We start from the raw sequence: 144,179 nt of genomic DNA, 5'->3' as shown, positions 1-144,179 counted from the left end.
GACACTGTATATTAAGTTAGAAACAGTATGATCCAACTGGGATCCCTATAAAATAAGCTGTTAACAAATAATTAGGTAGATGCCGAGGTTCAGGAGCAGTACGAAGCATCGACAGTACCACCCGGTGTTCACATATATATACACCAGTGCTGCGGATGTACGTGCCACAACTGCGTCTCTCCTCTTAGATACCCAAAGTAAGGCTTTGGACCATTTTTCTGGCCAACTGAGGCCATTTTACATTAACACTGTGGTACCAAAAGAGTGTGGAAACCAGGTAACCAGCTACAGGCTTCTTGAATTAGCCAACAGCTGTTCTGCAAAATGAGAGTAGTGCAAGTTCTGTGGCTCTTCATTGTGGGTGCCTCAACAGGAAAGCTGTAGACAGCCCTGATCTTAAGCATGTAGTGGAGTTATGGCATTGCATATTTACATTAAAGAGTTCCTTATTTAAATAAGGGCAGCTCTCAATCATTTAAATCTGTCAGCATTGTCTGAAATTACTAGTTTTACTACTTTGGAAAAGGGGATTGAGAATACCAAATTATGCCCCGTGAATGATTTGAAAGCGGCATAGAAGTAAATTTGGATTCTGACAGAGTTGCTGTGTAAATACCCAGTATTTCTCCTGCAATTTTTCCATTGGAAAATTCTGTCATCTTTTTAGTTAGGACTTGTTTTGTGATTTTTTTTGGACCTGGTACCTTCTGTAACATGGCAATATTGAAGTGAGGTGATGGAGCTGAAGCCAACTGGGGGTATTTATTGAACACAGGAGTTGAAATCGTGTGCCTTTGGTGCAATCTTTTACTCTACTTACATTATTTCTTCAGATCCATAGATCTACATAAATGAGATGGACATAAATCCATTACTTACCAAATAAACTTACTGGATTTATTTGGAATAATACTGCAACAGCTCTTTTTATCATGAAAGCACGTATTCTCATCACTGACAGAAGAAAGTACTGTTCACGTAACTGTTTATCTGAAGGTTCTATACCGAGTAGTTAAGTTGGTTAACGTATTTCAAAATGTTTAAGTGGCTTTATGTTTCCCGTTTGCAGAGAATACATATAGATCAATTGAAGCATGAACGTGGATTGTATTTAAACATATACGAAGAAGTGACAGCTATTCATGGTTCGAGTATTAAACAGACCATACTCCCAAGCTTTCAAAGGATTTTAGACACAATTATCTCAAGCTAAAAATACCCCAAGAAACTAATTTTGGCAACAGCCATGGTAATAGGTCACCATGTTGTGTTCTGTTTGAAATATGTTTTTGTAAATGTCTGCACTGAAGATTTCTTTTTGTTTGCCTTTATGTAAATTTTTTACGTAGCTATTTTTATACACTGTAAGGCTTTGTTCTGGGAGTTGCTGTTAATCTGATGTATAGTGTAATGGGTTTATTTCGGTTGTTTTTATGACACCCTTTGAGCAGGTACGTGTCTAATTCTGATTGTTATCAGTGAAGCCTCTGCGTGGTTGGTAGCAAGTACCTAGAGTGTAAGACTGTCTTACAGGAAAATGTCAAACTCCTTTTTTCATTCCCTGAAATCACAGTGACGGGGAAGGGTGACTGACAGCTGTGACAAGAATAATCTAAATTGGTAATAAAAGTGAACGCTTAAAAAACCGTGCAAAGCTGAGCAGACAGAAAGGGAACAAAGAGTTTCCACAAAGAAGTCTGGGTATGAAAGCAAGGAAAACGAGGAACATTCCTAGCCTACGTACAGACGGTGGCTAATCATCCTTCTCTTCTAGCGCACGACACAGTCGATCGATACGTTAACAGTCACCTTTCATGTTAGAATTAGGATCAGGAACTGGAATTCTGGATTAGTTTTGATTCCTTTATGTTATCCGCTGCCTTAAAGTACTGTACCTTTCCTTCATTTCAGAACGATACCAGTCAGAATTGGAAACTTTTTTTAAGAAGTGGTCATATCAAAGCTGCATTTTTTTTCCACAAAAATAGAATATATATATATATATTTTTTGTGTGTTTTTGTTAACTATGCTACAGATATTGAATGCACCTTGAGATAATTCTAGTGTTTTTAACTGGTACCTAATTTATCGAACAGTACATATAATTGTAACAATGAAATGTCTATGTATCTTTAGTTACATTCAAGTTTGTAACTTTATAAACATGTTTTATGCTTGAGGGAGTTTTTAGAATGGGACCGATGAGAAGTTTTAGGGTAAATGGCCAACAGAATGTTGTACGTAAGGGAGAGAAGTTTCACCTTACGCAGAAGATGAGTCTGAAAGAAAGTTAACAGGCAGCTTTGATGGAGGGGAGCAGTAGAGTAAGCAGAACATCAGGTTTCCACTTACAAATATCCAGGGAAAAAGTAAGTTTTTATAGAGTGGTAGGCAAAAAAGAATAAATAAATAAATAAAAAGAAGGGCGTTAGGAAATGTATTTTGCCACTTTTGCATTATTTAGGGGGAAGAAAACACTGTTACTTGTAAATTTGTAAAATGTTAAATGTCTGGGCAGTAGTGACTGATGTCTTAATAAAAGCTTCCTGTAGTGCATTGGCATGGATTAAATACATAAGATGTCCTTTAAACTCTATGCTGTATTAGATAATTAGAGGGAAATCCTGTTATATGCCTCTAAACTTTGATTTGTTACTGTTTTATTTGGCAAAAAAAAGACAAAAAAATTACAATCTTGGTCAATATTTAAACCAAAGTAAAATGGGGGAAAAAAAAAAACCAAAGTAATTTGTTTTGCATGGCAGAGCCATTCTGTTATCTCTGTAAATATTGTGATTTTTGTTCTTTTCTTTTTAGAATTTTGTTAAAAAAATTCTAAAATTTTTAAGCACCTGTTTTTCCAAAATGAAAGGAGAACACACAAAAAAGTTACTTTCTATACAAACGGATCTTTTGGTGCGAGAACACTGCCAAGTGATACGTATTTTCTAGGAAACAGCCACCACTGATGCAGTGGGCATGACTCTGAACAGGAAAAGCTGTAACCGAGTCCTGTGAAGGAGCGTGCAAACATCGCCTGTCTGTGTTGATAACACTACAAATAGTCCTTAAATACAGAGAAGAAACCTCCGAAGATCAAAAGGGAAAGCATAGGGAAGGGCTGAAAATTTTCATACCACTGTCTGGGGAATACAGGGGAGAGGAGAAGAAAGAAGTCCTTCACCTTCCACAGCTACGGGAAAGGAAATCAAACCACTCCTCGCCTTTTGGGATTCTGCTAGATCTCCTATGCACTTTAAATTGCCAGTCCTGGGAGCTGGGTTTTTCACCGCTCCGAGTTCACTATGGGCACGTTTCAAGAACCAAGAGTGCAAAAGAGTTAATGTTTCTATCCATGCCTAAACGACAATAAACCTGAAGTATGTCTTCACCCGCTTGTCTGCAATCTCCATTTGCAAGAGCACGCGTGAACAGCACAAGGGAGGGCACTTACCCAGACCTCGCGTTAGTGCAGACTCCAGTCCTCCAGATTTGCTTCTGTAGGGTCCAGCGGGGATGAAAAGCCATGGGGGGCTCAGTGGGGGTGTACGGGTATGGGCTTTCACATGGAGCTGGGTCAGGGAGAGGAAGGCATCAGCGCTCGCTTGGAGAAAAGCACATGCCTGGCAGGCACGTGAAACCTCCCCAGAGCTCATCGCACAGGCCTCTGCTCATGGCCTGGTTAACAAAGTACCCTAGCAATGAATCGTAGGGGGTCCCCCCACATGTGATTCTGTTACACCGCTAGAGTTCAACTTCAGTTGACTGCACATGGGGAGAAAAAGATTCCCTGCTCACAAACAGTTTAAAGGCACAGCAAGGAACGGGGGGTGAGAGCTCATCCTCTTGTTTTAAGGTTGGAACTCTGGTGTCTGTTTGGGCTGTATGGGAAAGTGCATTGAGTGTGGAACAACCTAATGGGTCTGTCTGCAAAGGCAACAGCATGCAAAAATACCATGCGGGCTTCCCAAGCAACTCTTGGGTTCCCAGAAGTAATAATAAATACCAAACAACTATAGCTCTACTGTGATGGATATTGAGCCATAGAATGGTTTGGGTTGGAAGGGACCTTCAACACCATCCAGTTCCAACCCCCTGCCATGGGCAGGGACACCTCCCACCAGACCAGGCTGCTCAGAACAGCTATTAAAACACTTGCACAGTAACGTGATAATGGCGTGGCCAGAAGGTGAGGCCTTCTGGAGAAACACAAGTACTTGCTTAGGTTTGACGTGACCCAAGGCAAAGCGCTGGGGACGTTCTGTACTGGTTCCAAGTACTACAGAACAGCCTCTGTTCTCAGGCTTTACACACTGCAGCTACTGTGCTGCTGGGGCTAGCAGGTGGTCAGAGCAGTCACCAGTGTTAAATGCTCACCAGACTGATTGCCAGTAAAGCAAACAAGCCCCACCTGACGGTCTGTATTAGCCATGACTCGCCAACGTCAACCCAGCACCACAGCTGGCTGGGGCAATATGTTACACCCTTTCCGGGGCAGGGAGTTTTCATCCTGTCACCTTTTGAAATATATATGCAAATAAGTAACTCTATATCCACTTTATCATTATTGGTACCAGCCCACAAACAGAGGATGAATACATGTACGTTCCTTAGATAAATGTTGTCAGGAAACATCCGGTATTCACCCAATATCCTCAGCTGCTGGCTGTGGCAGTTAAATCTGATTTACTTGTAGTACACATGTAGCCGGATACCCTCCTGTTGATGTCATGGTTAGCCGGCCATATGTATGTAATTACCTCGGTTAAGATTAAGCAGTGACATTAAATGAGATCATGACCTCCTGTGTCAGCCGCATCTGTGCAGATGTGTTCTGGGTGTCTCCATCAAGGTGTCTGTTTCCAAGAACTGCCCAATACAGGCTGCTCAAACAGGTTTCGTCTCCAGGCAGAAGGTGATGGAGGGAACACAGGAGGTACATGACTTCTAGTTACATGCTTCTCCTAACCCCTGAAAGGCTCCCACCATAATTCACTGCCTAAGCAAGGCTGCCTTCAGCATTCCCTCACAGTGGTGTGCCAGAGGGGGGGGGCTCCACCTCCTTCCATGGGGAAAGGAGGAAGGTGAGTTGCAAATAAACCGAGGCCACCACTACCTCTCCCTTAACCGAGTGTGCTTCATGCATGATGCAGCACACACATTTAATAACGATTTGGTACATGTCAAATTACAAGAGAATCAGGAACTAAGCTTATTACTTGTTATCAAATCGTGTCAAAAAGCCAGTTTCGGAAATGAGGCTCACTCCATGCACCCAGCCACTCGAAATTCTTTAAAAGTCCTCTAATTCATACATTCGTCTCGTTTACATTCTATTTAGAAACATTTATTCTATTAGCAGCAAGGCATTCACTTTGATGTTGTGGTGGATTTCAGCTTGAAAAGGTAGAGCCTGACTAAGTATTAGGAAATTTTATTCCTTAGTAAGGAAACAGTGCTGTACTTCCCTCATCAGACACTCATCCCCCAAATATTTTGCCTGTTGTCATGTTCCAGCTGCTAATACAGCTGCGCCTTCCATCATCCCCTCTTCCCTGTCCTGGTCCTTGTTTCTGTACCGCCTGTTCTGTATAGACAGATTCTCTGCTGCCCCACCATCATTTATTTATGGGACATTTAGTTCAGAAATGCCAAAGCACCTTGAGATAAACCCCAGCAGTTGTTTAACACCACTATAACCACCAGATGGGCTGTGCAGCAGGAAGAAAGATAAATAGAAACATACCCACCTTGCCATGCTTGGGCTTCTGCATGTCCATAGCAGTTGTCCTGGAATCCATTGGAGTTCCCCCTTTTTGGAAAAATTGCATGAAATCTTTTCTTGTCACTCCTACAGCTAGAAAGAATATTAAATATATTATTAATATTAAATATTAATTAAATATTAAATAGACAACATTAGGAATCTTTGCACTGGAATACCAGCACAAGTCTTACATTTAAGGATGTGATCTTTTTCCAGCTGTTTCAGTCCATGTAGCCGTGATGGAAGGGTTTATTGCATCCTGCCCAGCTCTAGACGTGAGAGAGCAGAAGGAAGAAAGGAACACCCTATTGCCCTAAAATTAAGTTGTATTTACTTATAGTAATTTCCAATTATTTCCTTTTTTAAGGAAAAAAAACAGTCCCTGCTTCAATACAAACCTACATTCAACCTCACTCAAAAAACCTCTCTGTGTAATAAAGCTTATAATAAAAAAAGCCAACTACAACTCCAGAAGAGGACCAATGCTGCTCACTCACTAACCTCAATCTTTCCCCCCCGAGCTTCTCACCTGAGCAACCAAGTCATCCCCTGCGTAGGTGCATCACTGATGACAATTTGTTTTCTCCAGAGCTAGAAAGCAAATACAAATTCAGATTGTGTTGTAAGCGGTCAGTCATGTCTACACACCAGATCCAAGAGCTCATTAATACTTGCATCTGTGACAAGAAGAGCTAGCCTAGCATGGACAACATCATAATACATTTAAAAGGAAGAACACACATAATTGAATCTAAATTCAGGAAATGAAATAAATTAAAGAATCAAATAAAAGCTCGTATAGACAAAATATTTCCACAAATTCAATTTTGGTGATGCTGATACGAAGCTCTCTGTTTTCATTACTCCAAATAAGAAAGGTCACACTAATCCCCATGAATTTAAGAAACACACGCAAGCAGCCAAAGCGACTGCAGTTACTAAACCGAAAGGCACAGGATAGGGAAATCAGATCAGACAGACTTTCTGGTAAAATTAGGGTCAGCAAGATTGCCAGCGTACGGACTAAGGTAGTTCCACTTCTATGTGCAACATCTCTCTAACTCCCACTTGCTGTACCTTGACGTGATGCTTTCTGCAGCGCAGCCTGGGTTTGCTTCTGCACAGTGCCAAATCCCAGCTTTTCCTAAGCCAAAGTTTATCAGGAATGGCAGTGGAGAAGTAGAGGTTTTTCACACCTACCGTAGGCAGGGGTAAGAGCAACAAGTCTGGCAGCAAAAGCCAGCAGGGATTATAGGCTTTTGAGAACATAACTCTGGTGGACCACCTCCTTCCACCCTGCCTCTGCCTGAAAATCAATCCTTTGGTCCTTTAAAAAAACATAAGAGAGAAGGGAAGGTTGAAATTGCCAGTACATAGGAGCATAACTCACTGAAAGTGATCTGTCTTCACTGACAGCTAAGTCGTTTCAAGTGCAAATTGTGTAGTCCTTAGATGCAGTGCTACCTCTAGATGCTAATGCTGCCTCTATGGCTCTCTCTGGAGTGCTTATTCAAACATTTGCTCTCTCCTCATAATGTATATGCTTTTCTACACTTACACTAGCTAAAAGGTGCTAATAGCTGGATCCCAAGGCAGTCCGAGCTACCTTTTACAAAGCTGCTACCCTTAGTGGCCATTTTCAGCTCCAGCAGAGGAAGCCTCCAAATCTCTACAGCTCCAGAGAGGGAGCAATCCATAGTATTGGGCAGAGGTAAAGCCAACGAATTAACACATCCATCTTGTTCCACTTGCAGCAGGACAGAGATTTAAATGCTGAAGAGCAATTTTAACCACGCAGAGAGCTGACATTAAGCAGGATGTATTTGCTTCCAAAGTTCCAAGAAAGCCTAATGGCTGAAGCACCTGGAGCAGAACCTGAAGCACTAACGTAGCCTTGCCACAGCAGCAGGCATCAAGACACCTTTTAAGACATTAGCACTTCTCTGAGCTGTACAATTCAACTCCCAGTTCAGAGGTGAAATGAGAGGAAGAAAAGCTTACTGTGACCTGTGAAAACACTCGGGCTAAGCAGGATAAGCCTCTTCAGCTCTGAGTGATATGGTGACCAAACCCAAACAGCTCCGCTTCCTCACCACATACTACTGCTGTTATAATAGCAGCTCAGCTTCCAATACAACAAACAACGTTTACGTGAACTTACACACGAGGAAATGTAACCAAGTGCATTTAACTAATAAATGCTTCTCAAATGATATTTCAATGCACTCAGTTCTGTCTTTCGACTAGATCTTGACACAAGGCTATAGTATAGTCTTGTATAAGTCATCCTGCATACAAATGCACTACTCAGCATCCCTAATAAATCCACTTGGAATACAAAGCATAGCCATTTGTCGCCTGCTGGGCACATGGAACAGACATGGCCAAAGAAACAGTGAACGTGGCTATAGTAAACAGCAGAGGCCAGAGAACTTCTGAGTGGGAGAACAGCCTCTCTCTTTCCACCACCCTGAAGAGACTTTTCATGTGAAGATATCACAAACAGCACACCCACATCGGTACTGGGGCTCATCCATGTGGGCAGGAACACCGAGTCCTGGTAATGTGAAAACTAACACAGCAGGACAGAGGTGGTAAGAGACAACCCCTCAGGAACTGAGGAACCAAGATGGAGCAAGCAATGAAAACGCTCCTAAGACATCCCAGCCGAGCAAGAAGCATTAGAAATGATTCAGAGGAGATGAAAACAGGAATGAGAATTTCCTCAAAAAGAAACGAAACCAGTCTGTAACTTCCTTGGGAATTCAAAAACCCCAGGCTGCCGCCCTGGCTGCAAAGGCAGCTCTGGATCCGAACAGACGGGGAAAGCTCCTCATAAACTTCCAAGTCAAAACCTGCATCCCCCTTCTCCAAAACAGGCGCCGTGATCTAAAGCTAACTGGCACCAAAACATTGACCAGGACGCATGAGAGACCAGGACAAGTTTGACCACGTAGGAACTGATGAGCTACAACTGCTAAAAAAGAGCTTGTAAGTTAAATACACCGGCTTTAAGGAAGCATTCAAAAGATCACAGACTGGGGTGAAAGAGCCCGTGAGGAGGAGGAACCAAGCTAATATTAAAGATGTGCCTACAGCACTTCCTGCCTCGGGTTCTACAGAGGCACAGTCATGCAAGGCTCCAAAATCAGGAGAATTACCTGCTAGGTTGTTGCCCCAGAGTCTGACTCTCCTCCTTTACATTGCAGGCCTGAGACACAACTGATGGGGACTGTAACGCTTACTGCTTAATCAACATATCACTAATAATTAATAAATCAAAATCTAACTAACGGACAGACTACTGCTACCAGTTTACATTATTTGGTTTGCTCTTACACATCAGTACCCCAGTTCAGTGGTTTTGCTGTCAGTACTGAAGCAGTATCAGATTCATCCGGTAGTACTGGTACAGTTACCTACCTGAGGGTGGCCTTGCAAGACAAACTCCTTTATGGCTGTCTGGCTCACGCCAGTCACCTTTAACTTACATTCCCTCTAAGACAAACCGCTACTCGATCTCTGTACCATTACCTGGTTCCAGTTGAGGGCAAGCACTTTCCTACCTTCTGCATGAAGAGTGTGCACGCGGGAGCAGCTTGGTTTTGCCAGACTGCTTCTGTTCACGTACACCACCCAGCTCACTCTCTTAGCTGATGGATCACAAAGCACTGCCCTTAGTGTGAGCTTCAGACAGTCTGCAGGTTTCCTGCGGGGACCTAGGGATACAAGACCTGACCTTCCAGCAGAGCATCTCCCGTAGGTTAACTCAGTGATCTGTGGGAGGATAAAATCCATAGAGGTCATGGACAAACAAATCCTTTGTGTGAGAAAGAGGCAGCCCAGCCGTAATCCAGCACAGGAAATGATTTGGTTGAAATCCACAGCACTGAAATAGCAAGAGGCAGCAGGAATGTTGTTCTGCTCCTATCCCCTGGCTCCCCAATTAAAGTTGCATTGTTAACTCTGCCAGGGATGCTGCAAGGCAAAGCACTGCGGAGAGGAGCACTCAAAGCCAGTTGCACCGGAGCCTGCAGCAGCCTGAGGAAGCAGAGCTTACTGCTTTGTGCAGAGAGCGATGCTCACCCTCTCACACTTCTGGTGCCTGAGCTGGTGCAAATGAGCTGCTCCAAGGGAGAAACTGTCCCACTGGAACATCTCTGGGGCAGGGGAGAGTTTTAGGTACAGTGTAAAACACCACAGTCACCATTAATGGGGTTTTGAAGTGAACTTCATTGGCCATGAAGACCGAACAGTCATCACCACCTCACCCTTCTGATCCTCAGCCATTCCTGACAGCAGGTGGAGGAGTTTTGTTTCTTGAATTAGCAGTGCCTCTTCCCTCACCTCAGAGATCATTGCCTTCCAGTACAGACTCGGTGCCTGGAGAGCAAGGCAGTCTCAATAGGTTTCTTTTCCCCCTAATGATGCCAAACAGGCTTTGATTAATCACACCATCACCGGATCCCATTCTGATGAGCAAAGCAAGCCAAGCATGATTTATACTTCTAAATACGTTAGGCACTTACAGGAGGGTTTTAACAGTTGACATACTGAATGTCTGCGACACTGGTTTGAAAGGCAAAATGACAACAGTTTAGTATGGGGAGATCTGCAAGTCGTTTCTAAGCCCTGGCTGAAAGTACCCAAAGAAAACCAGGAATCACTTTATCCTTTCCTTTTAAAGTTACCTGACTGGGTTTAAACCACGACAAGCCTGTTCTCGGTAGAAACACAAACTCCAGGTAACAAACACTGTGTTGCATGTAACTGGCCTGTTCCCAAGGTGCTGGTGACCCTCCTCACCAACACTTTCCAATAAGCAGGTTCAACCGTCGGAAGCATTCAGAACCTCTCTAGCACTGAACTGGGCTGCAGTCCATGGTGGTTCATGCTCCCATAGCCTGCAAACTAAAGCCTTGCAGAGCAGTGAGCTCAGGGACCTCCAGCTGGGACAGCTGCCCGCCCTTCTGGGTGCCCACCTCAGGCAAACAGCAACCCACCGGGTTTTTCCAAGCATGTTTTACTTCGTTCTTTAACGGCAAAGATTTCCCTCATCCGTTCTTGCTACCTTCTGATGCAATTAAATGATTTGAGCCTCCTGCCTGGCTGCTGACTAAGTCCAAGTCCCAGTGCATAGCCTGTGCTCTTTAGCAATTGACTCAAAGGTCTGCTCATGTTCAGAGCCTCACAGGGAAGTCAGACGCTGTAATTTCATTACCAGGTTCTTATTGAAAGCAGAACGTCAGGCTGAAGCTAATCTGTTCTGTTGACACAACAAGCTTCAAACTCCTGCGTTCTCTTTCCTAATCAGAAGCCTAATCAAATTTTACTTGTTAATATGATCTGATTATTAACCTGCCCAGGAAGGAAACATTTTCCCCCCATTTATTTAAGTCAGGACCCTCCTGGGCTCACTGCCTAAATCCAGACATTGGCAAGCGGTGGTACAGACCTCACGTATTGTTTGTTATGTGGGGGGTTTGTCACCTCTTGAATAAAGGGTAAAACCAGCCATGAAAGAGCAGAAGCCCAGCCAACGCTGTGCTTTCAGAAAGGCAAGAGCCCTATCCCTGATGGGCACTCTTCTCTCCTGCATCAGTCTGACGGAGCTGCAGATCTCGCTCACATGTGCCTGCTGGATTACAGCCTGCTTCTCTGGCCACCGTCCCCCACGAGGCAAGGTTATTGCTGCTTCCTCTGCTGCTGGCGGCTACTGCTTAACTGCCAGCTCTGCTCCTTGCTGCTTTCCAGCCTCTCCCTGCACTAATGCATCGATAGAGCTGCGGTGCATCTGAGGGCAAGCAGCATGTTGCTTTGCACCACAGCATGAGAGCACGCTACCCTTCGGTACTCCTCTGGCTGCAAAGAGGTGGCTGGGGGTCAGGGACGAGGAGGAAACCTTAGAAAGAGGGGATCTGAAGGGGAGATGGGAGGAAATGCTATAGAGCAACACCATCGGACACATCAGGGAGCAGAGAGGGGCAGGTGACAAATAGCAAAGGAGGGGGAAATGTATTCTAGAAAGTAAGGGAGATACCGAAAACCTGCGGAGCAGCTGAGGAGCAGGAGAGGAGAGGAGAGAGCAAATGCCTGAGAAAGCAGGCTAAACAGGCCAATTCGGACCAGAAAGAATAAGGGAGGCTGGTGAAAGAGAAAGCAGCACAGGACAGGGGAAGTGGCTGGGTGAAGAGCGGCAATCATCAGCAAGGCAGAGAAATTACTGAGAAAGGACGGGCTGCTCTAGCGAGGACAGGCAAGGAGAGAGATGGGGACAGACAAGGACCGGGTTTGGGGAGGCGATAGGAGATAGGCATCCTCAATGCTTTTTCTTGTTTTGTACAACCACTGTTCCTAAATATTCTGTACTGAAGACATAAACTAGGTTTGTGTGTGTGCAAGGAAGCATCGCAATGAAAAGAAAACGCAGCGGGAAACATGGAACGTGCCTAGTTAATTCTACTGCATGCTTCAAATTCCCACTGGCAGGCACTCGGATGGATGAGGTGACTCTTTTTGCACTCCTGTTTGGGCAGTGCTCCTGCTTGAAGACTGGGGGAAGAAGGGGAAGAACTGTGAACGTTTCTCAAGAACATGCTCTTCTAGGGAGCCCAATCCCCCAAGCAAATGAGCAGGGACCGGACTGAGATGAACGATCGCATGCTCCCTCTACGTAGCAACAAGGAGAAGCTCTCAACACAAATTACTCGATTTGTCATTTTTTTGGAAGGGGAATGAGTAAACAAATCCATCTGATGATGGATGGATGTCACCAGGGGTAGCGCAGGGAGAAAGTATTAAAAGAATCACTCTAATTACTGCAAATCTTAGTGGATTTAAAGCATTTGGGGGTCATCTATCAAAATTAAAGCACACTGTGATTAGAGAACTGCATTAGGACAGGATACATCTTGCATTACAAGGGAGCTTTCCAAATTAAAAGCAACATACAGGAAAAAATGTCATTCTTTTGAGCTTTTACTAAAATCTCGGCCAATTTGTAATTAATATGCATGCACAATGACTTATAACTTGGTGGGGAATATCACTGTCATGTGCCTTTTTAAAACTTGGTAATTTTAATGCCATTTTTATTAATATGATTAATGCAAGCCCGTTTGTGTAGACGGGAAGGAACAGAAGCAAATCAAAGCTGGCTGTCTGCTTCATTTAAATGCAGATTGGTAGCAATGTGTACTGCTCTCTGGCCTGCGATATCAAATGGAAAGGGAAAAAATCCAAACCTCAGGGAAATGGAACCGTTACTTACTGAAGAGGATTGGAAGTTGTCATCCATTTAATGCAGCTTGTTCAACCATACTTCGGGACATAATTGTGCCTTCTGCAAAATGCTCTGATAATGGGTGAGGATTTCAAAGACATTTGAATAAATGACAATGATGTTTTGCAGGCTGTAGACCAACACCCTCCAATAAAAACCTCAGAGGGACAGTTTAATCCACACAACCTTGATTTAGGCTCACAAAACACGTACTGAAATGTGCGGCAGTCACTTAGAAATCAAGCTTCCTTCTATAATTGGAGACCCTTTGCCTTTGGATAAGGTGAAGTGCCCCCAGACAGTCCATACTTCGGTGCTAAACTGTCTTCATAAGAGCTGTGCATCCACCTGCCAACCAGTTTGGGGACTCCCTTTGCTTGTTTTTCTACTTTCATTAACCAAAGCAACCACAAGGAAGGCTCTTTCTACTTTCCCCCTCCCTCTGCCTCCTACCTGTTTACCTTCTGTCTCATCTCCACCCTAGAAAGCCCCCCTCCAGGTAGCTTTTCTCTTGATGGGAAGTGAAGCAAAAAGAATCAGTCTTCCAGCAAAAGTCTTTTGTTGCCTGTCATTAAATTCCCTTCAAAATGTCTCAATGGCTATAAATATCTCCCTCCAGCTTTATATATTTGTCATAATTTTATCCTTTATCTTCACTGCTGCTGCAATTCTAGCTCCATTCTATCTTCAACTTTACTTTATTTGGGTAAAGAGAAAGTAGGAAAAAAGTCCCATGTAGAAAAAAACCCCACCATTATTTTGCCACTCTATAAATTTGGTCCCTTCTCTTTAACATATTTTCTCTGCACTACTGCAACCTCTCACACAACTGAGCTGTTTGTCATAGGTCCAGTTTGCTGGGCTCCTGTTTAAAGTGAAACTGCTTGTCATTAGTAGTAGGTTGTTGATAAAATGACCAGTATGGGATTTCTTGCCCAGCCATCAATTCCACTTCCCCCCACCTTCGCAGCTTCCCTTCATTTGATAGGGCAACAGGACATCTCAAGCTGATAAAAGCAGTCACATTAGTGTTGCCTTTACAGCAGCCTTCATCTGGAGTCAACGCAGAGCAGTGATGACCTGATCCATTGCAGCTGTGCTGCGCGCACCCTCAGCAGCTACACCACTGTTCATACCACGCATCACTGTTCGTATCATACCACAAGCCGCAGCATGTCTCCTTCCCGAGACTCCCCTAAGAGTCTATTTAACTTGAGAGATTCCACATGTTCACAGCCTGAGACTCCTGTAATTGAGCATTTTGCCTATAAATTAGGAGCTACCATTCAGCATCATGGAGAACACTGTAAAGATGACAGCACTATAGAAACATACAGACAAGTATGATTATCACTGCCAAATAATAACAGAGAGACAGACCACTGACACGTTTAAAAGCTTAAGGTTCTCAACACTGCACTGCTATTTGACTGCTCAGACATGGAACAAGTGCAGTTAAAACAATGCTTCCAGAGCTGGCCGGGCAGCTCAAGGAATCCAGGTGCCTCAGAATGGCAAACAGCTAAAGAACCAGTAATGAAGAGCTTCTAATGTCATGACAGCTACTGTGGAAGAAGAAGGGGCAAGAAAGCAGCAAAGCATTGCTGCTGCTCAATGCTCCTTGGCAGTGGAAATTGTAGAGGAGGAGGAAGATCACAGTGTGACACGTCAGGATGTTGACGAGAGGGGCACAAGCTCCCATCAGCTGTGGTACTTGGGCTGCAACAGCCAGCAAGGGTGAGAACACGCAGTTTCTACAAGGAACCTAGTTTCTGACACTCTATATCCCACCACCTGTCCCTGGGCCCATGTGAATTTTGTCCTCCCAGCACAGGAAGGCAAATGCCATTATTTTCACTTACCCTTGAAACTTCTCATGGCACCGCCTGCTGAACCCATGATGTCCGATTCCTCCTTTAAACTGAGCTAATCAAATATTTGTCTTTGCAAAATGACCAAAAAATCACCAATAAGAGATCTTGGAGAAACAACAAAACTGACTCTGCAATGCTTTGTTCATCATTTACAACCTGGCCTATCTCCCATTGATCACAATGCAATTGTAGAAAGGACAGATTTCTTATTCTCCAGACAGAACAAGGAAGAGGTGTTCTGCAGCTTCCAGGTTTCCTTCTTCAGCATCACGCACAATGCCAACCTCCACTTTCAGAGGTGCAAATAAATGAGCTACACTTACGATGTGTATTTAAATTCCAATTATCATACAATTAAGCCACAACTGCACTTCTCAAGAAGCAGTATGCTCTTACAGCATAAACAAAACATCAGCAGAATTACTGAGACGGGTTCTTAGAGACATAAACCATCTTCATAGACTTCTGACTGCTCTTCACAGGGACACTGCTTTACACCCAAAGGATGCCTTCTTCTATATATGTGAATTCTGGTACCATCACTCCCAAAATAGCCTTCAAAGCATTTTGAGAACCACATGCATCAGGTGTTGTGGAACTGCTCCATCAAACTACTCTGATAGAGCTTTCATATGTAAACCAGGACCCCCTTCCCAATGGGGAAGCGAACAGCCAAACACCTCAGAAACCATGGCTTTTACTCAACAGACTTCAAGTTGGAATAAGGCCTGAATTATTGGGCAAACGTGGAATGCAAACAAGTGCCATAGCCTGAAGGACTTTCCCCTTCTTTCTTACTCTGTTACCCAAGAAAGCCCACTATCCTTGCAGCTTCAAATTAGCTGACAGGCAGCCCAGAGATGAAGCAAGCATTTCTAAGCTTATTAGAGGCTGTTTTTTCCGGGAGCCTCCCTCTCTCTCCATGTTTTCAGTGGACATGCAAATGAAGCATTGTCCGACTTGTTCCCAAGTTTCTCACACAAATGCAGAAGGAGTGCTCGCCTTTGTACAGCCCTAAACTACCCCACGGGCCTGGCACACACGTTTCTGCAGGCTCCGTGCGTGTTTCCGTGTTAAAACTGAGCAAAATACACATAAATAACGTTTCAGCAACGTAACTCACTGGCTGTGCAGTACCACAGAAAATACCCCCCCTGCAGTGTGGAGACATCTCTCTAAACCTCTACCTTAGAGAGGTTAAATATTACAGACGTAATATTTACAACACAGAACTAGAAGAGGGCATGTCCCTCCCCTCTCTCCCTTTTAAACACTGGGACACCTACCAAGAGTACACAACAGAGTTTCTCTAGGTAAATATGTTTAAATTGTGATACCAAAAGCAGCTACTGACTTTGGGTGCACAGACAATTTCAGTGTGCTAACGGAGAAAGCTTCAAATGCGCAGGGGGATCAGGAAGTCACTTCTGAAAACACCTGAAAGTGAAGCATCCCGACTGCCCCCACAATAATACCACTGTATTTGTGCAACAACAGTTTTCTCCATGCCTGATGGCTGTAAGATTTACTGCCAATGATGAGCATAAAGAACAATCACAGCACGACTGTTCTGTAGCTGGAAAATCATTTCCACCACTGCACAGAAAAGTAAAACCCGGAATTTGATGCTGAGAAAAAAAACACTTCCATTTTAAAGAATAACCTGTTGCAAGTTCTCCATAGAGAAAAATGAATGTGTAACTGCAGGCTGCTGGCACTCCATAACAGATAAAGTATAACCCTTCCTATTGTGGGAATTATATGGCTGGGTAAGGCTCAAATTGGCACTCCTTTAACACAATTCCAAACCCAAATTAAATACACCCTGCTACTTACACGCATTATGAGCCTTCCCAAGACTTGAGAGGAAGCCCTCTGCTGCAGTAAGGTCTCAATGTTTTCTAGGTTTAGCAGGTTCTCCAAACGGGGCTCTGATACAAAACTGCTCAATGACAAATGAGGTTTGCTTTGCTTGGGCATTCATTTGCAAGATCAGGTGAACTTCCTCACTATCAGTTTCAAACCCACTTAATGTTATAAATATTTTCTGAGTTTGGGAGATGTTGACTAAATATATATTTGTTATGAATAACAAATGAAAGGCTCATTCTTTCCGTCTGAGGCTTGTTGGTAATTTAAAGCAGTATTAAGTAGAATTATGAAGTCATTATCTACCATTATTTGTGTTTTAACTAATGATGTTATTTACAGTCCTCATTTACTTCTGGTGAAGAAAATGTTGATCAAATGAACCACTTTCTTTCTTTTTTTCTTAAGACTATTTTCTTCACCTTTTTTCACTTTCTCCCTCTGCAGGTACCTCTGTCACATCCATCCTTTCCCTGTTTCTTCTTGTACACCTTTTCACCCTGCGGTCACTGACTCACTACCGAGAGAGATAACAATGTCTTGTTCAAACAACGTAACTGCTGAACAAGCATCAGTAGGTAGACATCATTTCAGACACTATATAAATAGCAGAAGTTTCCTTACTTGTTGATTAACCAAGGAGAACAAAAAAAAAAGAGGATGTGGCTCCTTAAAGCTGCTGTTCAACACATACCTTGAAAAACAAGGAAGAAGAGCAGCAGCATCTTCCTTTCTTGAAAGGCATGTGCAATAGCTTCCCCAGACTGAAAAGCTTTTCCACCATAGAAACTGTTCTCTTAAAGAAAAAACATAAAATCAATGCTTCTCCCAAAACCCCTTTTATCCTACAAACACATGCTACTAACAAATCATCCAACCAGTCTCCTCCGCACATCTCATACGGCTATCATCTCGACAGACTCTGCTACAGTCTTCAAAGGGAGAAGACCAGGCATGGATCTTACTGCAATGGAGAAAGCTCAAATACAAGGATGATACAGTACAAACAATACAAGGTCCCATAAGGGCACATCACTGAAAAATAATTTCAGCTCAACCAACCAAGAAAAATCAATCCTCATTGCTAAGACAGTTTGTACATCAACAGGAGCCTCTGTGTATCTGCTGCTGGCCCACACCGCTGCACTCATCGCTAGAAAGAAATTAACTCTTGTCCTGTGCACCCCATCACAGGAACCTTGCGTACTTCAGAAGGCGAATTACAGCAACCACTAAATAAGCATGGAAAAGACATGGGTTTCAGGATCGGCTGAATCCCACAGCAGCATGCTCACGGCAACACGTGAGCACAGCAGGTTACACAGCCACAACAAAGTGGAAAGCATCCCCACAACCCTTTTGAATGAAGCCACAGACAATTTTAACTTGGACTCAGGCCCTTACAAATTGTTATGGGATGTGGTTAAAAGGGAACCAGGAGCCAGCCTGATGGCAGGTTCACAGCCTGCAGCAGTGCCCCCGTCAGCCAGTATCTTAACATCATAAAAACAGAGGCACAATTAAGACGCTGCCTCTCCTAATAATGCTGGAGACTGTTTACTCAGCAACACCAACACATCAAAGGAAAGGAATCCAATGCCTGAAGACAAATCTGTTTAACCCAAGCCAGCCTTGTTTATTTGCTAATACTCTTCTTGCTAAAACTAAACCCCAAAACATACAGGAAAGCCTTTAAGGGCCTGGAAACCACCACATGTTAAAGCACTGTAAAACAATGCTGCTCTGAGAACTGACTGAGCATTTTCCTGCTCAATTTCAGAGCTGTGCCAGAGACCACAGCAAGGTGGGGTGAAGAGCATTAGTGGAAGGGTGAACACTAAAACAAGGGTACTATGGTGCAGGCACCTAACGCTCTTTTCACACGGCTATGCTGTGCCTCAAACAAGATTTCCCCCACATCAGTGCACCCTTGAACACTGCAACACAAATGTTCTCCTCCACCCACACTCTGGAACACATTTCTAAGATGCGAGACTTCTTCCTTCTGCTTTTTGCTGCTTGTGCCAAACTTCCACCCATCTACTCTCACCTGACTTCACTCCATGCTTTCCTCTATTTCCCTTCATCCCCATTCTGTCCCTCCTCTTCCCATTACACTATTCCTGCTCTTCCCAAGATAAATGATGGTTCTAACACACTACCTTCACGGCATCCTTGCTCACTCAGCTTGTACGTTCTCGACCCTTCCATCAGCATCCTCCTCTCTGGAGGATCCCTTCTGGGTGGGTACTCTCCTTTTTTATAATACCTACAGTAAGCCATCCATTTCTGTTAGATTTTGGGAGAACTACAATGCATAACCCCCAGTCAGCAGCATGTGAAACCAGGAACTGTATCTACAGTCACGCTCACAAATACTGGTTCATCTAAAAAGCCACAAAGTTATCATCATCACGACCAGCCTCTGGGCAAGACTACTTGACAAATGAAGAATAAAGGTCTTCTGGGAGCCACTGGTGGAATCATTCAGGTGTCGCATTTTTACCTTGGCTGTGTGAGAATTTTCTTTTACATTAAGGCACAGAGGCAATCTTTTATCCGAACCACTCACGGTAATCAGTTAGCTTCATCTGCAAGTGACGTCCCAACGTCAGTGACACACAGAATCTGTTCCTTCAACCTGCACCTCACTCAGGACACGAAGTTAACAGACAGAAGCGTGACTTTCCAAGCTACAAACCACATCTGTTAGCCAAACCTCTTAACTGTTGTATTGAGACACAAGCCATTTCAAACACAAGGATGGTTATTAGGAGAAAATGTCTTTATTGGTTTCTCTCCACATCTCAGGAACAGAAGAGGGGGCTGCTGAAATAAGAAGAGGATTTCATCTCCATCTCTGACAAATCATGAAACACAAGAGTGGATTTCCAGACTGAGAAGGCAACAGGCAAAATATGTCATAAGAAAACAGGCTTTCTCACTGAATTCTGAATCCCATTTGGACAGCTGTGCTCTCAGGGGCCATTCAGATATGGCACAAAAAATCTGTATGATTGAGACAGGTAAAACTAGCAGAACACATACGTGGAATTACAGAAGAAAATACGGATGTGGTTGCAAGCTTAGATGGGAAATTGTCAAGCGCCTGTCATTAGTGCACCGGTGGTTGATGTCACTGCGAAGAGATCTTTGTGGGGAGCAGATGAGGATGCAAGCAGAATGATGCATCTGTTGCGGGACAAAGGCAGCACTAAACGTGGCTCAAGCTGTGATGGGTGAGAGCAGGACAATCTGAGTTTCAGTGTCATAAAGGTATTGCTGATAGCAGCCATAGGGAAAAGTACAGAGAGTAAAAAATCTGAAATAATGGTGCAAGAACTTTACAGGGACTGTACTGAATCGGCAATAAAGATGTGAACGGCAAGAGGAAACAGCTGGAAGTCACATGTTCAAGCAAGGTAACAGCTTCAGAAAACGATGCCAGCCACTAACTTGAGGTATTCTGGAATAGCTGATCACAGAGACTCACTTACCTGTCTACAGATCCTGAAACACAGGCGTATTTCAGAGTATTTTCGGGCACAGCTACAGGCTGGGCAGAGAAGAGATTCAGAGCAGCCCAAGGAGAAGGACTTGGGGGTGTTGGTGGATGAGAAAATGAACATGAGCCGGCTCCAGTGTGCGCCTGCAGCCGAGAAAGCAACCGTATCCTGGGCTGCATCCAAAGGAGCGTGACCAGCAGGTCCAAGGAGGTGATCCTGCCCCTCTGCTCTCGTCAGACCTCCCCTGGATTATTGCATGCAGTTCTGGTGTCCTCAACATAAAAAGGACATGGAGCTGTTGGAACAAGTCCAGAGGAGGCCACAAGGATGATCAGGGGACTGGAGCACCTCCTGTATGAAGACAGGCTGAGGAAGTTGGGGCTGTTCAGCCTGGAGAAGAGAAGGCTGCGTGGAGACCTCAGAGCAGCCTTCCAGTATCTGAAGGGGGGCTGTAATGATGCTGGGGAGGGACTCTTCATTAGGGACTGTAGTGACAGGACAAGGGGTAACGGGTTCAAACTTAAACAGGGGAAATTTAGATTGGATATAAGGAAGAAATTCTTTCCTGTGAGGGTGGTGAGGCACTGGAATGGGTTGCCCAGGGAGGTTGTGAATGCTCCATCCCTGGCAGTGTTCAAGGCCAGGCTGGACAAAGCCTTGGGTGAGATGGTTTAGTGTGAGGTGTCCCTGCCCATGGCAGGGGGGTTAGAAGTAGATGATCTTAAGGTCCTTTCCAACCCAAACTGTTCTATAATTCTATGATTCCATATTCAATTAGCAAATTAATAAAAGACTCTCCTTAGGGCACTTACTGCATTGTGGTCTGATGATAACTAGGGATCATTTATTATTTTAAGTGCCCTAATCATTACACAGACACATAGAAGAAAGCTATCTCTTTGGAGTAAATACATGCACCTCCCCAGCCATCTAGGGAATAAAACTTGCCTTTTAAAACATGGATGACTATAGCAGCTTGATGATTCTACAGATTCAGTTCAGCTATCCAAAAAGAGAAGGCATTTTGCAGGTGTGAGTACTACAGCCTTGTTCTGGACTCCACAGGTTTTTTTCAGCTGGAATACTCTCTTCTCCATGCTTCAGAGACGAGCATGTACATATAAATGCCATTCAAAAAGCAAGATGATGAGCTTTAAAACAGAGATGTTTGCACATAAATCCTTATGAAGCTTTTGGTTGTTTTGCTAGCATCAAAAACCAAGCTGAGCAGAGTGGTACTTCACATTTCCCTCTGCTGCTAAGACCCTGGCATCCTGTTGCAAAACAGCATGTCTTCTAAAGACCTTCTCCAAGAAGGACACAGTACTTGAAGACTGGAGTAAACTGAACAAATACTCCCTTCATTTGCACTAGACACCTGGGCAGTTTAAAACAGCTACATTGAACCACAGAATAGTTAGGGTTGGAAAGGACTGTTAGGTCAGCATTATCTTCTGTGCAGCTCTTTGCTCCTCTCCCATCTTGCTGGCTACCGTGGCAGTTACTGCAATAAGTAAAGCTGACTTCTTTTTGAAGAAGCATTCATGTAGTTACACAGGCCGATTCCTTCACAGATCACAAAGGCAGACGCAAGAAGCTTCACAGTCAAAAGATCAGCATTCAATGGGTTTGTGCTTTTGTTTCTAGCAGGTCTAGGAAGCAAGAATGTTGTCATGATTCGTATTATTCTGAGGCCTTTAAATTCCTTATGATGTTCAGGAAGGGTATGGGATTAAATTTCACAAATTTAAGATTTATTTTTGATTTAAGAGATTTAGGATTTCTTTTGAATAAGAATTTCCCTGCTGGACATGAAATCACCTAAAACCAAACAAAATCTTCAGGTGCTAAAGTAACACACTTTAAAATCCAAATTTATCATTTGCCTGATGGAGACTCACTGCAACTGATCAACGGAGGCAGAGATCGTGTACAGAATTAATGACTGGGTCTATCAAACAGAAATGACTGAACAACTCCTAGAGCACCCAAAAAGTTTGATTTTAACACAATAAAGTGAAAGTCTGACTTCCACATCAGATAAGTAAAAGTGAAAGAAACAAGAAGGTATAGTACTATGGACAAGTATAACAAACAGTTAACTTCCCTACTTACCAATGACAGTGACCTATGCAATGGACAAGGATTTAACACAGACTGAAGTATGAATTACAAAAATCCTATCATTGAAGCTCTAATCTGACCTGCAGGGAATGGTGCTGGGCTTTAAACAGTAACAGTTGCATTGGCATGCATAGTGGAGGGGGTAGATCTCCTAAGCTTTTTTTCAGAATGCTGGAATACAATAGCAAAAAAAGATGTTTTACACTCCCCAAATACTTCTTTTTGCATGAGGAGTACAATGCTTGAGAATGTAAATGCACAGGATAGTAAAGAAATAGTAGTGTCAGATTATTGCAGTTTTCTTCAGCAAAAGATTCCTGTAAATTAACGTACAGTTGCATTATGTTAACCGCATTGGATTCCAAGTATTTCATGATTATCACCTTTCTGACATGCAACTGTTACATCCACATTCTTAAATTACAGCTGATTTATACGTTTTTACTACTGAAATGTAGACACCAAGTCACGTATGGGGATACAACGCAAACGTCTCGACGCAATGAGCCACCTTATTTTAGAGCAAGGCCTCATTTTTGTGGCTTACAGAACGACGACTTGTCAGACCCCTATGTATGATAGGCCGAGTTTCTAAAGCAGCACAGGAAAAGTGGTGATGGTCAATAACGAGAGTCAAGAGTCTTGAGAAATCATGCACCAACCCAACGTTCTGTTAACATTGATTTTATAAAATACCTTACATGAACAGATAAAGAACTTGAGCATACATAAAAACCAAAATTTAAAAAGAATGTGGAATAAAATATAAATTAATTGAACACATCACTAAGTTTGCCACATGTTAGACAAGTTTATAAAAGGCATTTTCAGATAAAAAAGTTATTTGAAAGAAAGAAAATCCTTCAAAATGGAAACTACTGAAGTCCTTTTTCAAGAAGTCATTCCTAAAAGCGCTAGATTCCAGGTCAACAACAGGCAGTACCTGAATTTGCTTAGAATATGGTGCTCTTTTGCTTCAAAATTGGTCAAGCATTACGACACAAATTTAAATGCTTTCAGGACAGAGTCGTCAGTGCAATGTAAAGCTTCAAGCTGAAAACGAGAGAAACGTAACAGAAGAAATGATCCTGGTACAAAACTTGCTAAATTCACATTATGAGAAACACCGTGCCAGATGCACTCTTGAGATACAGAACATTAACAGATTTAACTAGTGGCCATTTCAGGGTTCCAGCCACGCCATTAACACAGCTAATCATTCATCACAATTCCAATCTTTTTCTACTCGGTCTTTGGAAGAGATACACGCTGCTGATGTCCCCTCACTCTGCTCAACTTTTGGTTCCATCAATTTGCTTAAAATGCAGTAATTCAGCAAAAAAGGAGATCAAAAGTGAGGCCAGACATCACAAGGATGGTTTAAAGCCTGCAATGACATATAACTGGAAGAAATATGATGGCACATTTCTGAGTTTAACCAACTTTATTCATTCAAGCACTTCCACTGAAGTCAGTCTTCCTGAAAGTTATATATGTGCATAACACACTGCCAGGCTCAAACCCTGACATCTTTCAAAGGTTAAAAGATGTTTAGAGAACTGTGTGTTCAGAGAACTAGGCTGAAGCCAGATTAATTTATTTTAAGCCTATTAATTCCTGCTGAGTAAACATCAACACTCAGGCAAAGCAATTTTGCTCCGTTTGACTTTAAAACTATCAACCAAAATGGGGTTGAAATAATCTTCACGTCCCACTATTTAGAAGTATTATTAGCACGCTCATTTAAAGATTAATGGAACTCTCTTCAAGCTACCACTCTGAATATTGCTCATCAAGCCTTTTTTAAGCATATACTAAATGAAAAAATTGTCATTGGTGGTCACAACCAGAAAGGAGGTAAAAATTAAAACCTTTACTCTATCAGGCAGGAGTTGCAGGCACTAACTGAAATATAAGCCTGTAATTTATACTAAGCTGCTGCATAAAAGGGAGAAAATTACCTCCCCATTACAATGAAGGCTTTCAAAAGTCGATCTGCAGATTGTTTTCTCATCCTTGGGAAGTGCTGTCACTGCTATTCTGGCAGTTATGCTACAGCCTCATTTAAGTCATTCCAGTACAACCAGAGTATTTCATAGCATGAATCATTTTGAATTTACAGTTCGCTGAAATGCTACAGTGATGCTGTAAACAAACCAAAGGAACAAGAAGGTTCAAGCTATGCAAAACGTTTCCACAGAACAGAGGAAAGATGAACTTGAACTGAAAGCACAGACCATAACTTCAATCAAAACTTTTCATACGCTGTAGGAAAAGCTGAATGAAAGCTGAATGAACATTTAAAGGATGGTGCAAATGCCCTTTTCTAAAACAAACTCAGAATCATTCGCTTCAATCGAAATGGAACAGAAGCTCTGCCCTATGCCCACATTTCTCCTGATCATCTTTAATTACTGAAGCAGATAAATTATATCCATACTCTGCTTCGTGATGCTACAAAATAATTTCACAATAAGGTATTTTTAATGAAATGATGGCACTGGGTATCACAGTAATTTCCACTGGGTATTTCCAGTTATTTTGGATCCTGCAATTCAGCCATTTGCTGTTGGTCAAAACATCTTTAAAACAAATGCATCGGCTGCTGAGATCTGATCCTGTAAGTGATATAACCTTTCCCACTTGCTCTGTGTGAAGGAGAACACCAACAGCTGATAGGGAACAATAAATATACACATCACAACCATCTTAGCACGCTGTGAGAAGTCTTGTACACTGGTCACATCTCGAATGTGATTAATAGTCTAACTACCTCATGATCTTCTCTTTTCAATAGCAATAAAAGTAAAGAAGATTTCAAAGATTCCTGATAATGAAAACACCAAGAAAGCAGCAATCTTAAGAATTATTCTGGAAATATTTGGACTCTTAACTTTGAGTGTACTGAGAACAGAGGTGCTTTCTCTCTCTCTCTCTTCTAAATTTGGGAAGATTTTTAATTTGGCCTGCATCAGTCTGGGCTCAAAAAATAAAACGTCAAAGCCTGGAGTACCACGAACCAAGCAAAGCAAAAATGTATTTCTGACTAAGCAGCTGGAAAGAGAGGGAATGAACTTGGGTATTAGACACATACTTGAAAATGATAAAGTGTACAGATGAAAAGGTTATGAACTTGGCAGAAAAATATTGCTACAGTAGCATTAGAAATTAACAGTGCATCACAGATTTAAAGTTTCCACCTTAATACTAACTGATCCAAGCCACAATGAACCACAGGATAATCGCTCAAACAAGAAATTAACCACATCCTACTTTACAGAAGCTAGACCTGGAATTTACCTGAATATCATTCATAAGATGCAAAAGGATTCCTTCTAGTCTGGCATGCCCCACTTTACACAGGCCATAGAGAACTGGTGCCAGTGGTGCATAATCAAAACTTTTGTGAACCTTTGCAATCAAATACTCAAATCTGAAAGCTTTTACATGTCAGAACTCAGTATCACCGCTGCAGGAAGTGTTTTATTTGTCGGTTGGGATTTTTTTATGGAAACTGCATAAAAGCCCTAGAGGACTACAGGTCGTGGAGATCGCGTTAAACAGAAAGCTGCCCAACATTACTGTCAAAACACCGCTAAGAAGACAGTTCATTAACAGAATAATGCATTTTACATTCAGGTATTTCCTCTCTCAAAAGCAGTCATCTCAGAAGGAAAAACAAATATATCAGTAGTGAAGGCCACATACTTTTGCATTTGATGAGCTGAAATGCAAAAAATAATTAAAGCATCTTGTAAGACAAAAAAAAAAAAAACAAACCAAAATAGAAAATCAAACAAAAACCAAACACAGAACTGCTGGAAAGTGATTATTAAGTTGATGGGGTGGTCAGCACGGAAACTGATGGGAATGCTACAGCAGAACTGACCACAAGTACAAGGAAATAGGAACAGGAACATGGTACAGGCACCAACTAGAAAAACTGTAACTTGTCAACTTGTAAACAAGAAAAAGCATTTCACAGATTAAAAGTTCTAGGGAAGTAAACTTCTTTAAATTATTTTGTCAGTTCAACCCTGATTTAAAAAAGTATGGCTAGCAAAAATACATAAGCCTCAGCATATTTATAAGTCTTGATCAGAGCAGCCATGAGCCTTGGATAAACGGCTGGAAACAAACACCCTTCTGCTAAGGATGAAAGAAAAATACTCCGTTCTCTTCTTTCTCTCATTCCCCAATCCACACGTGTACATGTAGAATTCCCATGCTCCGAGGGAATCTTGATGCTGCTATAGATTGAGACGTGGGGAGACTGGTGGAGGAAAACAGACAAACTCTCTTAAAATACTACGGGCCACGTCAACATTATTCTGAGCGATTTCAAGTGCCCTCTTGACTTCTTCAAAGGAATAGCCCTCTCCCATGAGTTTGGCAATTTTTGCATCCACATTTTCCATTGAACTGTCAGAGCTGTATGCTTTCCTGTGGTGTATTTCCGGTGCAGTCCTCCGAGGAAGTGGCTTAGGGGGCCTGGCTGGTGCTTGCGAACCATCTGTTTCAAATAAAGGAGATAAAAATCACCATAAATTGGCTTAAAACTGCGATATAGGTTGACCTCATGAAGAGGTCTACAAAATAAAGTTCTAAAGAAACATGAAAAGATGTTTTAGACGGTGGGACTGAGTGCGCCCTCAGCGAGTTTGCCGATGACACCAAGCTGTGCGGTTCGGTTGATACCCTGGAGGGAAGGAATGCCATCCAGAGGGTGATGGGCTGATGCCAACCTCATGAAGTTTAACCACGCCAAGTGCAAGGTCCTACACCTGGCACAGCTACAGGCTGGGCAGAGAAGAGATTCAGAGCAGCCCAAGGAGAAGGACTTGGGGGTGCTGGTCGATGAGAAAATGAACATGAGCCGGCTTCAGTGTGCGCTCGCAGCCGAGAAAGCAACCGTATCCTGGGCTGCATCAAAAGGAGCGTGACCAGCAGGTCATGGAGGTGATCCTGCCCCTCTGCTCTGCTCTTGTGAGACTTCACCTGGAGCATTGTGTGCAGTTCTGGTGTCCTCAACATAAAATGGACATGGAGCTGTTGGAACAAGTCCAGAGGAGGCCACGAGGACGATCAGGGGACTGGAGCACCTCCTGTATGAAGACAGGCTGAGAAAGTTGGGGCTGTTCAGCCTGGAGAAGAGAAGGCTGCATGGGGACCTCAGAGCAGCCTTCCAGTATCTGAAGGGGGGCTATAGGGATGCTGGGGAGGGACTCTTCATTAGGGACTGTAGTGACAGGACAAGGGGTAACGGGTTAAAACTTAAACAGGGGTAGTTTAGATTGGATCTAAAGAGGAAATTCTTTCCAGTGAGGGTGGTGAGGCACTGGAATGGGTCGCCCAGGGAGGTTGTGAATGCTCCATCCCTGGCAGTGTTCAAGGCCAGGCTGGACAAAGCCTTGGGTGAGATGGTTTAGTGTGAGGTGTCCCTGCCCATGGCAGGGGGGTTAGAAGTAGATGATCTTAAGGTCCTTTCCAACCCTAACTATTCTATGATTCTGTGATTTAATTCACTGCTACCTCTCATTTGAAAATCTGGGCAGAAGCTGAATTCCTCAAGAACATCCAAAATGGAAATAATGCAAAACCCCACTATTTTAATGATAAGGCAGGAACATGCAAGTTACAATCTGAATTATCCATAGCTGGAAGAAAGTATGTAACTAGGCTGAAATTAGCCGGTCAAACCTTTAAAGGCTCTCCACTGCCAAGCCCCAGTTTGAGAACTTGTTAGTCTGTTAGAAACCCCCCAAAACTACAACCCACAAACCAAACCAACTGGATCACAACTTTATTCGCGACCGTAAGTTGTGCAGAAGAGGAAGCCAGCCAAATCTGCCTGAGGGAAAAAATTCCTCTGCTTACTGGTACATCTTGCAGATTCTCTGCAGTCAATTGCAGTTCAGTTCATGCATAGCAGTTAGCAGAAGTACAGAAATAACTGGGTTCTCAAGAAACCCCTCCAGCCCAATTATTTTCAGTGGCCAGAACAGAACACAACCCTTCCTCTCCAGCCCCCCTTTGGCAATACCTCCCCTTTCCTTCTCTTCCATGGAAAGGTTACTTTCACCGTTAATGCTGGTGCTAAGGATCATGATGTAAAAAGCAAACATACAAACTTGCTAATCTCCTGAGTCAAGAGTTCTGTGCTCAAGTAAACTTGGCACTTTAATGAAACCCCTTCATCCTCACTGATTCCACAATAAGAAGCTTAAATACAAGCATGGACAGAGTGGAAAACACTTTCAAGAGCAAAGTATTTAAAAAAAAATAATAAAGTCTTTAATCCTTCAAAAAGGATTCAAAAAGTTGCATCGACAGTGACTTTGATAGATAAATTAGAGGAGTTTCTGGCTGCAATGCTTGCTGTTTACTTACACTGACAGCAAGAGCATTTTGCAATGTGAAGTACTTCAGAGATAGTTTTTTAGTGATGAAAGAATGCTGCAGCTCTAGTATTGCTGTTACAACATGCTACCTTATTGTAACACTGAAATAGAACTGTAATTTAACTGATAGAAACAGTCAGGATGAATGAAAATAGTTGACATTAGTGCAAGACTAACCAAGGTGTATTCTTCTCAAGTTTCCATGCATTCACATGAGAGTGTTGCTAGACAGTTGAATCCTATTTCTTAATTCAGAGAAGATAAGCAAACAGTACTTTTAGCAAGATGGTGATATTCATATTACAAATGGATGGGAAAATTTCATTAAAAATTTACAGTAAGGGGCTAAAATTAACTGTGTTCTAATTTCATTGCCTATTTTCCTTGCAAATGGTTATGCACAGCCTACAGGCTCTAAGGGCTATTTCATATATGTAATGATCTTTTTTTCTCCCTGAAGATAAAAATACTTACATAAATGCTAAAAATTCTACTAAACACAGGGCCTGAAGCAGGCCCAAACCTGCTATGAAGATGTGGAAGATCCATGAAACACGCTGGTTTGAGGAATTAAGCATAGCTCAGGAAATGCAATCGCTACAACTAAATCAAAGCCAAGTTCAAATTCCTTATGTCACTTATTTTAGACAACTCGAGCCTTTAACAGAAGAATGTTCTTTAAACAATGATCTACCGTGTTAAAAACCATCAGTTTCCTTTCACAAACATTTCAAGCTTTTAATACAGACATTTTGTTATGGATTGCCTTCCTGTAGAGGATGGAACAAAATTAATCTGCAGACTTTACATATTCCCCGGGCCTGAAGTACAGAAGAAATTCCTTAAGCATATATCAGATCCTTCTGTGTTCCGCGAGTTATTTTTTGCTATGCCCAGTCTAATACGGGCTTAAATCTTATTTCTTGCTTAAAACCTCCACTTTGCTCAAGTTTCCAAACAAACTCTACTAAGCGATCCCGTCACTAAGAAAGGTCACTTTTAATTCTGTCAGCAGATTTGCAGCATAGGCATTTTATTCTCACTGCAGTGACAACTCTCTATAGCACAGATGCTTTAAGATCTTCAGGCCTCTTTAACTCAATTCCCATTATTATTTTTTTAAGCACTGGCATCTTTTTCAGTATCTTCACATCCATATACGATTTTAGCTGAAGCTGGGTATCACACTGGATCCTGAGCTTAAAGATACTAAGCCTAAGCTGCCTGTCCATCTGGACACTGAGATATAGAGGTATTTAAGCAAGACTTCCCTTCCCAACCTCCCATCCTCTGATATTTCAGTCACTGTGGATGCCTAACTATAAATTTGAATAGATTTTCTAACTGTGTAATTCAATTAACAGTTTCTATAGCAAGGAGTTTCCTCTATCCCTCACATTTCTGTAATTCAGCACCACATTTAACCCTTGGATAACAGGTCAATATAAAGGCAGACACAGGCTCACTTAATAAGTGAGAAGCATGTAAAAAATTGTAAGGTGAATGCTCAGTGGCAGACTAGGAAGAGAATATTTGTAACAATGCCAACTATCTATTCCTCTCTGCTGTGAAATGGCCCTCCTCTATGCTACCCTTGCTGTTCCTCTTGTATGTTCCGTGGGCTTTCACCAACAGACTGAGAAGCATCAGAGAACCACATGATGAAGGCTTGTTGACCAAGGCCCTCTCTACAGCAAGCAGCTGCATCTAATCTAACTGGAGTAACAGGAACAAAGCATCCCCAGGGGACATCTATACTAAGGGGCAGAGAGAGCAGGGGCAAAGTGAGAAAGGAATAACTGCACATATTCATCCCTTAAGCTACAGCTTGCCCAGAGAACCTGTGGCTGCCCCATCCGTGGCAGAGTTCAAAGCCAGGTTGGATGGGCTTTGAGCAAGCTGCTCTAGCAGAAGGTGTCCCTACCCATGGTAGGGCTGTTGTAACTAGATGGTCTTTAAGGTCTCTTCCAACCCAAACCATTCTATGATTCCATGATCTTCATATTTTGTATTACTGTGGCATATTATCCCCCCCCAGCTTAATTCAAATGAACTCTGAAATGATAGGGAACACCCTCCCCTAAAATTGCCATGCAAAGGAATTTAAATTTGCATCCAAGTGCTTTAATAAGGCCAGGTGAGTGAACAGGCAGCAGACATCTATGTAAGAGGCCTAATTTTCTTCTACCTTTTCCAGATATCATTGGCTGTGCTTAGGTAAACTATGCTAACTACTAGCAATATCTCCTTCTTTTGCTTTGATTGTAATAGGTTTTAAATGTCGTACTTCAGACGTTTGAAAAACACGCCTTTGGGATAGTTGGGTGCATAGCTGAGAGCTATTACTTAAGTGTTCAATACTGAATACGCTACTGAATTAGAATAAATTTCCCATTTAACAGTTCAGTTAAACATCACGAGAACAATCTTAAAACAGTCAAACTGAAGCACAGAGGTTAAAGGATTCCCCATGCTGTTCTAGGGAGCCAGTGGCTAAATTCTAATTAGATTTGAGAGCGAACTACACTTCTTTTCCAGCTAGTTCAAAGAATCACCATACAAAAGGGCTGAAATAAAGAATTACCTTTCAGAATAAATGTTCAGAATAAATGCAAAAACAAGGGTTCTGAATACTGTTACACTCTCTACATTGTCTTTTTAAAACATAGATGAAGGTGCATCTCTTCATCCCGAAGCTCATCAGTTCTGTTCTATGGAATTACTGCTACTGTAAAAAACAGCTTTCCAATTAAGAGTTTGGCATGATCTATCACATAGCTTTCATTTAAGTGAGAGTTAATTCAATACTTTGCTGCGCATCATGCTGATTTACAATAGTATTTATGGCAAAGGCCAACACGCGAGTGTTTTAGATGGCTGTGGGAAACATACAGATAGAAAAGTCTTTATTATGTGACATCAGAAAGCTCCAAGATCTTAAGAAGCAAGCATCCTGCTGCAATATAGGAAAATTCAAAATTGCTCTAGCACAGAAGTGCAAGAATTGCAGGAAAACTCTGTAGCTTTAAAAGGGCACAGTTTGTACTAGAAAAGAAGTTAAAATGCGCTAAATAAATCAGGTTAACGTTGTAAGACAAACAGATCCCTCTTAGTGCCACATATAAAACAATATAAAACAATTTTTTCCTAGCAACGGGGGGGGGAGAGAAACACTGTTCTATAAGTAGAGGTATCCTCTCAAAAGTGCTATTATTTACCAGAGCATCACACTAATTCTCAACAGTGCTATTCATTAAAAATTCTGTAGCACTCTTCAGGCTTGCTTGATTTCCCCTGATACTTTGAGTTGGAAAAATACATTCTTCCCTACAACCAGCAGAGTGAATGAATGAAGCTATGTATTCCTGAGAAGGAGAGATATCATTTCTCTTAAGAAAAAAATCATTTTTCCCCACTTCTGATTGTTGCAATTAAACACTGCTTACCACTACAACCGAAAGATTTGAGAATGAAAACCCTTTCTTCATGCATTAGAAAAGATTTTTCACGAACAAACAATAATTCAAAGCATTCCTTGGCTTTTTCTATGTGTGCTCTCTCCACACAACAAGTGAGGTAGGTGGGGCAATCCTCCCCCTGCCTCGTATACCACACACATCTAAAGAAACGAAAATCCATCTAAAAAATGGTCAAAGTACTCTGAAATACAGGTAATACTGTTATTATTTCAATTAACCAGAGTAGCTTTCCTTTAAATACTATTTGTACGGCCTGAAAACCATGAGCAAAATATCTATGGCAGAGGAATTACTTCTACTGTACCTGTCCTGTGGCAAACAGAAGTCTGAATTTTATTTGGTTCTGGTTCTTGGTGTTTTCTCACAAAACAGTTGGGCTTTTTTTTCCTTTTCTTTGTTTTTTGTTAAACAAAAAATGGAAGTGAGTTGCTTGTGGTCCCTGCAGCAGGATTCCTGATCTCCTGTGAGCTTTACAGGCGGCAGGAAAAGCTCTGCCTTTCTCAAAAACTAAGGAACACTAGAACTTGCATAAGCATTTCGTTTGGCAGCTAGTGAAATTGATGCCATTAATATCTACAGCTACAGACAACAGGTAGCCACTTCTACCTTTATTGCAGAACTTTAATCTCCATTACCCTTTGATGATTTTGTAGTTTTGTAAAGCAATATTAACCATGGCCATTTATTGCCTGGAATGACAAAACCCTCACTGGACTTCATGGATGGAAGTTATTTGCTTCAGGAAGTTGCAATTTTCTACAAGAACAGTTTTCTACCTTACCTGAAGAGGGAGGAAGCTGATCATAGTCTTGAGATGTCCTATTTGTTTTGACATTTTCTCCAGTTACTCTACGAGCAGGTGGCAAAGGAACATGACCAGTTATCGGATCAAAGTGGGGATCTGTAATAACAGAACCAAAAAGGTGTCTTAGAATGATTAGGGTTATTATTTGGGGGAAGGCTGATGCACAGAAGCTAGAAACACAGGTTTGGATACGCATGTGCGCCATAGCACGTGCATATGCAGATATGCATCCAAAATCAACATTTCCATAGTAGACACACAACTGTGCCTTGAAGTGACAAACGAGAGCACAGCTCAAAGGTGATCTATGCTGCACTGACCATAGCTTTTCTGCTTACATCCATGACGTAACTTTCAATTACCAACTCTGACACTGTTAGGATTGTAGATGGCAAAGCACAGAAGATGTTGCAAAGCCTCAGCAGCACAATGAAAAGTACAAAATCATAACATGGTTTGGGTTGGAAGAAGCTTTAAAGATCATCTAGTTCCAACACCCCTGCCACAGGGAAAGGACACCAGTTACTCAGTCTGGTTACAGCTCCATAGCGCTTCTAGGCTTTGCAGTTGGCAAAGACCGCAGGGCAGATTTCTTATCCATGCAGTCCCAGGTAAATATCAGAGAGTGAATACTAGAGCCTGGTAAATGCTGGGAGCAGGCTTTTCAGTTGTCTCCGATGAATGATTACAGGAGCAGTATTTAAAAAATTAAATATATAGTCCTGGCATATTGTGCCCTCCTTTTTTCTCTTTGGCTATTGAGGATGCAGCTGAGCACGTGTTAACAGCATCCTGGACTTGGTTTCTGCTCTGGACTCAGAAGTGTGCTTGGTATGTGAGTGCAATTTTTTGCTGTTGTTGATGATGGAATTATTATTCTAATCTGACAGACTTTGATGGATAGCTGGGAAATCACACCCAAGACTTGCATGGAAACCCATCATCAAAACCTCATCATAAATCATCTACAGCAGTTTATTTGACAAGACGCAAAGTGAGTAATACAGCTTTAGAAATACCATATGAATAGAAAGACCAATGCACACAGCTACGTGTGCCCAAGCAGATGCATACACTTCTAAGATTAATTAAAACTGCTGCTGTAAGACTGCATTCACTATGCAACTATGACAACAATACGTGATTATAGACACATTTTCCAAATTTGTACTTAAAAGCTATTAAATGCTGTTAAAATTATCACTGATGATTTAGATTTCTTTTTGGAAATAACACTTAAACATTTAAAACACTGCATGTTGCTGAGAACTGCAAACAGATAGACAGAGCTTGCGTGTGTCTGTGTGTGACAGTTTCTGTTTTCCCTCTCCATTACCATTAGAACTGAATGGGGCAGTGTGTGTTTCTGCATGCAGACTGGTCTGCTGAAGATCATACTATCTTTATTTTCAAGTACAGAAAATAAATTCATTCCTGGCCCTACATTTCTGAAGATCAACCTTTACCTCCTGCAACGTGCTGAGGCTTTTTACCTGGATGCATCCATTGTAAGAAAAAGTAACGCACGGAGCTGAACATAAATTATAAACACACATAGTTTTGGCAACTTGCTCAACGTCAGGCCTTGGCTGGTTGCAAAAAACCCCGTAAGAAAAACATTCCATAAAAGGTCACTGCAGTTCAACCTAACCTAGCTCGCTTTCAACCCACAGCTAGGATCATTCACAAAGGTCAGCCAAACGCCTGACAAGCTGTCAGGCCATTGGAGTTGCACATGACTGCTTGTCATCTACATTCTGGCCTTCATGATATTATAGCCAAAACATTTCAAGTTACCCCTCTCCATACAGCCTCCAAGAAAACCAGAGAGGAAGACATCTACCCACAGCACCACAAGGCACCACAAGGCAGATCACCACTGAAAATATTCCTGGGACAGGTAAATTTAAGATACCAACAAGCTTTGGAAGCAAATGTATTCAACTTCATTAATCTGATAATCAAATACTTTTCAACTCAGAGACAAAATCTGCATATTGTTAACACAGATTTTATGCCTTTTAAAAGCAAATTACGAGACTGAAAAAGTGTCACTGCACTTTATGGAGAGAGAGAGGTGAAAACTTGACTTACTGAAAAAGTTATGAATAACAGATGTTTGCAACTGTGGTTAAAATTAATATAGCTTTGCAGCAAAATTTTACAACAGTTTTAACAACGCAGGATGCTCTTTTCCCTTAGTTTCTAGCTTTTCCTCAAGTTCCAACGTGAACGTGAACTCCATGAATTAAGTTTCACTTTGGGAAACCATGGAGTTGACAGGATTCAGACTAGAATTACAGACTACAACAGGAAACTTGGGGCTTCACAAATAAGAAGCAGGAAGTACAATTTGCCAAAGTGTCTAGCCTGGTACAGAACTACTGTCCTTATTTCATTACGTTCTGATAATGAGAAGTTAAGTCTTCTGATATTCTGAGTTGTTTCATCTCCACCATTAAAAAAAAACTGTATTTTTTAATATTTTATATAATGAAGTATAGATAAAACAGGCTTCTGAAGCCTGATGGCAACTTTATCACAGAACAGATAAGCTTCTGAAATAAAAGAAAATGAAATAAAATCCATTGTGTCCTTTGTATTCCTACCAGAATGAAGGAACAGTTCATGTCCTGAAGAAGGTCGGCTTCCTGAGCCAGCAGGTTTTGTGTGCTCAATCATGCTGTGCCGAGCAGGCGGTGGCGGTGGTGGTAGTGAAGGGGGTGAGTTATCAAATGCATCTTCACCTGCATTTTAGAAAAGAATTATTAGATGAGCAAAGCTTCATAAGGAGCTGTAGGATAAAGAGTGAAGCTTAAACTTGATTTTTCTCTGGCTGCTGAGGTCTTTACTCCAAGGGTTCATCAAGCAGTTCAGTGACTCCAGTAATGAAACTGCAAACCTGACTCACTATGCACAATCCTCTGCTAAAACATGCTCCAAATGACCCCGGCAGTGCTCAGTTTCTTTTCTGGGATGAGAGGATAGGTTTCTTTTAGTGGCTTAATTGCAATGAGTGTATTATAACGAAAGCTTCACTGAATATCATTGCAGAATAATAGCTATATTTCAGTGGCTAAACAAATTATTTATATTCAAACACCAACGCTGACTACATTGAATCTGCTACATTTATACTGCCCATTATCTTTATCTGCTGTTTTAAAGCTCTGACAGCATATATAAACTGAATTTTCTAGGGCTTGGCAGAAGAATGCACCCCTTACACAAGGTGGTACAGACAGGACCGGAATTACCAAGCAGTGTGATTTTTGTGTGTTCTTCTGCCATCAACGCTATGTACCCTTTGCAACTCGGGAACACTTCAGGGACCAGAGAGAGTATAGCACAGGAACATGGAAAATGTTCAAAAGGTTTTATGGAACCAGAAAACTGAATGGTGACACATACACACTGACACAGTAATGCAGCTGAGCTTGTCAAAGAAGGTGTGTGTGGGGGCCAAGCACAGCCCCAGCTCACTGACTTGTATGTAGGAGAGCAGCACAGAAATGGGGGTTGGTGACTGTAGGCAGCAGCGAGTTTTGAACTGTCCTTTGACAGTGGAAGAAACCCGGAAATACACTTATTAGTTTTTAGTTTTCTTTGACTTAAATAGCACCTCTTCAGCAGTCTTCTTTATATGTGATAAAAGAAATGAAATTATTTAAGCTCCAATAGGAAAAACCCTCCACTCTTGCACTCAATTGCAATGCTCAAACTTCACAGTAAGGGACAAAAAAATTACAATGTATTTTAGGGAAAACAGGTTTGGTTTTCTTTATAGCTACAATAAAGATTTAGCATGCCTTTTCATCTGTCTTGCATGGGCTGACAGACAGATACCAAGCACAGATCATTGACACAAATACTGACTTTACAGCTGTAATATTTAGCTCATAGCTTCTCTGGTACTCCTAACATACTCAACATTGGTTGTTTTTCAGTAAACATGTCATTTGGTTCATCTAGGCAATGTTTAACCATTAAATTTAAATGTAATCAGCAAAAAGTCTGCAACCTAAAGGGGGCACCAGAAGATCATAATCGGAGGGTGTCCTGTTGAGCAAAGAGCTGTGTTTTGGGTTGTCTCTGGTAGGAGGTCGTGCAGGTGGCAAAGGTACTGGAACAGTAGGTGCATCACAGACATCTCCTGAATGACACAATCACAAGAAGTGAATGTTTTCTTGCTGTACCCCTAGAACAGCACAGAGTAAAGGTTCTCGCTAAACAGTGGAAAATAAAAGCATACCTAGCTCTGGATGTTTTGATTTCTTCATCTCGGAAGCAGCACTGTGCGTTCCATTTGTTACTCCAGCACATTGACCATTCTCGCATACCCTGAAAACATACATTAAATAGGGAACAGTCAACCAGCTATCCAAGTATGAATTCCCAAAATGACCAAGTACCCGAGCTGGCAGTTTGTTATATGGAAACAAATGAAAGATGACAAGCTGCATCCATTTTGAATGCTTTGGGTTTCCTATTGAGAGCATATACTGGTTAACGGCCAATGAAACTGCTCTGAAGGGTCATAGTGCTTTGTCAGTGGGGTACTGACATGGCTTAAATAAGTTACTCAAGGCCACAATACAAGATAGAAGAAGAACTAATATTAAACACAGCCCTCGCTTCAGAGCTCAAGTCATTAGTTTATTCACACAGTTAAGACACAGATCCAGTCCTATTTCACCTTCCCACCTATAGAACTTTCCCTAGCAGAAACATGAAAAAGGGAAACGTGGACTTTGGTCATTAGCACTGAGGTAACAGAGAAGTCGATACACAGAATAAAACAAAGCAATAACAACAAACTCCCCCACAAACAGAGCACATCACTAACAAGAACATTGAAAAGAGATGGAACCAGCCAAAGCAGTTTTGCAGGTGCCTATTCAAACAGCTGAGTCTCACTGACACTTCTACCAGAGTTTACTTTTTTAATAGAAGCATATTATGCCTGCAAAGTTAAACAGTATTAAATTAAATATGAAAATAATCTAAGCCAAACAGTCCAAAGTCGCCTATAAACTTGTCAGTAAAATACTGAGGATTGTTTTGTAAGACACCTCTGTTCAAATATGGCAGGGAAAAGCGCAGAACAAAAGCCTTTTCGTAACATTAAATATTGCTAAAATAAACGTGAACTAACTGGGAAATGCCTCCTGCCATTGGAACTGTGGCCCCGGCCTATTCAGACAGCACCAGAGAGCTCCTTTGGAAAAAGGCCACCGTGCTAAGCAATTCCAGCTTCAAAATAAAATTCCCAACCCACCATGCACCATTATTACTAAATTCTGTCAAATCTGCCAGAGCTACGTACAGCTAAAATTCCAGATCTTGGGTTTTTACCCATAGTCTGAACATTTACAGACCTATCAGCGTTGGCCATATGGAAAGGAGGAATGAAGAAAGGTCTGGAATCATTTAAAATACATAAACAGGAAAAAGGAAGTGAAATTGTGTTTGTGGTCTCAAGAGTTATAACAAGGAGTAATGGAATAAATACGAGAATAATTACAAGACTTAACAAAATAGCTCTTGCCATTAGGGTGTTTTTTTTGTTTTGTTTTTATGAATTGATTTCCCCAGGGAAGCAGGAGAGGAAGTGTTGCTTCTAACTTTGAAATAAGATTGGTTCAATCTCTCAAATGCAGTGGATGCAATACTTCCTTTCACTCCTCAGCATATACATTAAATAACTACCAACATTCTCTACTTTAACTTGAGTCTATTCTTCATTTTCAATAATCTAGTCAGCCACGGGCAGCAAGATAACTTAGCATGGCACCACTTAGAAGTGCTCAGGTCATAATCAGCCCAGTTAAGCGATCAGTGTACAAATCACACTGAAATACCTGCTTACATCAAGAGTAAACACCAGAAAGGCAGGCAACAAATCAGTACTAACAGCAAGCCTCCTATCCTTTTCCTTGTGGAAAATCTTCATTAGAAAAAGATAGCAAATGTAATAACATAGCATTCTTCTAATAGTAGCCTAATTAGTAGTGCTGAAATCCTCTCCCTCCATTTCATATTGCTGAACTTCCCCTCCACCTGGGAAGAGGTGATCAGCTCTAACAAACCAGATAACAGAAAATAAAGACTGTGAACCATTCTTTGCATTAGCCTGGCAATATTTTTAGCACTGTCATATCTGCTGGTGAAGGAGCAAAAAGTCTTAGAGGCAATAAAAAAATTGGGATTAGGATGGAAGAATTACATAGGTCCTAAATTACAAAACATCTGGAAGAAATTTAGTTTACTGAACACCCTAGGTACTACCCAAGAACTGAGGAAGCAACACTTAGCAAAGAGATAGGAGAAGCTGTCCCTGGGGACAGAATTGAAAACGTTACAAAACTATGACAACTAAAAAAAAAAAAAGGAAAGAAAAATTATTAACAATTTTGCTAAACAACACTGAAAGGTTTTTAGCTTTTCTTGACACTTCCCATGAAATTAAAATAAGTACATTAAAATAATACAGCATCAAACAGAATCAACCTTCTTTTTGAAAGCTTTATCTCAAGCTTTCACATCTAAGCAGTCACATTAGCTAAAAGAGACATTTTATGTAGATGGAATACCGTATATGTTTATACACAAATATTTAAAAGGATTTTCCCTTTTTTAATGCTTAGGAGAATGGTTTGATTACAGTTAAAATTCTTATCAGAATAAATAAAAGGGAGAGTTGGTGGGTTTTATCACAGAGCAACCTGAATTTCAATCTGAGGTATTTTGTCTGTAGCAAGCCCTGGATTAATGCCAAAAAAAAACAAATAAGTGCAAGACCTTAGCTAAAAAAGAAGCCAAACACTAGGAAAAACTTTGAAATCAGGTTTCCATCTACAGCCTCTATTAACAGTTCTAACGGCCCAGTAAAATCCTATACTAGCCAATTGAAAGCACTCAACTCTTTTCTCTACAAAAAGGAGGATACCAGAATATAGTAGGTTTCTAGTTTTCTCAAGAATCTTTTGGAGTGCATCTAGCTAGCTGCATTTTAGTTCAGTTCAGGTGTATGAACTCAAACAAATCTCCACAAGTCATCCTCACAGCGCTCTGCTTTACATTGCAGAGAGATCTCAGAGCATGCAGACTCGGTTGCTTCTGAATGATGTTAACTCAAACGGTGTCCTGCAGGAGCCCATCCAATGTGCTGTAATTACTAAAGGGTACTCCAGCCACAGGATCATGTTAGGACTAGCCTGCATGCAAAACTTCCCAAAACAAACAGTGCGGAAGTGAGGTCTTTGGAGTCAGTTGATCCCCTCTACAGGCTCACTCCTATTGCACCACACTACTTATTAACCCAGACACAGGCCTCAGAAGCTGCTAAACCAACATACATACTCTTACATTGAGGCATTCCTGTCCAAGAAAGGTTACATCCTGTGTAACTCTAGTCACACAAGCAACTCAGCCTCTATTAGACTTTGCATGCAGAAGCACAACAACAGATAAAAAATGGCATAGGTAAGAAGGATTAGGACCTTGTATTTTTATTTTTCCATTTTTTTTCCCTTGGATAACATTAAGAGTTTTAGTCATCATTCCTTTTTTTTCCTTTTTTAAAGTCTCATATAGTAGATACGAATTTAAGTACTCAAGATCATAAAGCTCAGACAACTGTGCAATATTCACATCTATGCAGTGAAGGTTGGATCAACATTTCTAATAAAGAAGTTTTAACCTGCCTGCAAGGAGTGATGAGAGTATGGTCTTTATTCCACCTGGTCTAAATTCTGGTTAAAGAGGTCTAAAAATTGTAATTGGCTAATTTTAGGCTGACAGATCAAGCTTTACTGATGGTGGGTCCTTGACATTGCATTCTGACAGAGAGGAAAAAAAAGCAATATGCCACTGTGGTTTTTTCAATGGCAGAAGAGTCTGAACTATTTAGATCAATACTTGATGTTACTATCACACTTTTGACCTACAAGATCAGTAAAGAAGTGGCCCTTCTTCTTCCCAAGACTAATTCTCTTAATTCCAGACACTCAGGTTTTTCACGAACCAAAGCCCAAGAAATTCACTGAGAATGGCACAGCCTTCAGTTGCCATGTCTCTTGGCTCTAAATCTCCTTGCCATAATCCATTAATAATTCAGAACTGTGCTATTTTGGAGATACTATTTTGGAATATGTTTAAAGCAAAGAAAGATACATTCTCTTCCTAACAAGCAGAAAGAAAGCCTGCTGTGAAACAGGGTCAAAAAGCTAAAAAGACATAGTATACATGAGGGAAAAGAAATTAAAGCATGTAGATCCAGCTGCCAATTCACATATTTGAGTACTGCACTGCTTCTTTAAATGAATTATATGCAATATGAAAGTTTAAGATTTTCAAAGCTTCCTTTGGGAATTTCAGTCACACAATTATCATTCAAATTAAATGTGCAAGAGTTGTGGGGTTCGAGCTCCTGGTCAGTTCTGAAAACCTCATCCTAAGGGAAAAAAAAGGATCAACTGCAGAAATGGTATTCAAAAGCAGAAACTACCCAGTTCTTACACAACAGATACAATAAAGTGAACATCACAGGTTTGTGACTGTGGTGGTCAAATGAAACAGAAGCATCGAGTAATCCGAGCTTGAAAAACCAAGTCATTTTAGAAGGCAGGCAAGCTTCATCATCATTTATAAGGGCTGAATACAGCTAGAATTTTGGAAAAAGCAGAGTTTTTGTAATTAAGCTGCCTTCTATGCTGCTAAATGACCTTACCGAGCAAGAGGTTTTATATTATGACCATGAGGTGGTTGTGAGCTCAGTATTACAGGATGTGAAGGAGGAACTTTGTATTCATCATCATCATCTGTGTGATCCCTTGATTTATCAGACAGAGAATTTGCTGAAGGAACAGGACACCTAAGGAGATAAGAAAAAGATCAGTTTTCCCTTTAACTGTTGCATACTCAACCTTGATATAAGACAGAAAATACTCTTTAGCCTAAACATCCCTGATACATGGCTGTTGTACATAAGGTAACAAAAACACCATGTCAAACTAAAACTTGTATGGTTACTGGCTTTTTTGTCACTGAGAATGCATAGAGAAAAGGGCAGCTGACGTTCCAAGAGTTAAATAGTTACTTTAAGCAAGCATAACATAGAAGAGATTGCAAAGAATTAGAGTACTAAATAGGCACTTAAAAAGCTTAACCTGTTTGCACTTATCAAAAGTACTAAACAAAAGTTAATTCGGGGCAAATAGAACTTAGCAGGGCTCAGCGAGGCAGCAGACATTCATCCTTTCACTGAAGTCTTTCAGTGCCACCACAATGCTATCAAACTCCCAGAATTCGCCTGTATTTTACATGAGTTTTTTACTTCAAACATTTGTCCTTAACTGTCCTCCCAGTCAGTGGTCTATATCGCTTCCTGAAAGCGGTGGAAGACCAGAAAGTAGGTAGACTTTACAGTCTTCACTTGCAGGTAACAAGTTCCATCATGAAGAATACCTGCTGGGCACCAGATTTCTTTTCAAATGAAAACCTAACTTCTACTATCTGGCTTTCTGTTATATGAGTGTTAACAAAATTATGGGGAAAAAGTTCATTGTAGTGAGCAGTCTGGGGAAAGTAATTTTGTTAGGTATTAACAAGCTCAGCATCTTTTGGCTCTCATAAAATATAGCTAGCTTGGTTACAGGCCTAGTAAATCAACATCTTCTATTCTTTAATACATAGAGCTCCTTCATTTATAGCAATCATTCCAATGCATTAAGATAAACAAGAAACTTGCAAAACACATGAAATACAAAAGCTCACATTAAGGACTTAACTTCAGCTTGACCATATATGAAAAACACAAACAGAAATTTGACTCTAACTACTTGAACATGAGAAGCAGTAAGTGTATAACTTCAGAAATCATCTGGATATTATGCAGCAAATGGCACCTTTCTTTGACATACAAAAAAGCCAACAGCTGGAGGAACTTGAATAAAGATGTGCAAGGCATCTACAGCTATTCTGATTTGCGGCTTGGAAGTATGGCTAATGGTCCCTGAGCTGAGCTACATGCTACATTAAAAGATCCATCTACTTCATACATCATTTCGGGAAGTTCTTAAGGACTATAAGCAAATACAAGAAGGGAGTGTACATACTTTGTCTTACTATGGTCTAATTTGATTTTACCTTGAGGTTAAGAGCTAAAGACCAGGCCTATCTCCTCATTCTTAAAACACAAACAGCACCTAACTAACACAGCACACTTCTTCACAAGGGAAAAACATGTCTTTCGCTGTTGAAGATGGTGCCACATCACTTCAGAACATCGAGGTACTCTCTGAACACAACCAAATAACTAACTAGCCAGTCATGTAATTAATATTTATTAAATAAAGAATATTTATAAAACAAAAAAATAACAGGAAGGGGGAGGAAAAAGAACACAGAAAGAAGGGGGCAGATGTGCTACTTTTGTTTGAATAGATTCAAAGCTTAGATCTCTCTAGCTACTTTAACTTCAATCAGTAGTGTATTTTCTGACTTGGGAAACAAGCTCATTAAAAATGGGGATCCAACTTCTTCTGCAAAGACATACGAGTCAAAGATAGGGGAATGAAGACTTATGGCACTGAACTTCAAACTCTATATTCAAGTTTTCAACCGCTTTCTGAAGAGGGAGCAACATTTCAAACAGCAACACAGTGTGAAGTTGCTTTTTCCATCCTTGATGCCTTAGATGGACAAGAGGTTTGCATCACTGCTGCATGCCCATTTAAAGAACAGAGGGTAAAAATGTAATGGGACAATAAGAACAACGTAACATTCTCATGTAGACAGTTGAAAAGCCAACAAAGAATAAATTTTCTAATTTCTGTGGACATTAAATCATTCTTACATGGCAATCCATCATGTTCCCGAGATGCTATATATATATATATATGCCTATATGCCTCTGGGTTTTTATAAATAATCAGAAATTGAATTTCTGGCTTCTGCAGATAGCAATGTCTTTGAAATATAACTATCTAGACTAGAAATGTCTGATACTGACCAATACCAAATGTCCAAAACTGACCAAACAAGGTTGGTAGTACTGTTTTAAGCCCTCTTCACAAGCTATTGTTGGGAAAAAAACCAAGCAAAAGCCTGTTGAGAAATGGTTACTAGTTTGGAGCTATTATTAAAGACATAAGCTCCAAGTCTCCTGCTTCCAAGTGACATGTTGCTTTAAACAAGTCTTTCACACTTGTAAAGTCTCTCCCTACCTTTAAAGTAAGGAAAATATTTCCAGGTTGTAAATATTATTAATATTTAAATGTGCTTTTCATTTGTAAGGCAGTGTAAGAGCTGGAATGCTAATATATAGCTAACATACTCTCCATTAGGGCCCTAAAATTGTCCTATACTTAAATTGTATTCATATTCCAGAATTCATATTTGTAAAACATATTGCTCTTCTAATTTCACCCAGCTGTAATACTTGATTTCAAACTTCTTTTGCATTGTTCTGCTAGATGCCTATCCCATTTTCTCCATCGCTACTGAAATTCCTTCAAGATCAAATTATTTTATTAAACCTCTATTGTTCTAACACTAACTCTATTGTCCTACACAAAACCACCTAGTAAGATAAACAGACAAATATTTTACTGGTTTTTGTAACTAAACAGATGAACATTGTAATCATAAAGTAAGACATGAAACACTGAGGCATCTGTTCATCAAGCTGGTGAAATTTCCTATAATTACACTTAAAAAAAAATCCTTACCGTTACAAAGAAATACAAAACCGATCAGAACACTGTATTTAGACATGCTTTAGTTCCCTTTCCTACTCCTTAAGTGGAAAGGTTTGAAAACGGAAAGTCAGAATTACATTCCAGTAAGTGATGACTTTGTCTTCTCTAGCTTGTTGAACAGAAGGCGAGATGCCAATCTTTATTATCCTTCTGAGCACCGAGGGCCAAAGGCAAACAGAAAAAGGTTTGAGAATTCATTTTCATCAAGCCACTTAATGTCCAGCTAAGCTGTAAACCGAACTCCAGGGAAACCAACATCTCACACTCATTTAGAAGTATTTCAGGGAAAGGTTCCCATTCCATCATTTACTGGTAAACTGATTCACAGAACTTAGGACACTATGAACTTGCAGTCCATGTATTTCAGTCTGGATCAGGGCTATGCTTTGGGTATGAATCCCTTTAATCTCTTCACTTACTATGCTTTGATTTGTATTGAGGAGTGCAGAACTTGAATACCTTTCAGATTAAACTAAAATACATGACACTTCCAAGTGTACCTCTACTATGTTCTGATTGCTACAGACTGTTCAAATTCATGGGACAAGATAACACAGCCAGTTGAACTGCTACCCTGCAACACATACAATGAAGACAGCAGATCCTTACTATCAACTGTTTTGTCCTATGCAGAGTACTACTTGCTAGTGCTCTAAAGTAACAATCTTTACTATAACAAAAGTTGTGATCTTGCAAGGCCTCAAGGAAACTGTTTCAGCAAAATAACTGTTAAGTTCTATGGAAGACATGGTCAAGTCAACACTTGTCAGCTGCTCACGGCAACTGCCCTCGAGTTACCTTAAAACCAAACCACATATAAAGCAGCTCACCTTCATTCATACAGGAGGACACAACTTTCCATTTGTCTCAACTTAAGCCTGCAATGCAACAAGAATTACCACAAAACAGCTGGTACATCCAAACTCACTGGCCTGCCAAGCTATGAGCTAAGGACACGTTGTGTCCTCCAAAGCATCATCTCTTTGATGTTTGGAACCTGTGTGTCAGCAGTGCTCCTTCTAATGCCACTGGGAAGCGCCATGTCAAAGGATGGAGCCAGGATTTCCAAGCCACAGTTGCCTTTAGTGGAAGTACTGATTTCACCTTCAAACTTTGCTAGCAAGATAGAAGCAATAGCAAGAGGAGAAAATACCTTCCAATGCTAATTTTTCCCTCAACTGCCTCAAAGCAACTAGATACTCCTAAAAGACTGTGTAGACGACAAAAAGTACTTGGAGTCAGATGTTGCATTACATACTCTAAATTAGACACAGAAAACATCATTGTGGTGGTATAAAGTACAGAGAAAAAGAGGCTAATTTTCTATTGATGTAGCAGAACGGAGCCGACTCACAGGAATAAAACAAACACTAATTAACTTGAAATTTTCAAAGTTTTGGTGAATAACAGCTCTGTATCTTTGACATAAAAGTTTGTGTGGTTTTTTTGGGATTTTTTTCCCCAAGAATAAACCAATTTGATCAAAAGCTGCTAAAAATAATCTAACATAAATAACAGCAGTCTGATGAAAGAAAGAATAACTCTTTTCACATGCAGGGTCTGCAACACAGTGGCTGAGCAGAAAAGAAAAATCAGATTCTTGGTTAATCAGAGTCCAACATTTCATTATTCAAGTATGGTTAATAATGACCAATTTAGTAAAATGAAAATAAATCAGCACTGTTTCCAGAAAAAATACACTAGAGCTTTCCTATTCATGTAACTTTGTGAAGAAAAAACAAGTTGTTTTTGCAATATTATAATTCAGTAAAAAAGTGATCAAACAAGTAGGGACGTTTTAGAATTGCAAAGTTTCAGCTAAGGGTCATTTTGCCTCCTTATGGTTCTGACTAAGACATTTCATGCATGGCCCATGTATCCTGCAGTCAAACCTTTGAAATTACAGATGTATGCTAATAACCAGGAAGAATAACATGCCTTGGAGCTGTAAGAAATAAGCTGGCTTTCAAGCCACAACTCTGCAGAGATTGGAGAGTAGGAAAACAATGACAAACTTGCACCGGATTGACTGCACAGTTGTAGAAAGCAGGAGATTTTTGATCATGTAAAGTTAAATGCATTTATAAAGGCTCAGTGCAGTCAATTTATCAGGAGAAAGAACACTCTGACATTCCATATTATACATGACTTAAGCCGCTGTTTTGAAAGCAATTATTATGGTTACTGGAAATATTACAATTATTAAACTTTCTGGTTTTGAAGATTTTACCCAGTTTTTGAACCTGCACAGTGCCACACAATACTATAGATTATTAGGATATTTTCTAGTGGTAACAAAAACTTTATTTGAAATCAATTTAGATTTGTAGACATATTAGTGTGTATTAGTACATATTAGTACTTTACATATTAGTACGTATTAGTACTTTACTTTGTAAAGTGGATGTATTAGTGCGTATTAGCGTTTCAAGAAACAATACAAGGAGCAATTTTTAACAGCCATTTCATGTGACATTTTGGTAGTTGTAAATGAGATAATTTTAACTTCTTAACCATGTGTCTCCTGCTCTATAGGAGATCCTGTGCGTTTCACAGCTCAAAGATTCTTGCTAAGCAGGGCAACATCTTGGTACCAAATAAACAGTCGTGTTAATGGAAGACTAAAAGCAGGCTGAAACTTCAAATGACAAAATTCCCCTAACCATAATCTGGAAGTCAGGGAGCCTGACCCAATTTAACATTATATTATATGCTTTTGTTTGTGTTTTAGCCATAACAACGAAAAGGTGCTGGTGTGAACCCTGGATAAAGCTCCATGTTCCAAAAGCATGACTAGATCAGGGGCAGAACACACGCAAATTATGCTCTTTACCCTTAACAGTTTCCCTACATTCTCTTACCTCCTGTGACAAATAGCTCTAAGGACACTTCTCCTGTAGTGGTAAGTAGAAGCAAAACCAGGCAGTATGTGCGCCCACTGCCAAATGCCTGTGAGCAAGATCTGCCACAATTTATTCTCTCTTCCCATAAAAATGTAGTATGTTCAATTAACATCAGAACTGCTCCCACTGAATCAATGCAATTTATGTTTCCTTTGTAAAATCCCATTAAAGTTTACAGATAAGATATCACCAATTCATATCAGTTAATTTTATTTTTCTCCATTTTTCTTTTAGCACCAGCAAATCAGTGTTATTAACATTAATTAGCCCATTTCTTCTGCAGATAAAGCTAACTTACTTTAAACTAGGGATGACGGAGGCAGCCGGAAGAGGGGGTGAAAGCCGCGGAGGGACATCATATTCTTCATTTATCGGATGACCATTTGAAAAGACCTAAAAATCACACAAGAGTTACAATGCATGCTTATCATCACAGATGCTCATCAGGTAGGTGTTACAAAGGAGACCTTGAGAAGACCATGAGTGAAGTCTGTTATCTGAAGTGACTCTGTCCATACCCATTTCAGCTCACCCCATCTGGGAGCTGCAGAACACGTTAGCTTAAAACTTTGCCAAAAGAGGAAGTTCCACATTGCAGTTACTAGATGGAGTACTCGGTTACAGCTGAACTGCTTGGGGGCAAATTAAGATTTCAAGATTGCAAATCGATCAAAGTGAGAGAGATGAAGTACAGTGGGAAAACAACAGGTCCAGCATGCTAAACGTACTCTGTGATACAGTGCCTGCCAAAATCCATGCCCTACCCACAGGACTGTCTTCCTGACTCTTGGCTTTTACTGATAGCAAAAAGATTATATGACGATACACACATCAGAAATGAAAATTCATTAGATGCTTCCCTTGTGAATGCACATACAGCTTGAAATCGTAATTCAGAGTTGTCAGTTGCTCAATTTAACCAAATGGCTTAGATACATTACCTGAAGATGACAGTTCAAACAGCATTTGGTTAAAGAAATACATATGTAAATTCTCCAGACTATACCACCAGCACTTATACGATGAGTGGTTATTCTGATTTGAGAAGTATTTATTCCAACTGCTTCAATGCAGTGCCAAACCACAACTGAAATGCTGTATGTAGGTGCAATTAAAGATACAAACACAGTATCCTTTGAAAACCAGATGAAAAGCTATAGCATTTTAAACAATTGCTCAGTTGTGAGTAAAACTGTGGTATTTTGCCCTGATGCTGATAAAAGGATGCTCTGATTTATATAACATCATGGACTTCTTAAGCACCTTTCATCATATATGCTTATGTTCTTTACTGATACTAACTGAATTTCAGTAGTGTACTTTCAAAATAACCAAAACATCCATATAAGAAGACAAATTAAATGAAGATAGAAAGGTTAAACAGCTTGTGGCCAAGTGAAAAGCCAACAGAGAGAAAAAGTTATGATTTTGAGCTACTTTTTAGCACAAGTAATGTAGTCTTCAAGCAAAAAAAAAGAAAAAAGAAAAAAGAGCAGCTTTGAGATAATAATCTGCTCTATGAAGAAATTGCTGAGCTGCTTTGATAGAACTGATTAGAGCAGAATTAGGAGGTTTTTCTTAGGGCATCGCCACTTGATCTTTTCAAACGTAAGCCTCCCCCAACCGTACAGAGTCTTGCAAGTTATCTGAAGCTGCCTAATGCCAGAACTGCTCCCTCCACACTCTGCTCCCCAGGTATCTTCAAATAGAAGAGAGAAATGATCATTTCTTCTATTTCTTAGGAAAGACACACCATAGTTACAGACATATGTACTATTCACTGCAAACGAGGACAAGAAAGCTTACTTCTCTGGTGGGTAACAAGCAGATGCCCCCTAGGCAAATCAAGCTAGACCAGCAGTGGAAAGCTTGCAAGTGGCAACTCTGAACACACTCAGCACTGGAAACGGATTACTGGACATTACACTGGACATTTGTCCTAGAGAAGTCAGAAGCTGCTCGGGACAAATTACAGCAATGTACAACTCCAGCAGCTGAAGCTCTGATTTAAGTACAAAGGAGGAAAAATTCAGCTAAAAACGTGTATTACTGTAAACAACAGACAAAAGGAGTAGCAATGCTACCATTTACAGTACTGATGATAATAACGAAATCTAACAATGCAATACTGGGGTTGTGCCATTAAGCACTTTCAAGGCTGCTACCATATAGCTACTGATGAGATAAAAGAAATGATTCTACATTTAGCTTGGCTCTGGATGTATTTGTTTCCTCTTTCTTAGGGTGAAGGCAGGCTAAATTCGAGTGTACTGAACACCATGACTAATTCAATGTAAACAGCACATCTAGCCTTTATAGAGTATTTAGCTTATGTTAATGCACACAATATATCTGACAATGTAAGTATATGTGGATACATTACAGGTTGAAGAGGTTGCCAAGTCCTCACCTCCCCTGTGATAGAGGTAACTGGAACATTTACTATGCCATCAGCAAATACCTACACAATTTTGACATAAGATACTTCCATAGTCCTGAGATGCCATGTAACTATACGACAGCATATAGTGAAATATTATAATTATTATTATGCATCAACTGTATGGATAATTTGCTGAAGGAATATAACAAATCTAGAATTTTCTCTCCAAGCCATTTTTTTAAGGCTTCACGTTAAAATTGTAACTTAGATCCTCACATACTGTTGCGTTACAAATTACTGTATTTAACAAACCATTCATTTTTGGCTATCTGAATAAGCGTCAACAGGTTATATTCAGAAACAGTAGATCAACACTGATCAATATAAGCAGTACCTCAGCCAATGCAAGACAATGCTGTAGTAGGGCATCAAATTAGGACTGAACACATTCAGCTCATTTCCTACCTTGGCACCTTCCGCGGGCAGGTCATGACGTCTATGTTTCCTCATAAATCCTGGATCAGAACTTATGCGGTTGTGCCTTCCATTTATGTTTGAAATTGCAGTCAGTCCCGGTTTGGGAGAAGCCTCATTCCCTATTCGACATCCTACCAGCTGACTTGTCCCAAACACATCTCGGGGACACCAGCCTTCAAGGGGCATCGGCTGGTCTCTGGAAGGCACACTTTCTGGATGATGCAGGTGTCTGCTTATCCTGTTGTCTGGTGGAATGGGAGGGGGCCTCTCTGGTGGGGGCGGTGGAGGATCACGCAGGGGAGGTGGCGGTGCTGGCAAAGGCTTGTCTTGTTTCCTCACCATACACGGAGAAGACTAAACAACACAGCAAGTTAAAAAGAAGAAGAAAAGTTACTTCAAGACACATGTATTTCTCACAATTAAGTATGGTTTTACCATTTCTAACTGAATCGCATCAGTAGTTACTAGTAGGTGAAATAGCAGTCTTGCTTTGCACTCTGCAGACAACCTGGCCTCTTCAGAAAGCATGCCCCCGTTTCTGCTGTTGCATAAGAAACCCATGGAGGCAGTGGAAGGGAGAAAAGACAACTGAGGCAGATAAACCTGACTCATATTTTTTTCCCAGAATCCTTTACTTTGAGCCCTTGAATCACTTATTAAGCTGCTGAAAGGAATTTGGAGGAATAGTTGGAAAAAACAGACTTCCTGATGCAGGGAAAAAAACTCCAAACAAAATAAACCCCACATCCAAAGGGAAATGACTTACTGACAGCAAATGAGTACAAGAAGGCAATGACTAGGGAACAAGAAGAAAATACTTGATTTTTAACCGTACACATTAGGATGGCTCTTGTGAGCATCCTAATGAAAACATGACATGCACTGTTTTCATTAGGATGCTCACAAGAGCATTTTACAAAATAACACTTGATACAGGTCCTCACGAAATGTTTTTCTCTTACCACCAGCTATCATAAGAAACACAGGGAAGATTACTTCCCTTGTACGGTGCAGTTTTCATGGACTCAGGTGAGCCTGCACACTATTACCTCTTGAAGAGATGGAGGTCACATAAGTTTTAAAGTAAGAATAGCATTCGCCTTCACTTCACGTTAGCCCACCATTATTCTCTGAGCAGCAGCTCAACATGTTACAAAGAAAATAACAGAAGTTATTCTACCTACATGCCTATCCGTATAAATAATCTATTACGGATGTGTTTAATTCAGTTGCCACGTAAGAAAAACAGTTATTTTCACCGTCAAGGCAAGAACATAATGGCTGGTTCCAAATTTCTGGTTATAGCTTACAGTTCTAATTATAGTTATAATTTTCCACTGAAGAAAGACAGAGTTTTTTGACTGAAGTAGTAGTCCTGGCAGGACTAAACTGTCCTCATTTTTTAATATGAATTTTTTTGAAGTATTCAATTATTCTGTGTTGCCCTCATCTTATTTGCTTTGCAGCCCCCCCCCCCCCCCCCCCCCCTTCTTTTTTTTCCATGGAAACGTTCTAGGAAAACCTAGAGTTTTCAAAATAATGTTACCAAAAAAATTAAAGCAATATTACTGGTATTTCAGATTTTGCGGCTTTTAAAAGACATGAACTTTGTAAAAATACGCTAAAAAATTAATTTTAATGAATGTGCTATTTGTTTAGCATCTATTCTCAATGTACAGTAAATTCCCTTGTATAATATAAAAAGTGATGAAAGAAAATTAAATAAACTATTCAAACTTCTATTTTTTGGTCTAAATTATAGACTGTTACAATCTTAAGAGCTTGATTTTCAAGCTTGAAGTAAAAAGCAGACAAAATCAATAGAGTAATTCATACTGGATTATTATAAGGACAGAGGATTAAAGCCATGTTTTGAACTTGAAGTTTAATTCATCATCTAAAAATGAAAATTTTAGATCTATTCCCCCTTCTGTATACAGCAATTACAACAAAATGACCAGCTCATAATAGAGAACAAAGAACACAGTATTTGTTCTCTTTTATGCTTATCCACTCAAAAAATATCTTTAAATCTTTATTATCATTAGTTTCACAAAACACTGTACAATTTATTAGCTATAGAGTCTTTATTATTTTCCTTGAAACTTTCATGCCAATATATGCCATTTAAGGTTTTGAAAGCAGTGTTATTTGCACATATTTTTCTTGTAAGGATACTGAGGAAATTGAGTATCAATCATCATCAGAGCACAACATATAATTTAATGAGATAATGACCTTTAAATCTGTTTTCAGGAAACTTGCATTTCTATTTATTTTCATTAATCGGGGTTTATTACAGAAGCAATCCATTACAGCGATGTCTTTAAAATTCTGACTATAACCAAGTACAACATAATCATCAGACAAAGAGAGGTCACATCTGACCAGCTCACGTAGCTGTGAATATCTGACCATGTAAGGTATTATGCAAAGGGACAGGCACTCACCAAAGTCTACTAAAGGACTTCATGTGGATCTAATCTAAAGTTTCCAAGCTACAAGGAATTAAAAGTTCTTTTGGACAGAGCAAAATCCCCAAAAATAAAATACACACATGGGAAAATTCAGAATATCCAATCTTCCAAGACAAACGAGCAAGCTCACCTTGAAAACAACCAAACACAATTTAGCAGTATTCGCAGATAAAGAAATAATGGGTCAAAAAGACCTACCTTTGGTGACCCAGTTGGGCTGGCACATGGTGACCGTGCTACTCCCTTCTGAATAAGATCCAGGCGAGGAGGTACGGGTGGAAGACTAAGGTGTGGGATTTGCAGGGGGTCTGGAAGCGGTTTTCTTCTTTGTGCAAGAGGAGAAGATCCTGGGGAAGTCACTGGTGAATTCTGCCTCTCATTGCACTTCAAGACAGGGAAAAGCCTAAAATTACTATTTACTATTTATTTATAATATTTAGCAGCTAAATATACAACTTCCATTCCATGACTAAAGCATTTGATACTCGTCAGGTATTTACTAGAAGTCATTTATCACAATGGAGAGCCTGCTGGTCTTTTAAATAATAGTACAGGTGCTCATCTTACAGTTACTGAAGTCTACAAGTCATTCTACCACAAAACTAAGATGCGGGTTAACCTGTGATGAAAATCAACGTTTATCCCAGTAATGTAACAAACAAGCAATCACTGCCATATAAAAGGAAACCACAAAGATAGAGATTCTATTGTAGTGCTGCTGCTCTTGATAACCTTTTTTATCGAGAGAGAGTACTTTAAAAAGCTGGATGTCTATTATATTGTCTGTTAACTAGAGCCCATTTTTGGATCGCACTTTGATAGAAAATAGAATGTATACATCTCAAAATCAGCAGCAAACCAGTAGGCAGAGAATTTAATTCATTCCACATTTACTTGCCGATTAAAAAAAAAAAATGATCATTTCAGGAAAACTCAGTTTATCATTTTAGCAAATACCAAACTAATGACCCATGTACTTAGGGTTCAATAAAGTGGTCACAATGTTCTTATTAAATGGCTTGAACACACTCCTTAATTTTTCTTCATTTCCTTTAACGGGTGGATGCCCCTGACCTGGAGTGGATCACCACGAGGATAAACACTTGAACGACTGAGGTGCTTAGCCTCTCTGAACATAATGGAAAGTTGAATAACTAAGCTAGATGCGTACCTCACAAGCATGCCTGAGCAACCCTCATTATGCAATGACTATAAACTGAATGTCAATTTGTTTCCAACAGAAAGCATCTATCAGTTAAATAGCATAATATGCATTGTATCATTTAGTAGTTTTCGTTTTAAAAGTGTTCCAAGCATTCCTGAAAGCCAAGAGCTATGTACGCAATATAATATATTCAATGCTTTAGCTTCATCAGACAGAAAGTGAATTTATTTCCCAAATTATCTGAAATAGAACCAAACAAGCAGGTCACACCTCCAAAAAAGACACAATTATTCAAAATAAATGGAAGTGTTGTAGTAAGTGACTACATTTTACGGTGTTGCATAATATGCTGCGTCTCAGTCAGCAGGGAGTTGCTCCAGAAGAACTAAGAAATTATCCCGTATGTAACAGGAGTTGGAAAAAAGAATAAGAGAAATAGGAAATACTGAAAACAGAATATTGGATAGGTAACATTTGTTTGGATTTTCAGATGTACTAATTCCTGTACCACCACATGAATTAACACAACTTCCTCGGAGAGCAAGCTGACAGTCGCTAATGTCACACTGCACGTAGTGATACGAACTCACAGCTAAATGAACAACACTGGAGTAACAGCATTTAAGACTATCCATCACTCTTTCTATATGGCAACCTTCCCTTACACAGTTCTACTCTGGACAAAATGACATGCTCATTCCTTAGTAAGCCCACTGGTCCCCCATCCAGGCCAGACTTTTTTTCTCCTGCCGTAAAAGTCCAGCTCCAGCAGAGACAGCAATCATGAAAATGCTCACATTGGAAACCCAATGAGGTCTGATGCTATTTTCAGATTTATGGAAACAAGGGGCTAAAAGATGTACCTTACATGCGGTAGGTAGCAACAAAATATAGAATATGAAAATTCACTGAAAATTTCAATGATTCTTAAAATCTGACGTGTTCTTTAAGCCCACTGAAGCAAGAGACTTTATGCGATAAACTTCTGGTTCAATATATATTTAGTATTTACCTATCTCTACCCACCATATTCCTTGGATAGTATATGACAACTGCCAAAATGAAATGGAAATTTTCACACACTTACTACTTTGAAAGAAGACTTCAATTTAAGCTTATATCAATGTCTTCCTTCAAAATAGCAAAATAATCTTTCATACCCCTGAACCGCAATTGCTTACAGCCATAATGCTATCACAACATTATGATTCCTTATTCAGATCTACTGATCTAAATATTCCACAGCAACAAACATGTTTTCTTCAGCATTCAGTATCAGATTTCCATCATATTCCCATTATAAAAAAAAACCATGTTTTTCCTGTCCACCCTGTCTAGCTACATCGTTTGATGTTTGTTGACAGCTATGCCAGCAAGATGGTTGCATTTCATGTGGGTACCAGAGCATTAACAGATGTACAGGATACCTACTCTTTTTAGCAGACTCCCTAAGAAGGAAGAGATTTAAGATCTTTGTCACCTACTGGAGATTTCTGTGCGTTTTCTATTGACTGGAAACAAAGGAGCAGTAAGAGCAGCACAGTGACAGAAAGATAAAACAAGTGAGTGATTAAAGCACAAACTAATACAAATGAACTGGCAGTGACAGAAGACAGACCTTCAGTGCACAAAGGGGCTCTGCTGCAACACCACAGACCTGGGCAATAAAGACGTAATTAAGGAAAAGAACACAGACTCCTTTGTAACAATATGGACTTCATCTGGCTGGCATGACTGCTGCCAAGGGAAAAGCAGCTGTGACTTACCGCACAACTGTACTGCAGAGTGAATCACATGTGTTATTTAATCAGATGTATTACTGGGATATACTGGTGTATCCCAGTTTGCCTGTAGTTGTTGCGAGCTCAAGAATAAGCCTGTTTCTGACATTGATTACTATGTCTAGTGAAGGTTTTTCTGATGGAGATATTAACAGCGAGGCTATTGAATCTAGAGCTTTAACTTCAAATGCCTGTCAAATAGGCACACAGGACAAGCATACTTAACACAAACCCTAACAAGTGAGTCACAGAGGAATATTACCCTGATTGCTAGTGTCCTGCTGGACCAAACTCTGTAATTCATAAATTTCATAATAAGATATCTAAGAAGGTCCAAGCAGACCTATAGCAGAAATGGACTTTTCATTTCCAAGTAGTTCCCTAAAGTTCTTTTACTTATAAACGGAGTAACTCACAGATTTGTTATTTCTTGTTAGGATAAATTGTGACATAGTTCAGTATAATCCGGATTTAAACGTTTTCACAAGGATATAAAGGTACCCCACTTAAAACTGGTGGATGTAAACGTTTTTTACATAGACGGGTTTGTTCTTTACTTGATCTGTCCTTTGCTGACCCAAGAAAACGCATGTGAAGAAGGGAGAGGCAGTTACGGCTGTGAGAGTCAGCACCACACTGCCTAAGGGAATCAGTAAAATACGTTTTAACCAAGGGAGGCACACCGTCTCTCAGCGTTTATGCCTCTTTCAAAGCCTAATAATTAATCAGTGAGGGACTCTCTTGTTGTATGGCATAATTTTAACAAATTCCCACAAACTAGGTGTACCGTTAAGAAGGAAGTGATGCCTACGCATGAGTTCGGAATGTACAGCTGAACGGAATACCTGGATACATATTCAAAGTCTTGTAATACATTCCTTTTTACATTACCAGAAAAAAGTCAATTTAGTAACACGGACATGATGTGGAGGAGTGAAAAACAGTGACCTCCTGTACTTAGGGAACCAGGGTCTTTTGTTAAGTTTGCCTTATCTGCTGGAAGAAGCTTAATCATGACAAACAGTGGCTTTCAGCTTTGACAGTTTCCTGTAGCTGTTTTGAAGCAACAGTGTGAACTGAAGTCAGGTTTTGGTGCATTCAGACAGATAGGAAATTCACTGCAGAGAAGACGGTACCTCCCCAGACAAGGTAACCTCAGTTAGCTTTAGAATAAAGTGTTTCTTAAAGAACGTTAACTCACTTTAAGCTCTTGACAGCCTCAGTCTCTTCTACTGCTAGGGCCTTCCCCTATGTTTCCATGTAATATTATTTAAAGCAAACAACTATCTTAACACTTCTGAATTCAAAATTATTTGCTTTTAACAAGAACCCCTGCACTATACATTTTCCTTATTTCATTTCTCTTAAAAAGACATGTATTAAATTACATTTTATACAAGGTACAGTAACAGAACTAAATCCACTGGGACAACAGAATATTAAACATGATGGGATAATAAACATAGGCTACTAGAGACTCAAATGCCCTCTTCAAAAAAACCCAAAGAAATTAGTTTTTAATATTTACCTGAGCCTGTAATCTGAGCATTTCTTTCGTGTGCATTTCTTAACCTTGTGCTTAGCTAGCACAAATGGTACAGAGCTGAGAGAAGGAACCCTTCAAGCAACAACTGCATTAGCTAATCTGGTACCATGGGGCTGGAAGTTTCTCAGCGCTGAGACCATTAAGAGATTTTGGCACCAATTTTCATCTTTCTTTCATAAAGAAAGAGCTGCAGACAATTCGGAAATTAAAAAAAATAGGCTGCTTGATGAGGCAGATACACAGACTAATTGCAGTGCATTTCTCTAAAGCCTCTGTTACAGCTGATGTGCTGCTGCTGCTGACTCACAACACCTAGCAAGAATGATTCATTTTTCTCATAAGTGTATCCATTTACTCATTCCATTAAAGAACTGTGGTTATTCTTTTCCTTAAAGCATTTTCTAGTCTGAGGTCCCTCAGGGACTTAATTCGGGTACCTCTCAGTTTATGAGTAGGCTTCAGAGACAGTGATAAACTGCAGAACTGGTATTTTTGATATCCAACTTATAATGCAGACAGGTATAGCAGGTGATAAAATACTGTATCTTATTTACACTTTAATGACAATTCCAAAAAGTGTTTTTCATCCTGTCAAGAAGAGCTCACTTAGAAATCCACCCAGGCCCCTTCACCAGTGATCTACCTGAGTGTGTGCGATTCTAAAATGAGCTTACTCCAACTCTTCTTTCCTATACGAATGTATTTCCAAGTACAAGTTCCAAAGCTTGAAAATTAAATTGGTAGTAACAGCTTCAAAGCAATTTAACATTGCCCAGCCCACAAGGATTTCAGGACAATAAGGGTTCATCTGAATATTTCTGCAACACATCAAAGCCCCACAGTCACTTTCATCAGGACTTCCATGTCCCTGCTACTTTCCTCTTCTGGCAAGTTTAACACCCCAGCATACTACTATAGCCAGATGTTGACACAAACAAAAAGATTTTCTCAGCAACACCTACATGGTCTAGCCAGGTAATGTAAAACAAAATCAGCCTTTATGATTTTCAAGGATTAGCATCTTCACGTTGAGAAAGCATGTAACATTTCTTCCAATAAAATAAGAACCGAAAAGTTTGTCCATTGGAACCACAAAGTAACAACAGTATCAGCAGTTGGCTGCAAGACCTAAATTACTGTCACCTAATGTCCATCACTTAACAAATAAAATGAATACAACATAGCCATTACACAAGTACCATGTTCATATTAACAGCGTTAGTGGTGCAGTTAAGAGCATCACTACAACCACTGGCGACAGTTCTAAGAAGAATGCAGTAGCTGAAAAATCACCAAATGAGTTGATAAATCAGCATATTTAAGTAGGGGCTAGCAAAATGTGAAGAATGCTGCCCCTAAACTTCAGGGATAATTAAGCAGGTTTCTCTCACTGAACAATGAAATCAATGACATAAAAATAGCAAGCACCGAAGCACTCAAGCACTTGGTAGAGATACTGAAAACAAGCCTTGTAGTAAAGCCTGTTGCTCCTCCTTTTGATAAAAGCATAATGCATTTTTGCCTTATCATGGAAGCGATAGTGCTATAAAAGCCCATCAATTCAAGGCTATCTTACAGAGGTCAGGCTGCAGACTGCAATTTAAGTCCAGGAAGGAAGGATGAACTGCTCCCAAGAGTAGGCCATGTTGTATTGCACAGACAACACAAAAATGATTCATATGACTTAAGAGTTTAGGAAGGATATCAGAAGTATGTATATCAACTGTATTAACGGAGAGATGTTCTCAGACATGAGGGTGAAACACTCCCCTCTCCCCCCTTAAAAAAAAACCAAAATACAATGATAACGCAATGGAAAAGTAAGATGTTACTGAATTAATTCCAAGGCAACTATTCAATTTAGATGGCCTTATTAAAAGGCAAAATACAGAAAATACAGCGTAAAATTCAGTGTTGCATGGCCTATGTCAACGTGTATTCCAGACTAAAGTAAAAAACTAACAACATAAACTTTTGTTATTGACAACACTCATTTATCAGAGAGAAAATCTCCCGTGACCAAAGAAAGAAGATCCCAGAATTTAACACAGAGCCCTTGCAGAACAAAACCACCCCAAAGGACAAAGTCACTAGGAATAATCTCAGATAAGCTTTTTCCACTAAAAGAACCCACCACCGAAGATGGGTGGTGGTGTGGAAAGTCACGGACAACTCACATGAAACATCATTAAAAGCAATACAAATTCAGTTACAAGTTACCCTTACAAAGCAATAATATTTATAATCTCTTTGGAAATGCAAGTTTAATCACAAAACATTCTGTGTATGTGAATACAAATATTTGCAGAAAACTAGTAATATACTCTGTATGTATGAAATTCTTGGTTCCTTACAAATAACAGTTCAGGCACTTGTCCATACAGAATAGTTTGGACAAGAGTTTCAGGCGGTGCAAACTCATGCTACCCCCATTATAAACAGAGCTAACACAGTATCAGCTAAGAACCTGCAATTTTCTTTTTCCTCCTATTCATCTCCAGCATTACTGCTGCAGTATTGCTGCACCTGGTTTTCTCAACCCAAGAACTCTTCAGTGAGCTGGGGAAAACCAGAGCACGCAGTGCAACCTCTCGTTGTTTGAAGTTACGAGCAGCTCCATTTACAAACACACAGCTTTATCTGTTGTACCGTATCTGAAAAACTCACCTTTCGGACTGAAGCCAAACGGTTCATCATTAAAGACTCTTCTCTATCATCATCGTCATCCAAGTCCAGCATGGGCATACTAAAGCTGTCAATAATACTGCAGCACCTGGAGTTTTCATCCCTTGGATCAAAGGGATCCACAATGATTGGTTCAGTTCCTTTGATTTCACAGCGGCAGAAAGGGCAGCCTTGGCCATCAGATTCCTACAAGCAAGAGAAAAGAAAAAGTGTTGAAAAGTAAAAAAGAGAAGTAATTTTAAAAGCAGGTCTTAAATCTTCCTACAAAAAAAAGGCCCTTAACAGGTCTCTAAGAGCTTGTAAAGAAGCATGGAAATAAACAGGAAACAGATTCATAGGTATTTCACTACAGTAAATGGCAAAATGACTGCATTTTTAAAGCTGTCATCAAAAGATTAAGCTTCACTTAAAAGTAACTAATCAAAATGCAACCATTACCTCTACAGAGCACCAAAATGGTAATTGTCTTCTTATTACATGTCAGGAAGGAACACCTTGCCTTTTAGGATTACAAGTTTCCTATTCCCTTAGAGGAAAGAAGGTGAGGTGTGTAGTCAGAGATAATGCATTTTATTACATTATCTTTTAGACTGAAGTATTTCTTTTGCATTTTAATGTAGAAAATGCAGATGAGCTTTAAGGCATGCAGCGCATTCGCTGAAGAACATGTATACAGCGCATCACAGCTGCAACATTACCATCACTCAGCAATACCCATACAGAACATCTCGCACTACAAACATTTTTGACGTGTTTAAGTAACAAACCAGGACTTTACCACATTTCCAGTAAATTAGGTAAAACAAGGAGCTATTTTCACATGTTATCAGGAAAAAGAATCGTTTGAATTTTAACTTCTAAGTGATATAATGTGCTAAATGGTTTCCAAGCAGCCATATTTCCATTCCTTTTACTCATTTCAGAGGTATTTTTTCCTCATCAGAAGTAATCAAAAAGCCTTTAAAGTAGATTTCAGCCTATAATGAACAAAAATATCAGAGAAGTCTTTCAAGCACTAAGAAAGATCTTTTCCCATCAAGAGGCATGACACAGATTTGAATTAAAAAAAAAGCCCTGAAGTTTTGAGGGATCAAGATAATTCAATCTGAATTCAGATATCACATCGTGTCATATTTATAGTCAGAGAGACAGCTAGAAAGATACAAACACCAGAATTAATTCTAAATAAGCTACCTATCCTGAAATATCACCAAGCAAGCACAGCTTTTTGTTTTCTCAGATATAGGAACAGCTTTGATTTTCTTTTTCTAGCATTATTTTTATCTTGATACTTGCCAGTCTTACTAAACTGACAGATGATTTTCCAGTTTGCGCAAGAACCGTATCCCAAGGCCACAGAGCTATAAATGGTGTCTCCTGACAACAGTCACGTCTATTTGCATGGTTAGCTCTGGATTTTCATTTTGTATGAAGAGATGTATGTAATCTACTTTTAGCAGCCTTGCATCCTAATTACACAGCCTTGTCAACACCCCTTACTACTTCAAAGAGTGTCTCCTCCAAGTTATATGTAACGGAAGTCCTCCCTTACTCAAAGAATTCCTTACAGTTTCATTTTTTACAATGAGCCTTAAGATGAGGAATAGAGCTTTTAATGTTCAAGGCTTTCTTCTATCTGTGTTGTCAAATAGTTCTGTACTAGCAGCTTCCTTCCTTTCTTCTGAAGAACACTAAGTTCCCCCCAATACACTGGGTAACCAATCACAGCAGAAGAGACTTGAGTTCCACAGTATGAATACAACTGCGAAATTAAACCTGAGCTCCGAGATGTCTATGTGAATACACGTTTGTCCATGCCCACAGAAAGATTCTTGAGGACACTGACAGAGTAGCTATTACGAACCTCACAATGCAGCACACATGCCCATATGCTTTTAGAATGAAGTCCCAACATGCAGTTTTTAGACAAGCAGAGACTTCTGTGGAAGGAAATTACATTTTACTGCTATTGCATAATGCAAAAAGTAAACAGCTAAACCAAGTCTTACTTGAGAGACTGATCTCCACACAGGTGAACAACTCAATCCGCCTTAGGAGTCTATGGCAGATCCAATGTTGCTTACTCAATTTTTTCTGCTTAGTGAAAACATCTGTATAGGACCTCTTGAGGCATATCTAATGAGCAATTATGCTGCCAATTAAACACTAGCCCACCAGAAGCTTGCAACAGCTGATGCTGTTACAGTGTAATATTTCTCCATTGCCTCAGTAATTATATAAAAGCTAAATTTGTAACATAGCCCAAAAGGTACCTGATCTATTACACCTGGTTGCGATGTTTTCATGAAGCTTGATGCTTTTGAACAACAGTTCTCTGAGCCTAAAATGCTTTGTTGTGTCCTCTTCCTGGATCCTTAGCTATTAGCCAAAGTACTGAGGACCTTAGCGTCTCAAGTCTCCAGAATCAGAGCACATCACTGTCTCAACACTGGAACATGCTGCTATCATGCAGTGAGACATCCAGCAATCAAAAGTAAAAAGGTTTCAGTCTGACATTCAGAATGAAACTGGTAAGAACAGAGAAAGGATACTCCTGAAATGAGAAATACTGTTCCAGCTCAGCAGTTGCTGAGCACTGAAACAGACATTCTTATTTGGGTATGTCTAAAATGAAATTTCCTCAGAATTTCAGATCTGTGGGCAACTTGAAAGATTTGTGTTTGGAGCATCAAACTCCACTTTCATAAAGAACACAAAATTGGAAACTAATAATACCCCTTTTCTGGCAAGCTTTATTGCTAATGGAAAACCAGAATCCTGCCTGAGAATGGAATGATCCTTTCTTCTCCCCACAAAATACAGATAGGAAGAAGAAAGGGGCAAGGGAGGAGGTGGCAGAATTGATTCCATTTAGAAGCACCTATTAAGGGGAAGTCAGAAATTGTAAAAAGCAGGAGGCATTCCTCTTTACTTTCATTTTTAAGCCAAGCACTTGTTAACTGCACTGACCTAAAGGCACCAGTCCTCCCTTTTCCCAGACCAGTATGTCCATGAGCAGGATGAACAAAACACACCAACCTGTGTCACCAGGAAGTCTGTGGTTTCTTAGGATATTCTGTAAATCACATCCAGAGATCAGAGTTTCCCCTCTATTCAATCTCTTACCCCAACAACTGGCTAAAACTAGGTGGTTTAGTGCTTTATGTATTACTAACATGAAATGCAAGAATCCTAAGCTTGTTTTGCCACAGGTCATTTATTTACCTGCGCTACTGACCGAATCCTCTCACCAAAGACATTTTATCTCCTTATAAAACACTGTCTCAGTTAAAGTTAACCACTCCCAGCTGCTACCTGTGCCTTTTGAATCTATCATGAAGTGACCTGGTCTCTGAACTGGCACCAAATGCCCAGCTTTCACTGTCTGAGGGGATACTGCACTCAGGAAATCCACTTAGCAGCTATCAGCAAATGGCCTTGGCAAGCATAAAAGTCCAGATTTTAACCTCCTGGAACTTTACTTTTTACAGATTTTGGTCCACAAAATAAAAAGCTTGTAATTTTAAATATATATGTCCTTGAACCCTCCCACTGAGTACCTGGAAAAGTAAACACATACCCACACTGTAAAGAGGATGTAGCAGAAATACACCCTCTTCTCCACTAACTGAACTATGACAGTACCTGCCACGCTGTAAGACAAGAAGTGCACATAAGGTGTCCACAAGGCTCTATCTTCACATCCTTGTCATTCTCTGCACAGATTTTACACAGCTGGAAAGTGGAACCCATTTCACAGTACAATTCATACTGCTCCTGTAACAAAAAAAGTCACGGTTATTCTTTTCCCCTGATTTGTTCACAAAGAATATACTTAAGCACCAGTAGTGACAAACATTTCTGAGACCCCTGTTTTCCAATCCACTTTACTCATTAGTCAAGGAAACTGTTGCTACTGATCTATTTAAAAGCCACACTAAGGTTACTGAAACAGCTTACTATTTTGCTTCTTTAAACCTGTGATATACCACAATAGATTCTACAAAAGGAAGTTTATAATATCTGTGCTTATTAGGTTTTCTACAAACTTCTCACGTGTATGCCTTGTGTAGCAGTTATCCTGCTTTTCCTTGGTTGCAGTTAAGAATAAGATAACTAACAAATGGCTGTAAGTGAGAAATTAAGGGATAAATGGGAACAAAATTGGGATTTCCTTTTCTAGGTACAAGTTTCAGACTAGTAAAAGTTATTGAATTGAAAGCAGAGAAGCAAGAGGGCTTTCTACCTACATCAAATATGCAGTACGGTAGTATAGTTAACTGAAGTAAACAACATCTGTGAAGCAAGTATGGCAATACCCCTCCGGATTAACTTGGCAACAGCCATGCACAGATCATTCAGCACTTTGTATCCTTACAAGATCAACAGGAAGATATAAGAATACCTTCAGGAGAAATAAATAATAGATAAAACTCGAGTCCAGAATAGTTTTCTAGAACTAGGTATTGTTGAGGAACTGCCATTTAAGTGCATTTGTGTAGAAACCCAGGTTTTTTAGTCTTGGAAAACAAAAGTAACATTGGAAAGCTTAAAATAAGTAGAATCCAGGTTACAGGAAAATAAACAGCTACTGTTGAGTAAAGGGAGAGGATATGAGGCTAAGAAAAAGAGAAAAGAAAAGAGACAGCTCATATCTGCAGCTGTAGTCAGTCTGTACTGCTTATGGCAGAGCTCTCAAAAGAATCCATCTGCAGCAAACTAGCCCTGCAGCCACTTTTATATCATCTTTTCGTAACTTAAGCAGCTCTAGCAACAGCTTTAAACTACTGCAGCTCTATGTTATCTAAGACAGCATTCACGTAGTTCAGACTGTTGAATTACCATGAGAATTAACTAATGGTGTGCTCACAACTACAAGTTCAGAGGCAGCTGGATTCACTCCGTGAATTCAAAGCACAAGATGATTGGCTTGGGAAGAACAAGGTAATCACTGAGAATGTCTAAGCTGCTTTTCCTCTCCTTGAGGGAAAGTAAGGATATGGGGCTAGAACATTATGCAACACAAACATCTGATATCTCTGCATTACTCTTTCATTACTATTTTAAGACTGGAGGAAAAAGTAGTCGGAGAAATAGAAGTACCCAGATTTCCTTCAGGTAATTCTTTTTAAGACCTCTCTTACTTAGGAAACAGATATTTTCATGACGGTATTTGTGCTAATGCCAGAGATTATAACAAATACTTCTTTCCTAAAATACTTCTGGAGATGAAATGTACGTAGAGCACTCAGAATTACACAAGATTCAGCAGGTCATCCAGTCTGCTCTGAAGAAACAGAAGGCCATGTGAAACAGTATGGCTTCGGTCTAGTCTGATGTCTTTCCCTGACCATAACCTCAAGTCTTCGAGGTGCTTTTGTCAGGAAAAATGTCCTACACAGCATACCGCAGCCTACTAGGGTTAATTTCAGCACCATTTTTCATCAAGCATTTGTCTTGGGGTGGCTACCTCCTATTACTTGAGCATCAAACACGTGCACATTAGTTGATCAGATCATCATTTAACAAGACAACAAAGACATCTAGGTATCCTAATATTCTCTGCAAAGTGGCTCCCTTTAGACAGATAGTTTTTTTTCTGTTGCTTCTCCCCGATCTCGCTTTTAATTTGCACAATAGACAGAGAAGACAGGAGAGAGATGCTGGAACCAGTATCTTTGTGAGTAAATGAACTATACTTTTTCCTCCTGGAGATGTCCAACTACCACTGCTATTCAGGTTTCAAAACTACCTTTTGATCTTGATTTTATTTCTGTATTCCCATCTGCTATTAGCAAGGTAACACCAAGCTACACAAACCTGCAGCATCAATAACAGTTATTAAAGATTTTTCTGACAACACATTTCTCACTTGGAAGAAGCTTATAATAACCAAACTTTCCAAGACATGCCATCTGCATCACCATCAGCTCTAGAGTTTAAAGAGCTATTGCCCTGTTCTTCATCTAAGACCCTGCATCAGCAACATATTTTCACTCTCATGAATTTGTTTCTCACATTTTAATAACATTATCACTGCTAGATGGGATACTAAGGGAAGTGATGATTAAAAAATGACTGAAAAACTCTGCAACATACCTGCGTGACTTTGATGTGGTCATGGGGCGTGGGTTCACATAATCCCGTCAAATCAGGATTATAACTTCGTCCATCAGGGAACAGATAGCTGCATCACAAGAAGATTGTTATAAATATGCATGTTGCTTTACCTTTATTAGCCAAATACTACCTATGAAAATTTGAAGGGGCAGAATAAGTTACAGTAGGCATTAACTAAAACCCATTAGCTTTCCTCAGCCATCTTTATCACCTTTTGGGTGCAACTGAATTGCTACATTCTGCTACAGGCTCAAGTCCATTTGCAAAAGCACAGGCAAGACTTTGGAATCAAATTCACAGACAGCAACAGAATGCATCTGAGCTTTGATTAGCAGATAGCTTTCTGGAGGTAGCACTATTTTAGGTCTTCATTTCGCAGTAAGCTTATAATTGCACATGTTCATAGCGGCCTCTCCACTGAAAGCATGATGCTCGGCGTCTCTACAGACTATTTCAAGTAATGGAGCAGAACAGAAGGTAACACACATTTTTGTACAGCTGTATATAGTATGATACATATAAAAACATGTATCTGTAAAAAATATTACATATGTCTATATCTGCATATTATGACAAGAATCTACACTGAAGATCCAAGATGCAGACCAGACTTCAAGAACCAATGTGAGCATTTCAACCCTGCGAGAAACCAGAGACACTAAGTTGTTCTCTATTCAGATCTTTGTTACCTCTGACTTGAAAGTCATTTTGTTAAGTAACACAGTGAGAAAGTTATATTTACATAGGATACGAAAACTATACTCTGAATAAATATTCTCAGCTCTAGTTTTCGTTTGCTTGGTTTCTGTCAAGTAGAAGCACTGCCATAAGTGTGTTTGTTGTTACCGGTATGAAATCATCATGCCTGGGAAAACACTACTGGACCATGCAGGACTGGGGAAAATTGCAAGATTGTAAAGGGTTTCTCAATCTTTTCTTGAGAACTGATCAATTCCCCCTCCCCACTTTTTCTTCCCCCATTATGATGATGTGGATATATCAAAACATGTATCCCACTGAAAAGATTCTGACAACCAGAATTTGTCTGTTACCTCAGCCAACCTAGGAAGAATGTACTACTTCTCCATATAAGCTTAGACTCTTAAAATTATAAATCTCTTTAGTAAGCTACTGGTACCTGGAAAACGTTCTGGGTGTACAATATATAAAAAAGCTATTACATAGCTTTCAGATTATTGTCCAGAGTTAGACATATGAGTAACTGGTAGAAGTAATAGTTCACTAAGTTTAAGTGCACTTGGGACTCTTATGGGAGGAGGGTGGGAGAGGTGGAAGGGGCAGAAGGGAGGAATCAGTGTGACAGCTGACTGGTATTAATTTTCTCCTGGAATTTACCTGCTATGAGATACGGCTTTGGTTAACTTTCATTAACTTTGGTTAACTGGAAACAAGTGTTTTTTCAAATGAAAGGGATAGTCCTTAAACTTCAAAGGAATGCTAGACACCATATCCAGGTCCTCTATTTTAAAGATCTTTAATATATAACCATATGAGCATTAGAAGAACAAGGATATCAGGATTTCTTATCTAAGGTGACTATAGGAATTTGTACTTACAATCCTTCCCGGCTGCCATCAATCAAAGCTTGAAACAGAGGCTTATTGTGAGGTATGGTCTGCAATATGTTCCCATCACCAGTCACATATCCAATGGCCCACTGTCCCAAGCGAGTGCAGCTCAGTCTGAAAATGTAGCTTGATGAAAACAGGATGAATAAAAAGTCAGTGTTAATCAGAGTTCCACAAAACAGTGAAGAAAGCAAGGCTGGCCTGTGGCGAAGACACTGAATTAGGTCTCTGCTGCTTGGTCTTCGTGTAACCTTATATAAACCTACATCTTTTACTCTGCAAGTTTCTCATGGGCAGAAATAAGGCAACACTAGCACCCTACCCCCAGCTTTTAACTTGCTCGCTTTTTGGTTCTCAAAGTGACAGCTGCATGTTCACTGTGAACAGTCCCATTATATACCTTTAGGCATGCCATAAACCTTTCCAAGAACAGTGTATCATATCATCAAGTCTCTACAGCTACAACATATGCCTATTGTGCATACGCAGGCCAATAGCCTCAACGAACAAAGGGGAAACCTAAAACGTTTTTAGATGCAACACAAATGTGAATGGTGAATAATAAAAACTGCTCTAGTAGCGAGGTTAATTTTGTGTGTACCAAAGGAGGTTAACAAGACGGAAGAAATATCACTTCCACGTCAAAAAATACCAGATAATACCAGCCTAACTGGTCTTGGAACTTACATAGTTCTGTGTATTACAGGTGGTAGCTGGCAGTATACATAACGCAGGCAGAGAGCACAGAAGGAGGAAAAGGAAGATTATAGGCAATAGTATGGAGCGCAGATTTAGTTCTTCTTGCTGAAAACTAATCCCTTTCATGTCAGACACCACCTTATATGCAAAAACCTCACTCAGAAAATAATCCCACAGTGAAATACCACAAAATCCATTTGTTTATTAGAAAGAGCAGCTTTTCTTAATTATGCATCCATTATTTATTTCCTTCCAAACTGTTTAAAATGAGAAATCTTAGCCTCCCTGAAGTCTGGTACAGCTCTTACAGCCTTTAATAAGGCAAACATTACACTGAAGTAGTAACTGCTCATTTGAACAGAATCTTGTAATTTCCAGGATGTTTTAGACAGATTAAAAAAAGCAATTTCGCTTCCTATCTCCTCTTTCACACTCCAGCATTTCACCTGAGCCATTCAGAAAGTAATTTTCTGATATTCAATAGAAAGCTATCTTAAAAGTAACTCTCCATTTACAAGGAACATAAAGGCAACTTTGTATAATTTCTCTATCATTTCTCTTATAATGACAGAATCAGAATCAATAGTAGAGAAAATGCTAAGTATAGCAACCACTCTCAAAATCCACCTAGTTATCCGATTTCCATTGTAGTGTTCATGAATACCAAACTAAAAATCAGCGTTACTCTACTGGAACCACAGGATACTTGTAAACATACACTTGATCCATCGGGTAACTTAACAAGAGACAATATATTGTTTGCTAAAAAGCAAAAGAAACCAAGTACAGAATACAAGTATAACTGTTGCTAGACTTTTCCAACGATCCACTTTTAACTATGTTAACATGCGATCCTGTAGCAAAGTTAGACTACCAGGCATCAGAGAAAAAAGCATTGTAACTAAAGGGGAAAACTATCAAAATAAAAGTTATAGGATTAAATACACTAATACATTTTTATTTCTCTGATCTAAGTGAAGAAAAAAAACAGGACAAAAGAAGTGGCATAAGAGGTAAAAGTTCAGTTTAAATAATTCAGTATGCTTAGCACCACACAGAAATTACTCAAACCCAATACATGTCATGATATTTAATCTGACTTTTTTTTCTTCTAGAGGCAGTTTGTGATATAGAAACATTACTGGTAAAGATAAACAAGGGAACATAAAAGGAGCACATAAGCACCGATTAAATTAATAATGTAAGTGTGCTACCATGAAAGATGTAATATGTTCTTTACTTCACTACTAAGCAACAATTCAAGATAATTGTTGAAAAGAAAATTTTCTAACATGCTTTTCAAGAATGCATTGCTGCTTGTAACTAATTCAGAAGGAAGGAAAAGCAATGGAATTTCATTTTTTTCTGTTTAATTGCACTTAGACTTCCATGTCCTAATATCTTTTTTTTTTGCTTCCTAGCACTGTAGAAGAATTATGATTACATGGTTACAAATTTCTCTCTTGTAACCAGGGAGTGTAAGCATCATGCAATATAGAAGCATGAACCTAGAATAATTATGTAGTTTCTGAGACAGCAAGTTAATTTGTAAAGCAATAACCAGCAAAACCTCTCACCTCCCAGGCTTAGTGCTGTATTTCTGCAACCTTGCTTTCACTTCATCGTATGTGAGGAATGCCATGTACCCAGGATGCGTCACAGCCAAGAAGTTCCAATTCCTTAAGATTGAACCCCATGGCTAGAAAGAGAAGACAAGCAGTTAAGAAGATGCAGCCAGGTAATACGTATTTCTAATAAAACTCAAGTCAGTTTGTCAGAGGCTTACAGTGCCTCAGCTTCAGCTGAAAAATACACACTTTTGGTTAAGGTCTGAAGACTGCACTGCATCCAAGCTTTGCTACAAGGGCTCCTTCAGAAGAATTATTCCAAGAACATCAAACGTAAATTTCTGGATAAACAGTTTGAACACCTTAAATTTAAGGGATCTCCACTTTGAGGCTATACAGAACATTAGACATCACGTGTAGTTCAAACCTAGAGTACGGCTCCACTGATGATTTCATAAAACCACAAATAAGCCTATCCTTGAGAGGTCCTGAGGCACTTTTGAAGTTAATTGTAAGTAACACTATCAAATGAAACCTAATAAAGCAACTAATTTGAGATGTTGCTCCTTCTCTTATTCTCTACTTCTCAATTTCTTCAGTTACCATAATGGTATTAGAGCCAGAAACAGAACAAATATTGACAGCACTTCACAACAGTCTTTGCTGACTTGAATAGCAAATGCTTCAGAAAACCCAGTGAGATGTGCCCGATATGCTATCACTTTGAAGAATACAGAAAGAACAGTCCCTTACTGTAAATGGTGTTTATTTAGTGGTAGATTAATACCACTTCCTAGCATTGGAATAGCTAGCAATTCCTAGCATATTAGGTGTTCACTGCCAGCATTTGACGAGACAAAAAACTGCCTCTGAATGGTTGCCCCAACTAGATCAAAATGGGGCTCAGCTCTTCCTCTTTCACTATACCACCACTGACACTTCCTTCACAAAACCTCAAAGTTCTTTCTCCTTAAGTATACAGTTCTAAATCAAAAAGGGTGATCAAACAGTTGGTATTTTGATGTTTAGCCGCAACATGGTAATATAAAGGCTTGCTACAACATGTTATAAAATAAATTCAAGCAGTGTGCAAATTCTTTGGTTAATCACAATCATCAAGCTTCTAAGTTGTCAGCAGCCAGTATCTTCCTCAAATGCTTGGACTCTCTCTAGAGTATTACACTACTGCCATGCCTAGAAAATGATATGACAGTACAAGTAAAAATCACAGGGCAAGAGCTCATAGCTTGCATTGTGCACACAAACAATAAGAGTATTACAAAAGCACATTAGTTAAATGGGAAAAGATTTGTACTCTTTCTCTTCTATGGAAATAGTTTTGCACAAAAGACCAACCTAACTGAACATGTTAACAGCGACAGAATGAAGTTCCTCTCCTTCAAAGCATCTACATATTATGCCGTGCTAACTTTATCTCTCATCTTAGAACCCAGCACTTAAGAGCTGCGCATGCATACAGTGGGGAGGCAGGGGGAGCAACTTCACTTTCACAGGATCTCTGTAAAGAGTAGCTTTGCCGCCTTCTGTGAGTAAGCATCATTATAAACGTAGCTTTTCTGTAACACAACCCACAGTTGGCAAAACAGTATTCTGATTACTTAAAACAACTGGGATCGTCTCTCCGTGGGCGTACGCGCACGTAGTCACAGAAGCTGTAAAGCTAGAGAAGTAAAATGTTCCCTCTGGGAGAGGCTCTCAGACCAAGTTCAGTGCAAGTTCACTTCAACAGTTAGGCAGCTTCACACCAGTGGGTAGTCTGTTTAGCAAGAAGTCTCTCTCTGCTTCTTTGTTCAATCAGAAGTTAAGCCTAACCAGTCTTCTCTCCTTACATGCATCAGTACCGCTGATATATTATTGCTAGCACAAGTCATGGTAATGAACAAACTCACAACAGCCTCACAAATAAACTAATGCAGACATTCACTGCCTTACATAGCAAGGAAAATACATCTCATTTGCGTCGTCTGTCTTGACATTTAGTTCAACCTATAGGACCCCACATAGGGTCACAACAAACTGTTATTTCTCAGATCACTGACTTCTCAATTTTATATTTGATGTACAGAGTTAAAGAAAACCAACCAACCAAGCCACTCCTGTTGTTATTTGTAAGCAGGATGCTTGGAGTTGGGGAATAAATCCTCCAGAAACAATCTTCAGTTCATTCCAGAGTGAGGTATGTTGCAGCCAATGGGCCTCAGACATTTTGCAGGCAAGTCTGAGATAAAGATTTGGGCTTCATTACTAACCTGACTACCGTATTAGTTTGCCAGATACTAAATAAAGAAGGAGAAAGTTTGACAGAGTAGGGATTGATCCCAAGGCAGCAATGCTCAGACAGGAATGCTTCAGCATATCAAGCTCCACATAAAGGGGTTTTGCTAAACCAGCATAAAGTACAATGATCTGTATTCTCTAGTTTATAATTGAATCTAAAAGAACCCCGAGAGTTTTTTTCAAACCAGCATAACCTGTGTGTTCTAGTAAGTGACTAATGTTTGTGGTTAAATCACACAGAGAGATTACTTGCACCATAACATTTTCAAATGTGATATGGTTTTGACTCAGAATGGAGACGATATCAAAATTCTAAACTAAACCCATTAATCACCGCCTGCAAAATCTTAATGTCAGCTTCATAAATGGCACCCTTTTCCGTAATAGCAACACCAAGAAAACTAAACAGAGTTGATCAGAGAATAACATGGAAAACAAAACAAACTCATGGCCCAGGCTTTGACATTAAACTAGTATCTATCTCCAGCAGGCTAAAGAACAATCACTGAATCATAGAATCATTTAGGTTGGAGAAGACCTTTAAGATCAAGCCCAACTGTTAACCTAGCCCTGCAAAGTTCACACTAAACCACACTGACAACCCTTTCAGTGAAGGTATTTTTCCTAATATCCAATCTAAAACTACGCTGGTGCAACTTGAAGCTGTGCATCAGTTTATCACTGTACACCGTAAAGACAGTAAATGCTCAGATAAATGGCTGTATACCTCACAGATTTCTATACCCAAAAGAGACAAATTCAGAATCAATACATCTAATACAAATGCACATCACCATAGCCTTCTATATCCATGTATGTTCTGTAGAGGGGACACAAAGTTAACAGAGAGGCATGTAACATACATACAAGTTTATTTCAGGTAAGCATTACCTAGTAACGATTATACAATTAATGCTGTTCTCAAAGATAGTCCCTTAAGGGCAACAAAATGTTCACAAAAAAAGGTCAGACCTACATTTAGCCTGAAAGTCACATTCAGCTTTTCTTACGTGCTGGTAGATAAACTTCTTGCAAGTATATATAGGTAAGAAAGCACAATGAAAACACAAGTAAAACTTAGATAAGTCCCTTCAGGATAGAGTTTCTAGGAATGCTTTTATGAACAATGAAAAATAAGTAAGCAGAGAACAAAGATACTGTAATCATGCTAAATACATGCAGAAATGAGGGGGATGTTGCTAAACGTTTTTACTTTTTCAGGTGTAGGTGTTGATGCCCCAAGCAGATCTTACCTGAAATAACCTAGTGAAGATATCAAATTCAAAAATCGAAATGTAGTCATTGCAGGTCAAATCAATAGTTGATTTAAGGGCCATTGCTTCCAAACCAGAGCTTATCTGATGAACTTCATGAAGGCACTGCCTGAACACTTTCCATGGCACTATAGTCCTGTGACAGGGGTGGAAATAATAAAATTAATAAAACCACATATGTAAGAGGATAGCTTATTTAGACATCAGAAATGAACTTTTCAGAAACGGAACCCTGATTTGGTTTCCCTACAGACACACACAAAAATAAAACTCTAAACCCCCAGCAACACACAACAAAATCCACAAGTTCTCTGAAAGCAGCCCAAGTAAATGAAAGAACAGTTTGGTCAAACAGAGTGTCAGTTATTTTACAATGATAAATATTGAAGCTTCCTTAGGAGGATAATAAAAAGAACACTTCAGAAACTGAAATACCCCACACCAAGCAGGTAGGAGCCAATCTCACACCTTCTTAAAGATCATGTAAGGATCAGCTCCATGCTTCGGAAGAAGCTCCCTTCTTCACAATCTCTTCTCTCAGAATGATAAGCATCAATTTAGTACCTACCTCAATAACGTTTTTTAATAGCTAAAGCTCAAACACTGGTCAAGTAACACAACATCAACCAACCAGAGACCACTGATACCGATCCAAGGCCTGTCACAGCCCATGACAGTTACATGAATATTAGAAGACACATCTTCTCAGATATTCACCTTCACATATACATGGGGAGTATTTTCAGACAGTACTGAATGTGGGAAAAGATTGGAAATCAGAAGAGAAAGAAATGAAAATTATCCTAGAATCACAGAATAGTTCGGGTTGGAAAGGACCTTAAGATCATCCAGTTCCAACCCCCCTGCCATGGGCAGGGACACCTCACACTAAACCATATCACCCAAGGCTCTGTCCAACCTGGCCTTGAACACTGCCAGGGATGGAGCACTCACAACCTCCCTGGGCAACCCATTCCAGTGCCTCACCACCCTAACAGGAAAGAACTTCTTCCTTATATCCAATCTAAACTTCCCCTGTTTAAGTTTGAACCCGTTACCCCTTGTCCTGTCACTACAGTCCCTAATGAAGAGTCCCTCCCCAGCATCCCTATAGCCCCCTTCAGACACTGGAAGGCTGCTATGAGGTCCCCATGCAGCCTTCTCTTCTCCAGGCTGAACAGCCCCAACTTCCTCAGCCTGTCTTCATACAGGAGGTGCTCCAGTCCCCTGATCGTCCTCGTGGCCTCCTCTGGACTTGTTCCAACAGCTCCATGTCCTTTTTATGTTGAGGACACCAGAACTGCACACAATGCTCCAGGTGAGGTCTCACAAGAGCAGAGCAGAGGGGCAGGATCACCTCCTCTCTAACACAAAGCCACATTCTGTCAAATTCAGTTTCTATTTACATAGAGATAACGCAGGTTAGTTATTTTGCCAACCAAGTGCTTGTATGTGGAATCTGTCATGAGAATGATCACTTGAAAACACTCCATTTTGTTACTCAAAACTATGAGAAATTGTTCAATAGCAATTCTTCTCCTGTCATTAGGGTCAGATCCAATTTCTGCAAAGCTGTAACACCTTCTCTTTAACAAGTTCTGCTTCCCATTGAGAGCAGATTCTATGATATTTTTAAGGCATTTTAATTAACCAAAATACAACCAATAAGTAACTCTTAACCACTCTACAACTATTTTCAGGACTTAACATCTCACACATTCATAGCAATATTTTGTTAGTAACTGCTAAAATACCGAAAGGAACAGGCCTCACAAACTCAATGTTTTCTGCAATTTTTGTTAGTTCACATTGCCTTATTCTTCAAAGAGCTAAAACATTTTGTTCCAGTTTTCCTTACAATTTTCATACGTGGAAATGTATATTACTTGGTAGTACAGTATGAGGAGTGGGGGGACAAGACCCACTGACTGCATTAAGTATCTGACTAGATTAAACTGCTCCTGCAGAATAACTATTACGCCGTTAACATGAATTTAAACAAGTAGTCATGTGAAGTTCAGCACTAAAGACAGGCTCCTGTATTTCTACCACATTTGTAAGTGCAAAGAGATCTACTTGCTACTGGAAGGCTTATAATGAGAAAGTCAAATGGTAAAATATGAAGTTTAATAGATCCCAGCAGATACTTTCATCTGTGTACGAAAAACAGGAAACCACAAAGCGCTGAAGAGAGATCCCACATCAGATGCCATTCGAGAAAGAATGCACATCAAATTTTGATTATGGTAAAGAGAGAATGGAACACAGCACTGAGTTCAGAGAACAAAGTTGGGAAACATCAGTGCTGCTGCGGTGTTAGAGTTGTTTTAGTGCAAGTGCTCACTGCTTATGTAGTTCCTGTAACCGTGGCTCTGAAGTGTTTTCTGATTCCCATTGCAAACCACCCTAAATGGTAACAGTGCTGGGGGGATGCTGAAATTGAGCTAGAAAATGCAACTGGGTTTTCTTTGTGGGTTGGGTTTTTTTCTGTTGTTTGACTTGCTTTTTTTGGGGGGGAAGGCAGGGCTGGGGGGTAGGTTTGTTTTTGGGGGCTTTTTTTAAACAGTTAAAACAATACCCCTTAAATAAAAGCCAGCAGAACCTCTATCAGGAATGATTATAGCCGCACTATACCTTAAGAACCTGTTTTCCATGCCCCGCCTGAGACAGTTTAATGAAAACATGATCATTACATGCAGTTAAGACGTAGGATTTTTTGATATTCAGTTAATAGCCTGCACGCCCAAAACGCCACCAACAAAACCCAAAACAAGTATCTTCAGAAGAATATGTTTTTAGAGCCCTGTTGGCTAATACTTTGGCTAAAACAAAAGCCAGATGTTGGGAAATGAGCAATGAGCTAATGAAATAACACAGACATTTATTCTGTGGGACTTCTCCAAGAACAAGCGACTGAAAAGATGGCAGCTCCCATTTAAAGTTCACTAACTTCAGCAGGTATTCGCTGCAGCTTCATGCAATAGGTCTTTCCTTTTTCACTTTCTTAAATAAAGGGGAGAATTGGTTGTTGGAACACATCAACTCCTATTTCTCAGTAGCTACTTTTATACTACTATAGAAGTACTATGCTAGTACTGTCCTATACTACTTTTATGCAGCTATCATTCCTAAATACTTTGAAACAGCATCAGCCAGGGATCATTTCCCCCCAGTGTCTCTCATTGCGGGCAGAACACACTCACTCAATATGAGGGTGTTACTGAGTTGTCACAAAGTGAAGGAATCCGAAACATCCTCTCCTCCTGCTCCCACAGCACTGAGATGTGGTGACCTTTCAGGCACACTGAGAAACACCCTCTTCAGGCAGAGGTCTAGGAGGAGAGCACGCAGAACGCCTCCCACAGTGACGAGGGTGCGAAAGAGGCTTTCGTAGGTGGCTGGTGAGCAGAGTTTCTGTTTGAGTTAACGTTTCACTGGTGTTGCTTTCTTGTGTTTTAGGACATACACAGCTTTTGAAGGCACCTTTTCATTATTCACATCCAAAGAGTTATTTATGGGACTAACCGAAGCAAGGTTGAGACCTGGACCATCCTAGTTAACAGCATACTTAGACTGGGTTTAAATACAGACTTCTTTCCTTTAAACATGAAAAAAACAAACAAAAAAAACCAAAATAAAACCCAAAAAACCCACAACAAACCCAAACAATACAGCCCCCCAAAAGCCAACAACCTTACTAGAAAGGAAAGATCAGATGCTGTTTTGCAGTGAAATACTGCCTGCAGCATTCAGTTCCCGAACGATAGAAGGTATCTCCTGTGAATACCTTCAGTGATCTTAGTCCTTGTGATATTTGTTGCATCCTGCCCTAATGATACCCTGCACTAGATGCTGGCAGGTAGTCTGCACATGTCTCATGCGATTAGGCTGACTTGCGGACACTTGTTTAGGAGATGAGTTAGTCAGCTCTGCTACAGCTCATCAGAAAGATGCGATTTGACATCCTGGTAACATTAGTTCTCCACAGAATTAGGTTAAGGAAGCGCAGTGTCTCAGTATTCCACATATGTAATTGTACTTACATAACTATTCCTTGCAGTAGGGTGCACATGACTCCCACAGAGACAATGTTCTGGGGAGCATCTCAGGTGAGAGGGTGGTACTGCGCAGTGACTGTACTTCCCTCAAACGTTGCCTGCTTATTTAAGAGTCCTGTCAACAATCCTAAAACAAGCCATTCTCCCCCAAACCCCTCAAAATGATACCACTGCTCATCACTTCTTCTGCAACAATAAAATTGAAGAATGGTGAAGTCAAAAAACTTCTGATTGAAGGATGAGCTTTTAAAATAATACTTCTATATAGGGTGGTATCTACTTACTATCACTGCCGCACAAAGTGAAGTGTCACCCTATGATCTCGAAAAGGGTTTTAAACATCACCCACACAACTTCTGTGTGCCTAAGGGAGAAGGATTAGTGACCAACATGTAATTTTGAAGCAATTTATCAGAGGAATTTAGGTCTTGACTTCCCTCCTGTCCTGATCATGTGTACATGGGATCTTATGAAACTTCCTGATGTTGCTGCATTATTAAAAGTTATATTATTATAAATATATCAAAAATTATATTATTATAAAAAACCTGGAAAGGAAGCAAATCTTTTCTGAGTGCAGAGTGCAGCACTTCAGCAGAACTGGAGAGATGAAGCTATTCTGGAATGTCAAGTGATCCTGCTCCGTTTGAAGCAGTGCAGACCACAAGTATGTCTAGGAAGGTAAACATGAACCTGTGGAACTTACAGTGAACATTTCTGTCTGTGAGACCTCTCTCAAATGCTGCCAGAAAATGTAACATGAAAAGGGCATTGCTGTGTCCAGAGCAAATACTGACCCAGAGAGAAACAACATCCTTTGCAAGTCTGCAGTGAGCAAAGTGGGTTTTGGTTTATCATCACTGACCAGAGCCTTCTCTTAAGACTGCTGCTTCAGTTTCAAGTGAAAGGCAACATCTTTTCACTGCTTCTGAGCTGCAGAATAAACAATTGACACACAAAAGGCTCGAGAAGTTCAGTCCTAAGGGAAAAAAGGAATTCTGCCATTTCGTGCCAGTACAATCATTAGTGACATCAAGCAGAGCAAGTATAGATGAATCTAACATGAGAACAGAAAAGGTAAAAAAGAGAAATGAGCCTTACGAAATGGAAAATATATCACAAAAAATATCCACTTCCAAAGCCACATAACTGGACATTGCTGGAGAGACAGCAAGTTAGTACTTCCTTAAGGGACACAGGAAGACTGTGTTTCCTGAAGTGTCCCCAAAGGGATATGCTTATCTGTGTATTTCCAGCTCTGATCTCTAACCCCAAATGCAAAGCACACTTACGCTTTTGCACGTCCTTTTATACTTAAAAGGCTGCCTCGCCACTGAGAGTCTGTTCTCCTATCTCACAATCTTGTGTGCTAACTATTACATCTTTCTTTTCTCTATCCTTCGTGCCATTTTACCTTCTTAGCCACCCAGAATAGCCATGAAGACCATTGTCCTTTTCTGTTTATTAATCCTACCTTGCAACCTTCCCTTCACTAGCTCTTCTCTACAGCATCACCTATGTTCTTGTTCAAACTTGTTTATCTCACATTTGTACAGAAAAGATATTGTAAGATTTATATCTCACTAGCACCCAGGAAATGGTACCTTCTGCCTCTAGCTCAGAGTTTTAAGCAAGGGTACCAATAAGCCTGTTTCTTGTATTGCCACATCACCCAAGGGAGGAATCATCCTCTAAAAGCCCCATTCCCCATTAAGTTTGTTTGCCAGAAGACCTGCCTTGATGGTGATGAAGGCAACAGCACTCACATCACTGTCTTGCTTCTTTCACCTCTATCTTTGGCTTCCCTTAACTCATGCTTGAAGCTCTCTGGCCCAGGACCACCTCTTCAGTTGGTATTTTTACAGTGATTCAGGCAATGGTAGGGCTGCTGGGCACTATCAGTAGAAAGAACAGAAAATCAAGTAATAAATAAAGGGGATCAACAAGGTGTTTAAACCTAGCTTATCTGATGATTCACTTTGAGAGCTAAATGTTTTCAACTAAAGCTGTGCATTGTGGCCTGCCTGTTTTACTGCTTTTCCTCTGAACCCAAGCCACAGAGGCTATATCAGTTCTACCCTGAGCCCAAAAGCACTGACCACAGCAGAACCACAACTACTCCAAATTTAGAACATTAATCTGAAATACTCTGCCCAACTGCTACTGATAAATCAATAGCCATACTTTTTCCTAAATTCCAATAAAAAAGTAAATACATTTCGAGCCTTAGCTGGAGGTGTGTGTGGGGGGGAAGCATCACAGCATTAAAATAGTAATGTGTTTGACCCTAGTAGTGGAAGGATTTCTACTTCCTCAGAAAATAAAGGCAGAGGGAAATCAATTTATCTGAGAACAATAACAGAAATGCTTTCAGTTTTTTAAGGTGTCACAATGAAGAATAGAACCTTAAATTAAAATAAACGGCAGAATGATGGAGAACTGAAAAATGTAAGGACATTTCCGTTTTGCTGCTGATTCTGCAATGCAAAGACTGCCACAAATCCCAAATCTCAGTAGATACAAAGCTCTGCATAACTTCACTGTAGCTTTCAGATTCAGAGGCTGGGAAAAATCTGTTGGGTCATCTCACCCACTGCCTCGGTTCAGGATCACCCCCAGGGGTATTTTGCATGCTCTTGCTCAGAACAAAACTAGCAAAAGATGTAAGGTGCCATTAAAAATGAGCAAGGAGTCAGGTCTAATTAACGTCAAGATCTATACAGTGATAAAATGAGGATACTGAAGATGCTTTCAGATTACGTTTTACATGAGTATTGATAACCCACTGGGGGTTGTTGAAGTAAACAAATGTTAACTGCTGATTACATGCTTTATAATTTCACGGTTCCATTTAACATTACTCTTTAGCTGTGCGTTTAACTATCATTTCAGCACAGCTACCATGGTAAACCATGGGTAAAGATTCACCCCACTAAAACCACTTGCTCCAGTAGTCGTATTCCAATAACCAGTACAGAGCCTAAAATCACACCTGTGTTTTCCACTTTCCTGCTTTTGAAGCTATCAAGCTCTTTCTTGGTATAGACCTTAACCTAAAATCTTGACCATGACCATGGTGTAAAGTTCAAGTCAATTTATTTCTTAGATCTTCTTCAGCAAGCTCCTTTATATAATCTGCTCTTTTTCTCCTCATAGCCTGTGAATATGCCAAAAAGCTCCACATCAGTGCACTCCACTCACTTGGCCTTTGGAAAGTTCTCCCTCATTCCTGTGTTTTCACAAAGCAAATCCAAAATTCTCTCTATTCTCTCATCTCCCCGATAGCTTTCCTCTGTCGGCTTCCTTGACAAAGTCAATACACCAAAACCATCCTGTGCCTTCTTTTTGACTCTACTGAACATCTCACCCCATAATTTGGACACATATTCTGCCTTTCCAGAGAAATCAACTCCTCTATTTCAACCTTCAAACTGCTATTGTCCATGTTCTCCTTCCACCCACATAATCAAAATCTCATTACCTTGATTTATCAATCCTACCTGTACATTCCTGAACACCACATTAGCGCCTCTAGATTCTTTGCAAGCATGGTATCACTTCCAAGGTTTCCCCTTCCCCTCTGAAACATGTGATACTGGTAAATCATAAAGGCTCTGGCCATTTTCCTCTTTTCGACCTTCTGCCTATGCGAGGGCTGATGATTCCCAGTATCAACATACCTGCTGCTCTCACAAGCATTCTCTCCCATTCAAGCTTCTCTAGCTACTGACATTATTACCTAGAAGTTTTGCAGAGGTGTACCAGAAATGCAGAAGCTGAGGAGGTATTTGAAGCCACGAACGTGTGAAGGTATCTCACCACCTTGCTCTGATGTAGCCAGATTGCCTGCTGAGTTCTACTTCTGTGTTTTCTACAGAAATTCAAAGAGCAGCAGGATAGGTGCTCATCAGAAATAGTTAGCCCAGCTCTTTATTTTGCTAAGGAGTCTGAGTCATGCAAACACACCTGACTAGCTTTAAACACAAAAAGAATGGCTGCATCCTATGATACTAACAACAGGATGAATAACTTAGTTACAGCTGCAGCAAGTTTTGCAGCAAGTGCTCACACAGACAAACGTAGCACAATCAGAAGTTCCCCATTCATTAGGGAAGAGCAGCAAATGAATCAGATACAGATCTATTTTTTTTAACAGCAAAGTGAACTATTGGGAATGGGACCTTTTGGATTTTATTCCTTGGTGGATTACAACTTGCAGCTTTCGGTAAATGGAAACGTAGGTGACATTTAACAACACTGAAAGCCAAAGAGTTAACATAGAAGCATAAACAGCTATTGACCTCTTTCTTGCTATTTAAAATGGTTTTGGGTTTTTTTTAGGGTTGTTTTTTTTTTTTTTTCCAAGTTGGAAAAGACAATATTTCAGAAAGAAATCACAGAACCATAGAATAGTTAGGGTTGGAAAGGACCTTAAGATCATTAAGTTCCCATTCCAGTGCCTCACCACCCTCACAGGAAAGAACTTCCTCCTTATATCCAATCTAAACTTCCCCTGTTTAAGTCTTAACCCGTTACCCCTTGTCCTGTCACTACAGTCCCTAATGAAGAGTGCCTCCCCAGCATCCCTATAGCCCCCCTTCAGATACTGGAAGGCTGCTCTGAGGTCTCCACGCAGCCTTCTCTTCTCCAGGCTGAACAGCCCCAACTTCCTCAGCCTGTCTTCATACAGGAGGTGCTCCAGTCCCCTGATCGTCCTCATGGTCCTTCTCTGGACTTGTTCCAACAGTTCCATGTCCTTTTTATGTTGAGGACACCAGAACTGCACAGTTCACGCATCAGAAGCCAAGATCCACCACAACTTACTTTTTATTTATGCTCTAACCTTAAGCAGCATTACTTAGTGAGCTCAAAGGAAGGGCTGCTTTTTGCAAGCAAGTGAGGAGAGTCCAGGCTTGCCCTGTAAAACAGAGATGCAGACAGGGAACAAACAGTATAGTTCCTCCCTGCACTCCTTCATTGCACTGCAAACCTAATCATAGTTAGAGGTGTCAGATAGTCCCAGGGGCCTATCTTCAGGTGATCAGGTTAGAAACAGATTTTATCTGTTGCTTGCAGTGCCCAAAATCCTCACACAGGCTCTGCTTCCAGGGAAGTGATGCTAGCATATTTGCAAACTAATTTGTCATAGCAGGCCCACTGTGAAAGACATGGCTCACAGGCATACCCACCATGTATTTCTAAATGGATTAGAAAATAATTGATGTTTTAAAAGCTCCAGGCACTTTGTTTAACAAAGATATTAAAAACAATGCCAAATAAACCTTTTTCTCATCTGTTTGATACACATGTTGTTACACGTTTTACACTTAAGCACAATTAACTAAACCTGAGATAGCGGCAAGGCTGCCAAGCACAGATCAACTGCCCACTGCTTAGAAGACAGGTAACTAAACCAGCTTCAGTTCATTAGAAAATCACTGGAAACAACTCATCACTGGTTGTTTACCTAGGCTGAAAGTACAGCACTTGACAAGACAACTCAAAAACCTTCCAGGCTATACAAGATGACCGAGGTTATGCATTTAATGATCTGGATGTCCCAAAATTCCCTCAATTCCTAGATATTTTTGATGCATGGATGCTTTAACAAAAAGCCAACCCCAAAAAAACACTACCACCCCTCATTCCCCCCCCCCCAAAAAAAAAATTCCTATCAAAGTATATGGCATGGCAAGAGCTCCAGGTACCTGAAAAGGATTAGAAAATAGCACTCCAGAGGATGAGTCAGGAAACAGGAGTCACGTATGAACAAGAGAATCACAAGGGTAGAGCCCTGCTGTTCAGATGGACTGATACAGTTGAAAAATTCTTGTTACCAACCTTGTTTTGATAAACACTTATTACTACGCCACAGCATCCTACTATCTGACACCCCAAGCACCTATCCTATTCTGCCGTCTCCAAAAAGAAACTGACAGGAGTCAGTTGGAAGGAAATTACAAGGGAAGCACTGGAATCTCTGAGAGAAAGTACACAAATAGAGAAAGACAAAAGGAACAGGATAGTCAATAGGGAAGCTGATGAAACTGGTTGAGATGAACCAACAGAGACAGCAGCTTGCAGAAGAGATCTGTAAATCCCAATGACAGAGATGCAATCTGCAATCAAGACAGCTGGTAAGGGTCCTTCAGGGACAGAGCCCAACAGGAGAAGGAAAGGACCATGAGGACATTTAAATTCTGATTTGCTAAGCAAAGGGGAGAAAGAGCAGAAGAGAAAACAGAAATGCTGAACAAGGATGATCATTAGCCACTCCTTCTAAGATCCCCTTTTTCTTCTTTTGACTGACATGCTTTTTAAAAGCCTCATCTGATAGAGACCCCTGTAAGTCACATAGATTAATCCCTCAGATAACTTTATCTGAACTTCTTCAGGTATTTTGGAGAACATCTTCACATTAAATGGGTAACACAAAACGTGGTCAGATTCCTTTCCTCCAACAACAAAAAAAGATTGATAACGCAAATTAATCACACTCTTACCATTATCTACATGGGAAAGAAATTTGTTAGAAGACTGAAGCTACCAGATAACACTATAATGAGATCAGAAAGCTGGAAGCTAGCAGTAGATGTGTTTAGACTAGCAAAAAAAGGAAGCAAAACTATTGCAAATTCACACTGCACCATGTTAATTTGCACAAGCGCCAACCTACTATGCTGGTGTTCTAAACAAAGAACGAAGGATGTGTTTTAAAAGCTGCTCTTGCTCAGAAAACGTTAACATTGTTAAAGGAATTTTTCTGTGACTTGCTAAGGCCTACTTTGTGCAAGAGATGAGACTTGATGACCACAATGAGTGCTCCATTATACTGTAAAATATACAAGCGTCTTGCCTCCTTCCCTCTTACATCACTGTTACATTCCATATGAGAAAGTGATGAAGCTATGCGTGGTCTGTTAGCCTGCATCTGTATCATAAAGAGAACTGTTTCTCAGGAACAAAACCCCCCACACCCACCCCTGCCTACCTCTACGTTTTCACTATTGCACTTGCTATGAGGATTTAATCACATATCTACAGTTAGCAGGCATTTCAAGACCCATTCTTGAAAAATAAGCTTCTCTAAAACCTGCTTTTGATTAAATCTTCTGACATATCTCCAGTTATTCCACCTCCTTCTGTAACAGAACCTGAACAAAAGAAAACGTTAGTCCCTGTGACCATGTTATAGATACTATGGTTGTAGAAAACAAAAAGTGTTGATTATAAGGGATAAAAATCATTATTTCAATTACTTAAAACCCACTAAACATTGCAGTGGTTAGAAGGTTAATGATGGCATAAGGGAACACACAACTCATGAGACCACTATCAAGTTCCTAATTCAGACTTTAGAGTTATCATTTGTAAAAATATATATGCAAGAAATGTGAAAGGTCATGATTTTTGCCATGGACATTGTGAAAACAAAGTACTCTCTTCACGGTACAATGAAAGCAATAGACTTCATACAGTATTAGTCTGGTTTCTGATTGAGTGTCAGGGCTCTTGACAGAACTGTCCATACATTTTCATTCGTCCCTTAAGTAAATCAAAATATTAAAAAGAATTGAGAAAATTGTTAATGAAGACTTCAGCAATTTCAGCCTATTTAAAGACTTGGACAAGAAATTGCCTTTAAAACTTCCACTCATACACTTAGAACCATTATTTGAAAACATGATTCTTTTTCATGTTTATGACTAGAAAGAAATTAGCATTCTTTCAAAAGACTAATACTTACTTATCTCCAAAGAATTTTCTCCAGAAATCCGCAGCATCAGCTTTGGTGATACGAAAGTTATCACCCTGGAACTGGCCATTTGGAAAGATAGCCTTGATTTCTGCTAGCATGTGGCTGAAGATGAGGGACAGCTTCGTGAGGTTTCTCCTGCAGACGTAACAGGAAGAAACAAATAAGTTACATCAAGTCCTTAAAACTGAATAAATTAAATCAATCTTTCAGTACCTTGTATATTCTGCGTATTTGTGTAATCATCACTGACACTAGAAAAACACTGAGCTTTCAACTGAAAGCACAAAGAAATACAAACCACTGATTTATGTCTCCACACACTTCTGAGGACATATTTATCATAAGTCTCCATGCATATAAAGTCATTTGTTCAGTAACAGAACAGACTTCCCAACTGCATATTCCAATATGTTCCTGATCCTTAAGCTTGTGCATTTCTACTTCATTTAATCATTGCAGAAGCAGGCATTTATATTAATTAGACAGCTAACACACGCAAGTAACAAAAACCCCTAGACAAACACCACCATACCAAAACTCTCAAAATGCCATCTCATATGTGACATCAAACCTATTTCATTCCAGGTTTCTAGAAATAAACCCACAGCACAACTGTGTATATACACAACTAAGATTACTGGTTTCTTCCTATGGCAGTTTGCTTCTTTTTATTCTTTTCAGCTTGCCCTTACTGCAGCTACTTCCCATTTTCTTTCTAAATGCCATCTCTTTAGTTAAAAGTTGCTTTCAGTTCTCAGTGGCATGTTAGAACCAACGATCAAGCTTCTTTACTACCAGATCACTTCCATAAGCCTTCCAGATTTGTATCAGTTAAACACTATTTCGTTTGGGCACAGAACTCCCATTTAGTATAGCGCGAAGAACATAGCATCTTTAAATGCAAATAATCCTTTTGTATGGGAAATCTGTGGGAGATTCTGAGGAAAAGAGAGGGAAAAAGGGTGAAGAAACTTTTATGCAAGTTTCCTTCTGGAGATTTCTTGGATGATCCTTGCATTAAAAAGTAAAGGATATTTTCCCACCTGGTAAGTGGGATAAGAGACCAGCCAGTAGACTGCGCAGTTTCTGATGAAGAATTTGTATTCTTACGTATTTTAATGAGTTAGGAGTGTCCTGTGTCGAAGCCCATTCACCTTTCACCATCTCGGGTACTACTTGCTAGTGCCTCAAATAAGCTATTGAAAAGCATAATAAAATGCTTATCACTTCTGTCATTTTTAACTCCTTATAGACAGTATTTTCTATGCATTTACACTTATGAGTAAGTCCCCAGCAGCATGGAAAGATTTAGATAGATTTTGACACGTGCCTACTAAACAGTTTTCAGAATGCTCAGAATCTCAGAAAAAACCCTAGCCACTACTCCTCTGAACACATTTCCTAGGGTCTTCCGAAACAAAAGCTCAACATAGTACTGAAGCAGCGATCATTTCATCCGAGTTTGTGAGTAACTGAGGAGACTCCTGCGGGAGCTATGCTGCAGATTTTGCTAGCAAGCAACCTGTGATAAAGGTGGTTATTCTGAAAACATAACTTAAAACCACCAACCGACCCCCCGCTGAATATGCTCCCTCCCCTCTAGTTTCAGAATGGTTGAAAGGCTAATTCGTTTGGAGCCCTTTAATTCCTCCAGCATAATCAGATGTCTGTAATTATGATGCCCAACTGTTCCTTGTTTTCTGGATTTGTTCCTTGCTATCCCCCTTCCTATTTCTTTTGTACTTGAATTACACGCACATGTTCTTTATTATTTTACTCCTCAGAAACTCAAGCCCGATGCAGACAGCAAGCAACAGCTATTTTAATGTTGCTTTCTCAGCCTGCCCTGGACCCACGATTGAGCAAGAAGCCTTCTGTACTCAGGACAGATGGGAACATGATGCAGTGCAAGTTCGAACGAGCTCTCCCTTGCCTGGTACACTGTGTATCTGGCTACATTAGCAATGTACTGGGCTGCAGGGGATCTTTTCAGGGGCAAATATACCTAGTGAGCTCGGTGGATTCATGAGGCTTGAGCCCTGTCATGAAGTAAAGGATGAAATCATGTATAGGTGCTATCTGGGGCACTTCCTTGCCTGGAGGGGAGCACAGGTATGTCTGCATGCACATGTCCATGTACACACCTTGCCTGTTAGGCATACTGCATAGTAAGTACGTGACCAGAGCCAAAAACTGTCAGGAACCAGTCTGCAAATGCAGTTACAGACATGCATCCAAGTGGCTGTATCTAAACCACAAAGCCTGTTCCTTCCCTCTTTGAACAGCACCATCAAACTCAGTTCATCAATACACTTTTGTTGTGCGAGTTGGTTAAAATAAAGTAAAAAGTCAAGTTACTTTTGTTTGTATTTGTATAAATAAGAAAAAAAAACGTTTTAATAGCAAACTAATATCTGACTGCAAAGCCAAAGCCTGAAAACAAAAGAGAAGCTTATCTGTGCCCAAACATACATCACAGCATGTACGCACAGCAGAAAATAGCAAATTCGTCATCCTTTATATGGTGAGTTTCCTCCTGAGCTTTGACAATTGCTGTACCAGGTGATTGAGTCATGTTTTCCTCTGGTATCAAATCATCATGATAATCATGTATTAACTTTTCACTTGTGTATTTTTTCTTTAGAATTGAAAAGCACAGGTCGCACCATTTCTCCTTACATACGCTTTTGTGATGCCAGATCTCAGTAACTTCTTGAGACAGACAAAAAGCTCAATGATTTCGGAAATGGTTTTAGAGAACCATGCAAGGTGCAGAGATGACACCATCAGGGTGGGCCAGTGATTCTCCCTACTTGGCCATTTCACTCTTCTGACAACATCTATCTATTTTAACACATGTACTTTTGCTATCTTAAAAAGGGCTTTCCCAAGGCACTGCTAGCAGCACATATGCCACGTTATCCACCCGGTAGTCTGTGCAGCTCCATTTTCTAAGTTAGGATAACTCCATTTTCTAAGTTAGGATAACCCCATTTTCTAAGTTTTTGTACTCACTGTATGAAAGCCAATTTTACTTTTTGGAAAGCAATATGGTCCAGCAAACTGGATAGGGAATCAGGCAATGTCCCTTCCTTTCTGCCACTGGCCTGACTGATGAGGTGGGAAGAACACCTGTGTCCTGCATTTACTGCTTGAGTATGCAGATGAATGGAGTAAAATACTCCGAGAGCTCCAAACTTGGACAGCTCCATACAAATATGCTTGGCAGAATCAGCATGTACATAAGTATTTAAAGCAAAGCATACATCTGTGCCCTGATCCTTCATAATGCTGGATTTCACAGACAATAACCAAGACAAAGTCAGTTTAGCAATATGTACTTGTAACCCATGCAGCAACTTGAAAATCATAAACCTGCTTCCATTCCACATGCGTATATAATTTCTACTTTCATGCTTCTATATTACTATCTCCCATGCAAAACCATTCTTTTTTGTTTACAACTATGTGTATTTCTAGAAGAAAACCAAAACTGTGTAGAAAGGAAGTCGGACTGTATATCTTTACAGTTATGTCATTCCAGAAATTATGTTACTGCTGGGTTTCCTCCTTCACTGCATCAAGTAAGCATTTAATCTATCTGCATCCACATAGATATACTTTGTCAAACAACAACCTGCTGCAATGCACACTTCAGCTTTCCAAGCTCATTACATATAACTTAATCCCCTGGCACAAAAGCCTTTAGAGCTAAAGTAAAATCCATTTGGTAACCAAAAATATATTTCCAGACAGATCTGAACAAAAGTATACTAAACTATTACTAAATAGCAGACAATTCTTCCAATTATTCTTATTTCTCATAGTATCACAGAACAGTTTGGGTTTGAAAGGACCTTAAGATCATCCAGTTCCAACCCCCCTGCCATGGGCAGGGACACCTCACACTAAACCATGGCACCCAAGGCCTCGTCCAACCTGGCCTTGAACACCGCCAGGGATGGAGCATTCACAGCCTCCCTGGGCAACCCATTCCAGTGCCTCACCACCCTAACAGGAAAGAATTTCCTCCTTATATCCCATCTAAACTTCCCCTGTTTAAGTTTGAGCCCGTTACCCCTTGTCCTGTCACTACAGTAAATTAATTGTACAAAGACAGCTGTTAGCTGGCGAAACTGCAGACGTAACTGCTTAGGAACCAAGACAAAAGGAAGTGTGAAACGCCTTCATAAGGTGAATTGTTTGACTTCTAAAAATCCATCCCCCCAAATATTAAAGTTTCAAAATCCAAAGCATACGTACAGAGCTCATTTCAAATAATTAGTTATATTCAAAACAGATTGCTGATCCATATGCTTGAGTTGCAGTAAAACGCAGGGATCCTACATGTTACTAATTTGAAGGGACAGAATAAAGCCTTGTGATTTAGGTACAAAAGAGGGACGTGGAGACTCATGGTCCAAGCTCTTCCACTCTGCTCTCCGAGTTGACTCTTGACAATTCAGTATAGCCCTGAATCATTTATCCCCCTTCCTCTTCTAGAACTTCCCCTTCTGCAGACAGCAAACAGACAAAAAAAATAAAAGAATAAAAAAAAAAAGGACAACAAAAAACTCCCAACACTGCTGGTTTAGGAAAGCACAGGTGTAGAACACAGTCACACAGTCTGAACAATGGAGCTCTACTTAATACTTCAGAGGAAGGAAAGGAAACCAAAGGTTCCTGTCAACATGCCTGCGGGGGAAAGAAACCTGTCTCCCATCACATCTGGCCATCAGCTCAACCCTGGATCTGTGCAATAATTATTTTCAAAAGCTATATAAGGACAGTGTATTGTCCATGGTCCAAAGTGTACGGGCCTGTTGTTTGAATGAAATATTCCTGGGACTAAGAATAGCTGTGAGCTTTATTTCCTACTTGTGCCGCTGACTCACAGAAGGAACACAGAGAAGTAACTTAATTTTGCTGTGCTTTAGCATTCCTTATGTGTAAGACCAGGGAAAAAAAAAAAGACTGCCTTATATATGGTGAGGTTCAGCCAATAATTACATTCATCATATGCTAAACATGAAAAGCAAGTGTAAAGTCTTAAGAAACCAGCTGTTTCTACTACTGCTTGCCCTTGGATCCTAGAAGAACTCAGCTTGTACCGTGAGCAGGAAAGCAATACCCTTACTTGAATGTGTCTCCATCAGCTTTGCTTGACAGACAGGAGCATTGTGCAAGTCTACTGCAGCTGTGCTATTCACAATGGATACCTGAAGGAAAAAAATGGTAGGCTCTGGGTAAGATTTAGACAAGGATGTCTGGGATGACAGCTGATCATAATGTCACCTCAAATATTCCTCCATCTTTCCCTTGGCTTCAAAATCCTTTTACACTGATATACCATCTTCCATGATCAGTCTGGTTCCTTCTGTTCTCATACTTTAAAGACAAGAAGAGTATCAAAATGGAAGAAAGCACTGCTTGAAGAATTGAGAATTTTATCCCATCTTTCAAAACTGCTTCTATTGTAGGTATCTGCTGCCCCACTTATGCAAAAATAAAGAATGAAAATAATACACTATAGCCGAGACAAGAAAAAGGAATATACATACAAAGGAAGATGGCCAAGGTTTCTCCAAACCTAACATACCCTACAACCCACAAATCTGTCTCCTCACTACTCTCTACTATCTTTCATTCATGAAATGGCATGCCACTGCGCCTACCAACACCTCTTAAGTTCTATCCAAGGATTATATTAGGGGGTTCATAAACAAATACTCCATACAGAAGCAATTATGACTAGCTCTTGTCATCTGGGCTTTACAGCCCACAGAGAAATTCACTACTTTTGGTTCTGTCCCAAGGATAGTTAATTCAGCACGGATGAATGCCTTGAGGTACTCCTAAAGCAATTCAACCTCTTTTCTCACTCGTACTCAGGTATACGAGTTAATACATCCATGAAATGAAAAGACATACGGTGTAAACAGGAGTTGCAGTAACAAAGGAAATACAGTCTGGATAAGTACAACGTGAGTTGTCAGAAATGAAGACAGGCGCGTTGTCCAGCTGAAAACTGAATGCTTCTCCCCACAGTTATAATGTCCAATTATGGAAAAGGACAGAGGTAACAAAAAAATCCAAACCGCTACAGAATGCTACTCACAGGAAGGAATTTGGATCAAACCAATGTTAATACTTACTAGGACACTGTAAGCAAACGAAAAGCTAACAGTTACTGATTTTACTATCAAGCTTTTGATTGAGCTACTATATTATCCTTACAAAACCCATGATCCAACATACTTAATCCTATAGAGAGAGGATGTTTTAAAAAGGAGCTGGGCAGTGGCTTTTTAGTTTTATTTACTACTTTTTAACAGTCAGTTGGTTTTGAACTATGGTCCTACTCATGTTATTTAAGCACTGTTCTGCTTCCTCCATCCACCTGTAGATGTCTTTGCCAAGATCCAATGTTATTAACTGAACACTGACTTAGGTGTAAAGCCAAATATCTGCATCTATAAACAAAACTGAAGTTATCACAGAAATCCCCAGGAACAAGGGTAAATCCCACTTTTGAAAAGTTGAATTAAGTCACTGAATACCTGAAGAAAGCCTTAAGGAAGATGCAATTAGCATGCTTTCACCATCTTCCAAAGCTTTCTTCAAGTAGAAGGAATATTCAGAAGAACTCTGAGCCAAAATAAGCAGCCTGTTAAAGGCAAAGGTGTGGGCAGTGTAGTGTTTTAGTACCTGATTAGGACAGTAAACATCTTGAATTTCACTGCAAAGTGAGGTCACTACTATAATTCATACTACCCATGCGCTAGAAGTATAACTGATAGCATCAGCAGGTGTTAGCCTTTCCCCACAGAATCATCACCCTCGTAATCCTTGTGAGGATTATGTGGTTTGGAGATTATCCGTGCCATGGTTAAAGCACATCCATGTCAGCCCAAGCAAAGCTGCATGCAAAAAGGGGCCCTGCGGAGCAGCGTATGGGGAGCAACTCGAGTGACTCCAGAAGGGATACAAGGCTGAGTCTGGAACAAATCCTGCCATGGCCAACAGCAGCAGCCCAAAGACCAAGGATGGCAGGAGGAGGTACTGATGTGACAAACAGCTTTATCTGCCTGACAGCAATCTAGCATGAACTGAGGAAAGCTCTGTGCTGTGAGTCATCTAGTTTGCTGTCACACAGCACCAGGGAACTCAGTGGTTCTGAGGTGTTAACATCGACAAGGCACACGTGCCATACAGCACCCTGAGTAAAGCTCTTGGTATCCAGGTCTGGCCGTTATTTGAATAGCAGACAATTGATCACGTTTCACCTTTCTGGGTTGCGGTGTGCTGTTTTCTTACACGGAAATAGCACAGAACATATACTGCAGGCTTGCTGTTTCGGAATTTTTCATTCAGACTACCCCCTCTCCTCAAAACATGCTGTTAGTATGGTTTCTAAGTGAAATAACTTTAGACATGACTCCATAGAAATGACCACCCTTAGTGACAAGCAACAGAAAGCACTTGCATTTAAAGTCAAAACCACCTGAATCCTGCAACAGAACAGTTTCTCATACAGGCAAACCTTTCCGATTGTTAAACAGCTCATCTAAATCTTGTCGGGCATCCTGCTCTCATCCAATGCCTGTGGAAAAGAACCCGCAACACAACCTAGCCATTCCTGAAAGCAGGACCGACATCAAGAAGTTCTCACAAACTGATAACGCAGATATAGCATTCTTGAGCACCAAAAAGCAGGTTTCGGTATTTAACAGGAAATGGCCTTTGGGTTGCGTGTGCCTCTCAGTACTCACTTGAAAACTTAAAAAGGCTAAAGATTCTCAGCTCCTACGGTTGACCAAGCTACATATGAAACATCCACAGGCAACAACTCGGCCCGAGTTGGCTTGCAGCTGCGGGGACAACTCTAAGGCAGTGAGCCTTCAAAACCAAAGAGGATAGGATAAGGAAATTCTTCTCCATTTCTTTCAGCAAACTAGGTAAGGAAGAAAAGCCGTCTGATTCAAGGGCAGAGAAGACAGAGGCTAGAAAAGGGAGACAGAAAGAAATAGATGGCAACATCAAGCTCGGTGAAGTTTCAATTTAAAGGTATAATAACGCACAGCAGCATAGGAAAGCCCATGAGAAAATGTCATCACTTTTGGAAAAGAATCTGAACAGCATGGGAAAAGTCAAAGACAAAAACAAAACTGTAAGGAGATGTGTTAAACACCAGGAACAAAAGTATGTATTTTAAGGTTGCTTCCTTAGCGAGCATCTACCCGGGCAACAGTTCCATGGAACAAGAACATTTCATACTGGATTTAGAGACTATCACAATGCAAGGGACCAGAGTCATACAAAAACCCCTTATTTCTGGCAATTCTTTTGAGATCTTACCTCTTCAATTTTAAAATACTGTAATTTAATTGGGGGGGGAGCTGCAATTTTTGCCCTGGAATTCAGCATTTTCTGCAGTCCTCAGATTTTGGTTTTTGAGCCTCTTGTACATCACTGCTTCTATGCGTTTGTTCTGTGGCAGTGGTAGGAGTCTCTCATCAAAAGCAGAGTTCCTTGTTCTACATACACTAGCCCTTTACAATCCCATGTATTTTGCTGTTAAAAGTGACATCATTAAATGAGCCGAGGAACCTATATTCACAGATATATTTTTACACAGACCTTCAAATAGGTGAAAGTAAGAATTCTTACCCTAAGCACTGAAATAAGACACCATGTAGACAGCTACTTGCATTACAGCCTTCTATGAACTGTCATTAAAGCATTCAAAGGGTTGCTTTTCACATGGTCAAAAACACATGATATTTACTGAAAGTCCAAATGAGAGCTGAACAACCCACCAAAATGGAATAATCAGCCTTCAATCCCCATCTCCAGTAATTCCTAGAGCTAAAGTTATTAAATTCCTATCAAACATGTAATAAAATCTCTCACTTCCTCAGATGCACTTTAATCAAAACCACCTGAAAATGACTTAAACATTACTTAGTGCTGAGATGCAGCTTGTTTGCAATATTCAGTTAAAAAACTGAGTTGCATAGCTAAGCAGTGTCACACAAATGCATATGGCACAGAAATATACCCAATAAGATATATGAAGTACTGAAACTGTATGTGGGTCTGGGTCTTAGGAGAATCACTGTGTTTATTTACTGAACAGAAAATGACTTTCATTCAAAGAAGAAAGTTACCAAAAAGCACTAAACAATACAAATGTACTCTCTTCACTTTCATACATACCCGGAAGCAATCAGCCTCCTGTTATTATCAGAAGCACCTCCAAACCCCTTAGAACCAGATACGTCACTGCCAGGTTGGGTTAGGAACTTTATCCGTGCAGAATAGCAAGGAAAGTAAAATCAAATACTTGGTTCCTAATTGTTACTTGAAATAGTTTCATGCTGCTACACCTACTTACAGCCCATGAGGATCAGGCCAGCAGACACCTAAATAGGACAGCTGGGAACAATCTGACACTAACTGTGAATACAGCACAGACCTGGGAAAAGTCTTAGAGATTTCCTCTTTATAACAAGGTGTGTGATTTCATGCTAACTAGAAAAAATAAACTGGCTGAAATATTCTCATCAATGATTTGGATTGAGTAAAAGCCGGCACTAAAAACGCAGGGATACAGCTAGACAGACAGATGTATTTGTCATGAAAACGGAGGCAGAATCTTTACCTTCAGGAAGCACTGATGTCAAATTTCAGAGCAGAAGCTGTCTGTACAAATCAAACTAAAGCATTCTGCTTTCTTCACCCCTCATCTCCCAAGGGGAGCAAAGGAAGGGAACAAAATGAACAAGATTGAAAAGTTCTCCGTGGAAACTATTTTTCAGTCTAAAGTACAGTGACCAATGAAGAAATGTATACTCTGACCTGCTTACCAGACCCCTCCCCTTTCAACATTGATAAGCTTATCCTATTTCTTTGACTACATTTATGGATATGGGTCATCTCCCACTGCTTTCAACCAGTGATGCCATTTTCATACGTGGACACTTCAATATGGGAGACGATCAAGCATTTTAAAGAAAGCTATGCAGCCATGGCTTAAGAAGTATGGTCTGGCATGAATAAGTAATTGGTCTTAGAAAAAACGGAAGCAAACAGTAAGCATTAAGAGTTTGTGCTCTAAATGGAGGAAGTACCAGATGAGTGATACAGGGATCTGCTCTTCAGCACATCCAAGGGAGAACAGCAAGGTGACAAAGTTGGCTGATCACATAAAGCTTCTCAAAGGCGATAAGGCTGACAGATAACTGCAACAGAGAGAGACTGGACAACAGAAATGGCAGATGAAGTTCAACAGACCTGTTCAATGTACCTGTTCAAAAATAGGCAGATGAAGGCAAAACAATGCGTGTACTGAAGGCAGGCTCTGAGCTGACCACTGCCCCCGAGAAGCAGGATTTTGGATTGTGATAGGTAACTCCATGACAGTATCGGCTCAGGGCTCACCAGCAATAAACACACAAACCAAATAGCATGAAGTATTACCAAAGGAATAAAGAGCAAAGCAGAAAACGTAATTATGGTGCCATTCAGAATCACAGTCACCTCTTATCAAACCAGACATGTAAGAAGAGATACGCAAGATCCAGATATGAGATACATTAACAGACAAAGATTAATGAAGCTAAGAAATGGCTTCAAACTGGGGAGGCACTAAGTATGCTGGCACTCTTGACCTTGGATGACCCACAGAAGAAATCTGGACTGCAAACTGAGTGGCATAAGGAGGATGGATAGGGACTGACAGTAACTAGACCATTTAATGAAGCTGACAGGACGCAAGCTCAAAAACTCCCTGATCCACAGAAGTTGTTGCCTAAGGATACTGTGCAGGCAGGTTTAAATAGGCTTTGAAGGGAGACTAGAAAAACACCAGGAAGAGCGGCTTCACTGAAGGCTGCTAAAGTAACAAAGCACAACAGGCTCAGGAAACCCCCCCGCTAAAAACGGCTGAAGACAGAGGACACGGGGAACGGACTATATTAATCATATTTGCCCCATTTATTCTTTCTTAGGTATCTGCTTACAGTCACCATGGAAAACAAGAATAGCCATACTGATTCAGACTAAGGGTCTGTCTTAAGAACTTAAGACACAGTACACAGGAACTTACGGTACCCTATGTTCTTAAGTTTACTTACTTCAGTCTTCAGACAATTTGACTGAACAACACTTAATACCTTCTAACTTAAAAACTTATTTTGGAAGCCTTGGTGAATGAAGGCATCCTACAACATGACAATCATTCTTTTTCAGCCCGTAATTGGGACTGAAAAGTGGAAGTTGCCCAAACACAGACTGTATCATGAGTGTGGCTGTGTGTTCCACCAGGAGGGTGGCCTGGCAAAGCCTGGCAGTAGGAAAGTGCAGGCTATGGTGCAACACTGCACTAGGCAAAGATCAAGAGAATTATCAGGGTCATGCAAAAGCGGAGTACTATGCTGTGCTTTAAAATGACAGATGCAAGGAGAACCTAGAAGGGTACCTAACACTACCCCTCCAGTGTCGGCAAGAGAGCCGACAGTGAAGTCGAATCACAGGTGTCTTCCAAGATAATTAACTTTAATAATGAGAGCCAAGTCAGATAGTGCTCCTAAAATTAGATCAAGCGGCTCATAGAGGGCAGGAGTCCAAAGAGGATGAGGAAAGGTTACTACACCACAGCTGGAGTGGAAACATCAAAATTCTGAGAAGCAACATGAAAATCTGTACATTTGACTCACTGCTAGATCTCTTCACATGCAAGCTATTAAAACAATACACATGAACACAATCACAACTGGAAATGACATAGACCACAGTTCCTTCTAGGAAAATCCTTTTTAAGGCATGAAGGTTCTAAGAGTCACACCCAACTCTTACTCCCCTGGAACTAAACACTTGCGCAGTTTTGCCTAGCAATGCAGTTTACATTGCTACTTGCAAAAGTAAACACCTTCTGTGATTATGGATTCCTGGAATGATCAACCAGCCTCTGAAAGAAAAGAACATACTTTGAAACAGGAACGTGACACTAAAACAAGTACTATTCTTCTCTAGAACACAGAAGCATTCCAGTTCTTGCTACCAAAACAAGTAAGAGCAGAGAAAATGACAAGATACAGAATTAACATCGTAAGTTGAAACAAGCAAGCAAACAAAAATCTCTGCATACTAAGAAATCCAGCTGCAAGTTTCTAATCACTTTTTCATCAACCACCTTATAACTCCATTACGTATTCTGGCATGCTCTCACCACCTGAAAATACTTCTATTAAGATGATACAAAATTCTATATGCTATCTTTAGTTTGCAGACCCAACATTTCAATTTCTCTAATTACCTGAATGCTGTAGCTAAATTCGAAAAAAGCTTCTATTCTGAAAAATCAGCAGGCTAAAATATTCACGGCCAAACACGTATTCCCAATTCCGGTTTTCAGATGGTCATCTTGGGGTAGGAAAGGAGCATTCATTCTCAAAGAGTACCATGTATTTAATGGCCCTTTTATACTATGAGAAATAGGAAGACTGTTTAGACCTGAAGTGAGGGGAAACAGAACCAAGGAAAATAAGACTTCCTTCCTTCCACCTCTGGGAACCTCATGGTAGCACCTGCTACCATGGCAGACGGCGCTGAGGTTTGGCACGCTCCAAATACCCATGACCAAAAGCTCCACCTGGTGTGGCGTACTTGGTGTTGGAAACCCACTTCCACTCATACTATCAGTTTTCTCCTTGTATGAACGACTTCTGACATGAACTGCTGACATAGATACTATCGCTGTTGTTAAGTCATACATAGGTCACTATAACAAATACTTGTGATCAATAGCTATCATTTGTGGTTCTATTCAAACAAATTACAAAGCCTTTATCTGCTAAGAGGACTGAAAGAAGTCGTTACCAAAATAAGAACTATTACAGCAGTCTGTAACAGTTCTATCCTGAAGAAGCTTGTGCAGCCAACTTTAACATCTCAATCTCTATCAGCAAAAAGACAGCCTTCTGGGGAGCTCTCGTGCCCCAGCTCCCTGCACAGCCTGCCCTGCCCCTGGCCAGCTTCCCAGAAATAAGCAAGGCCTTGTACACCAGTTTCTACCAGCAGACCCATAGTCCTCATTCACTCCTCCTATTCCCTAATGGCTGAAAGGGAGTTTTTCATCTGGCTCCCAGAGAGAAGGGAGGAAAGAGGGTGGCAGACAGACAGGAAAGGGGGAACAGAGGAAGCAAAGGCCAAAGAGTTTTCTCCTGGGGCTTCTTGCTTTCCACCCACCAAACCACATTCCTCAGCTCCACAAGGGAGAGCCCCTTCTTTAGCATGGAAGATAAAACACTATCCAGCATAGAGCGTTCTCTTCCATGGAAAAGACTGAAGCAAACCATGAAACATCCAGTGTGTCGCACTGAGGTGCTCTCATTCCAGCCTAAATCCCACCAGATCACAGCAAACATTTGGGAAGGGAGAGAGCCGTACTTCGTGTTAATACCCTGAAGATATAAAATTCCTGAGGACTTCTCCAAAAAGCCTGAGGATTAAAGGCCTGGCTGGTATGTCACAGTGACTCACTGCCTAACTCCAGCGTATTAAAAGATTAACCAGCCAGAAGAAACTTTTCTTTTGCCATGAGCTATGTTAGTTGAAAGGTAAAGAGATCTAGAGAAAGTATCGTAAGGAAAATGGCAAAAGGAATTGACAAAGACATTCATAGTGTTTAAAAGGTAGGGAGTAAAGAAGGATACTATAAAAAAAACCCTGAAAGCTGAAAAATGAGAGAAGGATAAAAAGGTAGAAAAGTGGAAAATATACGCTCCTGGTTCTTCCTTTAGAACTTTACAGTTCACATTTTCCTCCAAGTTTAGTCACCTTAATTGCACATATGATTCACAACCGACTCACTCGCTCGTACCAGAAGATACATGACTAACAAAGCAAAGCCAGTTCTGAATTCAATAGCTAAGACAGACCTCTGTATTCTTGACAGATTTATTTCAGTCAAAGCATACGGGTATGTGAAGAGTAACTCTTGATTTGATTTTTCCATTTCTTGCCCCTTCTACAGCATGGCTGCAAGTAGTCTGCTAATAACAGCACCAATGCACTACACTGAGCAGTTCGTCGATATCTCACACTAGCTGTAAACCCCCTTGGAGAATATGAAAGGTACTTACTTCCAAAAGCAACCTCTTAGTATAGGTTAGGAATAATGTAAATAATTTTGAATTAAGACTGTGCTAAGCAGCAGTTTCAATCTGTATTTAATGGAATAATCACAGCCTGGAAATCAGAAACTGCTTTCTAAGTATTTAATTTTGAACAGCCTACTCCAGCTTCACTGACATGTTTTTTATAGCACATTTAACCAAAACATAGCTCCTTTTGGAAGAAGAAACAACCCTACTTAAGTCATAGCTAATCTAAACTGTCAGCTCACTTAACAGTAGGTTTGAATGGAGATGAAGCAATAGGAATGTGTTCAAGGGAGGGATAACCTTTCCTGCGGAAGAAAGTTGAGTCCCCAACAACAAAGTTTAATCAGTCAAAACAGCGAACATTAACACTGCAGAGGGTCTCCCTAGAGTACACCAGTGACCTCTGAGCCAGGGATGGAGGGACACAGCCATACCGCTGCAGGCTGGGGACTGGAGTACAGCACATGAGGTTCTAGCTTTCCACACTTGCACCAACAAGTGTGAAACACCAATTCCAACCCTGTGCAGCTGCAGTAAGTGCACAGGTGCAGCCTCCCTGTGACTCAGGGCCAACATGTTTAATGCCATGACCGCATACCACCACCTCTTCGTCATGCAGCCCACAGCCAACACTCCACAATGGGTATTTAAATACTTACAATGGTTATTTTTATCATCAAGGCTCTGTGGGGGGAGCTGAACGGGGAGATCCTGGAAGCACTCAATAAAAACATCCATCCCATTTGCACACGGGGAACTTAAGCCCGCTTTCAAGCTGCACTGAAGTAATTTCACAGTCAATTCATACAGCTCAATGGATTCTGCTGTAAACAAGCGCTGGCTGAAAACGAAGCTCGCCCCACTGTAAATCTGGTGCTGTATTCAGATGGCCTAAATTCTACCTAGCTTGCTATTAGTGAGCAAAATGCTGATTTTTGAAAACTCACAAAGCAAGGTTCACCGAGGACATGGGACTAAAAAAGCAGCACAAAATCCCTTCTATCTAAAATTATGCCTTTGCCTGGGTATTAGGGATGTCTTAACAAGAATTCTCTTGCTTTAAAACCATAGACATTCATGCTTGCTTTCAGAGCACATTTTTTAGTAGCAGTCTACTTACACACTTCTGATGAGTTACTGCGTCACAGTAAACCTACAGAACTGTGAGTACTTCCACTAGGGATTAAAAACCAAACAAAACTTCCTCTGTTAAAACAAAAAGAATTTAATGACTTTTGCCCCAAAATTGAAGATTTGCAAAAGTTTCCGGACAAATATTTGTGAAAAAAATCACTGAAAAGGGACCTTTACAAAAGTTTATGGAATGTGACTTGGAGTTGACACCATATACTCCATCTCTCTCTCCACATTAACCCAAAAGATCCTTTCAGCCTACAAATTCAGGAAGACCCTGAAATAATGGAAAGGCACAGAAGAGAAACACTGCACAACTTGCTGTGACAACAACTTACGAACACCAATATACATCATTGAAGCATTAGTCAAAATGCAATCAGTCAGGATCAGACTGAGGACTTATTCCCATATCCAGCAACTCAAAGGGACACTCACAGCTTTAACGGGGGCCACAAGAGCTGTGAGTCTGACAGATTAAGTGCAAAGGGACAAAGGCTTCATCTTCAATGCTACAAGAGTGTGCCTTGTATCCACGAGTTAATTAGCATTAGTTATTCTATTATGAATTCCCAATACACATAGAGATCTCTTTATCTTGCTGAGATTAATTGAGTCAACCTCAGGCAAGGATTATAATGCTCATTTTGTCTAACAAAGAACTTTGCAGATACCCTGCCTCTACCAGAGCTTTATGTGAAGTGAGTATCTCACCTCATCTTTTCTTCAGTTTCATTAGCAGTCCCTACCATCTTTCTCAACAGCAAAGCTATATATGTAGATTCAAACAAAAGCCTTTTTTCATGAATATCAACTGAAATCTTGCCCCAGTGTCTCTCTTACACAGTAGGGATTAAAAGTAAAGAAAGAGATCACTTCACAGATTATCCACCTTCTGACAAGTAATAAAACCTTATCCTAATTACTAACCCTTTACTCCTGACTTTTATAGTTATTAGCTTCCATTATAGTCAACTGAAAGAGTAACAAGGTCCCTGTAAAGATACAGGAAAGCCAAAACATGCAAGCAGGTTTTGATTCAAGGTGGACGGTCGCATACAGATGGCTTGTTCTTGTGTAACTATTGCCAAAAAGGCAACAAAAGTCAACAGCACAGATGTGGTTACCTCTAGAACTAGAAAACAGCAACTAGAAAACAGTCTGGGGATCAAACTGGTCTCTGTGCCAGCCCTGCTGACCACAGAGTATTTCAGTTCATCAATTTCAGAATTGCCCACCTAATCCTTTGCTGCTCATACAGGTTGGCTTCCTGAAACTCCATCAGAACCAGTGTGTGTGCACTGGGATACCCCTGGGGGCGCTTACTGCCCTCTTCTCCACCATCACTTGGCCTCTGGAGACCGGGCAGCTTGGCAAAAAAATCCCTTCAACAGAGAACCAAAGCCTGTGAAGTTGGTCATCCCTCATGACACAGGAATAGGTGACCCTTTTATTACAGAAGCCATGCAAATCATAATACCAAGAAATTATGCAATACATGGTGGGATTTACCTGCTACCCATGTCATAGAACCAGCATGCTGCTTCCATGTGGTAAATGTCACATTAGCACATTATATATAAAAATAACATTGTCTTCTGTTTCTAACTTCATATGACCTTCCTAGCCTACCACATTCACCTCTGCCCTTCAGGATTTTCTGCAGGTTACTTGTATTCATTTAAACATTTATTCAGGTGACTTAAAATGTATTTTTCAGCTATGAGTAGGAGGGAAGCAAGCATCAGCAATCTATATAACCAATAAACTATTCTTTCCTGGATGCCTCTTGGTGTTAGAGATTACTGAATTATATACACACATGTATATTTTTATATATATATATATCAGTGTGTGTATGTATATACACACATACACTCTCTTCTGCATATATATATCAGTGTGTGTATGCATATACACACATACACTCCCTTCTGCATATATATCCATATATATATATATATGTATGTATGTGCAATTGGCAGTTAGCTGAAGAGGCTGAAGATAACAGTAAGCTACTTCCTCAACACTGGAAAAAAACCCTGAAGTGTTTTTTCAGACTCTTCGGCCTAAACATTCTCCCCGAGTACTGCTGGGGGCCCCACACTTCCCTTTGATGTTTTCAGGATGGCTCAAATAGTTTTAAAGAGAGTGTTAATATGAACAGTTCGAACAGGTTTTGCTGTATCCCGAAGTGAATACATAGCTAATGTTTGCTTTCTCAGTTTTAGGAAAAATTGAGGAAGACAAAGATATGTTTTTATCAAGTGCTCAACAGCCCTGACCACCCTGGCTATAGGTATTACAAGACAAAACAAGGCAAGGGCATGAGTCCTCCCTACTTGCAGACCCTACTATTTCCCTGCTTGCAAGTTGCCTTGGCATGACTCTGCCTCAGGACAATTAGCTACCATATGGGTTACAGCTCCAATGAAGGACTGTTCCCAGTAGGCCATATGGATCAAGTCTCCCCGTCTTGAGAGAAAGGCACGTTCTCCTAGACATCGATGTCATAAGCACTGTTACCCTCAAGGATCACACAATGAATGTTAGCGCATTTTATGGATAAGCACAAAAACGTCTACCAGCTATAGAATGGAAAAGACATCTAGGGAGAGTGGTAACCGGGAATCTAATTGTGGGACACACTTAAGGCTCACAGACAAGAATGAACCTCAACAAATGCCTAAGTGACTTAAAAAGTGATTAAAAAGAAAACCTAAAGGTTTCTGAGCTAACCTATTGAAGCGGTGATTCAACCCAAACTTCTGTAATGATACTTTCTGTTGAAGAAAGTATTTCAATTGCGAATGCGAGCAACTGAAAGCAAGCGGGAGAGTCAGGCAAGAACAGATTGCGGTTTTAAATAGAGGGCAAGAAATAACTTGGCATGCACCTTTCCTAATAAAAATGTACCAGAAATTTTACAGTGTTAAACCCTGAACATTCACTCTCAAAAGCAAAAAGCCATTTCAGCGTCTGCTGAAAACCCGGCATTATCTCAGAATGTAACTATGACACAAATATACAGAACTATAAATACAATTACATCTGTAGTTTTAATCTAAAGTAATCAGATGTTATGCATGAGAACATCAAAACCAGAAGGAAAACATCGGGTTTCTATAAAGGTTGAGATATTCTGGGATTTATATGGCATTAAATTTTGCTCTAAATCAAGACAGACCAATTCCTAGCCTAAAAAGGGAGAAATGTTAAACTTCACGAAGTCCACTTGAATTTCCAGTCCTCTCATTGTTTTTACGAATAGTCAAATATATAAAAACACGAGAAGGAAAGAATTTCTCCTTTGCCTATACTTAAAACGTTGCATATTTTATTTACAGTTGAACCTAACATCTTACAAGAACAACAGAACCCAGATATTAAGGCACAATGCTACATACTCTAAGATCACCTGTAGTTTGAAAGCAACCTTACGAAGGCTTGTCAGTTGTTTATTCTTCTGCTACCCAACATTTGTTGAGACCGCTTGGTAGAAAAACCCAGAAGATCCTATTTTAAGCTGTGGATTTTTTCATCTCCTTGGCTGTGCTGAACTCTCTCACATCACTAGCAACAGATTTTTGATCAAATTAAACTTCCAAGGAAAATCTGTCCTCTGAAAGTGACAAAACTGAAGAATTTCCCCAAAGGGAGAGTTGTGTTCAATTTCCTTACTTGTGAGCATCCTCTCCCAAACCGTCCTGTTTTAAAAATCAACAGCAGTTCCCATACTGAAAATTAGGTGCCCTAGTGAACCCACAGCAATTTCTATCCAGTTCCATGCTATCAGAATTTGAGCTGGCAGGATACACATACTCTTCATGAAGAGTAAGCGTACAATCGCTAGACAGTTTTCTGCATGGAGAACCTTCACAAATTCAGCAGAAAAATGCACCAAAACTCCCTATAATGATTGCACCAGGCATGATCTATCAGGTGGTATTTTAAAAGCTTTGAAACAGAATGTTAAAATCTACCTGTAGCTTTCTTTTGGCATATGCCATACTGGGAATTATTTAATGTGATTATACTTAAAGGTGTGGGTTCATAATTCAGCTCCTCTGAAGTCCAAGCTGATGCTAAAATGGATCACTTCCCAATATACCTTCCCTTGCTCACACTGACAGTCCCCTTCCCCAGTGCTGTTCCTCCCATAGCCATGCTATCACACACCTCAATGAGGTGATTTAGCAAAGCAGGGGGGAAAAGAGCAAGGGTTTATTTCTCTAGCCAAATCATGACTTTTCTTTTCCTCCTCCTGCCCTAAACTTCCAACAGAAAAATTTCAGGATAGGCTAGGGAATAAGGTAATATCCCAACCACAGATCTTACTAGGAATAAAGGTCTTTGGGATGGTTGGTTTCAGGGGGATTTTGTGTTGTGGGGTGGGGATTGGTTTGAGTTTGCCCCCCCAAGCAGCAGAACACCAAATTAAGGTTTCCCTTTTACACTTTTTTTTTTCAGCTAAAATAGGAGCAAATTGGTTTCCCCTGCAATTTAACTACTGTGCTGCAAAACTTCTCAAAACATAGGTATCTAATGACAATTTTGACACATGCTTACTTAGAACCTCTACAGCCAGTGCCGGTTTGTGCAAGTTCTTTCCATTTAAAGGCCTTTTACTTTTTCATGCATGAGAGATTTTCCTGCTTAATCCCTTTTTTCTCTCTGTTTAAAATCACTGATATGTCCTTGTCTTTCAGAGGCTGTTGAAATGTGGACAACTGTGGGGTTTCGGACGGGTTTTTCATTTCTATTTTAAGCAAAAATAATAGAATGCATTTTCTTACAGCTAAGAAAAGTCAGGTGTTTAGCATTTAATTGCTTTGCATCCAGTGCACATAGAACACTGCCAAACCAAAGTGGCAAGCGAAAAGAGCAAGCAGAAACCACTTTGGACATATGTAAAGAGCTACTTGAAGTAATGGAGAAGACAGGTTTGCAAGGCCTATTCGGCCAGTCTAAGCCATCTGATTTATAGATGCGTATAGTTACATCTTAGGTGCCAAAAGCAGTATTGTGGTTTAAATGTCTTTTGGAGAGTTAGCAAGTCACAGAAAGCAAATATCTTCCTGCTCATATTCTTGGCTCTTGCACTAACACTATAATATCTGCTTAGAATTCACTTCTGTAACAATCAAGTCTAGTGGAAAATTAGCTTTATTTTGTCTTTCTGTCTGGATAATTAAAATTGAAGCAAAGAACGCCTAGTTGCCTTTTCAACTTCCATAAATAAAGACTGGCATCCCTCTAACACTACATACATACTCTCATGCACCTTAAGGTGGTCATTTACACTCAGAGTAAGGTAGGTGTTAGCACTTGTCTTACACAAATGACTGAGCAGCTATGCAGCAAATAGGGAAGTTTCAGAGTTTACCTTCGCTAAGCAGTGACCATGTCGAGAACGGAGGTTTCAATCATCGGGTTTACTTTTCATAAAAGCAGAGAGTGGAGACAAAGTGAATAAACTGAAAATCTGATGCTTAGAAAGCTCTGGATGGGATCCAGCTTTTCAACCAGGTGTAAAGTTTAACAATTAAAAAAACCCCAAACACACAACAAATGGAAAACTGCTTGGAAGCTTTATCTCACCACTGAAACAGAGGTACAGAAAATACACAGTCCTGCCCAAATATCATTTCCCACTGTTCTCCCTTCCTGTCTGGAAACAAAACCAAACCAGCAAAACCAAAAGCTTCAACACTCCATTTCACCTCACCCCACTCCCTTCAACTTACCATGCACTAAAGTTTACAAGACTCTCTGATTTCCTCATCCCTGAACAGGAATGAAACCATCATCATCATCAGGAGCAGAACTATTTTGCCAAAGTGGTACGATGTTACCCTACACCACCTGATATAGAAAGCAGCTTTACTCAGGTCTACTTTAATAAACAGAGTACTTCCCAGAATATCCGGAGCTAATAATTCCCAAGGCATTTTCAGGTTGCAATAGGAGATGGAACACTTAGAAATACGTGTTTTGTAGGTCCTCATTCCTATAATGAAAATAAAGTAGCAAAGTACTACTGTACATGATCCATACAAGCCCACAAAGGCCTTCTAAATTCCACTCAATCCTAAAACAATGTGTTTCATTTAGCTGCTTTAAGAAACAAGTATATCATTATCTGTAAATTACATACAGTAAATGAAGCAAGTGGAAACCGTATTCTCTAGATAAAAATCAATTAGCATGATGCATGATATGTTCCATGGTTACCTATACCACATTCATAGTCAAGAAACAAAAAGTTACACTATGAGAGCTAGGTCTGTCAGTATCCTCTGCTGAATACACAAATGTGGCCCTGCCAGGATCCTTATCTTATAAACTAAACCGAGCAACAGGAAATCAAACTGAGTTTACCCAAAGCGGTCTAAGAGGCCGATATGAAACTATACGGAGTTTCCACATAGGAACATAGGTTCCAGGCCTTTTCTCTACCCATTGGAAAGCATCAGCTAGGGAAGAAAAAGACACCTGCTCTGCTGTTTGCACCAGACCCCACCACTGGTACTTGCGCAGCAGTGTAAGAAAGCTGAAGTTATCATCCTTTCTGTATAAGCTTCTCCCCCACTGCCAAACCATACCTTCATTTAAGCTATATTGCTGTGGCAGAAGTAAATGCCCACGCACTTACCAAAGACCTTTCCATAAATGAAGTCACCGCTCTTGGTCTGACTCAGCATATTGCTCACATAACTTAGATCCTTCCCCACCTATTTGCTTCAGTAGCTTCAAGTTCTTTAATAACAACTGAGCCTGTTCTTGATAGCCTTACCTGTCATTTTAGATAAATTTTTAAGTTCTGATTTCATGTATTTAAACCGTTTCACATATTTTCATTTTTCCATTCACTTACAAAGCGCAATCTGTTCCACAACTACAAAATCTTCTTGAAATTCAACATTATTAAGGTAAAGCCTGAAATGGGCAGAGAGCCCAAGCTTGGGTTTGTGGCTTGGCTTGAGCTCAAAGAGAAAGAATTAATGAAATCTGAGGGCAAGGAAACCCACCTATCCAAGTCAGGACCATTACCAAAACAGCTCAGAAGCTTTTCGGCTCCAGGTACCCACTTTCTCTATAGATGCTGAAAAAGTAAGGCCCAGACTCCATTCTGCCCTCAACATGTACCACCGTGAAATTGAATGATAAGGACGACAGACCACAAGATACTCAAGTTGCTCTTTTCTGTGTTCTGCAGGGGTGTTAGTGAATAATAACCACTAAAATAGGTCTACGGCATCAATACACAGATTCTCTTGAGCAAGGCAGGTATGGACTAACACTTGCAAATGTTTTGTCAGATTATTTCTTATTCAATGATAATGACCACAGACCTTACATACATGAAAACAAAAGGTCAACCAAAACATCACAGAGCGCTCCTTCGAAGGGATAACTACCTTTCCATCCTGCTGAAGTACAAACCAGCAGAATCAAAGCCAGTTAATTAGAAAGCCACATAAGTTACGTGGTTGCTTTTTGCTACCCTGCCATGCAGCTTGACAGTCACCAAGTAAGGGGAAAGAGAAAAGCAGGTAAAGTCTTTATAAGTGACAACTTAAGGACTGTATTCAGCAACCAAGAAGCAGTTAATGAAGGAATTAGCTTCTAGGCCCCTTGGGAATGAAGGCTTGCCCACAGGCATGAGGAAGGATTACCCAATCTGATAGAATGGGCAGGGCAAACAGATGAGGAGGTAACACACACCAAGAAGGGCACTGAGACAAGTTACACACAGGAGATAAAACACTCCATCAGTTTAATTAAATCCTTTTTGTTCAAATACTTCTGTAAGGAGACATTTTCTATGTCTGTGCCAATATTTTGATTGTTTTTCCCCTAACATTTCAATTATTTTGTTGTTATTTATTACTTTCCAAACTCTGTACTGTCTAGAGAGTAAAGCTTTCCTGAATAACTTCTTTCTCTCTGTGCCTCTTGTTTTAACTGGTTATTATCTTTTCCAGCAGCTCAAATCATTACTCTATTTCTCCATTCCAGTGCAATGACCGTGAAGTCAGCCTATACTGTCAGAAATGCCCACAACTTCAATCACCCAAGTAGCGAAGCTTCTCCCAACACATGGATGAACACCGCTTAGTCTTGCTTTCCAAATACCCATTAATTAGCCACACTGTGAAACAGTAAACAGCACATAACCAGACCCAGTGCACTATACGTTCTGTAAGCAAATATAATCGTGTACAAAACATAACCATTTCTTAAACCAGCCCTTCAGAGCCCTGAGGATGACAGTTCACTTGAAAAAACAATGGGAACATTCAGCCAAATCCCAAGTTTAGAAGTGCCTACAAGAAGTTTTAGAACAATGAACTTACAAAAGCTGCACTATGTTAGATGTGATTAATACGTTACATGAATATACACTATTGCCTTTGTGTTGCCTAAATACTACAGTAAGCATAGCATCGAAGGTCACCTTCCAAATCAGACCACAGTTGCTTCATATCCAGAGCTCACACTTCTCACATACAACATCAGAGCTTCAGCGATTTGTGCCTAAGCAATTTCTGACCGTGATTTTTCCTTGTTTGCTATTCATGAAGTACAAAAACATACTTACAAATACTGACAGTATTCATCTTAATGAATGCGTAGAAATACTAAGACCTCAAGATATCCTACCAATGTCCTGTCTCTACAAATATAAGTTGTTCTTCCATGGAAATGGTTAAAACTACCTCTAAATTTCTATGTATTTTTTTCCTATGCAAGATACTTCAAAGTGAAGATCCCTGCTCCTGTTTAAGCCAAATCAGATGAGAAACTAAATATGAAAGACTGTGCAGAGTATATAATTCCACAGTCTACACTCATCTCATTAAATATGTGAAGTAATTAATCCAAGTTAGGTTAATTAACTCCCTTTTGTGACTCAAGTAAAGCTACCAAAGGACCATTGCTACTGCTGAAACACAGATTAAAGCTGCTGGAGCAACACCCTGCCAACTAATATCAAACACTGGAACTTCACTCTTTTAGCCGAGATGTAACATACCATCAGCTTGCAGTTCACATACATTTATGACTACAGTAGGAGATTAGAGTGGGGAGGAGAGGCAAAAGAGAAAACACCGAGAAGTCAACATAGTCATGGCTGGTTTATACTCACTATGCAAAAAATATCTATTTCTAATATCACTACATTGCAGAAATGATATCTTGACATGGCTGAACTTGTTCCTTGCCTGCATCTGGTTTGGTGTAGCTTGTTTTCCCCAAGTAGACCGTTTTATAAACCAACCACACCACAAACATTTTAAAAACCATACCATAAGCACAGAATTAATTTTTATATAGAGCACTAAGCTTTTCATTAGCATTAGAAAGTTTCTTATATGTGTAAATCCTTATTTTGAGATTTTTTTCCAAGTGTTTAGCCAAAATTTGGCTGAGAAAATGAAAGACTTTTCACTTCAACAAGGGAACTCCTAAGAATACTTTGTAAAGTTACTGCTTGAAATGATCAGGGCTTTTTTTTTCCATCCAGATGATAAATACAAGCATGAAACCAAAGGAAGACGGGTTGAACGCACATTTCCATTTTCAACGATACAACCATATAAATGGCTTCCTGAAGCAACAGCCTGTGTCAGACAATTCACCATCAATTGTTTCACACATTCTTAAAAGCTATTTGCCAGCTTTGAGGCATTAAAGATCGTAAGAAGTTAATCACAATACTATCATCACTCTAAAAATACTTTATTGTGCATTGACTGTAACACTTGGTTACAGTTGTTTTCTTTCTTTCCACATCGTAGCGCTGAGTGTTTCTACCCCACTTCAAAGTGAGTCAAGGCAGTAAAAACTACTGGCTACCGGTCACAGGTCCAAAACTATTTTTGTAACAGTTAGGTTATTTCACAATACGTTAAGATCATTATGACATCTCTTGGGTGCTTCACATGTCCACTTCAATAGACGTGCTTTTCTTTCCCACAAAGAACTTGCCTTTTTTCTCCCGACCCCCTCCTTTCCCGATGATACATTTCAAAGCTGACAATGCTAGTCAATCGCTCTGCTCCTGGGAGCCCCTCGGAAATACCACCCACCCCTTGGGTGATTCAGTAATTTAGATGCTGCATGCAAACAAGTCTGTATGTTTTCTTCCCAATTACTTTATTTCCCTACAATGATCAAGTCCATTATTCATGGCAGCAGTAGCAAGCATCTTTTCCCAAGAACACATCCAAGGTCTAGGATTCTTTTTTGCCTACATCTTATACTACGTTTGACATTTTCATACCTCAGGATGGGGCTTGGTTTTCACTCCAAATTACACCTTTAGACATAGAAGGATGTCAGCTTCACCTCGCTTTTGGCTAGAATTAATTTTTGGAGAATGATAAAAGGATTTTAATTGTGATTTTTAAAAACAAACACTGATGAGGAATTCAAAACTTCACCCTTATAATACACTAGTTCAGAATTTCTGCAAGACAGAGAATGGAGACAGCAAAGGCTGTCTAACAAACGGGCCGTATCTTTTCGTTTAGTGATATGATAATTACTACAATATATCCCATTTGAGAATTAATCTGATAGAAATATGAAAAGCAAGTTATTTGGGTTTTTATTCAATGCTTTGGGTTCTTTGAAGCTATTTCTCTTCAATTTAAAGTAGTCAACTAGATTATTTTTTTCTATTAATCCAAATGATAAATCTTTTCTTCCCCTTTATAACTATTTCAAAGAACTATTCATCGCTGACTTTGCCTCTAAAAGCATAAACTCATTCATTTTGTGACCAGTAAGTAGACACAGAAGAGGAACACTGAAGATTTCTTTGCCTGGCAAATTAAAAGCTAGATCATACCAAAATAGAACCTCCTACACAAACATACTTTAAATACAATTCTTAGAAGATAGCCAGTAAGCTACTAAAGAGCAGACATGATACATGTGAGAAGCTTCGCTTCTCTGGAACTGTGAAAGCATTCTCTCTCTGCACGTACCACATTTGTTAGAAACAGTAGAATAAATCTTCCCTTCTCCCTATTTAGGCACAGTATTTTGTATTAACTTCCCAGATTGATCCTCCCTTCTGATGTTAAAAATTCAGCACACTTCACGATACAGCTCCTAGTAAGACCACTAGAAATAATCAGTAACAGTTGTCTGTGACTATATTAACATGGAGAGTAGTATCAAACAGCCATAAAACTTTAACTGTTCAACTGCTCAGGCAGCTTGAAGTTTTCCTTCCAGAAGCCAAAAAAAAAAATCAGCACTGGGGAAAAGTCAGTTGGAAAACAGACTTTCAAAGCACTGCCTGAACTGGAAGGGAAACCAAGTCACTCCTCAGCAGCCAGCAGCACCAACAGCAGAAAAGATGTCAGTGACTATGCTGAAAGTGCTGTTAGTATACAGACTACAGCAAAGACAGCTATTATAAGATCAGTGCTACGCTCTCCTGCAGTCAACTGGCATAGGTAAAGAGCCAGTCCTGTTCTCAGGCAACACAACCACCACTGAATTTCAGGGCATACTGTACAACTCCTTATGCTTTAGACTACTGTAATAAGGAAATGCAACTTACAGCAGCTGAAGCACCGTTTGTTTCTCATGCTTCCTTACTTCCATACCCCAGGTACTGGGTCCAGTCCTCGGCTCCCCACGTACACCCCAATTACAAGAGAGAAACAGAGCTACTGCAGAAAGTCTAGCAAAGGGCTGTGAAAATGATTAACGGACTGGGGAATTTCACACCTGAGATAGCTAGGATTATCTAGTCTGAAGAACAGAAGGCTTAGGGGATCCCATCAACGTGTGCAAATACCTGACGGGAGGGTGCAAAGATGATGGAGCCAGGCTTTTTTTCACTGTATGGACATGGACCTGGGCAACTGGCTATAAGTTGACCTACTTGACCAGAGGGGTTGAACCACATGACCTCCAGAAGTCCCTTCCAACCTCAACTGTTCTATAAGTCTACAATTCTGTGATCCTCCTTTATTTTACCGACTTTATTCAACACATAAATTACATAAGGAATCCTCCAACTCATTAATTCTAGGAATTAAGGCATCTTTAGTAGTATCACACTCTGACAGTAATCTAACAAAACGGACGCAATACCAAAAAGGTTATCCTTAATTTGATAAGGTACATGTATCTATTGGTATTTTAGGTGACCATGTGACTATCCTGGGTTACTGTAAGAAGGAATTGGTGGAAGTATGTATATATTAATTTATAATAAACATTTGAGAGTAGGAGAGGAGTAGAGAACAATGCAAAGCAAAGTAAGAGCATGTAGGAACTTTTCACCAGTGTTCACTTTGATTGTCATTTACTATTATAAACTTAACCCCATGCCCGAGTACTCCCAATTAACAGCTCAGTCTTTGTCCGTATATGTCATATGATGGGTATGTCAATTTACACCAATTCTTACTCCCTTTAAACACTAGATTTAGCAAGGCACATCCTTAACTTAAAAAGCAAAACAGAAACATTCCTTTTGGAAGTGACCGTTTATATAAGGACTCGCCTGGTTGTGTGTCTAATGCCTCAAACAGGCTAGTCAGGCAAGGACACAAAGATCCTGACTACAGAATACTCAAGATACAGTCACAGATTACAATAATGCTGCCTTATAGACACAGACAAAACCTAATCAGCTTTACAGACACAGAGAACTGCTCTAGCAGTGAAAGGAGGAGCAAAAGGTTAAACTTTCACAGCTTATAAAGTTTTATACTGCTGTTGGCAAGGGTAAAAATACACTTGGAAGTCTTACAGAGGTGTTTCGCTAATTAAAGCTTAAAGAGCTCTTTAAAAACCAGTTAGAAACCTATGAAATTTCTCCCCGTGCAAGACTTCTGTAATGCAACAGCACCCTGAATACCTTGCCATACACTGCAGTCCATTGACCTTTGTCTTGCAGGTCTACTGGAGGAGAGGAAGTGTGGAGGGGCTGCCGCTCAGCACATACTCAGTAACAGCTCAATAAAGGGCTGCCCCTGTCAAGGCAAGATTTAATCAACAGTGTTTGAAATGTAGTCCAGACTGCTGTGCTAGCAGAATTCATCCAAACATCTCGCGGGGAGAAAGCAGACCATGACAAATATTTCTTTTTGCTGGCACTATACATAGAGAGGAACAGCTGTTACAGTGCAGTACAAACCTGCCTACTATTTTCAGCAGAAGCAGGGGGACAGTTATTCTTTGAGCTGTACGACCTCTCTGACAGCAGAAGCTGTTGAACTGACTTGCTCTGTGCTGCTGCTTGGCATAACTTTGGAGTCTATAAAGCTGACTTTCCAGTCTCATGAAAGCTGGCATTCTCTCTAGGCTGAAGGGTGTAACTGTTATGGATTCTATAAACTGACTACATGCCTTTCATAGCCCAAAACATTAATGGCAAACTGTTTGCCATCGAAGTGTAATAAAGGGTGAAAATGCATTAAACATGAATGTAAGGTAAACACTGATGGAGAAGATGCTGTGGAGGATGTTAAAATGACACAAAACCGTGTCCAGAAGGCACACATAATCTTTCTGCAATGGTGGGTGATGAACCAGCCCTTCAGTTGCAGCACTCCAGCTCCCATAGCCTCTTGCTCCGTGGCACTGACAGATGCAGATCACTCCTCACTGTTCAAATTTACCTTATGTAAAGCATGAATTCCCTCACAGCCTGCTTCTGAGATCGGTCTGCTTACTGTAGCCTTTGTGGAAAGCCCTTTCAGAAGGCTGCTCTACGAACAACCATGATTATTCACATGGCTCAGACAGCAAGCAAATTCAGTGAAGGAGCTACTGATATAAAAATGCAGTGGTCTGGGAGGTGCAGGAGCAATAAAAACTTCCACTTACTTAATCACAGTATGTGATAACAATAGGAAACAAAAGAAATGAAAGCTCAGAAAACACAAGTGACGCATAATACAATTGCTCAGCACCCATTAACTGATACCCAGCCCGACCCAAGCAGCGATCAGTCCCTTCCAAGTAACTGCCCCCCAGTTTATACAGTGGGCATGATCTGCTGTGGTACAGAATACCCCTTTGGCTCTGCTCTCTCATGGCTTCTTGTGCCTCTCCTTACTGGCACAGCATCAGAGACTGAAAAGTTCTTGATCAAGGCAAGTGCTACTGAAGAGCAACTAAAACATCAGTGTGTTATCAGCTTTATTCCCAGACTAAAGCTGAAACACAGCACTGCACTAGCTGCTAAGAAGAAAAATAACTGTTACAGCTGAAGCCGGGACAGTAAGACACACAGAGGAAGAGAAGTACCTCAGAAATTTACATCCATATGTGCCTTCCTAAATTTAAAGCCAGCATTTCAGTACCTTATTGACAAATACACATCTTGTTAACAAACGAGCTAATGTAAACGGCACCACTGAGGTTACCATCGCACTATTCGTAATGGAGCGGACTGCAACCACTTGTTGTCAGCAGGCATAAATAGAGCAGCTCAGGTAGCTCGTCCTCACTGATCACCTTTCCTTGCTGAGGGTTTATGTACTTCCCTTCAGAACACAATGTGAGAAACCAAACTCCTGGGAGCAAAGATAGTAACACAGGACTGGTCAAGAACATATTCTGAGGTACTCCAAATCAGTAAAAGTACATACGAACTTGAGACTTGACTTCAGTAAAGGCATGTCTTGCACATTAGAGTACATCCCAAGCTTTAAAATGTCAGTCTCTCACTGCATTATATTTATAGTCTGGCAAATTTATATCCTGCTCTTCCAAGCATAACTAAATCCTGCAGCTTAGAAAACTGCAAGGCTGATGAGTTCTGAAGTACCGCTCTAATAAGGGTCACAGTTATCTTTAACATGGACAGGCTACTTACAGTGAAGGACAGTATCAGTACCATCAGCTCTGCTACCTTCAGACATACCCTTCCACAAAGGGTCACAGGATTTCTTCAAGCTTTCTATAACTCCACCTATTCTTACATAGGTTAAATTTTATTAACAATGCTCTCGCTTGAAACACATCTAGACTAAGGGTTGCATTCATCATTACTCCTATTCAAACTAGTGGTGAGAAAGCTATGTTACTGTATCTCAACCATCTTGCTCTGTCCTTTCATTTTGAAAGCCACAGGCTGATTTTAGGCTAAGCAGCCCCTATAGCCCATGGTATTGTCAGCTCAACAACTTCTGCAGCTTTAAGGCTGAACAGAAGTCATACTGCCTGAGCCACTTCCTCACCACCAGTGAACATTTGATTCCCCACAGTCAGTTTTCTCTGTTCAGACATCACTCATTTCCCACAAGACACATTACCCAAACTCAAGGTTGCCAGAAGGTTTCCCAAGTCATTTCAAAGGGAAGCCTACATTTCTGTGTAGTTAGGTGAGCTTTACCCAGTCCATGCTTTCAGCTCTACTATCCTCCAGCTGATATCTATTAAACACACACAGTGGATCATTGCTCAGTGAAGAGAGCATCAGATCTCCCACCCCCAAACTCCCCACAGGAGGAAAAAAGGGAGGGGTGGGAGGCTGGTGTAAAGGGACAGGAAATCTCTGTTATCAATAGACAACATCCTGTTAACTTCACTCACATGAGTCTATGTGATACATACACTCAGTAAGTGTTAAACTGAAACCAGAGCCTATAAAAAAAAGAAGTCTTCTATCTGATGCCAGCTGCTACAACACTAAAATAGATAATATTTGGAGGACAGTTATTTATATGTAGCTGTGACTGCTCCCTGTAAGAACCCAAATACAAGGCAGGCAATGGGCCTTCCCCTTAATGTGGGAGGAAAACAATGTTTTGGGTTTTCTTCTTCCCTTTCCTTTTTCCTTCCCCCTGCTTCTAGTCCCCAAGCAACTGGCTGCAGTTGGCCCTGCTCTAGCAGGGGGGTTGAACCAGATGCTCTCTGGAGGTACCTTCTCAAGCATTCTGATTCCCGGTTATCTCAGCCCTACGATCAGCATGTCCACTGGAAATGCAAGCACGACAAGACGTAAAACTAAAGAATTGACTCTCCAATACTAGCAACAATTGCTTTTATAGAAAGAGACTGAATTTCCATTATAGAAAGGTAACTAAATGACTATCAACTCAAAAAGGAGTCAAATATTAATCAGATTCCTATGAGATTCGATTCATGAGCTGCGTGAATCAAAGTCTGAAACGAGTTCCTGTGTATCCCCCACTTTGCCCCAAAGTACTATCTGTTCAGGCTCCACAGTTCAGCTGGGAGCATTTCTCCACTGAAAATGAAGACACTCATAAGGAGAGGCCCTCCCTGTGTCAGCAACAACAGCCAAAACGGGGATAGGCATTTCTTAGGGCAATATTGGTTTTGAGAACAGCATCTCTTCGTTCAGTACTGCTGAAAACAAAACTCAGTGTGACCTTTGGAAACAAAAATTACATTATAAAAAAAAGCTTTAAAAAAAATCAAGACCTCTTCAATTTAGCTTTACAACCTTCACTGCGCCTTCATAGATATTTGAATACTTCTATCTAAGAGCAGTAGTAGAGACGCAGGTTTAATCCTGAATGAGTCATTAACGCCTACTGCTCAACTTGGCGCCTTTTCCACATGCTGTCAAAAAATTGTTTCTTGCCTCTACTACATGTAATTAACCCCCAAATGCTCTATTTCCAGTTACTGTAGCAGACATTAACTTTATTCTCCTGTTTTCAAGCAATTAAAAACCAAATGCTTACAACTGATTAAATCCACTTGCTCTGTTCAAGAAAAAAAAATCATAAAAATCTAACTTTTGGTGAAAATTTAGTTATAAATTTTATTCCACTATTATACATTATATCTACTATGTGTATGCATGATGCCAGGTAATCTCCAAAAGAGGTTTTAATTCATCTTGGCAACCACCCACATGAAAAACAAATCTGTCCCAGTAACTATGTTTAATGTGCTAGCTCCTCCAGAAAAGACTGCCCTGATCTTTACAGCAAATCCCTAGAGCTGGAAGGGGTTCAATAAAGTCAAGTGTCTTCTGTGTATCTTCCCCTTATCAACATATGGAAGCAGCAAAAAACTTTAACATAACACTGTAATACAGAAATCGTAGCAGGAGCCTGAAGGTCTGGAGAGGCTGTTCCTTGCACTGCAATGAATAAGCTATATAATCCTAGAAAAATTACCTTCACACCTCTCTATCTCAATTTCTAAGATTTCTAGCTGAAGAAAACACCAAAAAGCTTTTAAATGTAAGAATTAAATACTGTATAAAAGGTGGAAATAGGGTCAAAATCCTGCTTCTACTTATTTCACACATAATACTAACAGTTGGACCTTTGTGCAATGTGTATCAGCTACTAGGGGCTGAGGATAGGAATCAAATGCCTCAGAATCCTTGTCTGCATGTTGGACACTAATAGATATGGTCATGTATCAACTTGCAGAAATATAATGCAACAATTAAAAATACTATTTAAAAATAAGCCTGCACGTGCATTTTTCATCAAGTTTTAGACAGCGACGACACATACGCAACTTTGATACGCATAAAGTAATCCTTCATTAAACTTAACTGAAACAATTACGCCAAGTTTAAATGGGAATTTGAGGGGTTTTGAAAGCATCCAAGCAACCAAACACCAAAACCCCCTCCTTAAGCCTAGAAAACTATTTTGCCAAGTCAAATTTGAAATTTAGAGCAACTGCATCTCCAATAGTAAGCTAAGTAACATAAACCAAGAACCCTAGAATGCAGCTGCTATGTATATTTGTATTAGCTGAAGTGGTTTCCCCACACCCTCCAATCCAAACCAGTTAAGTGAGGAAAAAAGCAAAACCTCCATTTCTTTCATTCTTAATATGACCTCAGTCAATACTACAGATGGGGTAGAACTTTGCTGATTTAAATACACTGGGATAATGCCATCTTTCACAGAATCATTAATGCTGAAAGGGGCCTCTGGAGATCATCTGGTCCAACACCCCTGCCAAGACAGGGCCACCTAGAACATGTTACACAAGAACACGTCCAGGCAGGTTTTGAATGTCTCTGGAGAGGGAGACTCCACAAACTCCCTGGGCAGCCTGTTGCAGTGCTCTGCAAAAGCGTGCGTTGCCGAATTGTGATGCGTGTATTCATCAGATATGTTACTGAGGTCACCTCTGCCCTGAAAACAAGCCTATTTTATCCTGTGAACCAGAAAATGCACCGATTCTCAAAAGTGTGCCCTACCAACGGCCTCTGGATGGAACGGTGGCAGAAGCAGCAGAGGCAGCAGCTCTGACAGGCAGGAACTTACTGGGCAGAAGATACCTGGACAGCCATTGTCTAGCATTCCCCTTAAAACTTGCGGTGTGGGATGCAGAAAATGAAAGCGAAGCAGTACAGTGATGCCACTTCATTTAAGTTATAAACAGAACACGTGACAAATTAGAACTGTAGTTGTGGGTACATTAGATTTGAATGGACATTCAGCTGTCTAATACATCTTATTTAGTTCTTCACTCTGTAGAACACTCAAACCTTTCAACTGGCTTTGACTTAACAGAGGTGGATAAACTTAGTTCATTCGCCGATTTATCCACAAATTACAACTTAAATAGCTACCACAAGCCAAATGGAATCAAATTAAATTACACATACTGAAACGCTCCTCAGAGAGATACTGAATGTGAATGTTGATTTTTCAGTAACAAAGCACTGAGGTCACATATAGCAAGAGGAAATCAAGACATATCCAGTCACACAGACAGCATTTTGTATCCTCCTTGTGAACTCTGTTCATGAATTAGATAAAGTATTCTAAGCGACTGAGCCTCTATCCATAAAAAGAGACTCAGAGAGAAGGGAGTCTAAGGCATTACTTGCTTTTATTATAAACTAGAACTCGTTGTGGGATACTAAATACATAACCTTAAAACAGAAAGCAGAATAATGCTGCTCCATGTTTACTGTTTTGCCAGAAAGTCAAAGGCCACAAAGTTACCAGATTCAAGTGTGGGGCAGTCAGGATTTCATATACTTTTCTCCTCCTTCACTCTTTCCTTACAAGCTTTTATGCTCTGACACTGACCGTACTTAACACCTTCTAAAACTCAAAAAAGCAGCACAAAGCCAAATGCAATATATCCCAAGTTGCACCAAATTCAGTCCACTTACTTACTAGGTAGAACTAAGCCAGTCTCTTTTTAGCACTCATCTCTACGACACTGCTTTGTCCCACACTTCACAGACTTTCAAATCAATTTGAAGCGTTAATATCTTAGTACTATTTTGTTAGGAGCAGAACAGTGAGAAAAGGTTTCAGCTATTTAATCTGGAAAGCACAAATTTAGGCAGCATCAAGTCGTTTCTCCAAGCAAATTATACTAGACAGGGCAAATATTGAACTCGGAAGTAAAGCAAAGCTCCCAGTGCTATCAAGAGTCTAAGTGAAAAAAGCTAAAGGGCAACTGTTTAAAAACAAAACTCTCTGAACATAAAAATCTAACTACCCTTTGTAACACCACTTGGAAGAGGTAAAGCACCATGCAAATAAAACTGCCACTCAGATCAGCATCATCAAAAAGAACATCAAAAAGCTTTCTGTGAAGGTCTGGTGAACACTTGCTAGACCAGCAAAACAGAAGTGTATTCTAATTATTTAAAGATGAAAGAATACCTATTTAAATGCATGTGATTGTTTGAATAGCCCCTGACAGGACAGGGGCTATTAGCTACCTATTTCTCTCCACTGCAACTTAAAAGGTATGTAAAATCTCAACTGCCAGTGTAAAACTACCCTATAACATTGCCATCACAGACAGCTGTATTTGCTGACTACATTATTTTTCCTCCCCAGGGGCCATACATTTATCTTAAATTCATAGGGCTATCAAGCCTTGTAGAAGAAGAAACCCTGAGGACATTTTAGCAACAGTGTGGTAGGGAGGGAAGGCTAATCACAAAAATGAGGCAGAACAATTAGCGTGGCAGCTCCAGGGCATTTAGGACTCATATAGAAACAAAAGTAATAGCAAAATAAGAAGTATGACCAATCCAAAGCTACCTGAACACCCTTTTTTCGTTACCGTGACAAGGGTGTATTTTACCATGCAGGCAGTTACACTTGCATGGAGTATGCTGGCATAAAGAAAAAGGTATTTTTGTAATATAAATCCAGAAAACGTATGGTGTTCATGAAAAAATGCCAGAAGGATACACAAAACCAGTACGTTGTCAACTACAATTTGTTAAGCAGAATCAAATCTATATAGCACGTAAATAACTCGCAAACACCCAGAATCTTTTCAAGCACTCACATTTGCATATGCACCCATCCCTGTTCCAATACTATTAAATGGTAACTTGAGAAACACTAAAGGAGGTTACTAAAGTTGCTCCCATCCTTGATGCGGAGTATTCCGAAAAAACATGTAAATATGAGCTCAGGCACGAGACATAGGAATTTAGACATCAGTTCAGTCCTATGCTAAAAAGACAGAAACAGAACCATGAATAACTTCAGTAAATGATCACATTCGGCAGATGGATAAAATCTGGATATGGACCGAATCCTCCAGTGACAGCTATAACCATCATGGTATTACTGAAGAACACAACAGCTACTAACAATCTATGCATATTTCCTGCATTCTAAATTAGAGCTTTACACAACACTTAACACCTTAGTGACCTGCAGACTACACCACAGCCATGCTATTTTCTTGGACTAACATTAAAAGGAACTCAGATGATGCTGATTTATCTAATCAGAAGGGCAGATGGATTGTGTACGCAAAAAATAACGTGCCCTGAGTTCTGCTCACCTGATTACATCCGAGTCCAGGTCATCACCCAGATCATTCTTCCCCCTGCAACCTCCACCCACCTGAAAAAGGGGCCAAAAGGGTACACTACTGTTTGCTTCAGGATTTAAGCTCGCAGAGGAGGCTAAGCTCTTACAAAATCTAGGCTCACAGTTCTCTGCAGTCCAAGTTTCAAGTTCCAGAAGGTTCTCTGAATTTTGTAGGTGCAGGGGTTTGGTCCTTTGGTGGGACATTAACAGGGGGCTCGGAACAGAAAAGAAACATCTCCCATTATTGTCAATTTGGTATCTCTTTACAACGGGTATCAGTATTTCTTGGTGTTTCCCAAGGCAGGCATAAAAAGTCAGCAATCTGAATATTTGCTGTTACTACGCATATTAACTGATATATCACATATCTAGCTCCTCAAGAGGTGCAAGCAAGCCATGACTAGGATTCATTCCATATAAAACAGTAACTGGGAGGACAGTCTACCACCCCAGACACATGGTACCACCTATCTGTATATCCTAGCATGACCAGCAGAGCTGCACGACAGAACTATTTTAGAGGCATGTTCTGCCTACAGACCTTTCCTATCAGGGGTGCACAGAGGAGCTCTTGCCAAGAGTGTCAGCTCTCAACTCAGATGTCCAAAGGTGGAAGAAACCTTAATTTGGTTATCTTCAAACTACAGGCTTGTCGAGTTGGTCTACTGTTGTTCGGGCCGACTTACAAAATCGCCTACCATTTAGACAGAGGTTTTTAGATGACATCGAACCAAACAGGGCTGAAACCATTATTAATTCAAAATAAAACTGCTGTTCAGCAATTATAATCACACCTAAGTAAATCCCAGGCTTATAAATTGACAACATTTTGGTTATGGCATGCAGATTTGATACTATACTATCAAGTTACTGTTCAAGCACATAAACTCCATGTTAGAAGTCTGAGTATTTCAAAATCCAATCTGTATGTAGTCACTCCCATACTATGCAATCTGCATGTCCTGCCACACAGTTTGCTTGAGCAGGGAAGTTAGACTAGATTATCCCCAGTGGTGTCTTCCAGCCTCAACCATTCTGTACGAATCTGTGTAAGTATTATAAAAAAATATCACTTTTTAGAGTAGGAAACAGACACAAGGCCAAGCACAAGGCCACTTTATTGTACTAAAAATCTCTTACAATCCTTCAAAACCAGTGGCATCCACTATAGCTTCATTTCACTTCAGGGTGAGGTACTGCTTCAGCGTTGGAAAAGTAAGAAGAGTCTATCATGACACCATGCCTCTGGAGAGCTTCCGCTCAGTTTGCAATATGGTACTTTAATTCGGCTTATGTTCACCTGGCAAAAACTCACACTTGAAAACTACGATGGCTGAGACCACGTGTGAAGTTCCAACACAGAGACAACTTTGATACACAGGCGAAACCAAAGCTCTTAAAATAGGGAATTATTCTGGAAACGCTGACGCATCCTTAACACCATGAGTGGGGGCCAATATAATACACACATTGTGTACACATATGTTGCTGTCTTCCTGGGAAGCTTAACTGAAAGCCCACATGGTTGATGTGGGACAGCAGGAATGCCTCTTTGAAAGCACTCATCCTGCTTATTCATAATACCTCAAATGAAACCCAAGGCATATGGTAAAATTATGCTGCTTCACAAAACAGCACTTACGACAGTGAGCAATCCTTTCAAATCGAAACTACCCATGATACTTCAGCGAAAAACCCCTACCTTGTTGACTGAACTTAGAAATCATATTAAATGTTTAAATGAAAACAAATCTTAAAAGCTAGAATTTGAAGTAATCAACACAGTTTAATAAATTGAGCTGCATCCACTACAAAAAAGCCTATTTTAGTTGCCTTTTTTTGCTAAAGCATACACCCACAAGAAAGGGTCGAACTCCCCAAAGAGTAATGAAACAATAGATGGACCATCTGCTGCAAATTGCAACTCCAGGAATAGAATATATGCGAGTTCTCCTAAAATCACCATTACCTTCCCATTTTGTTTCACACCAGATTCTTGTCTTTGCAAAGCTTTTAAAAACAAGCACAAACAAAACTGCTGCCACGCAGGAAAGCTGTAAGAGCTTCCAGACATGAATGCACAGGGTAAAGTGTGACATGACATGTCCTCTGAGAAATCCTATTCCTCTTGGCAATTCTAATCTATACACCAGATTCCACTGCCAAATATTCTGCCTCCTGTGTCATACAGCAAATGGCTGGCATTTATGGAACTCATGCTCCACAAGGGTACAGAAGGATGTGACAGGTATCTTAAATACCACCTCCATGGATATCCATAACTTAATGTCTTCACAGCTGTCAGCTGATTTCACTGTAAGGCTTACTTGTCATCATCACCCCACCTTACTTATGCACATCAAGCTTAAGGCAGTCAGAGCTCCCCAGCAGTCTTAAAGCAAGCGTGAACCAGTAACTGCCCAAGGAAAAGACTGCCTTGGAAAGACTTCCTGCAGAGCAGAGGTTTACCTGAGAAAGCAGCACAAGTAAACAGGGGAATGGTACATTTACCCTTCTTTTTCCTGACAGCTGTTTACAAACTGCTGTAGCAGACAGGATTCTTCTGTTCCATTATAAATGAGGGATTTAACCACTAGAAACTTTTACCATGTTAAGATAGATAATAGGAGAAGGGTGCTGACTTTTTTACTTCGTTTTTATTGTCTAAACATAAGCGAATTGATTTCTGTAATATTTTAAAGACTCATTTTTTCAGTAGCTATCACCTTTTCGGGAGCTGGGTGGGTTGGGCTTAGAGGATTCAAGACAGCGCCTATGGCAGACAGCCTTCTGGTCATCCACTCTAATAACAAACTGCATTCCCAGAATCACGGATTTAATAAAGCACTGATTTTTAAAACAAATACCCAGATACCCTCTAAGTCCATTGAAAATTCATTTTAATATTCTAACAAACTAGGAGTTATCTTTTATGTTGCCCATTCCAGTTCAGCATTAGTAACAATGAATTCATACAACACAAACAAATGAAAACTCTTCAGCCCTTTCAGAAGAGCACTTTGTATGGGCGCTTCCTTTAAGCCACTAAAAAACTGGTCCACGGTGCTCAAACATGCCTCTTCCATGCATGTGGCTTCACTAAAGACAGTTTCAAAGTGACTGTCAGGATCCATGATCCTCACCTTCACAGCTTCCCTACCCCATTTTTTGCTCCATCCCGACGGAAGCAGAAAAAGGAGACAAAACAAACAACTCTTCCTCAGTGACACTTAAGACAATTTCATAAGGGAAGGTTCCTTTTAGACAATCATCTGTCAGACAGACAGGCGTGTAGATAATGAAACCACATATGCGTAGAGTGAAGAGCAGCTGCGTACCAACTGGGTCACCCGTGACCCATACTACCGAACACCTCCCAGATGAGCTCTGTCTTTTCACATTACAGGGCTCTGTAAGCGATTTGAGGCCCGCTCCTCGTAGGGCATTAATTATGGGGATTACCAGTAAAAGGAAACACATGAACAGGATGTTACATACTTTTTACTTGCTTTGAATCTTTGTCTATTTGCTACAGCTATGAATTAAGGAATAGGAAGGAGATGCAGAGCTCTGAACAAAATAATACAATACAGTCTTCCAAGTCTATGATCCTAAAGAAGCTCATTTAACAAAGCATACAGGGAGAGAGGATTTCAGCCTGCTGACATATGACTTCCTCAGCTAGACAAAACAAATTGACTATATATGCCACATTTTCTGTATTTTCCCAATTGCAGCACAGAACATGTACCATTAAGTTGTAAAAACACTGAAGCATTGGCCACTGGGAATGAGCTGTCAGTAAGACACAGTTATGAAGTGCTTAAAAATTCATATGAATTTAGAACATACACAAGCTTTTCTCGATGCTCCTGTCATCCACCATTACTCTGCTACTATATAGCCAAAAAGCATAATACAACTGTGAGTAGTAGCCCTAAATACTACTCTTTATTCCAGGACAACCCAACAGTGCTGCACTATGAATTGAATGCCATAATACTTAGACATTGCATGACCTGTGATGATTGAGGTAACCAGGAAAAAGTAACCTAATTAGAAATAAATCATAGGTGTCCAAACTCTGTTTTGAGAAAAATACCAATACAGCCTTCTGATGATGACCCACTCAGTGTTATCGAGATGACCTAGTGACTGAATGTGTGCTTTTCACATTTTAGCATTTAAAAGCCAAAACTTAGAGCATTTCATTACAAAAGCACTAGGGTTTGGGTTTGTTTCTTCCCCTAATATTTTAAAAACAAATACTTGGAAATAAGAATAAAAAAAAAAGATAACATGGACCGCTCCTTTATTGCTGGTATATTAGGCAAGCAGATGTCCTTTACAGAGACTGTCACCACTTTTAATGACCACCTATTCTTCCCTGTTCATTTTGTCATCCTATATTGCCTTCTACAGTGAAGCAGAACAGTGTAAAAAACCAATGTGTCAGTACAGACACTGCATCAGTCATACCGCAGAACCCTAGAGACAGAGCCGTCATTAGGTTTCTCACAAAGGAAATGAATATATAAACACATGTAAAGTCTGCAAGACTGATTCACCTAACTGTGCTTTTTGAGAGCTTTCACACCTACACAGATACAAATGTTACAGCATCTTAATTCGGCAGCATCATCACATGCACTTTCTACAGGTATAAATGATAATGCAAAGTGCAACAAGGGAAAGATGAGACCGCATAGTTCCCTTCACAACAAGCTGAACCCTGCTCAGATGTGACTGTCAACATCACATTACTTGTCAGAAAATGTTTGAAAGAGACCTTGCATTAACATAGAAAATGCTTCCCCGTTTTATAAGAGTTCACTGTGGAAGACAAACGAAGCGCACCCCTCTTCTACCAAACTAGATACGAATCAAGGATCTAAATCAATCAGAAGAATTTACAAACCATTATTCCTTCATTTAGGATTTTCTGTGGTTTTAAACTCGTGTCCTCCTCTGCAATCTGAATAAACACTTGCTTTTCAGTTATTTTGGTACCAATACTTCCTTTGTTCTCATTTGGTAACACCCCCCCACCCCCAGCAGTGAAGATGATCAAACGCATCTAACAAAATTAAAGATCACTTTGCAACAGCAGTCCCACTGCCTGTTTGCATTAATGGTGAAAACAAGCCACCACAACCATTGGTAACCTCCACATGTTCTCACATGCCCTTTGCAACAAGGCTCTTTGTCTGAAAGGTGTGTTTGTATAACATTCCTTGCTTAATTCCAAGGTCTTGCACGTGGCTCAGGGCAATCCCAAGCACAAATACAGACTGAGAGCAGCCCTGAGGAGGACTTGGGGGTGTTGGCTGACAAAAAGCTCAACGTGAGCCGGCAGTGTGCACTCACAGCCCAAAAGCCAGCCGATTGCTGGCCTGCATCAAAAGGAGCATGGCCAGCAGGTTGAGGGAGGGGATTCTCCCCTTCTACTCTGCCCATGTGAGACCCCACCTGAAGCACTGCATCCAGCTCAGGGGCTCCCAACGTAAGATGTGGCCCTGTTAGAGCGAGCCCAGAGGAGGGTCACACAGACGATGCTGGACCACCTCTCCTCTATGAAGACAGGCCAAAGCTATCTTAACCTATCCACATAAAATCATCCTGAGTTAACAATGTACACTTGTGATCCTTCTCTTGATCAACAAAATCTCCTCTTTCTGGAGACACAAGCAAGTGACAAGGCTACCTAAGTTATAAACTTCCTAACTTCCTGGAAACAAAACACCAAGTTGTGGTGTAAGATGAGGTTATTCAAAGTAGGGTAAGCTACTTCTCACTTAGGACAGGAGTGCTGCTACTGGGTGGCAGCTGACATAACTGAAATCAACCCTGATGCTTACCCTTGTAACTTCTTATCAAGCCTGTACTTTGAGAATAAAGAGGGAATAGACTGGAAACTTCAGCATTAGAAGGGTCCCTACCAACAATGCTGTGTCCTTTTCATGTGCCAGTTCGGGACTTGATTCAAGAACCACTAACTGATCTTCAGCTGTCAACATAGACTTAAGGCAGAGAAATGGAATACATTATAAATCCACTAATCAACAGGAACAAAGAAGAACCTGATTTGTCACTTGAACCACAGGTATAAGACCTCCCTAGAAGACATACAGAATATAAGAATTCCACCCTATCAATACACTAAACCAAGCTGTAAAGTCTAGAAACATGCAATTTGAATCAAAACACCAAATGGCCAGATATGCAAGAGAATTTAGCAAGACTTTCTGTACAGGAACAGGAGTGGTTTTGTGATCCCCTTGAGAGGCTTCCTTGACTCTGACTTTCCCTACACACACACCTCTTTGCACATCAAGCCCCAGAACATCTCAGCTCTTCCAATCTTCATCTGTTCTGCCCACTACTGAAGAAATACCCATTTCTCCCGTCATCTTCCTCTTCCACTTCTGCAATGGCACTTGAACGCACGCAGCCAACCAATTCTGGCTGAACCAAGAAACATTTAACTGATTACTAAAAATAAATATCCACCCTGGTTTAACACTTTCCTCTTCTCTGCACACACAGAGCACATAGCAGAAGGCAGAGAATGCTGAAACGGGCAGCGAACAAGTTCCATCTCAAAACATATTTGTCCACAGACACAATTTACAGGCAAGCACAAGAAAACTCTCACATTTGTCTCCATTACTAAGAAATGGTTGTTTTGGCCCTTAAGACGATGTCCAGCATCTTGAATGAATCTATATGTACACTCCCCATTGCTACTTTACTCCTTCTCTAGCCATTACTGTAACTTAAGTGCTTGGTTTCTACACCTGGCTAACGTATTTGTTTGAAAAAACTACCAGTCTACAGAGTTTTGATATTTTTTTTTCTGGATGCGTAATTCTGGAATGCAGCAAGAAAAAAGGGAAGTTTGGACCTGACAGAAATGATGTTTTCCAGCTTTAGTCCACTTCCCAATAAACAACAAAGGAGACGGGGAAAAAAAAGAATCACAACCAAAATCCCAGACCCTCAAAGACACAGAAAGACTTTTAAGAAAAGCAGATGTACCTGAATCTGAAAATTTAACAAGCCTGTACTAATAACCTTTAAAAAGTAAAATGTGTGACCCAAAAAAACAGCTTTCAAATACTTCATACTTAGAAAAAGTGAAGCGCAGCCTCAATCTAGCACAGTTTACCACATTTATTAAACACCATCTCTTACTTCACTAAGCAAGAGGACTATGGGAGGACATAAGTTGATACCAGACACCATACCCTGAAGGTAGATGCAATTCATAAACAATAAGCTTTTTTAAATGTCTCCAGGGATACCGATTCAACCACTTCCCCGGGCAGCCTGCTCTAACACTTGTCAGCCCTTTCGGTGAAGAAGTTTTAACCTGCTATCTAACCTAAACCACCCCTGACACAGCTTGAGGCAAAGGTCCTTTCCAACCCTAACTATTCTATAATTCTATGAATAAGCTTGCAAGCTGTATTTTCTCTGCTTAGCAAGACTCACCCACAGATTACAGAATGAAAGCACCAACTACTCTTAAACGTCATGTGTGTTTGACATGGAACACAGAGAGGCGACACCATCACAGTATAAACTTTTGTTTGCTGTATATGCCATTTCTACACGATCTGACTTATCTTGGTTCATTCGCAGGATCTTTGGGAATTAAAATTCATGGTAAGTTCTTCACAATAGAGCAATTTTTGTGTCATCATCAGGCAAATAAAATCACGTTTACTTTGGCACTGGTTCCTAAAAGTACCATCACTATAGAAGTTAAAGATTATTCAATAACCCTAATAAGGTTAAAAGTATACCAATCAAATGCAGAGAGAGAATACTTTCAAATGCAGCCTGAAAATAAGAAAGCCTCTCCTTTTCACGATGACTTTTTATCTAGAAACTAGAGACAAACACAAAACAAAACAGAAATGCAAGACTGAAAACCACAGATACGGGCCAGGTGTCAACATGAAAGGTTTTGGGTTTGCCTTTTCTGAAAACTGACTGCACATCCATTTGGACATTCATTTAAAAACCATCTGCAAAAACATTTATTTAAGCAATTTGCATCATAACCCTCAGTAGCATTACTCAGATGTATTTGGAAACAACGAAGCTAAAAACATTTAACAGCTTCTTTTACTAACTTCCCAAACATTAACATGATGATGTATGTTGAAGCACTGCTGAGCAAACAATCGCCTAGGCATAGGGCTCAGCAAGCAAGCACTCTTTCATTGAACTTCCAACTAGGGTACACACTTTGGTGATAAAACACCACCAGTAGATGAAGGATGGTGCCCTGAAGTTCAAAGGTGTAGACTTCAACTTACAATGGCATGACACATGAAGTGCTGAAACAGTGCTTACTCTTTTTGTTTGTTTAAGCATTTTGAGAGACAGAATGCAGATTCTGTAGGAAACACAGCAGTTTCAGCACAGCAGAAACATTTCTATTGTACTCCTTAAGCTTCGAAATCCGCCTGACAGGCAAAATAAGAGTTGTCACCTCCTGAGATACCAATTTAGAGCGCCTGAAGTAGTTACTGCGATTCAGTGCACTTCATTACTATGTTTTAAAATCCCTCCTCTCCAATCATCTCGCAAATAAATGACAGTAAATACGCTAACTGCACCTTCTTCAAAACCAGTTTGCTTCACAGAAGACATCCTTGTATCACCACTGTTACCTTTATGCAGGAAATGAAGCGGGTAACTGCAAAGAAAAGAGCAGCTTGACCAACCAGATAGAGTTTCTCAGACAGTTTGAGTGACTGTACACAGCATATAGCAGACTGTTTTGAAAAACTGACACAGAAACTGGCTTTAATTTATTGCTAACTGTAAGCAAAACCATAAGTAAATCTGGGTTTCATACAACATAGGGAAGTCAAAATAAAACCTGTTTACATAATGCAACCGTTTATGTCAAATTTCCCTTACCGTAAAAAGCTCCGATTTCCTCTGCAACACAATGACTTCTGCACATACAAGAAATGGGGTGATAAAAAAAGAACCCATAGGCTCAGTGCTGAGCAATTTTTCCAGGGGTTCTGGAAAGAACACATCTACAGGGAGAAGTCTTCCTTATGAACCCAAGCAGAAGCCTTATCGCTAACATAATTCAGTGTATTTTGCTCCTCCTAGGCAAACTGCTGCAAGTGTATTTGCAATTGGACAGTCTTTACATACTTTAAAGAAAAATCCTTTGACATTAGGCAAGCTTCAGCCACCCCATCAAGCACAGGAGACTACCAGAATATACTGAATAGCTATGATCATGCCTAAAAATCTGTAAGGAGCATATGTATAAATCAAACATAACAGCAGTGACATTTACAAGAATGTAGGCATTTCACTGCTTCTGCCAACGCTTTCACCAGCTGTAAAACTATACTGCAACCCTGCCTCTGAGCTCAGGTGCAGACAGAATGGCAGGGATTCAATCCTCCCTCCGCTTTCTCTCTATCTCCCACCCTTCACTATCTCCTTTAAAATGGGGGGACTCTGGAAACGGCGTCATATCTTTTGTTTTAACAGATTTAAAGCTATGCCATGCATGACAGTCTAATTGCCACAATACTACTGCACCCCTGCTAAAATGAAACTGCAGATTTTGCAAAGGCTCTAGGAATATCATTTTTTAAATGTCAGGCAACAAAATCAAATATTAAAACCCTCCTCACTCACCACCAAGAGTACACAAAGTGGACATTAATCCCTGTTATTAAAACGGAACCACTGCAGATCAGGAATCCATTAGGTTTCTGAAAAGGCTTCTCTGCACCAAACTAACATTATCATCACCTTATGCCAACATCACATAATATCTCAGAAATGTGAATATTGCTTTGCTCCATTTCATAGCTTGTATAAACTGTAAGTCAATACTCATCATGGCTCCCACAGTTCTAAGAACTGGAGTAGGGAGATCAAGCTCAATCCAAGTAACAGTCACTCCCTGCCAGAGGGAAAACTACATATTGTAAGGCGCTGTGAATAAGTAATTACAACGAAGTGAATGTTTTATGGAGGAAATGCACTTGGTTTTAAGGTCACAAAGTGACAGATAAGAGCACACAGTGGAACAAACCCAGCAAATGACTGACTGACCTGCAGGGTCAATGAATCCAAACCATAAATATTTCTGCTCTTTAAAGAATTAATAATGTCAAAACACAATGGCTGCAGACAAACAGTGTTAAGAATGCAGACAAGCCAGACAATCTACTCCATACTCAAATATTTCACCTACCTGTCCTGTGACTGCTCCTCGTACATTCTTTCCTTCCCTTCTTTGAAGAGTCTTATAGCCCGTTTAGATTTCTTCATGAGGCTGTCGATGTAGATTTTAAAATACTCATTCTCACTGAGCTGGGCAAGTTTCTGGTTGTCATCGTATTTGCTCAGGATAAGTCGTAAATGTTGGTAAGTGTCAGGTAAAATGTCAAGTATGTAAGGTGGGCTGTTCTTCAGTTGAAGCTTCGGGTTTTGGCACAATCTTACCTATAAATGAAAACAAGAGAACGTAAAAGATACGTCGAGGCAAGAACTGATCTGACATCTTAACAGATGTAAGCATCTTCGCTAACCTTCAAGCGCAAACAGTTAAATGCTACTTCATTTATATTGCACAAAGCCCCAACAGTCTCTAATGTCAAAGGACGTAAAGTTTAACTTAATTCTTTCACATCTACAAAAAGCCGATAAGCTTACATAGTTGTGGGTTCTGCATTTAAAGCAAGATTGTATTTGCCTGCCTATCATATGCTAAGGAGCATATTATCAAAATAGAGTATGCAACTAATGCCAGGAACAGTACTTTCCCAAGGATCTGTTTGCTACAGGTGAACTTCCCTATGGATGTTGAAATGTCTATTAAGAACTGACCTTGTCACCTGCTGGCTCTCTCTTTATCCAACAATATAACCTCTTGGAACCTACAGGAATTTTAAGTTTGAAAGGTCTACACATATGAAAGTGGTCTGAACTATGCCACTGATTCAAAAGATGGTAGTTATGACACACAGAACTTAAGCCACTCACAAACAAGTATCATAAACCAGGAAACAAAACATTATACACCCAGTGTTTTCCCATTCATGGCTGTAATAAAAGATAACAACTTAATGGGCTTGGAATCATTATGCTTCTAAACAGCACAAAAATTAATTTATATATTATAGATATAAAATTATATATATAATAAAGAATATATTATATATATTAAAGAATAAGCTTCAGATGAACCGAACACCTTTATTTGAATCTACTCTCCGCTATAATGTTTATGGAAGAAAGTGGTACTGTTTCTGTTTCCTAAACAAGGCTAGAGTAATCATCACCTGGCTACCTAGATTCTCTGGTAGTTTGTTCTTTGATGCTCTGTTCTAGAAAGCAAAAGAGATCAAAACTAACAGGTAGGTTTTGAGTGCTACTGCACTGAACTATCTATGCTCACTAAAACTCTGCAGAGGGACACGTTCTAGATGTGTGTGCAGCTGTACACATGCAAATACTTTTGGCAAAATTAAGTCCTTACGGTATTAAAGTTTCACAGGTATCATTTGGGGATTGCCACATTATGTATCAGTGACTTTGACATTCTTTTGACATAACTAAGGATGCTCCAAAAACATCTTAATACTGCTAAAAGCAGATCCCTATTCCTACTAGTGTATCAACTTCAAAAGAGTGCAGTCTTGAGCATTCTGGGGTGGAGGGAGGGAAAGGACAGACACAGACTTGTCTCCTGTAACATTCACATCTAAACTTAAAGCTGTATCAATATTGCTGACCCGTCCTTCAATTTCTAGATCTAAACCATTATGAAATTCACTGTCTTAATACAGTTGCCACTAGCAGACCTTCACGTACCACAATCAGCAAAGCAAACACATTATTTTTCCCTTCAGAAACAAGCACGAAAACACACCAGGCAGTTAGATTTAGGTTAATGGGGGTCACAAATGGAGAAACAGATATAGAAGAGCGGACAAAAGCCCTACCAAGTTTTACAAAGTAAGAAGTCTAGTCATGACTTTTACAACAGCTCCCCTCATTTCACTGATCACTGGTCACTTCAGTAATCTGCATTATTCTTTCAACTGCTCGCCCAAGCAATGGATGAGGAACACCCTTCTGATGCGTTGTACAACAGACAGTCCTTCCCACAGAGAAATTTACACTCTCAGTAGGAAACAGAAAGCACAGGAGATAGACGCTGGCAAATATGCATGTATGAGCATAACACAGTTCAACATGCTAAAGCGGTTCAGGGCAGCAGCAGTTAAGCATTTCTGGATATAAATACCAAAGTTTCAAGGCGAGCTCTAACTCTAAAATAATTCAGTGGCTCACAAAAGAATTATGCCCAGGTTGAGGAAGAAGCTGGGAGGAAACAACAATAGGAAAAAAAAAAAGTAAAGCACAAAGATGTTTGCTCATCTCTTCATCAGGTGACAAAGTCTGGAACCGCACTCTATAACTGCAAGAGCGAGACAGTAAGAGACTCTGAAAATAACCTGTTTATACTTCATGTGATAAAGATGCTCTTTATCAAGACAAAGACAAAGACAACAAGGTTCAAGTTGTGGGTTAGGAGATGCCTGAAGCAGCATTCTCAAAGAGTGAAGGCTGGATGCGATGGCATTCTTCCAAGGTCAGAAAAACAAGCTGAACTTACCGATACACAAAAATAGCAAGGCCTCAATGAGAGATTTAGGTGAATGGATTGATCTGAAGGATTCAGACACAACTTCTATAAGAGCAGTTCAAGTGAAGTTGTCTGAGTAAAGGCAGGATGAAGACCAAGAAAGGTCCTAGCAGAGACTTAAGGAGATGAAATGTTTTGTTTTAGTTATGCTGAAGTTCAGCTGACAGACAGAACTCTAGGAGATTTCCGAAATACGAGGAAAGAATTTTGTTTTTCATGTGCAGATATGAAAATCACCCATGCAGAGACACACGCGAATTTCTTTTTGCAGAAGTTACAAGAACAGGAATCCCAAGGGCAGAAGGGAAAACCTTTATGAAAAACACATATTCTTCACCTGAACTTTCGTTCTCTGTAATTTCTGATTTAGTGAAAACTTGGAACAGGATGGACGCTCTTCCCAAAGCCAACTCTGGCTGACACAAATCCATAGCACTGATCAGGCACTGCAGCTTTCTGGACCAACAAGCACAGGGGAAAAGGAAATCAAAGAAATCTGAAGAGAGGGAAACATTTATTCAGGGGCAAAAAAAAAGTCAGCAACGAGAACAGACCGCAAGCAGAGAAGGCTGCAGTCATTTGCATTGCTTATTTAACTTAAATCTCATGAACAAAGAATTAATTCTCTTTCTGAGAGTCTATCTTTTGAATCAGATATGCCAACATGCAGACTGTAAGCTGTTTCATATATCAGACATGCCATTAAAGATACAAAAACAACAGGGAAAAGCAAGTTGTTTATGCTGGTTGCTATATTTTCAACAGATGGCCCATTCAACTCCACAAAAAAAGAACATCCAGTAATAAAGAATTAGTTTCTCTTACAGATGTTCTACAGTCTTCCTCAGTTCAGTATCACTACATAGTCACACAGACATCAAAACAGGATCGTGTGGTTATCGTGTCTTACAAGACTTCACCTGCTCAGCTTACAGACATAAACACAGCACAGTACTAGAACCTTCACCTTGGAAGAAGCCTCTAAAACAGTAATACAGTATTTCTTCTATAGTACAGCTCAAGCTGATGCATTCTGCCTGAAAAAATGCTAATATTTAGTTCAAGTCAGCGATCCTGTGAAGCAGTACAAGGCTTTCCTCCACTTTACAGAGTACACAAGGCTTGAGTCCAAAGGAAGTAAGTTTGTAAAGAGATGGCTGGTAAACCATATGGTTTCCAGAGTCAGGATGTCCTGACACATACCACAGCAGTTCACAATTAAAAGTAAGCAGTAAGAAATGACATCTGCTGACGCAAAAGATTTACCAATACACCAGAAGTGGCACACATACCTTTCTTCAAAAGAACACAGGATTCAAAAGGGAAAAAAAAACCCAACCAAAAATAAAGACCTCTATATTGCACTTTCCAAAGCATCCCTCAGCAACCCTTTAGGAGCGGACATGAATCATATCACTGTGTGATTTGTGCATTGTTATGACTGGAAGTAAGCATGTATATATTTAGCAAGCATTCAGCCTAAGAAAAAACATGAAACGCAGTCAGCAAGTTACTAAGAAATCTCTCTCTCATTGAGGTAAACAGAAACAAATCTATGCTCCTTTCACTACCTCACTCAGGGTAAAACCGAGTACTTACTCCAGAATCACAGAAGCAATACAGTGCAATTCTAACTGTGAAGAGCTAAGACATTATCCCAACCTACCAGAAACAGATTTTGAAACTCTTAACTTGGTAACTTCCAGACAAACTTACTGTAATGTCTGTGGAGGTAAAACACAACTCCCTTTCCATCACCTCGCCAGTCCCCCCCACCCCCAAAATAAATACACTACTCATAACATCTTTGAAGATAATTCACTTAAATTGTATGGCATTAATTCCATGGCCTCTTCAGAGATGAGGGTAATGGATGCCTATTGTATGTAGACAATGACTTTTCCCCAGAAACCTGTATCTTCTATCCACTTTTTAAAGAATAATTACATCGAAAGTCCTGGACTCATTTGACAAAAGAACTTTTGCTCAAGCAACATACAGAAGCCCTAACACAACCTGTTTAAGCACCTAATGCTAGTCAAAGACAATACAAGGAACAGCTAAAACAGGGTATGTAATGAGTAGGACATCTGCTAAGCACTGTTGTCAGCCACAGTGAGCAGACTCCATCAGAGCAGCAGTGCTTGCACACTTCAGAACGGTCTACTGACCACGGATTTTCTGCCAGGCAGGCCAAAAAAGACAAAGTAAACACTTTGACACACCACAGGCAGCACAAAGATAGCTCTGCAGTCAGAAACCATAACAATTCCCCAGAAAGCTACATCACACGATGCTACCAACAATAAATTCTGAAGAACTTAACCAGGAAGGTGCCAACCAGGAAAACTGATGAAATCTGCTCCATCGTATTTCTTCCTGCCAAAAGTTAGCTTAGCTGCAATGTATTTCATTCTCCACAGAGAGATGGGTTTCTTTCTGAAAGAGCCTTCTCATCAAAACACAGAGGTGACCGATTACTGATCTTCTCAGCTGAGAATATTGCAAGTGCTGATTCAACACCTACCACATTGCAACTGAGCCATATGTTCCCAAACTTGAACAAGCACTAATAATACTGATACAACATATGCACAAGGACGGCTGATTCTGTATGGTCATTTATACTTTCTTATGATTAGAAAGAGAGAAGCTTTGAATTCTTTGTTTTAACGTTTATTCTTTTTCCACAGTGTATATGGGACATAAAACTTCCTATCACTTTTGACCAGGTGATACACTAAGAAATACCACAGTTAGAACTGACCATTGTCTTTGGTCTTGTCTAGATCCCTTGTGGAGCAATGACATGCAATTGATGGGGAAGTTTACGCATTCGTGTAGCTATTGCAGAAAGTGTTGCAAAGAACAACCAACATATTTTGAGCTACTGTGCTCTGTGAACTCACTTAGATGCTGTTGAGAACTTTGATGTCTGCAAATGTTAATTTAAAGAAAACCACATTACTAAGTTAGTAAAAGCTGTATTACCTCTAAGTCAACAGTATTAGACACACTCTAATTTGCTCTTAGACAATTATTAAATAGCAAGTCAAACTGCCATCCCCATTTATATAGTCAGTCAAAACAACTGGGTGGGCCATGAGAGAGCGCCCAAACGGTTCAGACAATAGTGTTGAACTTCACAGAAGAAAATACAATCATTCCCAGGCCCACTGCATGAGAGCACTGCAGAGTGATTAAAAGCTGCTGAAATACTCCTGTTTAAGAAAAATCCTCTTCGGAATGCATCACGATTTTATCGTCTTGAAACCCGTAATAGCGAAGTGTGCACAAATAGTACTGCCAACTCTACATAGCCAGAGCAGTAAATTAACTACTCCCCTGGGAACGTAATAGGCTTCCTCTCCCAAAGTTTTTCCTCAAGATAATAATTACTCTCTAATGGTAATACACAGCTAGTTTCCAGGCTTTAAAATCATTAGTTTAGAATCTCAGCAGAAAATAAAGACATCCCATGTAATTTACACAGAGTTTAAAGGAAGACTTGGGGCTGTTTGTTAACAATGCTTTTATTTATTTATTTACAGGATGTGAGCTTTCCAAAACACATGGCATGTTTCAAAACCAGTCATTTGCTTCCTAGAAATTTACGAGATAAATGGTCAACTTGCCTACATGATGCTAGCACTAGAAAGGAGGCTTGCCTTCAAAACCATGAAAGGAATATTATCTTTTGCACTGCAAAGGAACTTACGAAACTGGTTTGGGTTCTTAATGGTAAAGCTACTGTTCACCCATGAGAAAAGCAGCAGGGAAACCGGACATTGATGCAAACAGTTTACGTTCTTTTAATAATGCATGTGAAATTGTGAATTCATATAAAACAGGACACAACAGTAAACCTCAGCACAGCTCCCAGGGGCTGAAGTATACAAGGGAAGATGCAGATGAAGCATACAGCACATACAGACAAATAACAATCCATATTCACTGATTATTTAGAAGATTTTCTTTTCTTTTTAATATATAATTACTACTAGTCCCTGCAAACAGGGCTCTTACCAGGAGAACTACCCCAACTACTCCAGTTCTGTCCTGCTAAGGAACTCTTTCAAAACCCTTGATTTTTTCACACTGGTAACAGAAGTTTAGAGCCAAGACACTTCTTCAGAACCGCAACCTTCTGCCTATTCTAACAGCCGAAGTACCAGCCCATGGAAAATAAGCATTACCATGAAATCTGAACAACTCCAAAGCATGACGTACAATCAATTCTACAGAAAGAAGTCTGCATAGTATCCAAGTAGCCAGAACTTTCACAGACACCATAAAACCACTTTCATATTATAGTTCTTATAGAGTAGGCATATTTATAGAACTGGCTAATCCCTTTTTGTTGCGAACAAATCATTCATGCAGAAAATTTCATTTGCCAAAGAAGGAAGTTACACAAAGAAATGAAGGAAAAGTAAAGAACGATAATTTTAAGCAAGAAAGAAATGTAAACCAGGAAATTTGAGCTCTGCCCCTAGTTTTTAAGGCCTCTCTTTTCTCGTCTTTTGGACAGGATAATAGTTTTGCTTTATTTTCATTCTCCCTTTTCCTAACACCTTTAGGAGAAAACTTCAGCTACCTGGTTGCAACAAAAAGATGGTTATCACAGCTACTATAGTTAAAGAATAAACAAGGGTAATGACTATTATTACAGCAAGGGAAATAGGCCTCAAAGCCATAATGTTACCATGGGGGACACCCCAGAGCCTACTGCCTTCACTAGGTATTAATTTGATCAGTGACCCACCAGAGAAATGAGACACAGGACACGCTCCAGAAATGGGATTTGAAATGAGAGTTGATCGAGCAGGTTTCTATTTCTGATTTTAATCCCTGGTTTTGATCTAGGCAGAGGAGAAAATGACCTTCCTGTGCCTACTGCCACATAAGGCTAAGAGACTTGGATTTGTTTGCCAACATATTAAATTTGCTCAAACACATCCTTCCACTATAAGTACCAAATGCGAAAAACTCAAGCAGCAAGCTACAGCATTCTTCACACTATGACATCATCCTGTCTGGTATACTTTAATATCATTTGGAAATACAATTTGATTAACTGAGAGCAGCTTAAAGAGGATACATTAAAGATCCAAATTGAGGACACTTATCCACTAAAATGAAAAAGAAAGCTCATCCCAACATCAAGCCTACAGAACAGACGTTACTGGTTGTTCCAAAGCTCTGCTGTAACAGAGACAGTTATACAAACAGTAATAGCTACCCTCTATCAGCTGAATAAAAGCAATCCACAGGTCCAAGCAGTGGGGTAGCCATGAATACAGAAGCCCATCAGTGGACAACCTTCCCATATAGATTTGTAAATGGCCTGGCACAGGGTTGGGGGGAGGAATTAAGTAGTACATTCCCCACGTGGTTTCAACAACAAACTGGATTCCTGGTTTCCAAGCTGAAAACTTCTACTGAAGAGCGCCTGCTTCCAAGTATTTGTAACAGCAGTTCCTACTACAAGATGCTCACTGTTTACAGCATCCTGATCATTAACAGGGAAATGTCAACAAAGTCTTTGTGATAGTACCCATTTCTATCAAGGCTGTTTTCCAAGTTCATAAACATCATCAGAAATGCTGGTGGAAATACAAATGCTACTCTTAAAACATCAAAAAGGAAAGCATTCAAGGACTCAATCAGATACTTCAGAATTACCACTTGTCACAGCATATTACATGAAATAATCCCCAGTGTCAGTATAACTACTATGAACTTCAAGAAATGGTAAACATCTGCATTTTGCAAGAGCCACGCGGAAAGCAAACAGCTGCAACAAAGAATCACCCAGTTATAACTTTTCTCCTTAAAGTCACAACTTTCTTGCCATACAGACCCAAGGCTAACAGGTAGCATCCCTCACTCCCCAGCAGTTTCAAGAGGCAAATCTCAAGCAGCACCTCCTACAGAGTGCCTGCCTGAACCTCCTAAACAGTTTTCCGTGTTACAATTAAACTGTTCCTACCATTGGTAAGAAACTCTCTTAGTTTATCTATCATCATACAAGCTGACACTTTGTGCAATACTAAACAAAATCTACCAGGCTGGTGCAGAGAACAATAAGATGTGAAAAAACACAGTCTATCCCCCACTTCCTGAAAAATGTACAGTGTATTTCCAGTTTCAAAATGAAGAGTAGAAGTACTTAAAAATCATTAAAATGCAGAACACATGCTTAAAAGATAGGCGTGCCATACTAATCTGTTTACTAAACTGACAGGAGTGACATCCCCCAGTCCCCACGCACATTCCTAAAAGCACAAACATATCTATGTTGCCATCATGGGCATGTCTCACAGGACGATGAGCTGAACTTGAGTTTCATACTTCAGAGGTCTCGTTTGCAGACTAACAATGTGATCCAACACGAAACACACAGAATATGTGATTACAAGTTTAAGTTAAGCAGCTTCTCGTTAGGACAGCTCTTCAAGTTTGAGTCATTTTAAAGGCTCTGAAAATAACAATAGCCTAAGGCAAACACACACATTTGTTTTCCCTTCACAAACCAAGATTAAAAAGACCCAAAACACGTAGCCAGAAGCCATAGGAAAAAGAAAAAAAAAAAAAAAAAAGAGACGAATAGTGCTCAAATAACCTAAAACATAAATCCCCTTACTTCCCGAGGCGCACAGCGCACAGCAGTTTGAGATGCAGGAAGACACCGTTTCCCCATGTGAGCCTATTTAAATAGCCCCATTCTTCACCGCGCGTACAGAGACACTCACCACTTTGTCCATAAGCTTCCAGGTCTTTTCCACAGTCCTCCGGTCGGCAGCTGCCTGCTTAGGGGGGCCCACAGCATCCTGAATGGCATCAATGAAGCCCAGGATCCGTCCCTTGCGCGGGTTCCGGCCGTTGAGGGAATTGGCCATCTGGGAGCCAAGCTGGCCGCAACGACACAGAAAAACACACGCTCACAAGGTGCTCCGAAAACACCTCGCCACCGAGCTCCCCGCACGCAGCCGGCGAGGCAACACTTCCTTCTTCACGGGCAGGAAAGGGCAAGAGCAGGGCACGCTGAGGAGCAAGTTTAACTTTCCACGACAAACAGCGCAAACCCACCGGGCCCCAGTTTACGCTGGCAGAAGCGCTCCCGGATTTATCACCGCCAACCCGCGGGAGGGGAGAACCCACCCGCCGATACCCGGCCGCGGCTGCCCCAGGGCCCGGCCTGCCCCGCGCCCCTCCGCGGACCCCTCAGCGGCGGCGGGCAGCGAGCACACCCCGGCACCGCACAACAAAAGCGGAGCGGAGAGGGCTTGGGGAGGGGGGGGGGAAGCAAACAGAGCAGCAAAGGTCCGCGAGGGAGGAGAGCGCCCGGGCAGCGGGAGCAGGGGCAGGCACGGAGCTCGCTCCCGGCGCAGGCATACGTACAGAGGAGCAGCCCCGCGCGGCTCGGTGCGGCAGCCAGAGGAAAGCCAGGAGTAGGCGAAGGGGAAGTGGGGTGGGGAAGGCTCCTCAGACCCCCGCGGAGGCCGCTTACCCCGTCCTCAGTCCGGGGCGGCGGCGGCGGAGGAGCTGCGCGCAGGCGAGGCGTCTGCCGAGCGAGGCTCTCCTCCCTCCGGCGCGGCGGGATTCACCGCCCCGGGAGGCAGGCGGAGCGCGCCCCGCCACCCGTCCCGAGCGCCGGCTTCGAGCGCCCCGCGGGGCTCTGCTCTGCGGCGCTGGTGGCGGTGGCGAGCGGCCGCTGCCCCGCGGGGAAGCACGGGGAGCTACCGCCCCGCCGCCCGCATCGCCCTGCCCGGAGCGCAGCCCGGCGGGTGGGGATGTGCGCGCGTATGTGGGAAGAGCCCTAGAGGCACATGCGAGAGAGAGGGCAGAGAGAGATGTACACGCACTGGTCCGTCCGCAGCCCGCGGCACGCTCCGGTCCCCCCTCGCTCCTAGGAAGTGAGCCCGGCTCGACGGCGGCTCCGCGCCCGCCCCCTCCCCGCGGCGCTCTGTCGGCCGCTCCTCTCCGCGGAACATGCCCACCCCCGGCCCCACGCTCCGCCAGGGCAACGCATGCGCGCGGGGAGAGCGGCGGGGAGGGACCGAGCCCCCCGCTCCCGGGCGGGAGCGGGCAATCGGGAGGAGAAACAGCGCTTAAGTGACGGGAGCGGCAGCGAATAAGTGCGGGGACCGGAGCGCGGAGGGGGGCGCCTGCGGGAGAGGGAGACGGGGCGGGCGGGAGGGGCCGGCGGCGCGGAGAGTGATAGGAGCGGTGACCAGTGGCTGCGCTCCGACGGCAGGAGGTGGAGCTTCCGGTCCTACCTCAGTGCTGCTGCCCGCCTGCTTAGGGGTGATCCGCAGCCTCCGGGGAGACCCCCAAAGTGTTCCAGGCTATCAAAGGGCTTATAGGGGGTAAGGAGCAGCCTGGGGCTGTGCCAGCGTGTCCATCGCTCTTGGGAGAAGTTGCGGTGTCCCACCCTGCTGGCGCACGTGGTTTGTGTTAAAAATCAGTACTTGTTGCCCCGTTCTTGGGTGTTTTGCCTTCCTCCTCCCCTCCGTGCCTTAGGGAGCTGCTTGGGCTTTGTGTGGCCACGAAGAACGGGAGCTTTTCCTTCTGTACGTCTGGTTTCTCATGTTTTCAGGGTGAGGTTTGTTGTTAAGTACTGAGATGTGTTGGAAAGGGGTTGGAGAGCCGCATAAAGCGGTACTGCTGCTCTGAAAGGTGCAGGGCAAATGCATAAGCACTTCCGAATTAAAAACAAGTTTTTCTGTTAATTTTTTTCAATAGACCTTCCCGTAGAGTACGGTAAATAAAACATCACTCTGTTATGTTTTCGTTTTAGGCCAAGTTTTCCTCTCAGACTTGTATTTTTCCCACGAATGCTGGAGCGGAAAGAGAGAAGCACAAGGTACAAGACATTTGACATCAGAGTCTTTTGAAGATGTTCCATGAGCTAATTGTGTTTTGCAAGTGTTAATTTTATAATTGAGTATCATACAAGGAAACAAACATGCAGCACTCAAAACCTTTGAGGCTGTTTTCTGAGGACAGTTGTATTGGAGGGCTGGTTTTGAGTTTTGGTTTTCTGAATATCAGTGAGTGTGTTTTCCATAGCAGTTTCCTTGGTAAGATTAAAAAACCCTAAAAAAACCCCAAACAAACCAAAAAAAAAACAACCAAAAAACCCACAAGAACAAAAAAAGAAACCAAAACAAGTACCAAACCCCAAACAACAAAAAGTTGTACAGTGTTTCAGTGTTCCTTCTATGTATATTTTCATTTATAGGTATTTTTGATGCAGGTATCTTCCCATTGATTTATAATGTGTCATGTTACTCCTCTGGGCGCACATGCGACTGTACTACATAAAATCATAGCAGTAATGCATTCCTCAAAGGTCGTTGTTCCTCTGTTGCTTGAAAATTATTCTTTTCCCTATGTTGTTTTAAATGTTTTAAACTCTCCTGTGGCAGCTCTCCCTGTGGTTGCTTTGGAGCCCAGCTTGCGTAAGATAGGTTGGTAGTGACTGCATGCTCTTCTGAAACCTTGTTTCGCTGTGGATAAGCAAAGGATCCGACATTGGTTTTGAGCTTGTTAAATCTTTGGTTCTTCTTCTCAGTTGTTTTGTTTTCATTGTTGTTATGTCATTCTCTTTGTATTCTCCACACTGCCAAGAGCTATGATCTGTGAGCTGCACTTGGTAGCTGTCTGGGGCTGAGTCATGTTGTCTTGCAGTTCATCTGAGTGCAGAGCCAGCAGG

At 40.5% G+C, this 144,179-nt stretch overlaps 2 protein-coding genes across 4 annotated transcripts in view; one reads left to right on the top strand and one right to left on the bottom strand.

Moving 5' to 3' along the window:
- Window positions 1–3,392, top strand: part of ALCAM (activated leukocyte cell adhesion molecule) — a gene marked incomplete at its 5' end in the record, with an annotated part of 14,206 nt that extends 10,814 nt beyond the window's left edge. Inside the window, one exon of the mRNA XM_061454503.1 lies at window positions 1,070–3,392. The remainder of the gene's footprint in view (window positions 1–1,069) is intronic.
- Window positions 3,393–26,010: 22,618 nt separating this feature from the next.
- Window positions 26,011–141,430, bottom strand: CBLB (Cbl proto-oncogene B). Of its 3 annotated transcripts, XM_061454410.1 has the most exons (18): window positions 141,214–141,430; window positions 131,999–132,249; window positions 85,641–85,787; window positions 73,815–73,971; window positions 70,273–70,394; window positions 67,985–68,122; window positions 66,387–66,474; window positions 63,933–64,064; window positions 60,270–60,473; window positions 53,309–53,494; window positions 50,622–50,987; window positions 48,072–48,166; window positions 41,840–41,983; window positions 37,361–37,449; window positions 37,130–37,261; window positions 35,718–35,855; window positions 33,085–33,204; window positions 26,011–26,936 (listed from the first exon to the last, which is right to left on the bottom strand). In XM_061454410.1, exons 1-18 carry the CDS (start codon window positions 141,358–141,360, stop codon window positions 26,674–26,676), a joined length of 2,919 nt encoding a protein of 972 aa, XP_061310394.1. In that variant the 5' UTR covers window positions 141,361–141,430; the 3' UTR covers window positions 26,011–26,673. The 3 variants fall into 3 exon arrangements, with proteins under 3 accessions (XP_061310394.1, XP_061310397.1, XP_061310396.1); XM_061454413.1 differs by lacking the exon at window positions 41,840–41,983; XM_061454412.1 differs by lacking the exon at window positions 37,130–37,261 and having other exon boundaries at window positions 141,214–141,429.
- Window positions 141,431–144,179: the final 2,749 nt, after the last annotated feature.

This window comes from Pezoporus flaviventris, unplaced genomic scaffold (genome assembly GCF_033815535.1).
Source record: "Pezoporus flaviventris isolate CSIRO_AGI_PZ_B2104156 unplaced genomic scaffold, CSIRO_AGI_Pfla_v1 ptg000015l, whole genome shotgun sequence".
Taxonomy (NCBI): Eukaryota; Metazoa; Chordata; class Aves; order Psittaciformes; family Psittacidae; genus Pezoporus; species Pezoporus flaviventris.
This window is presented reverse-complemented; position numbering and strand designations above follow the sequence as displayed.

Bases quoted from the DNA above. Each gene is read 5' to 3' on its own strand.
- CBLB (XM_061454410.1), bottom strand. From the start codon at position 141,360: ATGGCCAATTCCCTCAACGGCCGGAACCCGCGCAAGGGACGGATCCTG. The intron at 68,123-70,272 runs GTGAGAGGTTTT...GTTTTCATCAAG, and splicing joins TACAGCACTAAGCCTGGGAG to CTACATTTTCAGACTGAGCT. The intron at 41,984-48,071 runs GTAAGTTAGCTT...TTATCTCCTTAG, and splicing joins TCCGTCATCCCTAGTTTAAA to GTGTCCTGTTCCTTCAGCAA.